Below are 110355 nucleotides of genomic sequence, written 5' to 3' on the forward strand. Positions count from 1 at the left end.
GCTCAGCCGTAGAAGGAATGAAGGGCTGATACAAGCTGCAGTGCGGACAACCCCTGAACACATTAGGCTACATGACATCACCAAGTTTAAAGGGACATAAATTACATGACACCACTTACATGAAATACCTAGAATAAATTCATAAAACAAGGTAGAATGGAGGTAACTGGGGCTGAGAAAGGGGAGAACGGGGAGTTACTTATTGCCTATGGTTATAGAACTTGTTTGGGATGATGACGAGGTTCTGGAAATAGAGATGAGGGTTATACATGCACTTAGCATCACTGAATTGCACGCTCAAAATCCACACACATTCAGTAGAAACCATACTTCCAATTTTGATCTTTTCCTGGGCTAGTGATACGTGGTCGGACTTTCTCGTGATGCTGGGCAGTGAGTGGCAGCCACGGCTTGTCAGTTCTGTGATCAGGAAGGTAAGCAACAGACACACTTAACCATTCCATTTCTCGCTGTCCATATTCAATAAATGACACGAGCTCTTCAGCACTTTATTATTATAAAATAGGTTTTGTGGGGGCACCTGTGTGGCTCAGTCAGTTAAGCATCTGACTTCAGCTCAGGTCATGGTCTCACAGTTCATGAGTTCGGGCCCCACATCAGGCTCTGTGCTGACAGCTCAGAGCCTGGAACCTGCTTCGGATTCTTTGTCTCCCTCTCTCCCTGCCCTTCCCTGCTCACGCTCTCTCTCTCTCAAAAATAAACAAACATTAAAAAAATAAATAAAAAAGGTTAATGTGAGGGACACTTGCGTGGCTCAGTTGGTTAAGCATACACACTCTTGATTGATTTCAGCTTAGGTCATGGTCTCATGGTTCATGGGATCGAGCCCCTTATAGGGCTCTGTGCTGACAATGTGGAGCCTGCTTGGGATTCTCTCTCTCTCTCTCTCTCTCTCTCTCTCTCTCTCTCTCTCTGCCCCTCCCTCATTCATGATGTACTTTCAAAATAAATATTAATTTTTTTTTACGTTTATTTATTTTTTGAGAGACATAGAGAGACAGAACACAAGTTGGGGAGGGGCAGAGAGAGGAGACACAGAATCCAAAGCAGGCTCCAGGCTCTGAGCACAGAGCCTGACGTGGGGCTCGAAGTCACAAACCATGAGATCATGACTTGAGCCGAAGTCAGATGCTTAACCCACGGAGTCACCCAGGCGCCCCTCTCTCAAAATAAATATTAAAAAAATAAAGAAAACAGGTTTTGTGTGAGATGATTTTACTAAACTATAGGCTAATGTTAAGTATTCTGAGCACATTTAAAGTGGGTTACGATCTCATGTCTGGTGCCTTAGGCAAATTAAATGCACTTTGACATATTCTCAACTTATGATGGTTTTTTGGGATATAACCACATAAGTCAAGATCTGTATATATATTTGACCACCACTTAAAAAAATTTATATATCTATCTCAAGTCCTAGACTCCAGCAGAGGAAAGTGACAGAACTGTAAGAGGGTTTCTCAACAGCAGCACTACTGACATTTTGAACCTGATGATTCTTTGTTGCACATGGCTGTCCTGTGCATTGCCGGATGGTCAGCAGCATCCTTGGCCTTGACTTGATGTCATCACAATCAAAGTATCTCCAGAAATTGCACAAAGTCCTCCGGGAGAGGGAGCCATATTCTCCCCCAGGGGTGAACCACTGGACTACACAAACCTTTTGCTGACTGACTGAATTTGTCTGAAGCTCTACTAGGTCCCTCAGCAATGCCCACAGTAGTTTTTCCATTAAGAAGAGAATGTTAATGGCTTCTCCACATACCATATGGATAGTTTTCAAGTAAAGTGAATTTGTAAATGCAGTTTCCCACACTCTGCCCGCAATAGAAGGACACAAAGTTCTGGAGGAGTCATTTCAACATGAAGCTTCCTTCTCCATGTTTTGAATAAGCCCAAGTACCACTGGTCTTGCATGGAATTGTGGCTAACCAAATAAAACATATGTCTGACAATGTTTAACAAAATTCTTTAATAAAATTTATAAAAATGAATATTTAAGAATTCTCTCAGCTTGAATTGTTTTCCTTTTCCACTCCCAAAGAAAATACAAAATTATCAACACCCACACACATATATACTCAAAACTATAGTGACATTCTCTATACAGGACTACATTCGAGTTTAAATTGTTGAAAAATCAAGACAATTCCAAGATGTGATTGCAGGGATGATTTTCTTTTTCTTCAAAAAACACCTGACAGACAGTAAAGCAATTTAGATAAGATTATTTTCCATGGTTGTCAAAAGGTTCTTGAAATTCACATTTCAACTAAAAGAAGATCCAAATCAGAGTTCTCCCCACACTCCCCTTACTGACACATTTTAGGGCCGTATTTTCTTCCTGCTCCTAAGGAAAATAAATTGGATTTCCTGATATTGTTTTCTATGCATGCTTGGAATTTGGGGCAGATGTTTCCAGATCAGCCAGCATATCCTGTGGACATCAACAACAGCAGGCACTTGGGGGGTTCTGGGCTGTTAGGAAGAAACTCTGGTAGCAGGATCCTGATTGGAGTCACATGTTAAGATTCTTCCATTCTTTTTCAGGACTAGAGGCAGAGCCACCTCAACCATCCTCAGCCTCAGTTTCCTAAATTGCCAGGCTCAACAACTTGTCTCCTGCCACCTTCAAACCCATTTTTCACGTTGCTCTCCGCTGGGACAAACACCTTCTGTCTTTGGCTGCAGCACTCGAGGCACTACCGTAAGTGTTGGAATAGATCACTCTCTTGTTTGAGTGTTAGATGAACATTAGATGTGGAGTGGCACCTGAAAACTCACCACCCTTTCTGGTCAAGGCTTCCTGTTTAGAACCAGATCACCCCAGTAATGACATACACATAACAAACATTCTTATGCACAACAAGTAAGTGGATGGATACCTATTTCAAGTTATATACTCAGAAGATTAAAGGTCTTAAGAGTAAATAATACCCATTCACACTATGGCCAGACTAAGACCACACTTATCCTGAAAGGGCCCCCAAATTTCTGCATCAGAGAACCCCTGCCTGGAGCAATGTAGGTTCAGAAGGAGTAAGAGTGGATAGTAGAACAAGGGGCACTGTGCAGTGATAGGAGGAAAAAAGTACACAAATTAAAAACAATTACACACACACACACACACACACACACACACACACACACGCACAAAATAATAGGGCAGTTGACCCCTCCCTTCCCTTAAAAAATGAGACGAAAACCCTTAAGGAAATCTGCAAGTTGCTAGCAGAACCTTTTGAGGCTGAAGCTATTGTTCTGAAGTATTAACATATGGGGGTCTTTGGGACAGCATCACCACTTAAAGAGTGAGGAAAGAAAAAAAGATTCAAAAATTAGGGCGAAATCATTCGAACACACACAGATTAGATCTATAAAGTGGAAATCCCAACTATTCTAACTGCATCACCGAGCAGACTCTCTTCCCCAGAAAGTCATCTCAAGTGAAGGGAGCTGAGAAACCATGAGCCCTGCATTTTCTATCACACGATGTAGGGGCCCATCTCCTTCCCCATTTGTCTCGAGTCCCCTAGTCATCCTCACCACCTCCGTACATGTCTGCCAGCTTCTTGAAGCGATTGCCCCATTCATTCAGGTAGTCATAGTCCTGATCTCGGTCTGATTCCGAGGAGTTTAAGGAGCTCAGACTAGCAGCTTCAGAACCGCTTCCTTCATAGTCAAACACAAGCAGAGAGTCGTAAGGAGGAGCAGTGGGGTCACTGTCTGCTGCCTTCAGGTTCTAAAGAAGAAGGAAGACGAAAGGATCTTTCAATGCAAGGAATCGCACACCGGTCATCTGAGGCAAGATGCCTCCTCCAGGTGCCTCGAGCAACAAGTCACACATGACCATGCAACCATCCGGTGACACCAATAAGGTAAATTTATACAAACAGTCAAGGAAGACAAATCTAATATATATTTCATGAAAAGAGAACATTACAGGTAAATTGCAGAATCTTTTCCTCTATACTAATGATAAGTTATGTGTAGGCAGGAGACAAACAAGCCCGTCAGGATGGACAGAGGCTGAAAACAGTCATATTGTAACATATAGAATAAACTCCCTACTTGGCAGTAACAGTTTGCCTGAATGAAAATTTTTGGCTTCTACCCTACCCTTCCTACTTCTTCTTGACTGGAACACACAGACCCAAGGCCTGGAAGTGTGGCAGCCATCTTGTGCTCATGAGGTAACAAGCACAAAAACAAGGTACCCTCTGTTACATGTGTTTAAGCTCCTGGAATTTAAAGCTGAATGCATTTCTGACATATACAAAGGGATGCTATTTTTCTGGCCCTTAGGTAGACTTATGATACACTTTTAATATCACATCCCAACCAGGAATGGGATGCAGGGGCAAAAAGACTCATTAGTGAAACCAAACTGGATCTACTTTGAATTCCTTTAGCTTCATGTCTACTTTTACTAAATCCTTTCAAGTCATTCTTGGTTTTGCCATATGGACTTTGCAAATTCGCTAGGAACGATTTGAAGTGCTCTGAGTTCTGAAATTCAGATGAGACACAAATAAAAAATAGCAGTCAGGGATCAGACAAGGAGAAAACATAAAGCAAAGAATCTAAAGACTTTTTCCTGACTTTCAACACAACTGTTCCTGAGTTTAGAGATGAATGGCACTATTGCTTTTGATTTTGCTAACTTACTTCATCAATAAAGTTTCCAATTTCATCAGGATTGGCAGGGCGGGGTCGGTACTGGGGCATGCTCAGGAGGGTTGGTGCCACATCATTGCGAGTCACTTCAGGCCGAGCATCCAGGCCCCTGTGCAACTGGCTCAAGTCAAAGTCCTTTGGAGAAAAAGGTAAAAATAGACCCCAGAGTAAAAAGAAACAGTCACAAATAAGGGGATATATTTGGATTATAGATTCTGGTATCAGAAAATACCCTGTCAATAGTTGCAAGCATTTGCCAGTGTAAACTAAAATGACAATTTTCAACCTAAGAGTTTTCACAATAGCCCCAGAAGGAAAGACATCAGGGGTGCCTGGGTGGCTCAGTCGGTTGAGCATCCGACTTCAGCTCAGGTCATGATCTCAATGGTTTGTGAGTTCAAGTCTCACATCAGGCTCTGTGCTGACAGCTCAGAGCCTGGAGCCTGCTTCGAATTCTGTGCCTCCCTCTCTCTCTGCTCCTACCCCACTCACACTCTGTCTCTTTCTCAAAAATAAACATTAAAAAAAAAAAAGGAAAGACATCAAATGATCATGAGGAGCACCTGTGGTAAGGATGTAGGCTGTTATACCTTATTAACTAAGTCCCAGCCGATCCACAGATTCTTGTGAGCCTAGCTGCCATATATACTCAATACCTGTGTCCTTCACAAAATTCATACATTGAAACCTAATGCTCAAGGTGGTGGTATTTGAAGGTGGGACTTTTGGGAAGTGATTACGTCAGGAGGGTAGATGGAGCCGTCGCGAAGAGGACTGGGGCCCTAATAAAAGACACCCTGGAGATTCCTTTCTGCCGTGCGAGTACATTATGGCTGATTATGAAGGAGGAAGCAAGCCACCACCAAACACCACATCTGCTGGTGCCTTGATTTTAAACAACCCAGCCTCCAGAACTGTGAGAGATGAATTTCTGTGGTTTTTAAGCAATGTCTGTGGTATATTGTTATAGCAGTCCACACAGACTAAGACAGTAGCTGAGACCAGCAGTTGTCCCACAAATGCCTGAAGGACATTTCTCTGCACCCCTTAATATGTTATGCAAAACAGGCTATTCTTCCAGACCACATCGCTCAGCAAATGTGCTCATGCATGGCGGGAGTCAAAAGCAGAACTCCGAGATGGGGCCCAAGGTTCCCTTTCTAGATAGAATACACTTTCAAAAACTCTCCAGAAAGGTGCCCAGCTGGCTCAGTCAGTAGAGCATGCGACTCTTGATCTCGGGTCCCTGAGTTTGAGCTTCACGTTGGGCATTAAGGTTACTTTAAAAAACAAAAACAAAACAAAACAAAAAAACTCCGGGGCAAGGTAAGATCATCTCCAAAATCAGGGAAAATAAAGAAGGCCTGAAGATTTAACATCTACAAAAAGAAAGGCAAAAGTTTAGCATACCTATAAACTCAAGGGACAAAATATCACAACAGATTAAGTGCTTTATGTCTAAATAATTTGAAGTTCATGTCCTGAGAACAGCCATGAGGAGAACAGGCTTGAGTCAGACTACTTGGTTTGACTGCTTCCTACCTGTGTGACTTTGGGCAAGTTATTTAACTGCCCTTTGCATCTGTCCATTCATCTGGGTGCTGAACAGAACAACGGTATTTTAAATGCCTACCTTTTCCTAAACATTGCTTCTTCCAAACAGAGATCACCACATAGCTTTTTGCCACAGTTTTAAAAAGGTACCTGATCCTCTTCTCCACCTCCTTCTTCATCATAGTAATAAACATTGTCCCTGGTGTCATCTTCTGGGGGTAGTAAGGGCTCTTTGACCACCCCTCTCCTCCGAACAAACAGCAAAAGCAGCAGAATCAGGACTGGTGTGGGGAAGAGAGAACAAGGAGAGCCACAGGTCAGGAAGGCCATAAAAAGCAGCTATCACACAGCACCAGTGCCTCGCCTACCAGACAGATGGCTGTCAGACAACCCACATGGCGATGCTCACATACCTGAAGTTAACGTATACAGTATAACATAGTGGACAATTACATGGGAATTCAAGCGTGTCTTCAACTGGACTGTTTATCTTTTTTAATGTTTATTTAATTTTGGGAGAGACAGAGCATGAGTGGGGGAGGGGCAGAAAGAGAAGGAGACACAGAATCCGAAGCAGGCCCCAGGCTCTGAGTTGTCAGCACAGAGCTAGACTCAGGGCTCAAACTCACAAACTGGGAGATCATGACCCGAGACGAAATAGGATGCTTAACTGACTGAGCCACCCAGGCGCCCCTAACTGGACTTATTAAACCAGTCAGTCGTTTCTCAGAATCTGAGTTAAAATGCTCCAGGCAGAGGAAATGGTGGTAAGGACAAAGGACCTGAGGCAGAAGCATGATTGGCATGATTAAGAAAAGTGAAGTCAGCATGGCCACAGCAGGGTGAGTGAGGGGGAAAGAAGCAAACAGAGGGGTGGCAGGGATATGTCAACTACTAGAAGGACTTTGGCTTTGATTCTGAGTTGGAACCATTAGAGGTTTGTGAACAGGGATGAGTCACCCTAAATGTGATTGACAGGTGCACATTATTTTTAATCAGTTCAGAGGAATGGGACACAGACCATATAATCACCTGGTATATTCCCTTAAGATAAAAATCATGTGGGCAAGCTCTACGATCTGTTTAATTTCCAAAGTTTTCATCTGATCATGGGATGTTTCTAGGGTATATATGATTAACAGCTGTTAAAAACTTTTAAACTACTTATTGTGAATGAAGAAATTACGATTCAATGTGTTTTCTTCATAGATGCTTGTGCCCAAGTACCTCTAAAGGACACCCTACAGGGGGAGGGAGGAGGGAAAGGACATCCTACTGAAACAGTATTACTGGACTGAAACAGGAGGTTGCGTAGACTTGGGGAAAAGATTTCTCAGAAGTACCCAAACTCCCTATTGTTTCTGAAATCAGCAAGTTTCCAAGACTTTATTCAGATAAGCAAACTTCCTTGATCACAATCCATAAACAGGAACAGTGAGCACTTGCTGGGTCGGCCTAGACCTGCCTTGGCACCGAGGACACGGCCCTGAAGACCACATAAGATGCCAACAGTCACCATCCACGTGGAGCGTAGAGCAAGTAAGAGCAAGGAGCAGGTTCTCATCTCCAAGAAGATGTTACCGATCAAACGTTACTCACATGTTATACCTTTAGAAAAGTAACTACATATTTTCACTGCTTCAGGAAGTACCACCCCATACACTGTACCAAAACCTCAGCAACCCCAGTGGGATCCTCAAAAAGCCTGGCACAAAGCAAGCAATCAAATATTGAGGGATTACATGAACATCCACATGTCCCGGCATCTTTGTAGAATCACCTTTAGAAGGCTAAGTTCTAAGTCTGCCCACAAGGAACAAGAAGCTAGAAGTGTGGATCCTGGCATTGCTTCTGCTTTCAATGTTGTTCCACATTTAAGCTTTCTGCCATGTTGTCCTTGGCCTCTGTGTCTAATAAAATATACCCCAAACAAATTGAGGTAAGGCTATTACTAAAAAATTGGTATTTTAAGGGTAAACTGCAGTCTTGAACATTTTCCTCAGAATGAAAGTACTAGTTTGTAACTGCTGTCCCCAGAGCAGACTGGCCCGTTCAAATGTAATTGGAGTGGGAAGTAAGTGGGCAGGCAGGGCTTGTGCCGTCACGCCTGTGCTGATGACACAGGAAGGTGAATTAACCTCATCCCATGGTGGCAATAAAGCCATGTGAATTCTGAGGAACACAAGTCCAGAAAGCTCACTGAATTCTAAACAACACTCTCCTTCCTTCTGAGTTTGGAGATGACACAAGCAGCAAAGGGCAGGAGCAAATGAATCTGGTGAAGCAGCAAGTGGCAGGGGAAAGAACACCTGTGCTGAGTCGACTTGAAACCCCAGAGGTGGCCCCACTGCTCCCTCCAAGAACTTTCTTCTACTCCAGCCACGTTGGTCTCCTCCCTGCCTCCCCTTCCTCTCTGTGCCTTCACTAGTGTGGTAGTGTGGGAACCGTCACGAATGCCCCTCTGTCCATCTGGATGCCACCAGTCCCCGTCCCAACAATCCTACATCTTCCACCAAACCTTCCTTGAGGCTCCCTCAAGAGGCCCCCTCTTCTGAATGCAAAGGCATTCATGACCTGGACCGCCCTTTTCAGCCCCTAATTATACACGGTCTTTCCCCCACTCTGTCCTGATAGTCATTGATACTCACTATTCACCCTATACTCCACCCCCACTCTCTGCCAAGTGTTAAATGGGCACATGGCCACTCAGTTAGGGTGGGACATTCTAGGTGTGGTTGTGTTTGAGCCATTGGAATGGGAGTGAAGGTGCACTTTCCAGATATGTGCCTTCCACTTCCTCTCTCATCTCTTCTCCAAGACGGAAGGTGGGGGTGGTGAGCTGGTAGCTCCGACCATGCTGATGAGAATAGCACCCTAAAGACTTGCTGCTCCAGGTTGCTCTAAGAACCTCCAACATTTGCACCCCCTGGGAGCTGGTGACAAAGGTGGAATGTGAGGTCCCACCCCAGATCAGAATTCTCATGCAGGCGATTTGTATGCACTGCCCTGAAGGATTCAAAGAACAACAAAATAGACGGACTGGGCTCCTGTTGATTTAATGGAACAGTGCTCCCTTCCAGTCCTGGCGAACTCAACTTTAAAATGCTCAGTAACAGATAAACCTCCCCCAGTTTAGAAGCCAAAGACTGAAATGCTTGCCAGGCATACTTACTTAGTAAGGCGAGGATTCCTCCGAGAATGCCCAGAATGACAGGAACTTGCAACCCCGCTTCAGCGTAAGGCATGGTCCTCTTGCAGTTGTTGACGACCCCTTCGCAGTCACAAACGTACACATCTAGGGTGGTCACCTGGTCCTTGTTCTGGTTATCCACGAGTTTGAGATTTATCTTGTAGTCGCCCAACTCTAAGGTTTTCTTTGGCTTCAAAATTAGAGATTCACGGGCTGGAGGAAGCAACAAAAATAAATGATGGGACGAGGAGAAAAAGAACAAACAAACAAAACAACCTCATTCTAGAATTATTAGGGTAAAGAAAATGGAGCTGCTTGGGTGGAAGATCACTGTGCAGTATGTTACAGAGTCAGATACCAGGAAAGGAAAGGGACCTTTGGGGGAATGCCTCAAATGCAGATGGGGCAAATAAACAAGCGTCAGACAAAAGAGGTGACATCTGAGAAGCTGAGAAGGGACTTTCAGAAGTGGGTGGGGGGCAGGAGCAGGGAAAAGCATGGGGTCAGAGTAAGACTCCAGTTCCCACCTTGGTCACTGTAGTCAATGGTCCAGTTGACACTTGCCCCGTGTGTTAGTTCTGCCGTGAAGGGAGATGTGTTGGGGGGAAGATCTGGATCAAAGATGTTGATGATATGAGGCTGTGGATTTTTCTGGCAGAAATCCATACTTCGAGGTTCTGGTACGGGGCCATTGTCATTCACATCAGAGAGGATCAGGAGAAGGGTTCCCGTTCCAGTAGCAAGTGGAGAACCTAAGAGAAAATATGTAGGAAATACCACAGCTCAGGAACATTCATGAAGCTCTACAGCCTCGAATCAGACCAAACGCCAATCCTGGCTTGGCTCTTCAGAGATTCATCACCAGGCCCCACCCTCCCCATCTCAGGGCATCTTCACTTCTGGTCAGGCAGCTCTCCAACACGCTATTCCCCACTTTAACAACAATTACTCAAGTTATTCCTCACACCAAGGACAAGGCTCCCTACTCTTTTGCACGTACCTTTATGCATCCATTAAACTTGAACCACTCCAAGAATTCCTCTTTGCCCCCCTACCAGTTCTCCCTTTCCGAACTTCTCTGGCTTTAAGGTCATTATCAAAGGGTTGAGCTTTTGAAATGGCTACAAGTTGCAAGTTGATTTTCAAAGTAGACTTGGGGAAAAAAAGACTTGGACACTTCTGTGTGCATTTCTTTTACATTCTGACATACGTATTCTACCATTTTATGCTAGCATCTAGCATAAAATGGTAGAAAGAGTAGATACTCAAGCATCATCAATATTAGTGTGGGTTTTTTTTTTTTTTTCTTAAGTAGGTTCCATGCCCACCATGGAGCCCAACGTGGGGCTCCAACTCACAACCCTGAGCTGAGATCAAGAGTTGGGCACTTAACCAAGTGAGCCACTTAGGTGCCCCAATATTAGTTTGTTATAGAAAAAAAATGCACAGAACTATTATCTCAAACCTATAATCATGCTTGGGTGGCAAGAATGTGGTGATTATTTTTTCTTTTTACCCTTAAAAAAATGATGGCTTTAAAAAAAACCCCACATAGCATAAAATTTACCATGTTAACCATTTTAAAGTTCATTTTACATTTTAGGTTCAACAGTATAAGTATATTCACATTGATCTCCAGAACAGTGTCATCTTGCAAGACTGAAACTCTGTAACCATTAAACAACTCCCTGCTTTCCTTCTCTCCCCAGCCCCCTCCCCGCCCCTTACCACCATTGTACTTTGTTTCTATGAATTTGACCACTTTCACACCTTAAGTGAAACTATACAGTATTTATCTTTTAGTGACATGGCTTTTACTTAGCATAATGCCCCCAAGATTTATCCATGTTTTAATATTCCATTGTATACATATACCATATTTTATCTATGCATTCATCCATGGATGAATCCTTTTACCTTATGGGAGAGGAAAAAAAAAACCCCAAAAACCCAGCAGGGGCCATTTAAAATTTTTTCTAATTAGGGGCACCTGGGTGGCTCAGTTGGTTAAGTATCCAACTTTGGCTCAGGTCATGATCTCACGGTTCATGAGTTCAAGCCCCGCTTTGGGCTCTCTGTTGTCAGTGCAGAGCTCACTTCAGATCCTCTGTCCCCCTCTCTCTGTCCCTCCCCAGCTTGTGCACGCGCTCTCTCTCTCTCTCTCTCTCTCTCTCTCTCTCAAAAATAAATAAACATGGGCCGCCTGGGTGGCTCAGTCAGTTAAGCGTCTGACTCTAGCTTAGGTCATGATTTCTCGGTTTGTGGGTTCCAGCTCCACGTCGGGCTCTGTGCTGACAGCTCAGAGCCTGGAGCCTGCTTCAGTCTGCAAATGGGACCCAGTCAAGGTCTAACTTGCCTTCCTCACTAACTCCCAAATGACAGCTCCAGGGACAGGCTTTAAATTCTAACAGGTTTATCTTTCGCCAGCACATTCACAATGTGATGGAGGCTGCATCATTCAACAGCCATCCGCCCAGCCCCATCATGGCCTTACTCGCTTTGCTGTGTTTTCTAGATTGTCAACTACTTCAGAAAGCTGGTAAGTTAGTGAGGGAAAGAGACTCATTCACAATGTCAGGAAGTGAGTAGGTTCTAACAATAATTCTATTTCTAAATATCTAGCCAGGGGAAATACTTGCACATAGAGGCATGTACAAGGATGTTTACGTATGAAAGTCTTGGAAATGATGACCAAGTAGAAACCATCCCAGTGTTCTTTAATGTGTGAATAATTAAATTATGCTAGATCCAGGTAACAGTTTATTATTTTTTAATTTTTTTAATTTATTTTTGAGACAGAGAGAGCGAGCAAGAGCATGCATGTACAGGAGAGGGGCAGAGGGAGAGAGAGGGAGAGAGGGAGAGAGAGAGAGAGAGAGAGAGAGAGAGAGAGAGAGAGAGAGAGAGAGAGAATCCCAAGCAGGGTCCACATTGTCAGGGCAGAGCTCATTGTGGGGCTCAAACTCACGAACCATGAGATCATGACCTGAGCCGAAATCAAGAGTTGGATGCTTAACATACTGAGCCACCCAGGCAGCCCTAGGTAACATTTCTTTATTACCAAGAGGTAAATCTATAAAGTGCCAAAGTAAATCTGTGTCTTAAAGACATATTGTAAATAATAATAAATTACGTATCAAGTAAATGAAAAATTTAATAGAAATCAACATGTATAAAATAATGGTTTTTACAATAAAACCAGGCTATAAAGTAGATAGTGGCTTTATAATAAACTATAATTCATATGCAGAAAAATGAATTCAAACACACAGAAACAGCCCGGAGGGAGTCACATTTCACTAATAATGATGATGATAAAAATAATGATAGTCCTTATAGAGTAGTACTATGTAGCAGACACTCTTCTAGGCATGTTTACATAAATGAATTCATTAAAAATCTAGATGGGGTATTATCATTTTGTCAGATAGAGGAACTGAGGGACATAGAAATAAGCTTGTAAGTCCAAAGTCACATAGGTATTATGTCCTAGGCTCTAGACCCAGGCAGTGTGGCTCCTGTGGGGAAGGAGTGGGTTCAGGTATAAAGAGGGAATGGTGAAAAGCACTTCTACTTGACCTAAATTATTTGTACCCTTGAAAATTGTATGTTTTTTGTTTAAGGATAAAAGAGGAAGAATGAACTCTTGCCTCTAAAAGAAAGGTGGGGGGCAAAGAAGCAAACGAGCCGGGAGGGTGAGGCGGCCAAGGCCAAACCCTAAGAACATCCTTACCATTGTCGGTGGCGATAATGAGGGCCGTGTACGTGCTGTTCTTCACATGCTCAAAGTCCTCCCTGTCTAATTCAGCCCGAGTGAAAATGGCACCAGTGTCTGGATCAATCCTCAGCCAGTTGGCAGCATCCCTCCAAATCCGATACCTGAAAAGGCACAAGCTCTGGCTTAGAATACAAGAGTGAACGGCACATAGCTAAGAAGGCTAAGGCTCCTCTTTGTTCGTCGTTCACATCTACAGGAAAGTGTGACCATCCATGTCCCCTTCACCTGGATTCACCCATTGTTGAACCATTTGAGAAGAAGTTGCAGCCATCATGTTCTCTTACTCATAAATACTTCGGCGTATTATCCCCTCAGAACAGAGGCATTCTATTATATAATCACAATTGGATTTTTAATTTCAGGAAATGTAACATTTAATATATGGTACATATTTAAATTGTCGATTTCCCCAAAACTGTCCTCCAGAGCATCCCTGCCCTGATTCAGGATCCATCTACGCATGACATTTAGATGTCACGTTTCCTCAATTTGGAAACATTCCTTAGCCTTTCCATTCTTTCTCAACACTGGTATTTTTGAAATGTGCAGGCCAATTGTTTTGGAGAAAGCTCCTCAATCTGGGCTGGTCTGATTATTCCCTTCTAAGTAAACTCAATTCATGTGAGGGAAAGGGAGGCAAGAGCACTGGATAAGTGATGACTGTCCTTCTCAGGAGGACATTAAGAGGCACATGACATCTGTTCTTTTCTTGGTTAACTTTGATCACTTGGATAAGGGATAGGGCACCTGATTTCTTCCCATTAAAGGTACTTTTTTCCTAAGGGGAAAAAAGACCATTAGTCTATGGTCTGAGGGGAGAAAATGTGACAATATCCTGTTCAACTTTCACCCAATAGATTTAGTATCTTTGGGTAATTTTTGCCTGAAGCAAGGAGTACTATGAACTTTAAGGTTTTTTTGTTTGTTTGTTTGTTTGTTTGTTTGTTTTTTTAAGTTTATTTATTTATTTTGAGAGGGAGAAGCAGAATGTGCAGGGGAGGAGCAGAGAAAAAGGGAGAGACAGAATCCCAAGCAGGCTCTGGGCTTGATCCCACAAACCATGACATCGTGACCTGAGCTGAAATCAAGAGTCGGACACAACCAACTGACCCACACAGGTGCCCCTCCTTATGTATTTTTAAAGCAGAGTCTTATAGGCCAGCTCCCCAAAGGGTACAGTACTCAAATGGTGGCAATATGCCACCCAAAACCCCCACCACAAACACCTGGAAACTCGTGTTGACACAGTGACTGGAGGATGCGCTGTATTACTGGCCTTTCAAGGCAGGTGCCAGAGAAGCTCAAGTTCCTTCTGGCCTTACAAAGGGAAAGAAAAGTTTTATTCAAAATGCCAGAATGATCCGTTAAGCTATACCTACTTGGGAGTACCAGAAGCAGTCAATCAGAGAAAACAAAGGCATGAAAAAGAGAGATATACTGCCCAGCTATCTGCTAGGGTCATGGCAAGGCTCAGAAAAAGAAGCAAAAAAGCTAAGGATAAAAGAGCCCTGGATACCTCCAGGCATATCCCCACTTCCTTAGGAGTACAAAGCCATGAACTTAGCAAGTGGTCTTTGTTCCAGGAGTAAGGGCCTCTACACACAGACTTGGTCCCCGTACTTGCCCAAAGAGAAGCTTTAAATGACCCTTACACTACTGCAAGCTAAGGCATCAACTGGCCTGGAAACCATACAGTCCAAGGCTTCATCATTCAACGAAAACCATACAAGAGGTCTTTGGTTTCCCACTGTAGTTTTCAACCTTGATTAAAAACACTTCTTACTAGCCCTAATAGTTTGGACCACCTAGAGGACTCCTTGGATTATGAGCAGTACATTGGATACATGTACAAATTCAACACATTTGAAGTATTTTAAGATTTTAAGTAATCTGTACACTTCACATAGGGCTTGACCTTGTGACCTCCAAGATGAAAAGTCATATGTTCTACTGACTGAGCCAACCAGGTACCCTGAAATTAAGATTATTTTAAAGCAAATCTCAAATGTCAAAAGATTTTTCCTGTAAATATCTTAGCATATATCTTATATAGATAAGGTTTAAAAAATTTTTTTAATTTAATGTTTATTTTTGAGAGAGAGAGAGAACCAGTGGGAGAGGGGCAGAAAGGGATGGGGACAGAGGATCCAAAGCAAGTTCTGTACCAACAGCAGAGAGATCCAATGCAGGAGTCTAACTCATGAACCATGAGATCATGACCTGAACTGAGGTCAGCCACTTACCCAACTGAGCCAGCCAGGTGCTCCATATAAATAAGTAAATTAGAAAAAAATAAAACAAAACATAATCATAATGCCACCAACACATCTAACAAAAACAGTAATAATTACTTACTGTCATCTAATGCCACGTCCATGCTTAAATTTCTCTAACTGACTCAAAGGTATCTTTTATAGTTGGAGTGTTGAATCTATCTTCAAGTTGTAGTCTACATATTACAATTGGTTCATTTGCCTCTTAATACTCTTTTGATCTAAAGCAGTCCTCCCTGCCCTTTTGCCACTTATTCCAGTGTCATTTGTCATACAGTTCCCACATTCTGCATTTGGCCAGATTTGTGGCATTTGTTTCTTCATTCTCTGCATTTCTGCAAAATCAGATTCTAACGCTTAACTAGGTTCTGCCTCAACTTTAGTTTACTCCAAAAAAAAATATTTCCATAGTGACGTTGTGTGCATGCTACTGAATCATACATATCAAGTGGTACATTATGTTATATTGTCCTTACTTTTTTTTTTTTTAAGTAAATGTTAAATACAATCAGAAGGTTTGGGTGTTATCAGCCTGGTTCCTTCATTTAAAAATTCCCCATCACCCTTGACCTAATGACTCAGTGCTAGCAGCCTTTAAGATCTCTACCTGCACCTTTTATATAGCTCCTCCTATACAGGGCACATGTGTGGTCCAAAGGTATTCAGGAGCCCTTTCACTTAGGACAGAATCAGCACTTCCCAAACTAACCACTGAGGCTGAAATCACACTTAAACTCTGTTTGAACTTCAACTTGAACCAGTCAAAAGCACTGATGCTAAAACACAAACATCCCACCAAACAAGAACACACTCAATTACTATGCAAGACGCTATTCTGGATTTGTATGTTTTTCTCTAAATAGTTGAGAGCCTGGGGCACCTGGCTGGCTCAATTGAAAGACCACGTGACTCTTGATCTCCGAGTCATGAGTTCAAGATTGAGGGTAGAGATCACTTAAATAAACTTTAGAAGAAGATAGTTCAGGTGTCATGACAGTTTCCCCTAAAGTACATGTTAACAGGTAGGAACCTACCTCTCCAAGAAGAGGAAGTGGGCGCATTGGCGGAGGCCCATTACTTCTTGGAAATCACGGTATTACTAACAAGACACATGTGTCCTCTTTGGATTTGTATTCTCATAGTTTTTTCCTAGTCAAATCCAGCCCTCAAAAAATTAAGAACATTCTTTATCATACATGGTTGTGGGGTGTTGTTGTTGGTTGGCAGGTGTGGCTTCAACATCTGTGGGTGTGATTTAGATTATGGGGTGACTTCAAGTTTAAAAGGAGAAATACCGAGCTACTTCTAACACAACATCATGTATGTAAATTAAAACCACATTCTTAGTACACTGCATGAACTTGCAAACAGGAAGCAACAGTAAATCGGGAATGGCTGGCTATGGAGGGAACGGAAAAAGTGTGGAGAATGAGAGTAAAATGGAATTAGAAAAAAACGGGGGCGGGGGGGACTTGCACAGACCAATGATGGTAAAATGCAATGAACAAAGTATTTTATACACACACATACACTCATACTCAATTGTTGCAAGTCTGTTAAAAAATCCTCACACTTACGTTATCCTCTGTTCCATAAACTGGTCCGGATCCTCAGCAGTGTAGGACGTGATTTCCAGGCCCACACCAAAGTCTTCAGGTATGTGCACTTCCTTTTGGAGAGGCACAAAGATGGGGGCTTCGTTCACATCCTCCACGTCCACGGTGACTGTGGCTGTGGAGGTGGAGAGAATAACCTCAAACGGGGACACATTCTCCACGGCCACATACAGAATGTATTGTCGCTTGGTCTCAAAATCCAAGCCCTAAGGAGCAAAAAAAAAAAAAAAAAAAAAAGAATTCAAAAATACATTTTATGTTAGTTAAAAAAATAAATAAAATTAAGTCCTTAACTATTGCTTTTGGTTAGCAATATCCTAGGGGTTCTCAAATCTAGCTAATCTAGTTAATTAGGAAGAATTAACTTGAGAACTTTTGAAGAAAATGGAGGCCTGAACTCTAACCCAGTAAATAGCAGTCTCTGAGGGTAGGGCCCAGACATGCGTAGTTTTACAAAGCTCCCAATGACTACCATGCAATCATAATAAAGATGAGAACCCTAGGAGAAGAATAAAAACAAACTACGGGACACGTCAAACAGCAAACCCCAGTGAACTAACACTAGCACATTAAGTCATTCATTATTCAAGACCAGTAAGAATGTTCACATCCCATGTGACATGCCATCCATGTGACAGCAGACGGACAGAAGACCCTGCTTGTCCACCTCAATGACCTCAATTAAGTTTACTGTCAACATGCAGTTCAGATCAGTCAGCAACAAGGTCAAAGCCCAGCTGGGTCATATCCTAGCTGTGTGATCCAGGCAACTTAACTTCTGGATCTGTTTCTACATCTAAATATGTAGGAAAAGGAACACTTCATGGAGTTGCCGTAAGGAAAAAACTGGGAACTTTGATGAAGGACTTTGTGTATGGTAGGGACTCATTTTACTAGCTTCTTTCTTTTGTTGGTAGCATAGACAATGTTGACGTTGGATGGTTAGGGGAAGATAAGATTATGTAGTAAGTAATGCATAAAGTAATAATGCAGAATGGTCTGCTCACTTGCTCAAGAGGAAGTCAAAGCCTTGGGGCTGATTCAGGGATCCATTAACTCTGAGTAACCTCAACAAGTAAATCACCCAACTTCCTAAGTCTTCAGGTTTCCAAAACATTTCTCAAAAAGTCATTTGTCCCACTTCTAAAATAATCCAGCAAAATGGCAGAGACCAGTAGACTATTTTCCCTTTTATTTGCAAAATGGATATGGAGGGGAGGAGTAGATAAATGTTTAAGGGAGCGAGCCTTTTAAAACACATGGTATTTTCTTCAACCTCAAGGAGCTTCCTGAGTCTCACATGTGCTGGAATAGTCACTGCAAATCCCAAATGGTGCAACAGATCCTGGGAAAGCCTCCCACCCTTACCCCACCAATGCCGTACTACTTCTACTTCTGAGAAGACACCAGTGGACAGGGGAGTTTCCAAGATGTCAGTTTCTGCACCTTGCCAGGCACCATACAAACCTTAGCTGTTTTCAAAATGCCATCGTTGGTTACTGGGTCTGTGGTGACAACAAACTGGTCATCCTTATTGTTCAATATGGTGTACACGGCCTGCCACGCTGGGGTATTTGGGACATCGGCGTCAGTCACTTTGAGTACGGTGATTTCGACATTAGCTTCGTTCTCAGGCACCTGCCCCTGGTACTACAGAGCAAAGGAAAAAATGGACCACTTATGACATCCTGAGACCCAATAGATGAGCCAGGGCCTAGAGGGCTAAAGGAGTCCTTTCTGAGCCCAAGATTCAAGGAGAAGAGTCTTGGAGGAAATGCCCACTCCATCAGTGGAGCCTCTATTTCTTATTGGTGGAGGAGCCAATACTACTCAAGGAACATCATCCTTCATGACTACCTGAAGAAGCTTTTTAAGGACCTGGCTACCTGAGCCCCTCACAGCACACTCTGACCCAGTTGATGACTATGGTCTTAATCAAATTCAAGACACTGTGGCTTATCCATTACTCTCCTCTCCCTATCATTCCCAGTGGTACCAATAATTTTCTTACAACAAAAGTCTGGTCAGTAGAGTCCTCTGCTTAAAACCTTTGATGACATCCCCTTGCACTCAGGATAAATTCTAACATTCTTACCTCAGTCTACAAGGTCGTGCAGGACCCAACCTCATTTAGTTCACTACACTGACTGGTTTTCAGTTCTTGCTATGCATCAAGCTTTTCACTGATTCAGAGCATGTTGCATATGCTGCTCCCTCTGCCTGGAGCACTCTTCCATTGTCCCCTGTCCCGCGTTGGCCAACATCCTGTCAAATCTTACTATAAATGTTACTCACAATGCCTAGGTTAGGGTGGCAGACACTGCTAATTGAATACTAATATCCATTCACCCTTTCTTCGTGAAATATATTGTTGGAGGCAGCAAAGTGCCCAGACAATGTATTTTACTTCCAGTCATCCTCGAAGACTGCAGTTGCTAAGAGGTAAATGGAACTTGTATGGGTCTGCACAGAAATAAGAGGACTTCACTTAGCAGCAATGCCTTGTGCTCCCCGTGGCCTTGCTTCCTTCCTGAACGAAGCACAGACATAGCTGGAGGGCTAGCAGCCATCTGGGGCCATAAGGGGACACCAAGGATGGAAGCTATGCACCAAGGATGGTGGCAAAGTAAGGCAAAAGAGGTTTCATTGACAGCACAGATAATCTAGCTCTGGGCTTTTTGTGACACTAGAAAGTTTACCCTATTTGTTTAGGACGTAAGAGTCAAGTGTCTGTTATTAGCCACTGAGGTGATTTCTAATTAATGTATTAAGATTTAAGGTTCTGGGGTGCCTGGGTGGCTCAGTCAGTTAAGCATCCGACTTGGGCTCAGGTCATGATACTGTGGTTCATGAGTTCAAACCCCATGTCGGGCTTCTGTGCTGACAGCTCAGAGCCTGGAACCTGCTTTGGATTCTGTGTCTCCCTCTCTCTCTGTTCCTCCCCACTCATACTCTCTCTCTCTCTCTCTCTCTCAAAAATAAATAAAGATTAAAAAAAGAAAAGAATAGAAAGAAAATATTTGTTCAATGAATAAACAAAACCTGGTAGGACTTGTGACCAAGATACCCAAAATGAAAACATGAATTCAACAGGTGTCCCCCCCCTTTTTTTCTTTTTTAAAGTAATCTCTATACCCAACATGGGGATCAAACTCACAACCCTCAGACCAAGAGTCACATGCTCTGTGGTGCCTGGGTGGCTGAGTCAGTTAAGCTTCCAACTTCGGCTCAGGTCATGATTTCACAGTGAAGTTCAAGCCCCACGTGGGGCTCTGTGCTGACAGCTCAGGGTCTGGAGCCTGCTTTGGATTCTTTGTCTTCCTCTCTCTCTGCTCCCCCCGCCCCCACCCCCCCAGCCATGCTCTGTCATCTCTCTCTCTCTCTCTCAAAAATAAATAAAAGCATCAAAAAAATATTTAAAAAATTATAAAAGAGTCACATTCTCCACTGACTGCGCCAGCCAGGCACCTCAGGTGCCATTTATAATTTCACAAACGTGTGCCAATAGGGCCCAGGCTAATGATGGCAGGGACAACTGCCACCCCAATCTGCTTGCTTTCTGAAGTTCAGTAGTCTAGGGAAAGCTGTCAAAGGCTTCACCCATGAGCACTGTGAAACAACAGAGGACCTTTCTTTGAAAACCGAGGGGCTGCAAAATTACCGTCGTTGGTTCAAAGATGGGAGGGTTATCGTTGATGTCAGTGACCGTGATCACGGCTGTTGCGGTTGTACTTAAACCTTCGCCTTGCAGGTCAGCAGCCTGAACCACCAGGGTGTACATGGGGACACTCTGCAGAGATCAAACACATTGGAGTCAGGACCCAGAACCACAACAGGCCCAGCCCAGCCCAGAGCATCAAAACACTTTATCATTTGCTTGAATGCTAGCCTGCCTTCTAGGTATAAAACCTCTAGACAGATGTTTAGATGCAAAGCTCAGACCATAACATGCTACGTGGCAACTGGCCTCTGTCGAGTTTTGCACAGTCCACGTGATCTAGCTGATGTCTATTTGCCCTCAACCCCCTCTATATCCTCTTGACCCCTGACCTCCCGGTCCAGCCCGGTGGTGACCACACTGATGACTCCTGTGTCCCTATTGATGGTGAACATTGTGCTCTGAGGCAGCGGGGGCTCTTGGGAGAGGATGGTGTATGCGATGGCGGCATTGTAGGTATTCTCATCGTCATCTGCATCTGTGGCCGTGACCTGCATCACAGAAGTTCCTGGAATTGCCAAAGGAGAGGAAGATTCAGTTAAGCTGCACTTTGGATTTTGGTCAACATTGCTCAGCTCAATTCTGTCCAGAATGTTCCAGGAGGAGCCTAGGGTTGGTACCGTGTCATGGCTCTCCATTTTCTAATTTCCAAAATTCTTACCAGTGCGGGGGGGAGAGTTGACAGCATTCCACCAAATGAGCAGTGTTCCAAGGACTCAGCTTTGCCACAAGATACTTTGGATTGGGCTGGAGGGGAGGACTACGGGGAATAAGTAACCTTAAACTGAAACAGTGCCGTGTCTCTCAAACAGAGTGAATGAGGTGAAAACTAGGAAAAATCCCACAAATTTCCGATGTGGCTTGTAAGTCACGGCTTCACCAGAGAGGATGGTCACTTGAGATCACTGCCTTCAAGGTAGAAGAGAATACTTATAGCACCTGTGACTGGCAAAGGACTAGTGCTGAGCACATCAAAAAAAATTCTTTAGGGATCACTAGGAAAAGGAAAAAAATAGCCTAAGGGGGAAAAAAAAGAGCAAAAGACGAAGAAAGAAGTCATAAGAAACCCAAAGGGCCGGCAAACGCAGAATATGCTCAGCCCATTAATAAAGCAGAGAAATGCAATTTAAAATTGTATGGAGATACCACCACACAGTCAACAGAGCTGAAAAGTCTAAAATTCCAGGATATATATGTTGCTGGTGGGACTGTAAACTGGTTCAACCCCTTTGGAAAACAGCTTGTCAGCAAGTATCACACTGAACAGGCACATACAATACAACTGAGCCATCTACCATTACGGATTTATACCCTAGAGAAAGTCTTGCATGTTTCCATCAGGAGATATATGCAAAGAAATACTACATGACAATGAGAATGAATGGCCTTGGACTGCTATAGGCACCAACACAAAGAACCATATGTACATAAAGCTAAACGAGAGAAGCATGCCACAGAAATACATGTAGAGTGTGGTTCCCTGTACATAAAGTTTGAAAACATGCAAAACAAACAAGAGCTCATATAGAGATAAATATACACACAGTGAAATAGACAAATGAAAGCAAAGGAATGATTACCACAAAAGTCAGGGCAGCAGTTACCTTTACAGGGGACAGAAAAGAATGTGGTCATGAATGGCATGCATCTGTTTCTTAATCAGGAAAGGTTCTTAAACTGCTCCTATTTTATAATACACATTTCTGTAGAAAGGATGTTTTACACACATGGTGCAAGCTCCTAAAGAAGTTCTATCGCTATGAAGGGCCTGACCCCAAACACCAGCCCCAACACTTTTAAGTCCAAAGAATCTAAGTGTCTTTCTGGAAACTACGCGCCTTATGTATTGGCCATACCTGGAAGAGCACTTTCCATGACAGAACCTTCAAAGACCTGCTGGGTGAACTCGGGCTTGTTGTCATTCTGATCTGTCACCGTAATCACAATCTCCATTGGGTCTTCGACTGCATGCCCATTTGAAGACACAGCATGAGAGTACAGCTGAAACAGCCAAGTGAAGGTTACGTGGGTCCCAACCAGGGGGAAGAAAGGGAAGGAGTCATGTGACGGCCTCCACCCCCCCCCCCCCCCCAACTCTCCAAGACCCAAGGAAGGACACCCTAGCAGAGAACTTTTCTCGGACATGTGCTGCTGCTTCAGTGGTGTCATGACAATGTTTGAGGGCATGATATGTAAAGATTCATGGGCTGGAGAACACAGCTACCAGGTCAGAGCTCCCATTTCCCATAGGAGGGCTGGGGAGCCAGGCCTAGGAGAAAACAGTAGAACCCTAAAACACTCTGATTCATTCCCAGCAGGCTAATGTTTGCTCTGACTGCTCCAGTCTAGTGTCTCCCCAGATTTTTCTACATTTGGCCTCAATGCATTACCCTTCAGCTCTCCAAGCTCACTCTGATACCAAGGTCTAAGAATGGCTTTTGCTCCCCAATGTCATCACTGGCCTCTTCCTCTGGGTCAGGGACTTTTGGCCCCAAGAGTAAGTTGCTACCTTGGGTCTTAACTCATGCATAAGGACCCTCCTCTCTTTATTCCTAACAAAGAAAATATTAATGCTCCCCTCCCCCACCCCCCCATTTTTCCCCAGCTCTCCTGTCATCTCCCTTTATTAACAGGTACAGAGCTATCAAATTAAGCCTCACATGTCCAGAGCACCAGATCTAGGGATCCAACATGGGTTGACCAAAAAATTTTGGGAGGATAGGACCCCATTATTAACAGGCTTCTGAGAGATACTCACAATGTACTTGGCAATTTGTTCTCTATCCAGAGGCTCCGTCACCTTCAGCCATCCTGTTTCTCTTTCAATAATAAACACACCAACAGGAGGTGTGTCAGCCCCTTGGCCAGTGATGCTGTAGAAAACCTTGATTTCTTTGTCCCTGTTAGATTTGATCTGAAGACCAAACAGAAAGAAACAGCATTATCCCTTTTTCTTCCTAGTCCTTCTCTGACAAATTGCTCCCAGAGAAGTAAAGAACTTCCTGCTCTCTACCTGAACCAGATTTTTAGGAAATGGCCCTTTCTCATTTTCTGGGCAGCTGATAGGAGGGATAACCCAGTCTCTCTTCTGTCTTCTAAGACCATGCTGGGAGTTGGGAAATGTGAGCACTTCTGTCTGGGTTTCGGAGACAGTGTCCTAAAAGGAAAGGAGATGAAGAACAAAATCAGGTAATTCAGGAGAAATAATACAGGCCCAACAGTTCCACCTACCCAGCCAGCATCTCCAGCATTCTGAGGACAGTCGATGATTTTAACTTAATAACAAAACACAACCCAATGAACCTCTCTGCCATATAATAAAGATGGCATTCTCTTTTGATCCTTCTAATGTCCAGAGTTCAAGTAACCAGTATGCATACACAACTATACATTTGAGAGTTTGATATTATTTTGCAAGTTATTTCAAGCCTATATATATTATACCTGTTGTTTTTAAAAGAACATTACACTCTGATGATGTAATATCAGAGCTTATTCAACAACTGGATATTCAAGTGTTTCAATTTTCTTTTATGTTTTTCCTTGGGGTATAGGCCTCCAAAGTGGAGTTATCAGCCAAGATGAGGTAAGTTTTAGGAATTGGTGCTAAGAACTACTTTGTGATCAATACAAATTCTTTAACCTCATTGTGTTGTTTTATCTATTGAGTTTCCATTTGTTCTAACTAAAGCTGTTGGGATGGGAACCAAAAACGCCCTTTGAGACTTGTATTGAACAGTTTTCATATGTGATAAAGATAGCTTTATGCACACACAGGGAAATGAGATAGTTGAAGATGGAAGCAAAGTTTCTTCCAAATTGTTTAAGTGCTTTAAAGTGATTAACCATAATACTGTAAAGGTTCCAGAGGACAATTCCATCTCCCACTCCCCACATAATCACTGATCACTGTTTGCCAAATGTGATTTAAGCACTATTTCCTGGCTTTTCAAATTTGTTTCAAAATGCACAAGACAGACATGAGATAAGAAATCCTTCCCAGTACTGCATTCCTACATATTAGTTACTCACATACCCAATAACACACACACACACTCTCTCTTTCCCTCCCTCCCTCCTTCTCTGCCCTGCCCCTGCTCACGCTGTCTCTCTCTCAAAATAAATAAATAAAACTTAAAAAAAAAATGTTTCCCATTGAGTCTTCTCTTCCCCTCCCAAGACTCTCCCCACTAGAAACACAAAGAGTAAAATAAAATGATCAGAGGATTGATCTCCTGCTCATTCCCCCTCCAAGAAAAAGACAGTTAACAATTACTGAGTACTTACTGTATGCCTAGCACAGTTATATCATTTCACATGTATTAAATCAGGCACTCATTATTATCTGCATTTACAGATAAGGAATTTCAAGCACAGAGGGGTTAAGTAACTCTCCTATATCTATTCAGGCAGTAAGTGGCAGGGCTATGATTCAGTCCCAGATAGTGTCCATGCTCTTACCCACTATTCTACACTTCCCACAGAAAATACAGATATTTACACTGCGCCATCATTCCGGCTGATCCCTCCCCCCACCTACTCAAAAAAATTCCCAACGATTAGTTCAGTTAGACCAATGGTTCTCAACTAGAGGTGATTCTCCAACCCGGGGGGCATTGGCTGTCTGGAGACATTTTTGGTTATGACAGCTAGGGGCATGCTGCTGGTATCTATCTGGTGGGCTACAGCCAGGGATGCTGCTAAACATCACAACAGAAAACCATCCAGCCCCAAATGTGAATGGTGCCAAGGCTAGGGAACCTGCATTAGCCAGAGGACTAAAACAATGGTGAACTTCCAAGAAATGCTCCAACGTACATGATGGTGGTGGTGATGGCGCACTGCTGCCTTCAGCGTAACTTTGGTGGACAGCTTCCTGCGGCTGGAGTCCCAGGCGTGGACGAGAAAACTCATCTCTGGTTTATGAAGCTGCAGAGGCCGTCTGACGCTAACCACACCATCGCTGCCCACTTTGATTCGCGTGTCATCAGAAAAATAGGCTGTCCTTGGTTGACCGGTGCATCCTTCAAAACTCACTGCAGGGCACACGTCACAGCGATTAGGAAATGGGGCAGATTAAAGACATGAGTGTTCCTTCTCTAAAAAGCAAACGTGGTTCACCCACCAAAAGCCTGACTCACACAAAACAAGCCATCGTCTGGAGACAGAACAGCAAAGATACCAAAGTAGTCAATATTATCATCATGTTCTTCACAATTACAGGAAGACTGTTCATTGTGGTCTGATTTTCTTTCTTTTTTTCCAAATTTTTTTTTAACGTTTATTTATTTTTGAGACAGAGAGAGAGCATGAATGGGGGAGGGTCAGAGAGAGGGAGACACAGAATCTGAAACAGGCACAGGCTCCGAGCTGTCCGCACAGAGCCCGACGCGGGGCTCGAACTCACGGACTGCGAGATCATGACCTGAGCCGAAGTCGGCCGCCCAACCGACTGAGCCATCCAGGCGCCCCTGATTTTCTTTCTTATCTACTTGTAAACTACAAACAGTGACCTGTCTAGAAAGTAACTTCTTTTCAATAACAAAAGGGACCTCTCCTTCAGCTGGCTGTTGACAATATAAAAACAGACCACTAAGATTACTGAGACAGAATGCTTGCTGAATCCAAAAGTTAGAGACTAAGGTACAGTGAGACATTGCAGAATCTACATTTAAGTAGCAGGTGGGGTAACTGAGCCTGGGTGGCTCATTTGGTTAAGCATCTGGTTAAGCATCTGACTCTTAACTTCAGCTCAGGTCATGCTCTCACAGTTCGTGGGATTGGGCCTTGAGTTGGGCTCTGCACTGACAGCATGAAGGCTGCTTGGGATTCATTCATTCATTCATTCTCTCTCTCTCTCTCTCTCTCCCTCCCTCCCCTCTCAAAATAAATAAAATAAACATTTTAAATAAATACATAAATGTTGACATTTCAAAACCAGTGGCAGACAATGAGAGAGGGACATGGCATGATGATAACGAGTACAGACTCTGGGGGGTGGCCCCCTGGGTGGCTCAGCTGGTTAAGCATCCCACTCTTAATTTTGACTCAAGTCGTGATCCCAGGGTCATGGCATCAAGCTCTGGGTCAGGCTCTGAGCTGTGCGTGGAGCCTGCTTGAGACTCTCCCTCCCTCGATCTCTATCCCTCTCCCTCGTTCACACTCACTCTCTCTAAAGAATATGGACTGTGGAACAGGCTACCTGGTTCAAGTCCCAGCTCTGCTTATTATTAGCTCTGTGACCTTGGGCAAATTAATCTCCCTGTGCCTCAGTCTACCCATCTGTAGAATGAAGGCAATAAAAGCAACTACCTACTAGGGTTGATTTAAGTTTGTTTTTTTAACGTTTGTTTGTTTGTTTGTTTGTTTGTTTATTTATTTATTTATTTATTTATTTATTTATTTATGAGACAGAGAGAGACAGAGCATGAACGGGGGAGGGTCAGAGAGAGAGGGAGACACAGAATCCAAAGCAGGCTCTTTATTTATTTATTTATGAGACAGAGAGAGACAGAGCATGAACGGGGGAGGGTCAGAGAGAGAGGGAGACACAGAATCCAAAGCAGGCTCCAGGCTCCAAGCACAGAGCCCGACGCGGGGCTCGAACTCACAGACCGCAAGATCACGACCTGAGCCGAAGTTGGACTCCCAACTGACTGAGCCACCCAGGTGCCCCTAGGGTTGACTTAAGTTACATCTCTATGTGCTTGGTACATAATAAGCACTATATTAATGTCTGTCCAATTAAGTTTTTGAAAACAAATGTGACTTTGGTTAATCATTTATTCAACCCTCATGAGTATCCCACAGAAGACATTGATAACTGTAAATACTTGTTGAGTGCTAATTCTATTTTTATTATCTCAGGCATAGAGAGGTAATACCTGCTTTCAATCTGATGCAGAAGAGAAACTGATCATTGTCAGGGGAGATAATGAAAGTTGCACAGGAAAGTCTTCAACCTGATCATACAGGGCAGCAAGACAAATGCAAAAGACAGGGAAGGACTACTTGGGTGGGGGAATGTTATGACCAATGACTTCCAAACTCTACTTAAAACTTCATAGCTATTAAGGTATTAAAACTTAAAGACCACCAATACCCAAAGATGGTGACGCTGGTGGTGAAAAATGTCCTAAAGGGCTCATTCTACAGGTTTCCACCAAGCTCTATGCCAGAAGCTGTGCTGAGCTCTAAGGACAAACTTGTAGACAAGACAGACAAGGCACTGTTCCTCACTGAGCTTAAACTGTTGGGGAAAACATGGACAAATACAGAAATCAATCATCCCAGGAAGTGATAAATGCTAGACAGAAAGGAATTAGAGTAATACAAGAGTGATCAGAGGAGAGGGGGATTCAGAAAGGCGTAACTATTACTGGATGATGAGAGCAAGCCTCTTGAGGTGGAGGTGGCTGAGCAGAGACCTGAAGGAGACAGTCTTGCAGAAACCTGTCTCAAGAGCCAGCTAGACACAGGGAACAGCTGATAAAGCAGCTCATTCTGGGAACTTCTCAAGGTGGCCTGTTTTCATCCCTTTCAAATACTCCCCCTTCATTTCTCTAGTGTAATTTTTACTTTGTCCAAATAGATCTTTTATAAAAACTCCTGCTCTTGAGCCTATTTTACAAGGCTAGACACCTCTACATTCATGAGGATCACGTCTCTGCCACAAAGTCCTAAAGCCACCCCTAATTCCTGGGCTGCAGTTTTCACTTTCTTCCACCAGGGGCCACCCTTGCAAATGTTTCTGAAGCCAACAGCCACACCCTTTCCAGAGAAAATAAGACCTGACTGGTGTGGGTGGGTGAACACCATGATCATTTCCATTTTGAAGATGAAGATATTCAGAAGATGAAGAAATCCAGGCTTGGAGAGCTTAAGAAAATTGCTTGACATCCTATCCTTAGTGAAAGCAGAGCTGGGACTGGCCCTTACCCTGAGTTACTTAGTCTTATGACCGCGTTCCCTTGCCCTGAAGAGACTGTTAAGGCCCTGGTTTATTTTGCCCCCTAGCTAGAATCCAGGGATGACAGAAATCTGGGGCCACCTTGTACAAGTAACTGGAAGTCGCTATCCAGCCAAACAAAAACATAGTTCACAGGAAGGGAACAGGGTCCTTCAAATAATCACCCACCCACCCCCCGTCCTCCAGGTTTATACAAAAAAAAAAAAAAAGAAATCACAGCCATGGTCCCACCTTTACCCTTGCCTTATAGGCTGGCTCTATATCTACTATCTGTGACCAGATAATAAACACAGATTCCACCATGTTCTTGCTGAGTGGCCTTAAACAATATGCTTAACCCCCCTGGGCCTCCGTTTTCTCTACTGGGACATGAAGGATACCACCATTGATGGAGCCTACCTCTTCAGGGTTTTTGTGAATAGTAACCAAGACAGCAAATGTGATCACATTTTGCAAGTGAAAGAGCAGTGCGAGCAGTAGATAATGATTATTTTTTCTGTGCATTTGGGTAGACAAGCTAGAAGTATTTGCTAGAAGCCAAGTATGTGCTACATGAACAGGGGAACCAAAAATGAGAAGAACAAAGGCAAAGTCCTTGAAGGATGGGCAGACACTGCCTTTTAAGTCTAAAATAGGATCTCCATCTCAAACTAGATGTTTTTCAAATAACCTCCCCCGAACCCATCCCAGCAGAAGTAATGGGGTGATGGGGGGGGGGGGCTGTCACAGAAACAAGGACAAGAGCTGCTCTGGTTTATGCACGGATTTAATTCCTTTCCCCAGCTGGCCCAAATCTGGGCAGTGAAAGTTGGGACAAGCAGGACTGGACTTGCCAAGGGCGGCAGCCTGAACATTTTTAAATGGTTCTGCAAATAACTTTGAGCCAAGGAGCTTAACCAGCTTGGGTCATCTTGTCTTAATGGTGGCTAAGCCCCACCCCTTGAGAAGTGACAAAGAAGTGTGCACTGCCCCAACCTGAATTTCCAGGTGCTCATTAAGGCCCATTATCTTTCTGTGCAATCTGATCCTCTGGGCTGAAAAACCAGAAATTACAAGAAAGATGAGGGAATCTCCAGCTTCAGAAGGCTCCTTGCTTCAACCTTGACAAGGACCAGGCCATGTCTCAGAGCCACAGTGACCACTAATGGCAGCATGGGGGACTCAAACAAGAAAAAGAGAATCAGTCCATGAGGACAGGGTATATTTGAACGTTTCCACGATAAAAAATTAAACAAAAATAAACATAAAGCCAGCAAGGGATTAAGTAAGTGTTCTTTAAGTCAGGATGACCTCCTTTCCTAAAACTGGTCATTTGGTCTAGAAACCAAAATCCCAGTGACAAGAGCCAAGAACCCAGGTGGCCATCTCTAGATGTGGACATCTTTTCACTGCAATAACATCATCCCCACCACCACCAAAAACCACAGCCTCGACTAATAGCTTCAACTACCTTTTATCTACTATTCTCTTAATATTTTTACACACTTGTAGAACACTAAGTGTCAGGCTCCATTCTAACCACTTTACAAATATTAACTCACTCCATTCCGGAACTCCTTTTCACATGTGGGGAACAAACTCAGGCAGGCCGTGAGGCCCAGAGCTGGGACTGGAACCCAGGCCGTCTGAGAGTTCTTGCTCCTAACCGCCTGGCCTCATGGTGTTCTCTACAAGCCAGACCCTTGCACTGTGCTCTTTGTGTTGTAACTCCTCCTCACCTTCTGCCACCCTTTGGGGTAGGGACCACTACCTCCGCTTTCTTTGTCCTCAATTATATGCTTGTGACTGGAGGGGCTGAGCTGTCTGGCTCCAAAGTGAGCATTCTTCACCACTGTTTCCATTTGCAAAATGGGGACATGCTTATCTAGCAATAATAAAAAGGAATACATATTAAGAAGAAAAAGTCTTTAAACATCCCCCAACAGTAAGCAACTCTACCCACCAGGAGCCTAATGGTAATTGTTGGGTGGGAGGGGCAGATTCAAAGTGTGGTTGAAGTGGGGGCAGGGGGCGATTCTGATTTTTTTTTTTTAATGTTTATTCATTTTTGACAGGAAGAGAGACAGAGCATGAGCAGGGGAAGGGCAGAGAGAGAGGGAGACACAGAATCTGAAACAGGCACAGGCTCCAGGCTCTGAGCTGTCAGCACGGAGCCGGACGCGGGGCTCGAACTCACAGACTGTGAGATCACGACCTGAGCCAAAGTCGGATGCTCAACCAACCGAGCCACCCAGGAGCCCCGATTCTGGTTTTTTAAACATATTTTCCTTCTATATCTTTGTACATATTATATGGTGCATCAGAATTACAATGAATTCCTTTTAAAATGACGAAAAGAAAAGTGACTTTTAAAAAGCATTTTTTTTTCAACATTTATTTATTTTTTGGGGGGACAGAGAGAGACAGAGAATGAATGGGGGAGGGGCAGAGAGAGAGGGAGACACAGAATCAGAAACAGGCTCCAGGCTCTGAGCCATCAGCCCAGAGCCTGACGCGGGGCTCGAACTCACGGACCGCGAGATTGTGACCTGGCTGAAGTTGGACGCTCAACCGACTGCGCCACCCAGGCGCCCCTAAAAAGCATTTTTAACACATTGTGACTTTTGTGGGCTATTTATCCTAAAAGGGCCCTATTTTCTAACTCACGTGGCAGCAGGTAGTAGTTTTAATCAGAGGACCCTGGAAGAAGTGACTGAGGTTCAAATAAAAATTAAACCCAAGTTCATGAAAAGCTTCTGGTCCAGGGCAGGGCTTTGAGCACTGAGCAACATTCTTTGCTTGGAATTGCCACTGTGGCTCAAACAGTCCTGCTTTAAGGATTCCGTTTCTTCTTCCACCCCCACCCAGCCCCACAGCTGGAATGTGAGTGGGTGGAACCAGACAGTCTCAAAAGCCTTCATGTATTTCTGGGAGATGTTGAGATGTAAGGACAGGGACCTACAATCAAGCCAGCTAACCATAGTTGAGTTATTTGCTAACTAGTGGGATAACCCAATCTCTCAGCGGCAACTACTTGAAAGCAGTGTTTTCCCCACACTATACACAAAGGCATGCATTATGGATTGTTTCTCTCTCATTGGAACGCATTTCCCACAGCCAACATCATAGAACCCTGCATTTAGATGTATTTCAAGGACCATTTGAACTTGAGCACTCAGCCTTAGGAAGACAAAGTCACACACACAAGATCAAGAGCCTCCTGAGGCCCCTGGAGCTGCCGGGGCGGGGTCATGTTGCCATTGCATATCTCCAAACCAAGGACTGTGGTTTCTACCTTAAATACTGAAGATACAAGACAAAAAGTTTAACCTGATGGATGAAAGAAATCCTAGGGAGAGAGACATATTACCACTTTGCTAGGTAGGAGCCTCTTTTTGCTGGTTAGGCATGGTGTTTCTAACTCCAATCACAAAGCCGTAATTCTCCACGGACACCACTGCCTATAAAATTTCTTTCTAGGTTCCATTTTCTTTGATGCACTGGGTGATACTGGAACACTTTCCTTTGATGGGTGTCCATAAAATTACTCAACATTATGGGTTTACTAAGCACCCACGCTCAGCAAGAAAAAAAAAAATGCACGTTTAAAACATGGGAAGAAGGGGCACCTGCGTGCCTCTGACGGTTGAGGGTCTGACTTCGGTTCAGGTCATGACCTCATGGTTTGTGGGTTCAAGCTCCACGTCAGGCTTGTGCTGACAGCTCAGAGCCTGGAGCCCACTTTGGATTCTGTGTCTGGCTGTCTCTCCCTCAAAAATAAAAGAAACATTAAATAAATAAAAAAATAAATAAATAACGGGAAGGAAAGGACTATCAGGCCTCTATTTGAGATTCAAGTTGTACCAAGAAGATGATCTTCTTAGCCCCTAGACATCTCTGTATGTGTCCATTTGCTATAAAAGAACGAGCAACCCGATAGCCTTACTTGACACACTGGCCGTGGGTGTTAGGAATTTAGCAGCCTGGCTAATAAATGAGGAAACTGAAGTCTCAGTGGAGACACCTGGCTAAGCCACATAGCAGAAGAAGTGGCAGAACCTGTGGTCTGAGGCAGCTTCAGGACTTAACCACCTTAGTACCAGTAAGCTATGCGTCAACTAGTTCCTAGCTGAATGGAGAACAGCAAGTTCCCACAGGAGAACAGGACAGGTAGAGTAACAGTAATAACAGGAAAGTGTCCCCTGTCTCCATCTTCCCCTTATACACATATACTCCCTCTCTCTCCTTGAAGGAATGCTGTGCCTTGGAAATTCAGTCCCAGCGCCACAGAAAAACATAGGGACAGTCAGACAGCCAAGTGAAAGAGGAAGTTTTAAATTTCAGATCCAAGAATGTGCTGCTGTGGGTCACACCATTACAGAGCTAAAGTAAGTCGAAGTTCCTCTCATCGGTTAGCTTACACCTCAAACATTTTTCTGGGGAAGATAAACAGCGTGGACTCCCGGTGGACCAGCATGACTTACAGCCTGTGCCCATAAAACCTGAGTGGCAATGCTCCATGAGAGCTGTCGGCTGGGGTGCCTGCACCCGCCCAACCTCCCGTGCTAATGGGCAGCTCCCATGGAATCTCAGGGGTGGGAAGTATACTTTCATGAAATCTACCACGTTCTTGCTACCGGCCTCTCGACACGACCTTGCCTGGAACAAATTATAAGTAGTCTCAGATGTGGTGTGTGTACATATACATACACACACACAGACACGCGCGCACACACACATATACACACATGCGTACACATACAGTGGAATATTACTCAGCCATCAAAAGAAATCTTGCCATTTGCAACAATGTGTATGGAGTTAGAGTGTATTATGCGAAGTGAAGTAAGTCAGACAAAGAAATACCACATGATTTAACTCATGTGGAATTTAAGAAATGAAACAGATGAACATAGGGGAAGGGAGAAAGAAAAGAGAGAGGAGGCAAACCACAAGAGACTGTCAATGATAGAGAAGTGAGGGTTGATGGAGGGAGGTGGATGGGGGGTGGGGATTAAGAAGGGCACTTGTGGTGAGCACTGGGTGTTACATTCAAGTGATTAATCACTGAATTCTCCTAAAACCAGTATTACACTATATGTTAACTACAATGTAAATAAAAACTTGAAACAAAATACAAACATACATACAAACTGTAAAACTAAGTAATAAATAAGTGGACTCTGTCTTTATTTATTTATTTTTAAAGTGCAGGTTTAGGGGGGCAGGGGCACCTGAGTGGCTCAGTCGGTTAAGCTGCTGACTTCGGCTCAGGTCATGATCCCCCAGTCCATGGGTTCAAGCCCCATGTTGGGCTCTGTGCTGACAGCTCAGAACCTGAAGCCTGCTTTGGATTCTGTGTCTCCCTCTCTCTCCTCCCCTCCCCTGCTTGCATTCTGTCTCTGTCTCTCAAAAATAAACAAACATTGAAAAAAATTTTTTAATGAAGGGTTTTTTTTTTTAATGTTTATTTATCTATTTTTGAGAGAGAGAGAGCATGAACAGGGAAGGGGCAGAGAGAGAGGCAGAGAGAATCCCAAGCAGACTCCTTGCTGTTAGTGCAAAGCCTGATGCGGGGCTTGAACCCATGAACTGTAAGATCATGACCTGAGCAGAAGTCAGATGCTTAACCGACTGAGCCACCCAAGTGCCCCTCTTATTTTTTATAAAATTTTGAAAGTTATTTATTTATTTTGAGAGAGAGAGATAAAGGAAGAGACAGAGAGGATTCCAAGCTGCTCCACATGGCCAGTGTGGAGCCCAATGTGGGGCTCAAACTCACAAAACTGAGAGATCATGACCTGAGCAAAAGTCAGACGCTTAACTGACTCAGCTGCCCAAGCGCCGACTGTGTCTTCATTTAACTAACACCCTAAAAACAGACGTCAACAATGATCCTGGCCTGGGTAGGAATTAAGGAGCAGGCTCCTTCACATCTGTTTCCATCAAAACATATTGAGGAATGGGGTGCCTGCCTGGTTCAGTCAGTCGAGTGTATGACTGTTAATCTCAAAGTTGTAAGTTCAAACTCCACATTGGGTATAGAGATTAAAAGTTAAATCTTAAAAATATAAAAACCATAAAACAGACTGAGGTGGAGAGCAGGGTATCATTGCACGGACAAAAAACAGTGAGGTTACAGATCAAGGAACAATTAGCCCAGGCCCCTCCTCTCCAAAGGGGAGCCAGCAAGGATAAAGGGGTGACCCAGCACCCTTGATTCCCCTGCTTTAAGGTTACTCATGCTGACTGGGTCACTCTGGTGGTGGATTTTTGCTTCCCAGTTGTGTTTCTTCATAGGCTAATGCCCTGTTCGTTCTCTGGAGAGCAAACACCAAGGATGCTGATCAGAATCAGCAGAATAAAAAAGTATCATCAATGGCACTTTTTTCTTTTTTTAAAACCAACTCCAACTGTGGAAGTGGTAAAAACCAATTACACACAGTTTTATAGTTGTACATTGTGTGAAGGGGGTCAAACTGAGTCAGGTTCAAATCCCCACTTTGCTTCATATGTGCCACTGTAGGCAAGTTACTTTGACCCCCCCCCCCCCCCACCCTTGAGCACCGGTTTTCCTGTTCTCTAAATGGAGATGTCCATCTATCTCCTTGGAGGGATTGTTTTAAGGATTCTTGGTTCAACAAGTATTTACTGAGCCCTTCCTCTTTGCCTGGGAAATCTAAAGACTGGGAAATACACTCTAAAGACTGGGAAATACAGCAAGTAGACAAAGTAAGGCTCCTGCCCTCATGGGGCTTACATTCTGGTGGAGAACAGGTCACTAACAATTCAGTTAACAAATGTCATGAATGAAAAATGTTGAGAGAGAAAAATAAGCAGGTAAGGGGGTTCCAAGGCTTTATGCAATGGCCAGGGTGGAGGGGACAATTTAATAAAGGGCATCTGGGAAGGCCTCCAGAAGGGGCATTTGAGAAGCTTCTCCCAGCTTCCGGCTGCATACCAAAGCAAGGTAGCGAGCCATCTGGCAGTGTGGGGGACAGTTCCAGGGCTACTCAAGCCCTGCACACCACCAAACACCTACTGTTCTAGTACTGAAGATGCAGCCATGAACACAGGGAAACAATCCCTGGCCTCCTGGGGCTGACTTTCCAGTGCAAAGAAAGTGACATTAGCATGTGGATCCCACATGGGCAGCAATGGCTCCTGCTTCCTCCAGTCCAGAAGGGCCAGAGCGCCTCCCCATCCTTTTGATATCAAGGCCAGAAAACAACTGCTTTAAATCCTTTGCCTTTCCAGGCCTCCACTGGACAGTTCAGAAACGAGCCAGCACCCACTGATAAAACCTCACACAGTTTAACCTCAATATTCCTGCCTTAGTGGGGCTGCAGTGGCTCAGCTTGAGAAGCCCGAGGACTTGGATTCCATTTTCCAGGGTGGACACTACCAGGCAAAAAGGAATCCCATCTCAATTCATTTAAAAAAGGGAAGTGGGCAAACACTGAACTTCACTCTAACAGGAGCTGGCACCTTGCTTGTTGCAGAGGTGGAGCAGGGACTTCTTCCCTGACAGAGGGAGGGAAACTTGTTTGGTTTCCTCAAAAAGAACAAAGAGAATGGGGAGGCAGACCCTCTGGCTTCCACATTAAATTGGGAGCTTTACTGTCCCCGCTTCTGGCTGCATGTTAAGTACACAAACACCGACCGCCTGACTAAATACAGAGGCGATAATTGATCATTCCCACAGGCTGCAATCCAGGAAACATTCCTGTGGCCAGGTTGGGCAACTCCAGGAACTGTTTGCTTATTGATTAGAAAGAAAAGGCTCCCCCTCACACCACAGTTTCTGCCCACTTTTCCTTTCTATTGGTTTGCCTGCGGCCAGGAAGGGCACTCTGTTCCAAATTCCAAGGCAGCTGAACCCCTCCTCCCTCCAGCTCCTGCAGACGCCTCACAGGTAAAGGCAGCTCACAGGCCTCGGGTAGGGGACTAGATCCTGGCCGCTAATGCAACAGGAAGGGCTCAAGTGTGCAACAAAGCACCTTGACCAAAATATCTCTAACATCATCTCCAACCAGGGTCTAACATGTTCTGCACATGGATTCTCTGGGATGCTTTTTTTTTTTTTTTTTTTAATTTTTTTTTAACGTTTATTTATTTTTGGGACAGAGAGAGACAGAGCATGAACGGGGGAGGGGCAGAGAGAGAGGGAGACACAGAATCGGAAACAGGCTCCAGGCTCTGAGCCATCAGCCCAGAGCCTGACGCGGGGCTCGAACTCACGGACCGCGAGATCGTGACCTGGCTGAAGTCGGACGCTTAACCGACTGCGCCACCCAGGCGCCCCTGGGATGCTTTTTAAAAATACCCAGGCCCATCGCTTCTCGGCCTTTTGGCTAAGATCAAGTGTAGTATCTGTTCTTATCAGTTTAATAAAAATACCCAGGCCTGAGCATATTTTAAATCTGCCCCAGGTGCTTAGAGCACCCAGTGGGGTGGAGAATGGCTCTTCAAGGGCTCCCTTTGTGCCAGGCCAGAGGTAGAGTAAGTACTTTATATTATCACAACCACTAAGGGAAGGATCACTCTCAATTTTATCAGTTAAGTGACTGATGTTAAGTGACTCTCCCAGGATCACACACCAATGAACGGCAGGGCTGGAATTCTAATATAGGTCTAACTGAACCCCGAAATCCATAGTCTTAACCCTTACATACGCTATCTTCTCCACAGCCTGACTTCTTTTGGGACCCCCTCTTTTCTCCACCACTGTCTGGCAGTAAGATGAGCATACCCAGTGATTTCCCTTCCAATTTACCTGGGCCAATGAATGCTGACACGATGGGAAAAACACACACCTCACATTTTCTGAGTCACTTTTTATGAGGGTGCTTTGTTACCCACACCAACTCCCTACCAAACCCTAGTTTTTTGTTTTTAATTTCATAAAGCAGCACCGTGTATCCATCAAAGGAAAAATGTAAGAAAACACAGATGCATAGCAGCCAAAAAGTGGAAACTTAAGTGTCCCTCAACTGATAAATGAACAAAATGCAGTCTATCCATGTAAGAGATTATTATTCACCAATAAGAGGAAATTAATTGCTGACACATGCTAGACCATGCATGAATCTTTTTAAAAATTTTTTTTAAATGTTTGTTTGTTTGTTTGTTTATTTATTTATTTATTTAAAGAGAAAGAGACAAAGCATGAGGTGGAGAGGGATGAGAGAGGGAGACACAGAGTCCAAAGCAGGTTCCAGGCCCTGAGCTGTCAGCACAGAGCCCGACGCGGGGCTCGAACTCACAGACCATGAGATCATGACCTGAGGTGAAGTTGGACGCTCAACCAACTGAGCCACCCAGGCACCCCAGACCATGGATGAATCCTGAAAACATTCCCCTAAGTGAAAGAAGCCAATCATAAAAGATTGCTTTTTATGGTTCAACTTATATGAAAAGTCCAGAATAGGTAAACCTACAGACAAAAAACCAATTAGTGGCTGCCTAAGACTGGTGGGGTTTGGGGTGGGGAGAGCTGAGGAGTGACAGCAATGGAGTGAGGGATTTCATTTTGGGATGATGAAAATGTTTTAAAATTGTCTGTGTTTACACAACTGTAAATGTATTGAAAAGCCACTGACTCCGACACTTTATTTTTTCTTTGAATCCTACACTTTTAAGTTTATTTATTTACTTTTGAGAGAGAGAGGGAGAGAGAGAGAAAGACCAAGCAGGGAAGGGGCAGAAGGAGGAAGAGAGAATCCCAAGCAGACTCTGCTACAGCCCAACATGGGGCTCAATCCACAAACTGTGAGACCATGACCTGAGCATGACCTGACCCAAAATCAAGAGTCTGACACTCATCTGACTGAGCCACCCAAGCACCCATGAATCCTACACTTTAAATGGGTGAAATATCTGATGTGAGAAGCATATCTCAATATAAGCATTTAATTAACCAAAAATAAAAAATAAAAGAACAAGCCAAAAGCACAATGTCCTCAAGTTCCCATTCATACAGAAAAGCCACTGTCTATGCCTGTAATTTGTTCCCTCAGATTTCTATAGCCCTCTCCTAATTCACTCATTTCCCCTGTCCTGCAATCCCTTGATAGCCTATTTTTCTTTTTTTTCTTAAAGCTTATTTATTTTTGAGAGAGCACGAGCAGGGAGGAGGGGCAGAGAGAGGGCAAGAAAGAGAGAATCTCAAGCAGGCTCTGCACTGTCAGCACGGAGCCTGATGCAGGGCTCGAATTCATGAACCGTGAGATCATGACCTGAGCCGAATCAAGAGTCCCACGCTTAACTGACTGAGCCACCCAAGATGCCCCTGATAGCCTGTTTTTCTAAAATTAGGGCATGGGGGCACCTGGCTGGCTTAGTCGTAAGAGCATGTGACTCTCGGTCTCAGGGTCATGAGTTGGAGCCCCACCTTGGATGTAGAGATTATTTTTAAAAAAAGGGGGGGGGTGCCTGGGTGGCTCAGTCGGTTAAGTGTCCGACTTCAATTCAGGTCATGATCTCATAGTCCATGAGTTTGAGCCCCACATGGGGCTCTGGGCTGACAGCTCAGAGCCTGGAGCCTGCTTCAGATTCTGTGTCTCCCTCTCTCTCTGCCCCTCCGCCACTCATGCTCTGTCTCTCTGTCTCAAAAATAAACAAACAGGTTAAAAAAAAAAAAACTTAAAAAATAAAAATAAGATTAGGGTATGGACACTATAATACTCTTAAGAACCTTCTTTCCTAAGTTTCTTCTTTCTCTCCATTTACGCATTAAAAAACAAACTTAGGGATGCCTGGGTGACTTGGTTGGGCATCCAACTCTTGACTCTTGATTTGGGCTCAGGTCCTGATCTCACAGTGAGATTAAGTCTGGCTTAAGATTCTCTCTCTTGCTCTGCGCGCCCCCAACTTTCATGAGTGTGCTCTCTTTCTCACAAAAAACAAAACAAAACAAAAACATTAACCTATGCAGTTATTAGGATAGATATAATATAACTAAACTACTCTGCAACAAAAGGAAACAACACACCGCCGCTAAGGGCAATAGCACTGATGAACATTATGCTCAGTGGAAGAAAAGGACAAACACTGGAAAAGATTGCCAGCTCTGGAAGATCAGATTCAGTTAGTCTGGGGCATGGCCCAGGCTTGGTTATTTTATTTTATTTTATTTTATTTTTTTATCAGTGCAGTAAAGAGTACCTTCTTATTTATGCAAAAATTCTAGAAAACTAGAGACAGAAAGCAGCAGCGGCAGGCTGGAGCTGGGGGTGGGGTAGGCATGAGGCTTGATTGCCAGTAGGCAGGAGGGGATTTGAGGAACGAAAGCATTCTAAAAGTGGATTGTGGGGATGCCACACAGCTGCGTACATTTATAAAAATTATCTCTCTGTATTCTTGCTGTGAGTAAATTGTGTGGTATGTAACTCACATCTGGATGAACCTGTAACAAAAATAAGTTACTTGGGTCTCCTCTGAGTCAAAGTCCCATGGTTCAGAAAAGATACAATCCATGCACCCCATAATGCCAAGGTTAGGGTGTTAAAGTGGGGAGGGAGAAGAGAGGCGATAAATAATTCCTAATTAGCAGCAATTAGAAGAATAAATATCCAATATAAGGATACTCATTATGCGCAAGCTTTGTGCTGAGCACGTGAAAACCTGGACTCCCAAGCTGGTATAAAGCAGGTGGTGCTCTTTAAACCCTGGATGCTCGGGGCGCCTGGGTGGCGCAGTCGGTTAAGCGTCCGACTTCAGCCAGGTCACGATCTCACGGTCCGTGAGTTCGAGCCCCGCGTCAGGCTCTGGGCTGATGGCTCAGAGCCTGGAGCCTGTTTCCGATTCTGTGTCTCCCTCTCTCTCTCTGCCCCTCCCCCGTTCATGCTCTGTCTCTCTCTGTCCCAAAAATAAATAAACGTTGAAAAAAAAAAAAAAAATTTTAAACCCTGGATGCTGATGAGCCAGAGGCCCAGAAAAGCCTAAGTCCTTTGCTCAAGGTCACAGAGCTAGTCGTTCTCTGAAGCAGAATTCACACCCAGGACCTGCCACCACAGGCTCTGACTTGAGGAAGGAGAGAAGCTCCAGGGAGAGGTAAGAGCAATGTGAAATGGAGGCAGACCCATCCTGGCCACAAAGATAGACCACCAAAGCCAGACCCAATTGTCTATAAAGAACACAACCCAAATAGAAATATGCGCCAATCTGGGGGCAGCAGTTCCCAAGCCCTGGCTCACATAGAAATGTGCTGACGTTGGCTGCGGAAACACGGAAATCTGCTGCAGAGTTCAGAATTTGGAATCATTCAGTAAACTCAGGAACAAGGTCTGGAAACCTCTTTTGCAACACAAAGAAGGCTTGCACCTTTTCCAAGTGTGGGTTGTGCTGGAAAAGCTTGGGGCCTCCTGCCTCTGACATTTGCAACAAAACTCCTAAAAGGGCTCCAAAGAACAGCTGGAAGCCAAGGCTGCAGAAGTGAGGCATTTCCCACAGAGTCTCTGGGTCACATGCATTTGCAGATGACTCCAAAACAAGTGCTCACTTGTCCAATAGAGCTTACAAGAGGAGGCTTTCTCTTCTTTAATAGATGCTAGCATCATTTTTCATTATCAAGAACAAATAAGCATTGATGCGAAAGTGAGCTGCTTCCAAGAGCGTTTGCTAAATCCACTCAGCTGGCTCTAAAGGTAAACCCTCAGACCCCACGTGTGTGCCCTTGCACAGGCTCCTGAGAAATGAACCCTACAACCAATCCTACATCCCTCCAAGTACCGGGAAAAAGGAGAAAGATCTCAGATTAGGGTGCTCACTCCAAGAATTCCAAGTAGGATAAAAAAAAAAAAAAATGACATGAAGACCAGGTCAAGGTTTGGAGACATGGACTGTGCCATATGCTGGGGCAGAGCCACAGGCCACATGGCCACTGTTGCAAGATGCAACTGTATGTTTGCTGCCACCACAGTACCTGTGGACCCTGTCCCAGCAGCAGCTCCCCAACTTCTCATTTTCCTGGTTTCAACTCAGACAAGACTCCACGGTCCTTTTACCCAGACTCTTACCATTTTCCCATGGGGTCAAAACTGGAATATTGCACCATGCGAAATGAACTATGTACAACGTTATCCATTAAGGCAGTTTGTAGTAGCAAAATATGGGAGACAATTCAAGCATCTATCAAGAGAAGGTCAGGGGGCGCCTGAGTGGCTCAGTCGGTTAAGTGTCCTACTTCAGTTCAGGTCATGATCTCACAGTTCGTGAGTTCAAGCCCTGCGTCCGACTCTGGGCTGACATAGCCTGGAACCTGCTTCGGTTTCTATTCTCCCTCTCTCTCTGCCCCTCCCTCACTCGCTCTCTCTCAAAAATAAGCAAACACTTAAAAAAACGAAAAAAAAAAAAAAAAAAAAAAAAGAGAGGTCAGTTATAAACTATGGAATTTCTTTAGTTTCCAAAAAAATACTATTGTGGCTACAAAACAAACGAGAAAGCTCTTTATGCACTACCAAGGAACGAAACTTAAGACATATTGTCAAGTGGTAAAAGGCACAAAGCAGTACACAGGATAATATATATTCATACTTGCTTATGTTTGCATATACAAATTTGGAAGAAACCATTAAGCAAGATTACAGGGTGGGGGTAGGGCTGTTATTGGACCAAAAAAAGGACAGTGTGGGACTCAACTTTTCGTTGTGTATGCTGTTTGTACCGGTCACTTTTTCAGCCATGTGAACATATTGCTCATTCCTAGGTTAGAAAAAAGGGAAAAAAAGAATCGTAGGGGACACATATAGGGTGTTTTCTGTTCATTCTACAGGATAAAAATTTATATTTTTGCAAAAGCTCAGAAGACTTGTCCCCAGGGGACCAGGACCCCTCTGAGAATCTCAGCAACCCAGGATGCAGGAGATCATAGGGAGGGGTCCACATGGGTGGCATGAAGGAAGGGGATGATCCACACATGACCAGACAAGGAAGGGGTGCTGCTGGGGAGGACTCTAGTCTGCCGGTCTAGTAAGAAAAATGCTGGATGCCGAGTTAGGTGACCAGATTCTCTCAGGGGTTTGTCAGGAAGATGAGTAGTCAAGTCCTTTCATTATTCCTGGGTTAGTTTTCTCATCAATGACACACACCATCTGAACTGTATCAGCAAAGATGTGGGCTCAGGGGTCTTCTTGGACATCATGGCAAGTGGAACCAGTACACCTTTTTTGGACGGCATTCTGACCACATTTAGAGATTTTCCATTCTTACCACCTCTTGTCCAGCAAAGCCCCCGTCTACAACCTCATCCCACAGCCAGACTCACACAGCTAAAGGAGGATACGTATTTAAGGAGAGTCACTGCAGGCGTGGGGAAGTGGCAAAGACAGAAACGGCATCGACAGAAGACTGGTTAAATAAACAATAAGCATCCACTCAACAGAAAATAGTGCAGAAATTACAAAGAATGAAATGGTTGTGAAAAAGAATCACGTAGGGGCGTCTGGGTGGCTCAGTCGGTTAGGTGTCCCCGACTTCGGCTCGGGTCATGATCTCACGGTTTGTGGTGAGTTCAAGCCCCACATCAGTCTCTGTGCTGACAGCTAGGAGCCTGGAGACTGCTTTGGATTCTGTGACTCCTCCCCCCCCCGCCCCTCCCCCACTTGTGCTCTGTTTCTCTTTCTCAAAAATAAACATTAAAAAAAAAAAGATTCATTCTTTCTCTCTCTCTCTCTCTCCCCCCCCACCCCTTCTCTGCTCACTCCCAGGCACCCTCTCTAAAATAAAATTTTAAAAAAAGAATCAAGTAAATCTATGTGTAATAATATGGAGGAACTTGTCTTTAAATAAAATCAAAAAGCAAAATGGGATGAAGAACACACTTAGAATATCTTCAGAAAGAGGGGCACCTGGCTGGCTCAGTCGGTAGAGCAGGTGACCCTTGATCTCGGAGTTGAGTTTGAGCCCCACGTTGGGTGTAGAGATTGCTTAAGTGAATAAATTAATCTTTAAAAAAACAACATTCAGAAAGATACAAGAGACTGGTAACTTGGGTTGTCTCTAGAGGCAAAGTGCTGATGGGAAAAGTGGGAGGGAGACTTGCTTTTATATATTGTTGTACCATTTGAACTGGTTCATGTTTGCTTTCTATCTTCACATAAACTGACAGTTTTTTCTTTAATGACAGAGTTAAACTGAAGGAGGGATAGTGTTTAGCCAACTAATTTCAATAGGAAAGCCCTGCATTCAGGCTTCCAAAAACCCCTAACGCAGACGTCAGTTGCATTATCAGAAACAAGACACTCAGGATATGAGAGGCTATCTGGTACTGTTCTATCCAATTCCATCTGTGGCTTGAGAAGTACATTCTCAGGGTCACAGTCTAATGAGCTAAAGGATGAATGCTTTTTTCTTTCCAAAAGTCATGCTTTAAGAGGGACACTGACCCCTGGAACTAGTCCAGAGGCAGAGGGGCAAGAATGGCACACTGCCCTCTACAGAATGAGGGACAGGCTGGGAGAAGAGACAGACTGTACAGGGCTGATGCCTAGAAACATTGGTAACGATGGCACCAGAGGGCAAGATAAAGGTCAGGGGGGGAATCGAAATAGTGAGACCACTTGGGAAGGAAAGGAAATGTCTTATGCTAAGATCTACCCTCAAACGGAACTGGGCTGCCAGGCCTCCCCAACACCCCTCACTCGCTCAGATGGCTTCAGCAGGTGTAGCCCCCATGCAGCTGAGCTGCATAAACTTGTAGGTGCATGAACTTGGGAGTCCAGATAGATCTGGATTCTAATCTCAACTATGCCTCTAACCAGCTGTATGATCAACATCAACCCTTAAGTCTCAGTTTCGTCCATTTTAGAAAGAATGGTCCCTACACACCATGGAAATCTGTTGGTAAGATCAGAATTCTCATCAAGCACTCATCCAGAGCATCCCATGTGGCTGACCCTATAAACTGTGCTGCAGTTACTGTCACATTATAGACATTCGGAACTGGAAACTTGTGCAGCTGCCTCTGAGGCCACCCTGCAGGAAAGGCAGGGCCACGAAGGTGGTACAGGCTCTATGGCCCTCCAGTAGACTAAAATCCCATCAGTGCCTCCCTCTGGACTCACCCAGACCCCTCAGGACTTGCCACTCCTACTTGTGGGTGTGGTGGCCCCTTGCCTATGGGCAAGATCTAAATGTGAGGAAGTCAATGCTTTCCCACTTCTTCAGATCAAAGTGAAGGCAACACAGGGAACAGTGTCCTCCCTTCTCAGGCCACCTGGAAATAACTCCATGCCTGTGAAACGAAGTTTCCCATTACTCTTTTCCTTTTCTGTGTCCCTCCTGAGAACTTATTAGCAGTGAGAACCTCAGAACCAATTCAAGGTCTATGGGGGAGTCCATGGAATTACCAGTAAAGATGTAGACGCTAGTAGGAAGCTCCATGGCCTTTGAGAATTTCCTGAAGGGGCCAGAGATTCCCAAAGCAGAGCCCTGGCCTAAAGACACACTGAGCGTGTGACTGCTGGGAGGGAGAATGAGAACGAAGGGGCTCAAATGATGCCACAAAGATTGGTTGCTTCCAATGCCACCCCAACCTTCGAGCACCAGCAAGCAGAGAAGTAACTCCAAACCTCCTGCTGGCGTGTTTTGAGGGCTATGAATAATAAAAAACAAAGCACAGGTAAGGGGTTGGGGCAGGAAAATGAAAACGGGAAGCGAAGAACATGGTGACAGTTAAGCACTGGACACTTATTTCCCCAGACCCACCCAACTCATCTCTTGATGCTCAGATCATTGCAGTAGCCTCCTGAAGGTCTTCCTAACACTGCCCCAGGTCCCCTGGGCCTTTGCTCCACACAATGGCCTGGTACAACCAGTCAGATCAGGATCTGCCTGTGATCCACTCAAAGTCCTCCAAGGATCCCCATTTCTTCCCAAATAAATGCCCAACTCCCTATTGTCAGGCCCCAGCTACTTCTCTGACCTGTCACCAATCATCCCAACCTCACTCACTGTTTAAAACCAACATGCTAGAAATGCTCCTAAGTCATCCATATTTGTTGTTCCCTTTACCCAGAGGACCATGCTCTTCATGGCTCCTTCTCTCCTTTCCTCCACTCAAAGGTCAAGGTGAATGTTACCTTCGATGCAGTTCCTGAACGTTCTAGTTAAAACAGCACCCCACTGTCTCTAGTATTCCCTCCTCATGCTTCTTCTGTTTTTTCTTTATGGCATTTACCACCTCATTATAGATTTACCAGACCTATTTACTTACTATTTACCTACTATTCCTAAGTTCCATGAGAGCAGAAGTTTTGCCGGTCCCTGAAATGTTGTGTTTATTACTATATATCCACAGGATACTCAACACTGCCAAGCATTTAATAGGTACTCAATAAACATTTGTCAAGTGAATAAATGGTGCCTTTGTCTTCCCTAAACATTGGTAAGATATTATGGGCCAGACGGCCCCAAAGTCAATCCAAGAGCAAATAAACCCTGAACAAGTAGACCAACAGAGGTGAACATACTTTCCAGAGACCATGGTGGAGCCTGGAAATGACCAGAAATTGAAGGCTCCGAATCCCCAGTTTTAGACACTGACTAAGGGACTTGGGGTCAGCCCCAACAGAAGGGGGACAAGGATACTCATGAGTCAGGAGTACCCATCTTAACTTCATGAGTCTTTTCAAACAGGCTAGTACACTATGTTATAATGATCTCACACCTATGATTACTAGTTAAGTGTTCAAGTATTAACCATCACAAGCACCTTGCAGATTCTTAATTAATCCTCACAATCCTAGGAGGTAGGTACTGTGGTCCCATTTTACAGGTGAAGAAACCAAGACTGATAGAAGTGAAGTGACTTCCCCATGGTCACACAGCTAGCAAACATGCAGAGATGAAAACTGAACTCAGGCCAGCCTGACCCCAAAGCCTTTATAGTCTCCACTTTGCCCTACCTCTCTCATCTGTTCTGTAGACTCTCTTCCCTGGTTCTATCATTTCACTCTTCCTGCACAAGATCACCTAATGGAAGTGTCAGGTTCCAGACAGGAGAGGTTTTTTTCCTCAGAGAAGCCACTGGGGCATTTCATTAAAGTTGGCACTCCAGGTAGAAAGCTAAGTGCTGAGGGGGCAGGCAGTGTGTTGACATCTGACAAGGCCCATTTAGAGGAGATCTTTGGAGATTTTCAACAGCACAAGAACTAGCTCTAAGAGCTATAAGTAAAGTTGGCTCAACACTTTGGCTGATACTGGACCTCACTGACCCTAGTGAAACCGGAGTGGCGACCTGACCATCCCCAAAGGCCTTACTTGCTTAGATAAGGGTGCAACTTTTGGGTGTTAATTCCCAGAGAACTTCCTGCCTTCTGACAAAGGAGGCATGCCAGAGGAGCCAGGGAGAGAAGGAAAACCTTCTGCCCATCAGTTAAATGGGAAAACAGTGCACTAACCAAACTCCATACAACAAGGCAAAGACCTGCCAACGATCCCAGTTTTAAATACTTTCCCCTCTTAGTCTCAATGTTCCATTTCTGCTGACTGGGCAGGAGTTCAGACCAGTCAGGATGCAATGTTCTCCTTTAAAACACCCTTTTAAGCCATTAGCTTAGGCTCATCTGGAGAGCCTGCCTGCCTTTGCATTACACAATACATCAAACTTGTCTTGGGTGTTCATTTTCTTCAGCAGGTAGGTGGCTGTGGTTTCCCAGAATCCCTTCAGGGTTCTTCAGGGAGTGGGGCCGTGCGGAATCACCTACATTTCAAGGTTGTTTCCTGAAAGCTCAGATAAAGCTCTACTACTCCAAACAGGAACTGTTTCACTAATAACGTATTTTCTAGCCCTTGGCATTTTTAAAAATCAAGACATAATTCACATAACATAAAATCCACCAATTCAAAGTGCATAATTTCAGTGATTTTTAAGTTATTCCCTATGTTGTGCAGACATCACCACAATCCAATTCCAGAAAATTTCCATCACCCCAAAAAGAAAACCATACCCATCAGCAGCCCAATTCCTCTCCTTCCCTCTCCCCCCTCCCCCCCAGCAGTCACTCATCTGTTTCCTGTCCATATGGATTGGCCTATTCTGGACATTTCACATAAATGGAATTACACATTATGTGGCCTTTTGAGTCTGGCTTCTTTTGCTTAGCCTGTTTTCAAAGACATCCATGTTGTACCATGTATCAGCACCCTGTTCTTTTTAATGATTGAATCTCATCCCATTATATGGGCAGACCATATTTTGCTTACCCATTCATCAACTGATGAACACTTGGGTTGTGGTTTTTGTTTGTTCGGTTTTTGGCTAATAGAAATAACGCTGTGAACATTCACGTACAAGTGTTTGTGTAGACATATGTTTTCAAGTCTCTTGGGTATATACCCAGGAGTGGAATTGCTGGCCCACATGGCAATTACGCTCAACTTTTTGAGGAAATGCCAGACCGTTTTCCACATCTTTACATTCCCACCAGTAGCATGTGAACGAACTCCTCCACATCCTTGCCAACAGTTGTCATTTTCTGTTTCTTTGGTTTTCAAAGATCTTATTTATTTAATGTTTATTTAGTTATTTATTTTGGAGAGAGAGCAAGAGAGCATGAACAGGGGAGGGACAGAGAGAGAGGAGACAGAGAATCCGAAGCAGGCTCCGCAATGTCAGCATAGAGCCCAATGTGGGGATTCCACAAAACAGGCGACCATGGCCTAAGCCTAAGTCAGACAGTTAACTGAATGAGACACCCAAGTGCTCCTGAAGACTTGATTTTTATTTACTTGTTTCTTTTCTGAAGACTTTATTTTTTAAGTAACTTCTACACCCACTGTGGGGCTTGAACTTACAAACCCGAGATCAACACTCACACGCTCTACCCAGTGAGCCACTTGCCCCTCTGTTTTTCATATGACAGCCATCCCAGCGAGTGGGTGCGAAGTGCTATCTTATTGTGGCTTTGCTAATCATCTTTTAAGGAAACATGTCACTGCCCCTAGAAAATCACCACTTGAGACACAGAGTTGCTTTGAAGGCAGCCCCAGCTGAAGCCTTTTGGTGGTGGTAATTACAACAACTACTATTTCTCCCACTGACCTTTTCTACGCACATACTACTATTGCCACTAATACTTTGTATAGCGCGTACTATGGGGCAGGCTCACGATATCAGACATCTGATCTTCACAGTAACTATAAGAAATGCTAGTATTATCTCCATTTACCAGATGGGAAAATTGAGGTGCAGAGGAGTTGAGTAACTTGCTCAATGTCCCACAGCTTGTAAGTTACTGACATGAAACTGGAATCTGAGCACAGGCTGTGTGGCCCCAGCGCTCTTGACCACTATGCTTTCACAGATGGTTTCTGAGCACACGGAGTTTGTGGAGAAACCCTGGAGGTGGCACAGGAAGGTGACATACCTGAACACCACGTTCTAAAAGGCTTATCAACACCAATATCACATCTGTGACAGGGCTATCCATAGGAGATGGAACCGCCTGGTAGTAATTAATCACACACACACAGACCTCCAGTTCAAGTTAACTCGTTTGTCCTCCGCCAGGCCTCAGTTTCCTCATCTAAGAGATGGGTCTAATGGCAACCTCTTAATCTAAGGACTGCGGAGACGATTAAATGAGAAAGTGCAGACAGAAAAAGACTCTAGCGGACCTACAAGTCCGTCACACTTGCATTTTACACACAGGTTGTTTTGCTAAAAATGGTGCGTAAATTGGGGGCGCCTGGGTGGCTCAGTTGGTTATGAGCATCAGACTTCAGCTCAGGTCATGACCTCGTGGTTTGTGAGTTCGAGCCCAGGATCAGTCTCACTGCTGTCAGTGCTGAGCCTGCTCTGGAACTTCTGTCTGCCCCCCTCTCTCTGCCCCTTCCCGGCTCGCTCACACACGCTCTCAAAAATAAACACTAAAGAAAAAAAGGACATGAAAAAATACTGCATAAATCAAAACGTGTTAAGTTTTCCTGTAAAAGTAGATGTAAAGGATTCCTGTTCTTTAAAAGCTGCAAACAAGGGGCACCTGGGTGACTCAGTCACTTAAGCAGTTAAGTGTCCGACTTCAGCTCAGGTCATCATCTCACAGTTCATGAGTTTGAGTTTCCTGACAGCACAGAGCCCACTTCAGATCCTCTGTCCTCCCCCCACCCCGCCCCTCCCGGTTGCACTCTTTCTGTCTCTCAAAATAAATAAGTAAACTTAAAAAAAAAAAAAAAAGGTTGCAAACAAAATGAGACTTTACTATGTAAAACATTTATAGGCAAGTTCAAGTCTGAGTGAGTCAAATCCACATGTGAGTACACGGTAGGGTGGCTAACACTGAACTCAGTGCACATCAGGCATAATACTAAGCACTTTTTGTGTTTGTAGAGAACATAATTATCCAAAATAGCAAAATTACAGGAACTGTCCTTGTTACCTGCTACTACATTAAAAGAAATCCAAAATAGCTGTCTTTGGGGACTTTATGACTTTCACTGCTAAATTTCCTCTCTTGGGGGAGCCTGTGGAATATAGATAAAAAGTGGAAATGGGGTATTCAGCTCACGCTGAACACCCAAGCATCATAAGTCAGTGTTCTGGAAAATGCTTTACACCAGAGTTTATACTGTCTTGACCTTGAGGTCTAACTTCAGGGCCTATTAAATCATAACCTTTTATTCCTTTTGAAAGCAACATGCTGACTCCACCAGCTCTGTTTACTTTCCAAAGCTTCAGATCTAGAAGTCCCAGCTATGCTTTATTACAGGGGAAGGAAACAGAAGAAGTCTTTGAAAATTACAAACTTGAGTTCCTTGTGTGGCTGATATGTACATGGATACAGCTTACATGAAACTCACGTGCTTACAAACACAAAAACAGAAACTTCCATTGCCTCCTTGCAACCAACAGATGCTCTAAGTCCTATCCCCAAAACGGGAGAACAGAAGGAGGCCAGCGGCTCTGATCAGAAGGGAAGAATGCCACTTCTCATGTCCCCTACCGTCTACATGGTGATCAGAGAAGCCAACATTTTATAAATGGCTTGCAAGATTCTATAATCAATAAAAGACATTCCTGGGAGAGTTGGGGATATTTTGAACATGGAATGGCTGTCAGAGGAGACTGTAAATTTTCTTTGTTGGGACAATGGTGATTTTTAGTTGTGATTCAAAAGGAGAATGCCCTTGCTCCTAAACTACAGGCTAAAATATGTAGAGGTGATAATCCGTAACATGCTTTCAAATGGCTCACAGAGCAAACGTAAATACACGGACAGTAAATCTGACGGTGCTGATTGTAAAATGAAAAGTATTCAAGTGTTCACTGGACTATTTCTTAACTTTATGTATGTTCTAAGTTTTTCGTAATGAGAAGTTGTGGGAATGGGGGAAGAACTAACCAAACTAACCAACCACATACTTACTGAGGATGCAGTGAGGACTGACATTCAGCTCAGCTTGGAGGCACGGACAGCTGCACCAATGGCTGATCCACTGAACAAGTCCCCTGTCAGCGGGTGAGCGGCCTCCTCCCGGAACCACGGGGTGATGTGAGGTGGGGTGGGGTGATGTAAGGTGGGGTGGGGTGAGGTGAGGTGGGGTGGGGAGGGCTTCCCCCATGCCCACAACCCTCCCCCGCAAGCTGCTGCTCAGGACCTCAGGACCTGTTTGAGCACTTGATGCCAGGCATCCACACTTTGATTGCAAAGGGTCTCCATGCTAGACTGGACATTTTAATAACATCCACTCCTGAATATTGGTAACTCCTGGCCATTTGCCAAAACCCTTCTTTCTTCTTAGGTATGTCCCAGAGTCTCTGCTCTTGGCCAGCTCTGCTAGCATAACTTGCTTCCCCCGAATGAGAACAGGAAGAGCCCTGTGGCATTGAGCATTCAGGAGAACTTGAGTTTAAACCCTAGCTGTGCCATCTCCTAGCTGCATAAGCCTGGGCCAGTCACTTTGCTTCTCTAAGACTCAGTTTTACTTCACTGCAAGATACAGATAATACAGTCAGTTCTATTATACTTGTTTCGAAAATGCAAATGTGTTCCAACATGAATGACTTATTAGGGAAAAATTTGAGCATAACTCCAATTTCAAGTTTGCTCATGTGTGTAATTTTGTCTGTGAGAAACATAGGTGAATACGGAGCAGTATACTCTGAAGGGTAGGAATGCACAAAACACACAGATCTTCCAGCCACACCCATCTGCATCTGGTGTTACCACTTTCCATCTGACTTCCGATTATCCTCCTTCCACAAGAACTCACAAGACGCAGCCCCATCATACCTACTCCCACAGGCAAAACTTTTTTTTAATGTATCACAATGAAGTATTTGAGTGCTGTGCCCCTAGCCATTTCCCTTTAAGTCCTGTGGTTTTTATTGGGTGATTTTGCAGTGCCGTGATTTTTAGGAAGGCCTCTGTCCTGTTACAATGTAGTAGTAACAATAGTTGCTACCTCACAGAGTGTGGGAAGATACATGCAAGGTACGCACATGCAGGGAGGCTGGCTCCGTGGGTGGAGCATGAGGCTCTTGATCTTGAGGTTGTGAGTTCGAGCCCCACGTTGGGTGTAGGGGTGTAGAGATTACTTAAATACATAAATAAACTTTCAAAAAGGGAAAAACTTAAAAAAAAAAAGAAAAAAGACACATGGAGGGAGAGGTGAGTCCAGTGGTGGGCACACTGTAAGTATTCAATAAACGTTGGCTAACATCGATCTCTCGTTCTGAATGCAGAGCCTGGCGCACAAAAGATGCTCTGAGAACGCTTACTGAACTTTCCCTGAAAGGTCTATGGTTTATTAACCTCAGTGGACTAATTAAAGAGACTTATCCTTCTCTCCCAAGAGGTTGGGAGGAGTAGTATCTGTCAAGCCATAAATTAGAGAGGAGGCATCACAGAACTAATGGGGCCCTTCCCTTCCATGCCTGGCCAGAGGACAAGAGTCATAAAGACAATGATCCTGTCTGCAAGGAGTCCAGGACATAAACTCTTGGCCATCATGTGGCAGTATGAGGTCGACTGTGAGACAAGTATCCTAGAGTCCTACAGGAAGCCCCACAGTATAGTATTAAGTGGTTAAGAGCCCATGTGAGAGGTCAAATGACTAAGTTCAAACCCTGGCTCCATCACTTAGCAACCACCTCCTCCCACGGTACTTTGCTTATCTGTAGAGCAAAGATCACAATGGTCCCTGTTTCCTCAAGGGGTGAGATGATTCAACAGGTTAATCCATGTAAAGCCCTTAGCGCAGGGTCAGACACAAGAGAAGTTCAGTGAACATTAGCTGCTATTTCAGGCCTGAAGAGAAAACCACATGCTACCTGCAACAGAGCTGGAGCGGGAAACCGCACATATGTACAGCAGTCAGGGGAGGGTAGATCTAGCTGGAACTGAGAGACAGGATACAGGGGGTAGGAGCTCATTTTCAACCGTCCATTCCAAATCCTCTGACACATTGCCTCCACTTAGCTACCTATATTCATTGAATAAACTTCATGTTCTGGTTTCCTAAACAAACAGAAAGAACCACCTCCAGTTGAGGGCAAAGGTGGTTCCCTGATTTACCAGAAGGATAAATCAGCCGAATGGAATGGTTCTATCATTTCATCAGGGTGGAAGCTGACACGGAGGTATTTACCTGTCTTTCAGAAAAGACTATCTTTACACAGCCATAAAAAAGCATGAAATCTTGGGGCACCTGGCTGGCTCAGTGGGAAGAGAGTGTGACTCCTGATCTTGAGGTTGTGAGTTTGAGGCCCATGTTGGGTATAGAGATTACTCAATTAAAAAAAAAAAAATCTTGGGGCGCCTGGGTGGCTCAGTCGGTTAAGTGTCTGACTTCAGCTCAGGTCACGATCTCGTGGTCCGTGAGTTCGAGCCCCGCGTCGGGCTTTGGGCTGATGGCTCGGAGCCTGGAGCCTGCTTCCGATTCTGTGTCTCCCTCTCTCTCTGCCCCTCCCCGTTCATGCTCTGTCTCTCTCTGTCTCAAAAATAAATAAACGTTAAAAAAAAAAATTAAAAAAAAAAAAAATCTTGCCATTTGCAACAACATGGAATTTAAATATCTATATTTAAAAATATAAATATAAGTATAAGTAAATATAAATATAAATATAAATATAAATATAAATATAAATATAAATATAAATATAAATATAAATATAAATATAAATATAAATGAAGGGACCATCTAACCCAGAGACAGGATCTGGCCTCTGCCTACCCCTTCAATGCAGTCTCCTACCTGTTACCACACCACATCCACCAGGCCCTTGCCACAAGGGCCTCTTCTTCCCCCCATACACTGTGCTCTTTGCTGTCTTGGGCTCTGGGTCTTGGCTTTTCTCTGCTTCTGACAGTTCTTTTTCTGGCATCCTCCCCTCCATCACTACACATAACACACACTCCCTCCTAAAACTTGCCTGACCCACTCTTCCCTACATGAGGTCCCCTCCTCACTCCATTTACTCTACCCCATTTCTCTGCTTTACTCCCTTCATAGAATGTGCCACTCCCTGAAATCCTATTCATTTACATGTTAATGTCTATTCAGACACTAGATCGGAAGTTCCCTGAAGGCACGGGCCTGGCGCGTTGCCCTTTCTGCAGTACCCTGGTGCCAGCAAAAGGCAGGCCCCGAAAAACATAGATTGACTGATGTCTGCTTGACAGAACATGAGTCATTCATCCATCCATAAACATTCCTTGAGTGCCTACTCAGTGCCAAATTCTATGTTTGAGGCTGGGGTCAGAGTAGGATAGAAAAGAGATCCAAGTCCTTACCTGCGGGATCCTTCCAGTCCCAGGGGGAGAATGGAGGCAGAGGGGACCTGGCCAGGGTTGGCATCCATGGGAAAGAGGCCTGAGTCCAGAAGGTGACATTTTGAGCATGTGAGGCAGAGCTCCCTGGAGCTCACACCAGGTGGTGGTGAGCAAGACTCTCAGGATGGCAGGTAGGAAGCTAAGCTTGACCATCTAGGCCAGAGAAAGGGGTGGAACAAGTGTCCCCCAGGAGCCCCTCCAACTACTGATTCTCAGACAAAGGTGAAGAAAACATAATAGTGGCGAACACAGTCCTAAAATTTGTGTGGAACCACAAAAGAACCCAAATAGCCGAAGCAATCTTGAAAATGAAGAATAAAACTGGAGGTATCACCACGCCAGATTTTGAAATATACAGAAAGCAACAGTAATCAAAAACGTACTGGCACAAAAACAGACGTATAGCTCAATGGAACAGAATAGAGAGTCAGTTAAGCGTCTGACATCAGCTCAGGTCATGACCTCACAGTTGTTGAGTTCGACCCTCATGTTGGGCTCTGTGCTGACAGCTCAGAGCCTGGATCCTGCTTTGGATTCTGTGTCTCCCTCTCTCTCTTCCCTTTCCCCATTCATGCTTTGTCTCTCTGTGTCTCTCAAAAATGAATAAACGTTAAAAAAAACTTAAAAAAAAAAAAAGAATATACAATGAGAAAAAGACAGTCTCTTCAACCAATGGCATTGGGAAAACTGGACTACTTTCTCACACCATATACAAAAATAAACTCAACACAGATTAAAGACCTGAAACCACAAAATTCCTGAAAGACAACACAGGCAGTAATCTCTTTGACATCGTTTGTAGAAACATTTTTCTAGGTATGTCTCCTTTGGCAAGGTAAACAAAATTATTGAGACAACACCAAAATAAAAAGCTTCTACACAGAGGCACCTGGGTGGCTCAGTCGTTTGAGCATCTGACTTCGGCTCAGGTAATCATCTCGTGGTTTGTGAGTTTAAGCTCCGCATCGGGCTCTGCACCAACAGTGCAGAACCTGCTTGGGATTTTCTTTCTCTCTCTCTCTCTGCCCCTCCCCAATTCACTGCATTCTCTCACTCTCCAAAATAAACATTAAAAAAATAATAACATCCAAAATATATAACTGAACACCAAAAAAACCCAATTATCTAATTTAAAAAAGGGGAGAAGACACAAACAGGTATCTCTCCAAAAAAGACATACAGATGGCCAACAGATACATGAAATGTGCTCAACATTACTCATCATTAGCGGAATGCAAATCAAAACCACAATGAGGGGCACGTGGCTGGCTCAGTTGGTGGAGCATACAACTCTTGATCTTGAGATCGTGGGTTTGAGCCCCATGTTGGGTATAGAGATTACTTAAAAATAAAATCTTTAGGGGCTCCTGGTGGCTCAGTCAGTTAAGCATCCAACTCTTGGTTTTGGCTCAGGTCATGATCTTGTGGTTCGTGGGCTCGAGCCCCACAATGGGCTCTGTGCTGACAGCTTGGAGCCTGGAGCCTCCTAGGGATGCTGTGTCTCCCTCTCTGCCCCTCCCGTTTGTGCATGCGCACTCTCCGTCAAAAACAAATATTAAATAAAATAAACTTTCAAAATGTTTACTCACATTCTCTGTAATTAAATTAAATCTTTAAAAAACCCCACAATGAGCTATCACCTCACATCTGTCAGAATGGGTAAAATCAGAAACCTAAGAAACAGTAAGTGTTAGCAAGGATGCAGAGAAAAAGGAACCCTTGGGCACTGTTGGTGGGGATGCAAACTGGTGCAGCCACTGTGGAAAACAGTATGGAGGTCCTTCAAAACATTAAAACTGTAATTGCCATATGATCCAGTAATTCCACTATTGGATATTTCAAAGATTACAAAAATGCTACTTTGCTTTTTTTTTTTTTTTTTTTTTAACGTTTATTTATTTTTGGGACAGAGAGAGACAGAGCATGAACGGGGGAGGGGCAGAGAGAGAGGGAGACACAGAATCGGAAACAGGCTCCAGGCTCTGAGCCATCAGCCCAGAGCCCGACGCGGGGCTCGAACTCACGGACCGCGAGATCGTGACCTGGCTGAAGTCGGACGCTTAACCGACTGCGCCACCCAGGCGCCCCACAAAAATGCTACTTTGAAAAGATATATGCACTTCTATGTTTATTGGGTTATTTCCAATAGCCAAGATACAATACAAATTTACATAGCAATGCAAGTGTCCATCCATAGGTGAATGGATGAAGAAATGTGGTATGTATACATACGGAATATTACTCAGCCATAAAAAAGGAGAATGAAATCTTGCTATTTACAATATGGATGGAACTAAAGGGTGTAATTCTAAGTGAAATAAGTCAGACAAACACCGTATGATTTCATTCATACTGGAATTTAAGAAACCAAACAAATGAACAAGAAAAAAGACAAAAAAAGACTCTTAAATACAGAGAACAAACTGATAGTTGCCAGACGGAGGGATGGTGGGGGTAAGATGGGTGACATAGGTGAAGGGAATTAAGAGTATACTTATCATGAGGCACCTGGGTAGCTCAGTCAGGCGTCCAACTTTGGCTCAGGTCATGATCCTTGGTTCATGGGCTCAAGCCCAGTGTCAGGCTCTGTGCTGACAGTATGGAGCCTGCTTGGGATTCTCTCCCTCCCCCCCCCACCTCCCCCCACTCACACTTTCCCTCTTTCAAAATTAACTTAAAAAAAGTTTTAAAAATAATTTTAAAAGAGAGTATACTTATCATAATGAGCACTGTGTATAGAATTGTTAAATCATTATGTTGTACACCTGGAACTAATATAATGCTGTATGTTAATTACACTTGAATTTAAAAAATAATAAAAACAGGGGCACCTGGGTGGCTCAGTTGGTTGAGCGTCCGAATTCAGCTCAGGTCATGATCTCATAGTTGATGAGTTCAAGCCCCGCATCAGGCTCTGTGCTGACAGAGCAAAGCCTGAAGCCTGCCTCGGATTCTGTGTCTTCCTCTCTCTGTCCCTCCCCAACTCATGCTGTGTCTCTGTCTCAAAAATAAATAAACATTAAAAAAATGTTTTTTAATAAAAAACAAGTAATAAAAATAAAAAATTGGGGCGCCTGGGTGGCGCAGTCGGTTAAGCGTCCGACTTCAGCCAGGTCACGATCTCGCGGTCCGTGAGTTCGAGCCCCGCATCGGGCTCTGGGCTGATGGCTCAGAGCCTGGAGCCTGTTTCCGATTCTGTGTCTCCCTCTCTCTCTGCCCCTCCCCCGTTCATGCTCTGTCTCTCTCTGTCCCAAAAATAAATAAAACGTTGAAAAAAAAAATTAAAAAAATAAAATAAAATAAAATAAAATAGCAGCCAAGACAGGACATGGAACTGACTGGGAGGAAAGGTCTCCAAGATGGACTAAGACTCGAAAAAAGCGAGGTGTACAACAGTGCTCCTTGCCAACAGGGGCACCTGGGTGGCTCAGTCAGTTAAGCATCGGACTTTGGCTCAGGTCATAATCTTACAGTTTGTGAGTTTGAGCCCCATGTCAGGCTTTCTGCTGTCAGCACAGGGCTCACTTCAGATCCTCTGCCTTCTCTCTCTGCCGCTTCTCTGCTTACACACACACACACACACACACACACACACACACACACACACACTCTCTCTCTCTCTCTCTCTCTCTCTCTCTCTCTCTCTCTCTCTCAAAAATTAAAAGACAAAACAAAACACAAAAGGGGGGGGAAGGAAGCAGCAAACAGATGTTAAGTATGTATAAATATGTTAAGTAGGTATAACATAGCAAGATCATGGTTTTCAACTGTACATATGTACATACATCTCTATAAAACATTTACATAGCTTCTGTAATTTTTGATATAGATCACATATGTAATAAACACAGAAATAAGAGCTATGTATAGGAATTCATTCAAATACCTGAAGACCTACTATATGCAGGGTGGTGTTCTGAGCCCTAGAGGTATGGATAAAACAAACTAAGTCCCACCCTCAAGGGGCTCACATTCTAAGAAAAGGAGACAAGGAAATAACATACAATATAAAGTTGACAGTATTGAGGGCCATGAGAAACAACACAGGGTAGCGGGGTACAGTGACAGGGTACAGGCATGCACCATTGTACAAGACAAACTCTGATGGGGGTGAAACTGGAGCAGGGACCTGGAAGGAGTGAAGGTGAGAGCCGTGAAAAACCTGGCGGAAGGGTGTCCCAGGCTCAAGGAACAGCAGACACAATCGCCCTCTGGCAGCAGAGTGCTAGAGAAACATGCAAGAGTAAAATCTCCACCGTTACATTATTATTGCTATAGTATGCATTTAAATTATATTACTGCCTAAGAGATATAATAATAGGGATCTTACTTCTAGGAGGATACACACCAAAATATTTCCCATTCTAATATCTAAGCAGGGATAGTATGCACAATTTAAATCTTTTCTCTCTTCTTAGTTGTCCACATCTTTTATTATTTTCCCGACAACAAACAAGTATCAAACAAGTATCAAACAAGTATCAGTTGTATAATAAAGACAATTACAAATGGGAACTCTGAGGTATAAGGGATGTTGCTAGAAGTGCAGGAGAATGAGCTCTCCAGAGCATCTGAGTTCCCCACTAAGGGACTGATTTATGCTTAATACACAAAACACCAACCAAACAAGGGATCTTGTTTCCCTCTTTACTTTGGTAGGAAACTCAAAGCCAAATGTGTAGCCTTTTAGCAGGGATACAGCCTTTAGAGCAAGCATGTGGCTACTCAACCCTCCTCCTATCTTCATCTTTTATCCTGAATTTTCCTCTGTTCATTTCCTAATCCCTATCTGAGACAGGAGATATTATGTTATCTAGGTAACCCAACAGAAAATAGACCAACAGAAAGAGGAGGTTCTTAATGAAGTCTTAAAGGAAAGAACATTGTTTCAAGAAGTCTTGGCACCATAGGAAAAAGAAACCCCATCATCTGGGGGATCCCAACTTCCCCATTATTGGAATATCATTGTCTAAAATGTGGAAGGGGGGTGGTTCAGACAGTGGAGCCTGTGACTCTTGATCTCAGGGTCATGAGTTTGACCCCCAGAATATTTGTAAAACTTACTTTAAAAAAAATAAATAAAGGGGCACTTGAGTGGCTCGGTTGGTTGTGTCTGACTCTTGGTTTCAGCTCAGATCATGATTTCACGCTTCATGAGATCTAGCCCTGCATCAGGCTCTGTGCTGACAGCCAGGAGGCTGCTTGGGATTCTCTCTCTCCCTCGCTCTCTCTAAATAAATAAACTTTTAAATTTTAATAAGTAATACACTTTTAAAAAATATGGGGCGCCTGGGTGGCGCAGTCGGTTAAGCGTCCGACTTCAGCCAGGTCACGATCTCGCGGTCCGTGAGTTCGAGCCCCGCGTCAGGCTCTGGGCTGATGGCTCAGAGCCTGGAGCCTGTTTCCGATTCTGTGTCTCCCTCTCTCTCTGCCCCTCCCCCGTTCATGCTCTGTCTCTCTCTGTCGCAAAAATAAATAAACGTTGAAAAAAAAAAAAAAAAAAAAAAAATTAAAAAATAAATAAAATGGGGTGCCTGGGTGGCTCAGTCGATTGAGCGGCCAACTTCAGCTCAGGTCATGATCTCACGGTTTGTGGGTTCAAGCCCTGTGTTGGGCTCTGTGCTGACAGCTCGGAGCCTGGAGCCTGCTTCAGATTCTGTGTCTCCCTCTCTCTCTGCCCCTTCCCCACTCATGCTCTGTCTCTGTCTCAGAAATAAACATTAAAAAAATTTTTTAAATAAATAAATAAATAAGGGGGCGCCTGAGTGGCTCAGTCAGTTAAGCGTCCAACTTCAGCTCAAGTCATAAACTGGTGGTTCGTGAGTTCGAGCCCCACGTCAGGCTCTGTGCTGACAGCTCAGAGCCTGGAGCCTGATTCAGATTCTGTGTCTCCCTCTCTCTCTGTTTCTCTCTCTCTCTCTCTCTCTCTCTCTCTCTTTCAAAAAAACAAAACAACACAACATTTAAAAAAATTTTAATAATAAATAAAATAAAATTTCATGCTCTGTCTCTCTCTGTCCCAAAAATAAATAAACGTTGAAAAAAAAAATTAAAAAAAAATAAAATAAAATAAAATAAAATTTCGAAGGGATGATCCAGTTCATCATATCCTACCATGAAGAGGTCAAAAATGGCCTTAAGACCTTCTAAGCAACAGATCTACATGTCATGGTGAACCACAATCTAAATGAACCTCTCTGGGGGCGCTTGGGTGGCCCAGTTGGTTAAGTGTCTGACATTGGCTTAGGTCATGATCTCATGGTTCATGGGTTTCAGCCCCATGCCAGGGTCTGTGCTGACAGCTCAGAGCTTGGAGCCCGCTTCGGATTCTGTATCTCCTTCTCTCTCTGCTCCTCCCCTGCTAGTACTCTCTTTCTCTCAAAAATAAACATTAAAAAAATTTTTTTTTACATAAATAAATAAATGAACCTCTCTGGGCCTCTATTTCCTCATTTGAAATCGGGTGGAGAACCTACTACTCCCACAGAGTGATTGGGGAAGTTCTATGTTACTATGCAAATGCTCAGCACAATGCCTGGCGTATGTTAAGAGATTTATCACTGTAATAATAAAAATAGGGGCACCTGGCTGTCTCGGTTGAGCATCTGACTTTCACTCAGGTCATGATCTCGTGGTTCGTGGGTTCGAGCCCCACGATGGGCTCTGAGCTGACAGCTGGGAGCCTGGAGCCTGCTTCGGATTCTGCGTTTCCTTCTCTCTCTCTCTGCCCCTCCCTCGCCTCACACTCTGTCTCTCAAAAATAAATAAAATAATAATAAAAATAGTGATTATGTTTTACAGTTATCAGCAATAGCAATAACTACTACTATTTCAGAATGCCCAATGCATGCCTGACATTCTTTATTGTTCACCTCATTTAATCTCCCCAATAACCTTATAAATAGGTACTACTAATCCCATTTTGCAGAGGAAGAAAACAGAAAGACAGGACATCCTTGAAAACAAATCCTTTTAGGAATGTCCCAGGACTGGACTCCTGAGACCTTGGACAGCCTGAGTTAGTTACCTCAGTGAAGGGCAGCTGTGCGTCCTAGCACTTAGATCCAACTGTAAGTCCTCACCCTGCCACAAAGTAGCCAAGGGGACCTCCTAGAGCCTCATTCTGGTCTCTAAAATGGAAATGATCATCATGGGGTTGGTGTGCAAACTAAATGAGCTTACAAATGTAAAGCCAGTGCCTCTCAGTGACTGAAAGATTCTTGGAGCACCTGGGCAGCTCAGTAGTTTAAGCATCTGACTTCATGCCCAGGTTATGTTCTCACGGTTCAGGAGTTTGAGTTTCACATTGGGTGAGCTCAAGACCTGCTTCAGTTCTCTGTCTCTCTCTCTGCCTCTCACTCATGTATGCCCTCTCTCTCTCTCAAAAAACAAAAAAATAAAATAAAATAAAATAAAATAAAATAAAATAAAATAAAATAAAATAAAATAAAAAGTAACAATAACTGAAAGGTTCTTAGAAATGGCCTTCAATTATTTGACACTTATACTAAGGATGATTAGTTGAGAACAAGTCACAAAATAGAAGGAGAAACCAGATCCAACTATAATAGTGAACTTCCCCATGAAGGAAAAATAAATCTTTTAACAAATGTTAAGTGTTTGAAAGCCATGACATGTCCAGAAAAAAAAAAAAAAGAAAAGAAAAAAGAAAAAAATATATACATATAATGTCTTTTTTTTTTTTAATTTTTTTTTTCAACGTTTATTTATTTTTGGGACAGAGAGAGACAGAGCATGAACGGGGGAGGGGCAGAGAGAGAGGGAGACACAGAATCGGAAACAGGCTCCAGGCTCTGAGCCATCAGCCCAGAGCCTGACGCGGGGCTTGAACTCACGGCCCGCGAGATCGTGACCTGGCTGAAGTCGGACGCTTAACCAACTGCGCCACCCAGGCGCCCCTATAATGTCTTTTTTTAAGGAGATAACTCAGGGGTGCCAGGGTGGCTCAGTTGGTTAAGTGTCCAACTTCAGCTCAGTCACGATCTCACGGTGCTGACAGCCCAGAGCCTGGACCCTGCTTCAGATTCTGTGTCTCCCTGGCTCTACCCCTCCCCCACTAATGCTTTTGTGTGTGAGTGAGTGTGTGTGTGTGTGTGTGTGTGTGTGTGTGTGTGTGTGTCTGTGTCCCTCTCTCTCAAAAGTGAATAAACACTGGGGGAAAAAAAGGGGGGGGGAGATAAATCACCTGTCTCAGAGCAAATCTTTTTAATAACCCATGAGTCCTCAGGTTCATGATTAGTAGCCCTCTAAAATCTCAAAAGCGCATTTGGAATCACATTTCCAAAATGCCTTACACATTCGCTGATTCTGTTATCAGACTCCAGGTGGATTACTCATAACCGAATCCCACCCCTTGTCCCCCCACCCAGAAAAGTAGAAGAGCAACTGTAGTCCCTGTTCACAGGGAGGAAAGTCCCTAAAATTCTTACTTGGCCCAACCTTACAACTGAAACTGCAGCTGCCTTATCTCCATGTTGAATCTGTTTTCTGCTCAGTTTGAGTTTCATGCTGGCTTCTCCAGGACAGCGGCAGGGCTTGGTGATGCATTTTAATGTTGACTGGGCAACTCCTAACACCTCAGTCCAAAACCAAGTAAGTTCAAATCATCTACTCGTCTTGAATCATCCACGTTGCCCTTCCTGTACTAACAGCCTGGATCACTGAGGATCCTGGAGATGGCAGATGCCCAAAGACTACCTGAATGGACGATGAATAATGGAGGAAAGAAGGACGGAGGGAAGGGGAGAGGGAGGAGAGAGGCAGGGAGGGAGGGGAGGGAGGAGGAAGGGAGGGAAGGGAGGAGGGAAGAAAGGACCAAAGAGCGGAAAAGCCCATTGGCCATCTAAGCTCTCCTTTCCAAACACAATAGAATTCTTCCTCCACCTCAATTTTTGTCATTAGGCCACATGATTTGCCTATTTTGTTCATATCTGCTTCTCCAAGAAAACATGCAAGTTCACAGTCCTCAATGTAATTTCTCTTCACCTCTGACTTGATAGACACTGGGGTGGGTTCCCACTCTGCTCTGCTGCACAGAGCCAAGCCTTAAACGTCTCTTTTCAGGGGAGTTGGATGTCTCAAAGTCTGATGAAAGCTGTGGACCCACCGAACCCATCAAAGGCTTCTAAGTGCACTTGTGCACACAAACCCACTTGGTTTACATTCAGGTGGGTTCATGGATTCCCCACCCCAACTAAGCCCAATCAAGAATCACCAGGAGAGAGTACATGTGTTTTTAAATGCGCCAGTTCCCCTCCGATCTCTAGACTCTGGATGTCTCATGGGGAGGTTCCTCCAAGTCTGCGCTTTAAACTGTAACCCAGGTTTGGGTGAGACAAACTGTAGCCCAGGTTTGGGAACCAAAGCTGTGCACCAGCTTCCTTTGAAGTGTAATCCCAGAACCTCCATCTAAGCACAGAGTGGGGTCTATTTAAAAATGCAGATTCCTGAACCCCTCCCAGATTTATAAATGGGGATCTCTGAGGTGTAGGGCCCAGTAGTCTGCATTTTTAATTAGTTACACTGGTGGTTTTGAAGCACAATAAAGACTAAGCTATTTCCCAGAATTACGGCTGAAGAGCTGTAAACAATTGCTAATTAACTAATCACCATTTCAAATGGCAGAGCATTCAGGGTGTCCACCTTCCAAGGAGTGGGGACAGGAGCCTGAGACATCCCCCCGCCCATGAATATTAACTTCCCTCCTTCACTTCCAGGTCCTTCCTTTCCTCACCCTCCCAGCCACTTCCTCAACTGTCTCCACACCCTCCACCCTCAGGATTGCCAGTAGTTTCCCTCTCTAAACTCATCATCTGTGTAATGGGAATGGGAATGGCCTAGGACACCAAGGACGTGGTGGTGGCAATGATGAGATTACAGATGCAACCCCTACCCCCCCCCCACACCCTGCTTTACTTGGGTCTTTTTCCCCCAACTTCCTAATAACATTGTACTTAGTTAGTTGTCCCTCCCACTTCTAGAATGGAAATTCTGCAGAGGGGGTGGTGATTTTCACCAGCAGCCCTGACCTCCCAGGAGTGTCTGGTAAAGGGCAGGCTCAGTAAGTTAAAGAGTGACTTAAAGTTCTGAGCTAAGTGGCTGGCTGACGCTAAACACTCTAAAAAGTAAGTAGCCATCACCCTAATTTCCCTCCGATGTAAAAAGCAGAGAAGATGAATACTTTAAAATTAAGCTGCTTTTTACACCTGACTTATCTTTAGGAAACAAATAGCCATGAGTGGAGGGGCAGATAAAACTTTTTAAATTTCCTATGATAGTAAAACCTTGGATTGCGATAACTTGTTCTGCAAGATGAGCAAACATTTCTCATAAATGTTAACTTGAGAAAGGAGCGACATCCTGCAATAGAAGTAGTACGTGAGGCCGAACGTCACAAGATCACAACTGAACCAATGGTTCTTGAAATTCGCATGGTACTTGAGTGCTTTGGATTACAAGCATGTTTCCAGAATGAATTATGCTCGCAAACCAAGGTTCTACTGTACTGATTAAAAGAATGGCCAAAGGAATCCCATCCAAGCTCAGCTATAAGTGGTTTTTTGTTGTTTTTCAGAAGAAGAGCAAAATGTGACTAAAAAAATAAGAGGTCTAGGAATCTGACTTTCTCCTCTACATTATAATACACTTCCCCCTAAGCCCTCAACAGATGGAAACAGGTCACCCCAAGCTCCAGGGACCCTAGACCCATAGCCTAATTCTCCCCAGTGAATAGCCTCTCCTCAAACACTACTCAATTGAGTGCCAACTACATTTTAGGTGCTGTGCCGGGGACCTTCACAGGCACCCGACCTGCTGGGAAGAGAGAATTCAGGGGATCCCAAACCTGAGAAGGGGCTGGAGGGTAGATGTCCTGACCAAGGCCTTGAGAGCAGAAGGTCAGGAAGCCTTCCTGGAAGAAGCACCAACTGAGCTAGCCCTGAGAGATGAGTTAGCCTGGCAGAAAGCACAGGAAGTGCTGCTGGTGGAGGGTATAGGGTCTGGCTACCCTGGGGATGGACCACCAGCAGCATCAGAAATGTGAATGCATGGGCCTTACTCTGGACCAGGGTCTTAAACTTGAGCAATCAGGGGCCAGGACCCAAGCTCTTAACCACCAGCATGATACTCGCCCATTGAAGAGCCTTTCTCGTCAAACAAGTACTTATGAATCTTCCACTGCCTAGAATGGAGAAGGGAAGAGATAAGGCAAAGAGACAAGAACTGGTGTGGGGGGGCAGGGGTGGAATCTGGACTAAAGCAGGGAAAGAAGGGGCACCTGGCTGGCTTAGTCAGTAGAGGATGCAACTTTTGACCTCAGGGCTCTGAGTTCCAGCCCCACATTAGGCATGGAGCCTACTTTATAAAAAAGAAATTGTGAAGTCAACGGGAGAGAGGAGCCAGGAGTTAAAGACAAAGTCCTTACAAGGCCCTTGACCCTGGGTCATCCCCCTCTGCCCCTCTATCGCCCCCTCCACTTTGGTCACTCAAATCCATGCACATTGGCCTTCTTGCTCTTCCATTCCACCTCAAGCCCTCTGCCCTGCTGTTCCCTTAGTCTAGAACACCCTCCCACATAGCCTATTCCATCACCTCTCTTGGATCTATGCTTAAATGACCTTCTTCAGTGAGGCCTTCTCAAACCAACCCACTGCTTCCCAGCAATTCTTCGCTCAGATTCACCTTTCCTCAACATTTGTCACCATCCCAAGCCCCTAAATGTTTTACGTGTTTATTGTGTTTACAGCCTGTTCCCATCAACATACTAGAACACAAACTCCACCTGGGTGAGGTGTACATGTCTGGTTTTCTGCTGTATCCCAGTCCTAGAACAGTGCTTGACACAGAATAGCTCTTAATCACTATTTACCAAATGAATGAACAAATGAATGAATGAGTAATGAACAAATGAATAGATAGGATGGGTGGTGCCATTTGCTGAGATGGGCACCTGGAAGCAAGGCAGGGGACAGACGGATTTTAGATAAGCATTCAGGTGGCTGTGGGACAGCTGGGTGAATGCCCTAGATATGATGCCCCAGGCCAGACCATGCCCGCCTCTGAGGGCCTGTGGTTCATGCTATGGCCCATTCCAGATTACTCCAGCAGAGCCTGGGACTGACTCAGCCCACTAGCCCCAGGGCAGGCAACCTGCTGCTCCTGTTCTCCCAGCTTGCCCTGGTCTCTGCCAACAGGGCCCCACCCGGTCAGCCAGCAGCAGCCACATTACTGTCCTTCTATGGTCCTGTTAGGCCCCATCAGCCCCAGAGGCCAGCTGGGGCTAAGAGGGACTTTCCTCTTAGCCCCACACCGTCCTGCTGTGACTCCGGAGCTGGGAGCTCAGTTTCACTTCAGCTTCCTGAGAAACCACCCAAACATCCCCTTTGTCATGTTCCTACCCCCAGAATCCCCACGGGTGGTCTCCTCCACACCCACTGGCTAATGGCATCCTCCTCTCAGCCAACAACAGACTCCTCCCCACCTTCCTGCTCACATGCTACCCAATACCGCAGGCCAAGCTCCACCTGACTCCCCCTGGAAGAAGCTTCTCCAGCTGCTCCAGCCCACACAGGTCTTACCCCACCTGGATTCTGAATGCGCCCATTGTCTGAAAACCTGGCATCTCAGCGTTTTCCAAAGCTCCGACCCGTCGCCAAACCCCACAAGACAGGAGAAACTTTGTGACTGACACAGAGCACACAGTAGGCACTCAAACACTGTACTGAGGGGAACTCAATCAGCTTCTAGGATATTAAAAACACCTTCCTCAGCTTAAAGAGAATGAGGGGGAAAAGTTCAACCACTGATGTGCAAAACTGCCCAGGACATATTATAAAGGAGGGGCAGGAGATGGTTACATTTTGCAGAACAATTCATACTTCCATTTACAGAAAACTCCAATTTAGCAAAAGAAAACCACAAATATGGACACATATGTTCTAAAAATGCTTAGAAAAAAGTCTGGGAGGATATGTACCAAACCGTTAACAGCAGCCACCTGAGAAGGGGAGAGAATTTTGGAGGATGTTTAAACTTTCTATTATATTCGGGTTCTCTTTGTAGAATTTAAGCTTTATAATGGAGAATATCAAACATGTCCAAAAGTAGAGGAAACTGTGTAATGAGCCCCACATATCCATCACGCAGTACCGACAATATCGAACTTGTGATTTCATCGATGAAATCACAACCCGTCTCCCTACCCATCCCAGGCACCTCCTTCCATCTGTAAACATGTCAGTGTCAATCTTCAGAGGATTAAGACCAGTCCCCCACTTAAAAAATAACCCTAATCCGGGGCGCCCGGGTGGCTCAGTCGGTTGAGTGACCGACTTCGGCTCAGGTCATGATCTCACGGTTTGTGAGTCTGAGTCCCGCACGCATCGGGCTGTGTGCTGACAGCTCAGAGCCTGGGGCCTGCTTCAGATTCTGTGTCCCCCTCTCTCTCCACCCTACCCCTGCTGGTGCTCTGTCTCTCTCTGTCTTTCAAAAATGAATAAAGATAAAAAAAAATTTTTTTTAAATAATCCTAATCCACTACTACTATTAAATTTTTTTAAAAACAAAGTATGTTCCCTCTGATCCTGCTTGTGAGGGAGATCAAGTAAGCTGAGGCATTCACACAGTTAAATAGTTTAAAACCTCCACCCCCAAGTGATTAAGAACAAACTTTAAGTGTTAGTTTAGAAAAGAAAAATATAATAATTAAAGGAGACTATGAAGCTCTGAAATGGCGGCTTGCAAACTTTTGTCTCTTGCCACACTTCACCATTCAGATTTAAAAGGAGCTTGGGGGCGCCTGGACAGCTGAGTCAGTCAAGCGTCCAACTCTAGATTTTGGCTCGGGTCATGATCCCAGGGTTGCGGGATCAAGCCACACTTTGGGCTCTGTGCTGAGCATAGAGCATGCTTAAGACTCTCTCTCTCTCTCTCTCTCTCTCTCTCTCTCTCTCTCTGCTCCTACCCCCCACAAGTATGCGTGAGCTCTCTGACAAAAACAAAAAAAAAATTTTTAATACTAATAATGAGGGGTACCTGGGTGGTTCAGTTGGTTTAGTGTCCCACTCTTGGTTTCAGCTCAGGTCATGATCTCATGGTTCGTGGGTTGGAGCCCTCCATGGGGCTCTGTGCTGAGGGCTCAGAGCCTGCTTGGGATTCTCTCTCTCCCCCTCCCCTGCTCACTGTCTCAAAATAAATAAACTTTTTAAAAAATAAAAAAAGAAGGGGGGGTGGAGCTCAAGGGCACCAGTACCATCCCTTTCATTCTGGGTTTTCAAAGGGGCAGGCCATCTTGAAGCCCCATTTACCCCAAGGGCCAAAACTGGTCAAGGACTTTGAAGGCTGTATTGGGTGGACCTTAAGCCTCCTTTCTAAGCCAAAGTGAAGAATCTGGAATACAGATATTCCCAGAAATGGAGGTGCTGAGCACAGGGATGGTAAAAAACCAGGTGAGGCAGAGAGATGTGCCTCTAGGTGTGGGATCCTGGGTTGGTCAATAACCTCTAGAAGCTTCCATCTTATTCTGAAAATTGAACTGTCATACTACCTCAAAGGTTAGTGCCAGAATTAAAAAATGAGATCCTATATGAACAGTTGAGTACTCAATCAATAAACGGGTGCAATGATTATTATGGTGCAGTTTAACAATATTCTTTTTTAAAAAAAATTTTTTTTTAACGTTTATTTTTGAGACAGAGAGAGACAGAGCATGAATGGGAGAAGGTCAGAGAGAGAGGGAGACACAGAATCCGAAACAGGCTCCAGGCTCTGAGCGGTCTGCACAGAGCCCGACGCGGGGCTCGAATTCACAGACCGCGAGATCATGACCTGAGCCGAAGTCGGACACTTAACCAACTGAGCCACCCAGGCGCCCCTAACAATATTCTTATTCTAACATCTACCAGTTGTGTGACTCTGGCCCACTCACCTAACCTCAGTGAATGAGCCAATTCATGTATAAACTAAGAAACCAGATTTATTTTGAGAGAGGGAGAGAGCAGGAGCAGGGGAGCAGCAGAGAGAGGGAGAGACTCCCAAGTAGGCTCCACACTCAGTGTGGAGCCCTAAGTGGGGCTTGATCTCACAAGAGCCAGACAACCAACTGAGCCACCCAGGCACCACAGAAACTAGATGATTCTTGGGGTACCTGGCTGCTCAGTTTGTAGAGTATGCAACTCTTGATCTTGGGGTTGTGAGTTTGAGCCCCATGTCGGGTATAGAGATTACTTAAAAATTAAAAAAAAAAGAAAAACGAAGTCATTCTTAAGGCCCCTTCTAATTTTGCTCCCAAAGAACAGATTTTTTAAAAACATGCTCTTTGTATTTAATATTGAACAATTCTGAATCTTTCTCTGGAGGGAGGGTCTGAGGGCTACGGAGACCTTGCAGTTCACGGTCTGGAACAGGGCTACAGATGCAGGGTGATGCTGGGGTTAACCACAGATGTTTTCAGGGACACAACTGGAAAAGGAGCTATCAGTACACAGAACATAGAACATATGTTTCCAGTGCTTCAAACCAATCTCAGAAGTCTCCCTCCTGGCTGCATTTCTGCCCCATTGCCGTTCAGCCCATTCTCCATGGGGCCACTGGAGGATAGCCTTTACAAGTATTTCAAAGCAGATTAATTGGTTCTCCGCTTTCTCAAAAGGCCAGCAGTAGAGACCATGGTAGTTAGTCATCCATAAAACTTCCCATTCAGGGAGGCTTAACGATCCTGGGCACGGGGTAAAAACAGTATTACTGAACTACTGATAGGCACCGTGGGAGACTGGGCAAGAACCCCTGGCAAGACTAAAGTCCTCAGTTTCGATGAGAGAATCTGCCCTTGGCTCAATACTAAGAACAACCCTATTTCATGCATCATCAGGAAATCCTGAAAACCCAGTACTTCTCCCATGACAGGACTGGCATGGGGAGGAATCTGTCTCCTATGATCCATGACCATCCCAGGGGCCACAAATACCTCCATATCACAAGCATCCTGCACACAGCATCTAGAATGCTCTTAAGAGGGGTGCCTGGCTGGCTCAGCCAGTAGAGCATGCTACTCTTGATCTCAGAGTCATGAGTTTGAGCTCCACATTGGGCATAGAGGTTACAAACAAATAAATAAATGGAAGGCTCTTGACATTACTTGTAAAAGACCAGAAACAGTCAATAGCCATCAAGAGAAGACAGGTGCGCCTCGGTGGTTCAATCAGTTAAGTGTCATGGGTTTGAGCTCTACCTCGGGCCTCCTGCTGACAAGCCTGGAGGCTGCTTGGGATTTTCTCTCCCACTTTCAAAATAAATAAACTTAAAAAAAAAAAAATGAGGACAATCTTTAAGAAATATCAAGTAAAGAAAACAAAGTACAGAACAATGTATATATAATATGCTATCTTCATGTTAACGCTGGGTGGGGGGCGGCAATAAGTATCTAAACACACTTAATTCAAGAAACACTGGGGAATTATATTAAATAGTAACAGCAGGTTGAAAGGGACCTGAGCAGTTGGAGTTCACAGAACAGCACCAGCCAGGTAAAGGTAGCACATGGAGGTGGTGGCATAAGCTTTGGTTTAGCAGCCCAGGGTTCAAATCACTGCCATTTCCTAGCTCTGTGGCCTTGGACAAGTCACTAACTCTGGGTCTGTTTCTTCCTCTGTAAAATGGAGACAATATTACTGTCAGGTTCATAGGATTGTTGAACTGATAGGTTTGACTACAAATTAGCATAAAGTGGCTTCATGACAGTGTACCTGGTTGGCCGTGGTTGACATATGGACAAACAACGTGAACTTGAATGGGTGTTGGGTAGAGCGCATCTTAGATTTGGGGAGGTCAGGAGCAAAGACACAGGGGATGGAGCCCTTCCTCATCCGTAATCCTCCTCTCTGGCTCCTTTGGTCTCTAATATTTAACCATTTTTTTCACCCCCTTGACACAAATCTAAAGCAGAAACATCTCATAATAAAAACTCAATACTTAAGGGGCACCTGGGTAAAGTTAAGCCTCCGACTTTGGCTCAGGTCATGATCTCACAGTTCATGGATTCAAGCCCCACATTGGGCTCTGTACCAACAGCTCAGAGCCTGGAGCCTGCTTTGGATTCTGTGTCTCCCTCTCTCTCTGCCCCTCCCCTGTTCATGCTCTGTCTCTGTCTCTCAGAAATAAATAAACATTGAAAAAAATTAAAAACAAAACAAACAAACAAAAAACCACCTCAATACTTAAAAGCGTTTGTTATGTGCCAGGCACTGAAATCACTTTAGACATGCTAACTCACTGAATCCTCTCTCAACCCTGTAAGGCAGGAACTACAATTTATCCCCTTTTTAAAGGGGAGAGGACTAGGCACAGAAAGGTTAAGTAAATTGCCCAAGGTCACATGGCAAGTAAGAGTCGGAATTTGAACCCAGACAATTCTGCTCCTCCTACTGCCCTCCCCAATTCATCTTTACTCTCTGAGGGAGCTCAAGGAGACTCTTTCCTTCACTTTACAGGATAAAAAAGAAATAGATAAGCGCTAAAGATTAAAGGCACAACGTTGACATCAAATCTGTTGAAATTGGGAGTGCAACCTCACACCTGGTAAAGTTTCCTGAGCTGAACCACCTCCCAGGTATTTCATTCCCGAAGTTTTTAAGTACTCCCATGGTTTGGGTGAGAGGATTAGCAGAAAGGAGGAAGGAAAAAAAGAGAGAGAGAAATTACAACTAAAGTCCCAAGAAAAATCAGCACAATTTACATGAAATGTTTCCAATTCAAAGATTTCAATGACAAGCTCTGAAACATCCATCTGCAAGGCATACAAGAGCATTTCTTTACCGACACAGACTTAAATCAGAAGGTACAGGAAGTACACCCACAAATTCTAATTTCTCCAGAAAGTTTAGTCATTATAAGCCCAGGAGCAGAGGTGCTAATGAAATCGGCCACGTGAACTCCACCAAGCAGCTGCTGAGCCCTGTCATTTCTGCAAACTCCAGGCTTCTGGCGAAGAGGAAAGAGATCTTAGGGCCAGTATCCTGGGACTTATGACTAAGAGCAGTCACCTAAAGTACCTGTTACTGTGCATATGAGGTCAGAGTGGATTCAACCTGATCCTGATAACCTCACCAGGGGAGGCCTCTCAGCTGGTGATTCAGCGCTCCACCCCACCTGTCAATAAAAGCTCAGGCTATTGTCCCATGGCTGACTCAAGGGATGACGTTTCCTACAAAAAAGGCACAACTTTTCCCACAAACAACTTGGTCATCTTGTTCCCTTTTCAAACACTCCCACACAACTGTGATGAAGAATTTGAGGAGGAGGAAGTTTGCAGTCTTTGAAAGTCCTCATACTTCATTCTGACCAAAGAGGTCCTGGGACACCAGGATACATGTAACTCAACCCCCCACCCCCCAACACACCCAAATATGCCCAAGAATCATGATGCTTACAGGACAATCCCATCCCTCCTCCGTGAGGAGGTTAAGAAAACCAGACTTAAAGCCACATGCCTCTTGGGCAACACGCCAAGGGGCGGGTGGCTTGGAAAGCACATTAGATCCTGGTTTGAATCTGATACCTTTTAAAGGAGACATTAGCTCTCAGGATCATTCCTCTAAAAAAAAAATACCTGCCCAAAGAATAGCCTTTTTTCCTCCTCTGAGGTGTAGCCAGCCTACAATGTATTAATTTCAGGTGTACAACATAGTGATCCACGTTTATACACATTACAAAGAGATCACCAGATAAATCCAGCTACCATCTGCCACCACATAAAGTTGTTCGCTACTGTTAACTGTATTCCCTATGCTATACGGTGTATCCCGTGTCTTAATAATTGGGAGTTTGTACCTTATAAAGAGAATAATCTCTATTTTATTTTTAAGAGAATAGTCTTTAAATGGCACCAATTTGGGCTTAAAAGAATGTGGAAAGTCCAATCCCCTCAAAGACAGTCCAATTCTAACATCTATTGAGCACCTCACCTCCTCAGGTCTTTAAGTAAATACGGTTCTTAGTGATGATTCCCCCAAATGCCTCCACTCCACCACACACAGTTCTTTCTATCCCCTTTTCTGCTGTATTTTTCTCCTTCCGCAGATCACCACGTTGCCTTCTCCCGCCCCCTCTGATTAGAAGGGAAGGGGCAAGGGGGCAAGGATTTTTGTCTGTTTTGTCCCGTTATAGCCTCGGTGCCTAGAAAACACAGTACTCGTGTTGGCAGGTGGTCCACACAAATGTGTTCAGTGATCAGACAGAGGATGCTCATCTAGAAGGATTTCCCTCCCCCTGAAACCTTGAGAGCAGGAGTTACCCATCCCCTTCACTTGGTCAATGGCAGACCATCTGGTTGGCTGTCTTTTCCTGCCGTGAGGGGCACGGGCTTTGCTGTGCTCTGGAGTCCAAAAGCCACCAGAACATACCTCCAGGTTCTCCAGTTTCCTGTCGGCATGAGCTGCACTATCTTACAGCCTCTCAGAGCCACGACAGTCACTTCTCACTGGTTGTTGTGAGGTCTGAAGGGGAGAGACAGCATATGGAAGCAATGCTGTTTACGGGAATGCAGGTTGAAACAATAATGATTCTGAGAGACAGAGAGCATGCGTGTGCGTGCAAGTGGTGGAAGGGCATAGAGAGAGAAAGAGAATCCCAAGCGAGCTCCATGCTGACAGTGCAGAGCCAAACTCGTGGCCAGGTGAGATCCAGGAGATCGTGACCTGAGCCGAAATCAAGAGTCGGTCACTTAACTGACCTAGTGAGCCACCTAGGTGCTCCAATAATGATTTTTTGGTAAGTATGTCTCAACTATTGCATGGGACATACTAATAAAAAATTAATCACTGTGTATCTGAAATTCAAATATAAATAAGTGTCTGTATTTTTATTTGCTAAATCTGGCAACTTTGCCCATTAGGTAGTTACCTTCCTGAAGGCAGGGTAATGTATCTTACATAAATTGCCATATAGTACCTTCTCAATACTCATCAATCAGATGGACTTTGGAGTTGTGAGATTTCTCTCTTGGCCATGAGCTGCTAATTAAGTCGGCTTTAAATTTTTGTCTTGGGAGTTTTTTGCACCTCACAGCAAATTCCTTCCAGGCTTCTGTGCATTGCCAACATCTGGAAGAATGGATACCAGGTCTTGAACAATTAATGGCCTTGAAGGATGCTGCAGATACCCAGGAAGGTGTTGGGTGCGTCTGGGAGTCTTGCTCAAGGAAGGTATTACCCAGACAATAGGAAACCCAACAGATGGCCCTGGCTGGCTCAGGTATCTGTTTAGATTTTCATCTGGTGCTTCCTTACACCAAGAAGTGTGGGCAGAAATGGCTCCTCTGACCTTTAGACTCTAGACTGCAAGCTGTTTTGTGACAAGACAATTAGGTAAGGTTACACCAGAGGTGTGCAGGGCTCCGAGAAGCTGGAGAGGGCCAAGCTGAGACACATGCCCTGTGAACGTCCTCTCCTCCTCATGTCCTTCTATGGCTCACACTGACAAAGTTCTAGCTTTTCTTAAATACAAAAACCACCCTGGAATATCTCCTAAACACAAAAAATATATAGGTCTATACATACACACACACACACACACACACACACACACTCTGAAACCTCATTTATTCATTCAACAAATACCTGTTAAGCACCTATTATATGCCAGGCACTGCTCTAGACACAATACAGCCAGTAAAATATACAAGATGAAATTTCCTGGCCTCCTGGGTGGCTCAGTTGGTTAAGTGTCCACCTTCAGCTCAGGTCATGATCTCACAGTTGGTGAGTTCAAGCCCCATGTCAAGCTCTGTGCTGACAGCTTGGAGCCTGCAGCCTGCTTCAGATTCTGTGTCTCCCTCTCTCTCTGCCCCCCCCCCCCCACTAATATTCTGTCTTTCCCTAAAAACTAATAAACATTAAAAAAAAATTTTTTTTAAGAAAATGGACAGGAGAAATAAGTGGAATACATAGCATGCTAGATGGTGAAAGTGCTACAGAGGAAAATAAGGCAAAAAAGGAAGGGGAGTGCAAGAAGGAGTAACTATCTTAAATAGGGGCTCAAGAAAGGGTTCACTGAGAGGGTGACATGTAAGCAAAAACATGGACCTAAATGAGTGAGCCATGAGAGACACCTGGATAGCTCAATCAGTAGAGTATGTGACTCTTAATCTTAGGGTCGTGAGTTCAAGCCCTACGTTAGGCATACAACTTACTTAAAAATAAAGTAAGTGAGTGAGCCATGCAGATATCAGAAAAGTATTATTGACAGCAGCAATAGCCAGTGCAAAGGCCCAGGGGTACAAGTGTGTCTGGTGTGTTTCTAGGTAGAGTCAGGAAGAATTGATAGCAAGAAGTAAGGGGTAGGGGAAGTGTTTGGGGGTGGGGGGCAGATCACGGAGGCCTTACATGTCATAGAAAGGACTTTGACTTACATTCTCTGTGAAATGAGGAACCACTGGCCAACTCTGATTTTTAAGTTAATTTTTCTTAAGTATATTTGACAGACATTTTATTGATTTCAGGCATGCAATACACTATTCACTATTTGTATTAACTTAAATTTTCTTTCTTTCTTCCTTTCAGTAGGCTTCATGCCCAGCACAGAGCCCAACAAAGGGCTTGAACTCATAATCCTGAGATCAAGACCTGAGCTGAGATCAAGAGTTGAACACGTAACTGACAGAGCTACCCAGGAACTCCTCAAATTTTAAAAACCACCACTGGTGGCTGCTGGATGGAGAAAAGACTGCTGGGGTAGGGGTAGAGGAGAATGACCTAAGATGCTCTACAACAGCCTTCAGGAGAACTCTCCTGGGAACAGAGAAGGTGTAGAAGTGTGTCTGAATGCCAAACCACAGAAACAGGTGTTCTCCGTAGCCTTCAACTTGCCCAGGTACCATAAATCTGAAAGGATTTCAGCTTGTTACACGTTTTCCTAATTACAAGGCCCACTAATTATTATCTAGGCCTTGGCCAATTATCCCACGGGGGCCTGTGCTGGCCACCGTTTATGATTTTGCTCATGGTGAACAGGTTCAACCTTTCCAGACAGGCCCCATTAGATTTCAGCAGTAATGCCTGAGCTCACAGGGATCCAGGCCCAGATCTCTCCCGCACCTTGAAAAAGTCCCAGTTTGGTGGGGGAGGGAACACTTGGGTGGCTCAGTTGGTTAAGCATTCTGACTTCAGCTCATGTTGTGATCTTGGGATTAGTGGATTCGAGCCCCACATCGGGCTCTGTGCTGACAGCTCAGAGCCTGGAGCCTGCTTCAGATTGTGTCTCCCTCTCTCTCTGCCCCTCTCCCAATCACATTCTGTTTCTCTCTCTCTCAAAAATAAACATTAAAAAAATATTTTTTTTAAGTCCCAGTTGGAACCTCATTATACTACAGTTTCCCTCCCAAGCTCTAATTCTCAATGCCAATAGAATTGCATTTTCAGGGACCCAGAAAGTTGAAGACAGAGAGTAAAAGAAGTGAGGTTCATGGATGCCTGGGTGGCTCAGTTAAGGGTCTGACTTTAGCTCAGGTCATGATCTCATCGTTCGTGGGTTCGAGCACCGCATCGGGCTCTGTGCTAACAGCTCAGAGCCTGGATCCTGCTTCAGATTCTGTGTCTCCCTCTCTCTCTGCTCCTTCCCTGCTCACACTCTGTCTCTCACAGATGAAAGAAAGAAAGAAAAGAAAGAAAGAAAGAAAGAAAGAAAGAAAGAAAGAAAGAAAGAAAGAAAGAAAGAAAGAAAGAAAGAAGTGTGGTTCAGCTAGCATTTATTTGGAAGTGAAGGTAACAGGCAAACAGGCTGGAAGTTACCCACCCATATAAGACAAAAGAGGCCCTTCAAAAGCAAAAGAGGATGAATTCCAGCATCACAGTTAAAATCAGTGAGACACAAAAGGTATAAAGACATCTTTTCCAAGGAGAAGGCGGGAATTCCTTTCCCTCAGGGGACTCAGCTTCCACTGGAGATGCAGTTTGGCAACAAGGCAGATGAGGGTCACAATGAGGGCACAAGTCTTATAAGATTCAAGTGCAGGACTGGAGCCCCAGCTCTGCCACTTCCTGGGTCGGGGTGGGAAGGAGACTTTTTCACTGTCGGCAATATATATATATATATATATACACACACACACACACACACACACACACATATATATATTTTTTTACATTTTTAACCAAGTGAATGATTTCTACTAAAAGAAAAGGAAGGAATGAAAGGAAAAAAAAAAGAATAGAAAGAGAAAACCCGGGGCCGCTGGCTGGCTCCGTTGGTGGAGCATGCGACTCTTGATCTCACAGTCATGCACCCAAGCCCCACATTGGGCATAGAGATTTCTTAAACAACAAAGTAAACCCTCTATTACCTGCAGACTAAAGTCCAAGGCCCTGTGATAGCCTGGTTGTGGTCTACCCCTAGGCACTCTCTTCCTGGGACCATCTCCTGCAAGCACAGCTCCAGCCTGACTCTTTCATGCCCCGCCATGCCTTTGGGCACCCCGTTTCCCATACCTGGAGAGTCTGTTCACCTCTGGCTGGCTGGAGCCTTATCACTCACCAAAGCCCAGCAGGTAAAACTGAGCGCTCATTGAATCCTCTGAACATTTTCCCACCGCAGAGCCCTTCTCAGAATGTACTGAAATTACCCCCTGCAAGGGTCTCAGAGATTTCTGGAATCTCCCTGAGATCGAAGGCTGGGTCTTAAGTCAGTGCCCCAAGCAAGAGGTGTATGGTGGGGAGGCAGCTACTTCTCTGGGACCCCATTCCCACCCCATGTGCCCCACCCCACACCCACAGAGCACTCCTTTGCCAGCATGGCAGAAGGACCAGCCTTATCCCTTCCAGATCAAGGGTGCCCTTGGATCCCTGGCCTCAGGCTGAACGAGATGTTCATACCCCACTGGCACCAGGTATTTACTCATCAAACATTGTGACCTAGCTACTGGAGTTGTCCAGGACAACAAATCTGGTGGCAGCAGACACCTGGGGAGCTTTAAAAACTACCATGTCCAGATCTCCACTCTCAGAAACTGTAGTTCAGTGATGTGCAGGAGGGCAAATGTGCATCTTTGAAGTGTTCCAGGTGATCCCACACGAAGCCATGCAGGTAACCCATACTCTCAGGAGCTAGGGCGGAGCATTTCTGGCAATGGGAAAACACACAGTATCCTACAGCATGTGTATTATAAAATAATTTAAGTTTTTTAAAGATTTTAAGTAATCTTTACACCCAACGTGGGGCTCAAACTTACAACCCAAAAGGGCACCTTTGTCGAACAAGCATTTGACTCTTGGTTTCAGCTCAGGTTGTGATCTCCCGATGGTGAGAGTGCTTGCTCGTATTCTCTCTCTCTCTCTCTCTCTCCTGTCTCTCTCTCTCTCTCTTCCTCTTTCTCTCTCTCTCCTCTCTCTCTCTCAAAATAAATAAATAAACAAACAAACAAAAACCCACTTACAAACCCGAGATCAAAAGTCTACCTCCGTACTCTACTGATTGAGCCAGCCGGGTGTCCCATGAAATAATTTTAAAAACCAGGCAGAAGCTGACAAGTTCAGGGTCATCTTGTTTTCCCACCCCCCAGCTACTCCTTGCCCCACCCCTCCCACTCCATCTGCAAACAATATTCACAAGCAGGTCCACAGGCAGCCCCACCGCGGAGTCCGCTGGCAGAGGCAAACAAGAAGACTGTCACCAAATTCCCTCTCCTAGCAAAGGGCACTTTGGTCTGTCACTGTTTGCAGAGCAGTGTTTGCTTTAACACAGAATCGGGGAGAGTGAGGAAACTGGTTTGGCTGGTTTACGGGGTGGGAAGGAGCACAGGGAAAAGTTCTGAACCACAGGTAAAACACATGGGAGAGACGCAAGCAGAAGGCACCAAATACTTCGGGGCTTTAATATTTAATATTCATTGAGCACCTGGTACTGTTAGGCCCACTTTACAGATGAGGAAACTAAGGCTTAGAGGATAAGGTCCTTGGCCGACCTCCCCTCAGGTGGCAAGGGACATTCCCTGGGTTTCAACCTAGGCAGTGTGACTCAAGAACCTTCTAAATGATGGAAATATGCCACCAGAGCCTTGGCAGGGGGGGTGGAGGATTAGATGCAGAGAAGAGGAAGGAAGGCGAAGACGAAATGTGTAAAAACAAGGTGGCTAAAGCCCTCTGGACAGCAGCAAGCATGAGCTCAAGTGTATGAAAGATAAAGTTGAAGTAGCAAGAGAGAGAGGCAGAGAAAGGACGAAAGGCCACCACAGGAATTTCTTTCAATTGACCAAAGATGAAAAACACTTAAAAATGGCTGCCTTTCCCCTTCCAGATTCAGGTTTGAGGGCTCCCGCCTCTGCCCTCTGGCATTCAGAAGGAAGCACTCAGCACGCTGTAATCCTGGGACACACTTATGGGGTAGCCCAGCTTCGAGAAGCACAGACTGGGCGTGCAGTGCTCACGTGCATCTTAGAAGGTTCTAACTGACAACTCTTCTGGTCCATTTAGATCTAGGACGGGCCTAAGGCCAAAGAATTTGAGAGGGGGAAAAAATAAGCCAATATATGAGGGGTAATAAACATTCATTCATTTCTTCAAAATAATATTTGAGTGCCTACTCTGTGCTAAGAATATGAGGCACCATTTAATATTTCCTGTTTCTTTACATCATCTCTCTTCTTTATGTTCAGCCCAGATCTGCTTTATTAATTACTGTAACCCCAGAGTCTAGCCCAGTGCTGGCACTCTTACTTGTTGGCTAGCCAAATTAAAACAAACACGCCTTTTAATCCTCACAACAAACCGCTAAGTACTACTACCCCCCCCCCATTTCACAGGTGGAGAAACCGAGACCCAATCAAATAAAGCGTTTTACCCAAGGTCACATAGCTAGGAGCTGAAAGACAAACCTGGACCTTTGATGTGCTTACTCACAAACTCTCCTGACCAGCCATACAGACTCATTCCCCTCCTTGAAGGCCTAAAGCCCTAAAAAGAGATGGGAGTTGAGGCAGAGTAGAAACTCAAAGTCTGAATTGTGACAGGTGCCTCTCGGGGATTTTAGGATTTTGGCAGCTCCTGGGAGATGTGAGAGGTGATTGCTTCAGCGTCTGGCTTATCTGGGGTTACACTTGGAAGGGAATGTGTAACAGACACCAAGGTGAGCATTTCGGAAGAAAAGTCTCACCCAATAAAAAGCTCCAGAGAGCAAACAGGGATTTCCATAACCATCTGGCAGAGGCAGGACAGGTCCGGCAGGCAGGCCCCAGGGGGAGCAGCAGCCAGACTTCCTTACATAGCCTTGCAGGGCCCAGGACCTGGGAGGACCCAGATCTCCTTCCCCGGTGAGCTTGACATTAACCTTTGTCACAGATGTGAGTAATCATGAACTGAGTGAGTTTGAGGGACAGGGGAGTGGGTGTCTGATGATGTAAGGAGATTCCCAAAGCAGGTTTCCGTATTTGTTTTTTTTTAAGCCCAGTTTAATTAGGAGGCCTGCACCCTGTTTCTACCACCTTTCAGCACATCTTTTAGAAAGGGGGAAATGGATGTATTTAATCCACACAAGTGGGTGCTTGTGAGCTAGGTCAATCCATCAAGGAGCCAGAGCTCAAACCCAAAACAGAAGCCCTGTACACCTGAAACCAGGTGGTGAAGCAAAGCAAGAAGCCATTGGTTTCCAAGCCTGTCTGCTTTTTGCAGCTCACCCCTCTATCAACTTAAAGCTGAAGGCAATATGAAATAGCCGGGGTTTCTCAAACCAGTTTATGCCAGAAAAAAGAAAAATTCTCAAACTCTAGAAAACTGGTTTAAAGTTGTTTGTTTTTTAAAACATTCTCTATTCTAGAACCTGGAGAGTTACCAAAGACATAAATTCAGGGCCGAGGCCGTGGGGACGTCCATCTCACAGAGCACAACAATCGCCCCAGCAAACCACTCCAGGGTCCCCTGAGTTCGGTCAAACCCTATTCGTGACACCCTATGGCAAACGGTGGACAAAAAGTAACAGGTTCCTTATTTTCAAACTCCCGTGAAGCGAATATTTAAACCTGGTGCTAATGTCACATCCTTCCACTTCCCTGGAGGGTCCAAAGAGAGTGAGGCCACCACCCTAAATCCTAACTGCCTTTTTAAGTCACAAAGCCAGTCTTCTGAGGTCACATGTGTGATTTTACCAGAAGGGCACTTCCGTCCTGGGGTAATTCCACACTGGACTCGGAGGAAGGTCTAAACGGTGAAATGTCAGCAAATCTGCTGATGGGACGGGTCTTGGACATAAAGGACACTGAACCCAGCCACACAGGCGGCTTTCAGAAGCTGCCTCTCCCACCAAGCTCACCACCACAGGCCTCTCTCCACTTCCCACCTGTTGTGACCCATCTCCATCACCACCTCCTCCTGTTCTCGGGGTCCTGCTATATCAACACCTCTGCTCTCTCAGGCACACAGGGAAGACAACGTTTACTGCACAATGGACACTAATTCTCCAAACACCTCTTTTTTTGAAATGATTGAGAGGGGGAGAGAACAGGACAAAGACCAGCTGTGGATCTCTGAACGGATTACTAAATTGCTTTACGTTTCAATTTCCTCCCCTGCAAAATAGAAATAACAACAGTGCCTACCCTCATAAGATTCTTGGGAATAGAGGGGCGCCTGGGTGGCTCAGTCGGTTAAGCGTCCGACTTCGGCTCAGGTCATGATCTCGTGGTCCGTGAGTTCAAGCCCCGCGTCGGGCTCTGGGCTGACAGCTCAGAGCCTGGAGCCTGTTTCAGATTCTGTGTCTCCCTCTCTCTCTGACCCTCCCCCGTTCATGCTCTGTCTCTCCCTGTCTCAAAAATAAATAAACATTAAAAAAAAATTTTTAAAAAAAAAAAGATTCTTGGGAATAGATATACATATTTTTTAATGTTTATTTTTGAGAGCAAGAGGGCAAGTGGGGGAGGGGCAGAGAGGGAGAGCAGGCTCCACACTGACAGCACAGAGCTGGATGGGAGGCTCAAACCCACAAACTAGGGAATCATGACTTGAGCCAAAGTCAGACGCTTAACCGACTGAACCACCTAGGCGCCCCAGTTCGTGGGAATATTAAGTGGGATAAAATCGAGCACTTGCCCCAGAGTCTGGTTCAAAAGGAATAGGCTGCTATTAATAATAATGGTAATATTTATATTATTATGCAATAATATTCTTGGTCAGACCAAGAGCTTGTCTGGGGAAGAGGGGTGCAGGAGTGATAAAAGCAGACTAACTCACATCTGGACTTACCAAAAGCCTTGGTACGGGAAAACAAAGTGACCGGCGCTTGTCTTGGAACACCTCCACATACACAGGCACACCCCCAATTTCTAACTCCTGCCCCAATCTTCAAGGCCGGGTCAACTTTGCCTCCTCCAAGAAGCCAGCAGCCCTCACTGCCAACTGATACTCATCAAAACATCCCACACCACCCACATTCTTTGGCACCTGAATGCCCATGTCCCACAGTGCCCTCTAAGCGGGTCCTGGGGCATTCTCCATAATCTGCTGGAACGTGAAATACCAACAGCAGGCTGGAGTGTCTCCATATCTCTTCAATTCATTCCTGAGTTACCCAGCACAGGGCTGGGCAAGCTGTCAACCATCGACTAATGGTGGACCCACTGCAAAATCAGACACTTCCTTTCTCACTTCATAGAAAGCTCCACACAACACAGGCAGGCCTCAGAAAACCAAGTATGTTTAATCAATGGAGCTGCAGTTTCTCTGGGTGGGGGTGGGGGTAGGGGTGGGGGGGCGGGAGGGAATGCCACCCACTATTGGAACAACTTCCAAAATTCAAACAATTTTCACACAACAGCGTGATTGCTCAAGTTTTCATGTGGCCAAAGACTGGAAGAATAAACGCAGTGAATTTCCTTAGGGGAATTGTGGGTGATTTCTCATTTTAAAAAGTGTCTCTTTTATACTTATGATACTTGCCCAATCAACTGAAATCAAGAGGAAGAAATCGTTTGGTAGGAAATAAGCATCTGGGAATCAATGAAACCAGAAGAGAAACCAAGCTTCCCTTGCTCTCTCATTTCTGGGTAACAGTGAAATAAAGCTAACTCTAGAATCCTGATTATCACAGTGATAAGGCCCAGAAGTACATTGTGTGTGTTTTCATTCCTGAATCACAGCTACTGGTTTTTTTTTTTTTTTTAAAACCATTATTCATTGGGGGAATAGTAAGTGTATCAAAATGTTTTCATCTCTTTGAGCAAATGCCACAACCCTTGGCACCTCAGTCATCCCAGAGATGGTGCAGAATGGGGCCTGGGAATCAGTCCTAGTTCAAATTCCTGCTTGGCAGACCTGGGGCAAGTGGACTCCACCCTCTGAGCCTCCATTTGCTCATCTGCAAAACGGGAATTACTGCCGCCCCTCACCCCACACATCAGGTTTTAGCAGTCTGAAATGACAGACTCTCAAGTGGTCAGGACAATTTGACACACATTAAAGGCCTCTAAAAAATGCCCCCCCCCCCCCCCCCCCACATAATTACCCATACCATAGCTCTCTCAACCACAATAAAAGTTTAGATCGTTACATCTGTGTAAATTCCAAAGGGGTGCCATTTGAGCCAGGAAAAAAGGGTTTGCGCAGTCCAGCCCAGAGCCGTGGGAGCAATTTCTCGGACCCTTCCCACTCCCACCGCACCCAGCTCGGGACCCCAGCAGTACGTCCTCACCTCTGCCCAGGACTCGGCCTCTCTCCAAATGTCGACGGGGCACGGTGAACGTGTAGCTGTCGGCGCCAAAGCCAGGACGGCAGGGCTCGGGCTCCTGGCAGAGCCCTGATGTGACCTGGAGTAGGGGAAAGGTATGGAACCAGGGTGATCGGGGGAGGGGGGTTCCCCCCGGCGAGGAGGGGTCGCCTCCTGCCCACACCGAAACCAACCGCGCCGCCCCTCCCTTGCTCCCAGCGTTGGCCTGTGGGAGGGATCCACCCTCACCCCCAACCCCCAGGGCAGGCAGCCACGCCAAACTCTTTCATTCCGAAACTTGCTGCCGCCAAGCTCCCAGGTACTCCCGGGAGAGGGGGGCTGCTGGGTCAACCTCCTCCCGACCAACCACTCCTTTCTTTGCATTCTCCTTTTTAAAATTTCACTAGAGGCAACTTTACTGTTCCCCACTTCACTTTCCTTATGCTGGGAACACTCCCACTCCTAAGTCTAGTTTCTCACACCGAAGGGCGCCCCAACACCTTTTGAGCCCTTTATTAACCCACGGCGCCCCATACCTGTTTACGAGCCTTTCTTTATAGGCAAGTGCTTTTATTTCTGTTGATTTCCCTTTCCTTACCTCAGGGGTCATCTCCACTACTCCTGGCTCCCCCGACTTGCAGCGGGACTCCCCTTTTCTGTACCCCGGCCCCCACCCTGCCCCACGCCCCCCACTGCCCGCCCCCAGCCTCTACCGCCGCCAGCTCGGAGTCCCCAGAGCCGCAGCGAGGCTCGCCCCCCAACTCTAGTATTTGCGCGAGGGAGTGGGCAAAGCCACGCGCTCTCCACCCGCACCCGCTCCCGCTCCCACTCCCACCTCCGTGGAGCCCAGAGCGCGGCGCAGCTTCCAGGCCATTCCTGGACCTAAACTTTCTTGGAAGAAGAGGGGACGAGAGGAGAGAGAGGAACGGGGCCGGGCGCGTGATGGTGGGGCCGGAAGGCGTCCCCCGCAAAACCAAGGGACGCGACGTACCTGTAGCAGCAGCAGGAGCGCGGAGACGCTACGGGACGGAGGGCCCATGGCGGGCCGGGCAGAGGTCGGGTCGGGCTGGGTCCCGCGGAGCTTGGCCGGGCTAGAGTACGGCAGGACTTCCGCGAACCCACAGGTGCTCTGCGGTTCCCGACGCCACTGAGCCGGGCAGCGTCGCGGCCGCCAGGTGAGCCTGGAAGGCACCGCCCCCCACAGCGCTGATTGGCTGAGGGTACACCTGCGGACCGCAGCCAATGAGCGGCGCGGCTGGGTCTCGGCTTGCCCCGCGGGCTGGGGGCGGTAGGCCCGCCCCTGACCCCGCCTCGCAGCCTCCAGCCGACCGGGTGACCGGCTGGCCAGCGATGGATTGCTAGTCCGGGGAGGGAATAGGGGCTCCAGGATTCCTGTTTCCACCAAGTTCCCTCCCAGCCGCGCGGTGGCTCACTAACACCTGGGGGCAGAAAGGACTTCTCTCTTTATCGGGTCCTGTCTTCTTAACTGCAGATCTCCACAGGTTCGTGAGTGTACAAATCAATCCACTGGGCAGGACCTACCTTTCAAGTCTGTTTCTCCACCCTCCAAATGGGAATACTAATCACAAAATCCTCCCTATGTTGTTGTGAGGTTGCCAACCAATTAATAAGACCAATGTTTTGGGGAGCCTGGCTGGCTCCCTCGGTAGAACATCTTGATCTCAAGGTCGTGCGCTCAAATCCCACACTGGGCATGGAGCCTACTTAAAAATAAATAAATAAATGAAAATAAATAAATAAGGGGCAACTGGGTGGCTCCGTCGGCTCTTAGTTTGGGCTCAGGTCATGATCTCACAGTTTTGTGAGTTCCAGCCCCCCATGGGGTTCTGCCCTGACAGTGCTGAGCCTGCTTGGGATTCTCTCTCTCTCCCTCTCTCTCTCTCTGCCCCTCCCCAAGTCGTGCTGTCTCTGTCTCTCTCGCAAACAAACAAACAAACAAACAAACAAATAAGGCCAATGTTTCCTGCACCATAAAAGCTCTATACAGATGTGAAGGATAAGGATAACAATAGCAAAATAGGTGCAGAGCATTGAAAGGTACTGAGCCAGGCTCTATGCCAAGCATTTAACATTGACCCTCTCACTTAATATCATCTCCAAAACAGCCCAAGAGCTTTTATTATTCTCATTTGCTAAGCAACTGAGGCATAAACATTTGGAGGCAAGGAGGTGAGGGAGGTGCTCTGATTCCAGGACCCTTCTTTCTATCAGCTTCACCGCGTGTAGACCCCAGATTGTCTAGGAGCTAGAGCTGGAGTTTTCAACCTGTCCTCTTTTTTTTTTTTTTTTTTTAATGTTTATTTTGAGAGAGGTAAAGAAAGAGAGAGTGTGAGTGGTTGGAGGGACAGAGAGAGAGGGAGAGAGAATCCTAAACAGGCTCTGAGCTGTCAGCACATAGCCCTATGTGCTCTCACAAAGCTGGAGATCCTGACCTGAGTCAAAATCAAGAGTCGGATGCCTAACCAAGTGAGTCACTCAGGTGCCCCTCAATCTGTCTTTTAATGTTGACCTGGAAGAGACCCTTTCAAGATTATCCAAGCCTGTTATTTGCAAATAACTTTCTTTTTTTTTTTTTAATATTTATTTATTTTTGAGAGAGAGAGACAAAAGTGTGAGCCGGGGAGGGGCAGAGAGACAGAGAGAGAGACAGAATCCAAAGCAGGCTCCAGGCTCAGAGCTGTCAGCACAAAGCCCAAGGCAGGGCTCTGGCTCGTGAACTTCAAGATCATGACTTGAGCCGTAGTTGGACACAAGCAACTGAGCCACCCAGGCACCTCTGCAAATAACTTTCAATGTCCCATAGCAAGTTAACATCAAAGCCAAGACTAGAACCTGAGATCTCCAGATCCCTAGATTGGGGCTCTTAACACCACGCTCTTGCCACCACTGCCTTCTCTAGAGAATTCTGTCCTTAGTGAAATAATTTTAGGGTAAAAAGAAGAACAGACATGCAAACGTTAGGTCAGATAGCTTCCCTGTCCGACTGCCAGAGGCCAGCCATGTCAGTATGCTTTGGCTACCCTGACAAGGACACTATGTTTCCCTTCACCCTCCTAAGCGCGTCAGAACTACAAAACAGTGTGGAGTCAGCCGCTCACCAGCTGTAGGACTTTGGGCAACTCGATGCTCTCATCTGTATAAATGGGTTGATGGAAGCCATGCAGGAAAATCACTAGGGAATACTTGGCACCAGGTAGCAACTGCTCGGTAAATGTTTGGTGTGGTGGTTGTTCCTTAGGAGGGATCGCCCCGTGTCCCCCTTCCTCACTGGGGAGGCCCCGTTTAGAATACCTCACGCAGACCTAAAGGTGAATCTGAGCTCACTAAGGCTACTTTCTCAGCCCAGAGGAGAGGTATTGTTGCCAACCAAGGCGATCTTTGGAATCAGCCCAGCTCCCCTCCCCCACCCGGCCCCTCAGTTGTAATGGGTTTCCTCACCTGTCCCCACGGTTTTAATGGGTTTCTGAGCACCGGCCCAGGCCATTTGGATTTCTACATCTTGGCTCTCTCTGCCTCTTAACCCACCAGGAGGCTTATAGGGAAAAGGCTCCAGTATTTCCTTTTCCACTGCGGCTCCTGCCCGACTGTGCATTACACAAGATAATGGAAATACGGAAAGAGGCGTTTCCCCCACGGGGTGGCTTGTCCGTTTCTTTTTTTTCTCCCAGTTATGTAAAAATACATATTTTATACCATTGCTCAGCCTGGGGAGCCTTTAGGGCTTTGCTTTTCTCCACCCAGCAGGCCCTGGCCTTGTAACTCTGAAGCGACTCTCATCGACTCTTCCATTACACTCTGATAATTCAATAAAAAGGATTTTAGAAAACAATTAGGGGCAGTGAAGACAGGTCAGCATGATGCTCTCTTCAGACTTCTCAGCAAGTCCTTCAAGCTCCAGGGAACAGTCGTGAAGCACTGCCGGCTCTCAGCTTATTGGAGTGAGGAGGGGACACATGGGGGATGGAAGTGGAGCACTGAGTGACTGTGGCCCTCAGTGAATTGCCTGTTTCCTCTTCCATCAAAAAACGATGGCCTTTGATCTTAGGCTGATGGAGGCCTCAAATTCCCCCTCTGCCACTAACTGCATAGCATGTCACTTGACCTTTTCTAGTCTCGGCTTCCTCATCCATAAAATGGGGATGCTGGTAGCACTTAATTCACAAGATTGTTGTAAGTGCTCTGTAAAGTTAGCTATCGGCACTCTTGGCTCACTACATTCCCTTCCCAGTGCTAGGCAAAATTGTGAGCCCCTGTGCAGCCTCCCTACCCCACCATTAAAATCTCTTATGCTATCTCTGCCCAAGCTTGGAAAAACTCTTTCAAACAGGCTGGTTAGTCTTTTCAACCTTCCCAGGGATCATTTGCATTTTAAAGAGGGCTCTTGGGTGTGCTCCTTTCAAAAGAATGAGAACTTTGGAGCTAGTAAACTCCGCCCAAGGTTCTTAAACTGGTGTCTGTGGATGGGCTTCTGGGAGGGCCACGTACCCTCTGAGATTGTATCCAACCTTGTCAGTGCAGGTGGTAAGGTCCACTGCGTTCATTAGCTTCTCAACTGAGGGGAAGAAAAATCAAAATCTTGGAGTTAGATCTCTCTGAAGGCCAGTCCGCTGTTAATGGTAGAATTTCGAGTATCTACAGTGAAAAGAAACGTTGACCAGAGGCCTTGCTGGAGCCGCTCCAGGTGGATGACAGACCCTACCGCCGGTGTTCACTGGGCATCCATCACTGGGACAGCAATAAAGTTTCCTTATTGCAGGGTGTGACTCCGATGAACTTTCATTTCCTGGGTGTCCTCGCCACTGATCGGCCAGGAGGCTAATGATTAATTCCTCAGGCACTCTGGTTGCTTTCATCTCCTGGCAAAGCGGTGGTAATACTGGTACTCAGACTGAGAGGGGCACCCCCTCCCCAAGCCTCTCTGGCAGGAGCTTAACCCCCCGCTGGCTGGAGAGGAATCCCAGGGAAATTGAAATTGCTAGAAATTCCAGCCAGATCAAGCGCCCAGCACTGTGGAGAGAGGAGGCTCTGTCTTAGGGGCTCCTGGAACCTCTGCTGGGCCAGGCTGCCTGCCAGCACACATGGGAGGGGACTGGATATCCAGCTTCAGCCTCCTGTTAAAATAATGGTAACCGATAGGGGTGCGGCCCTTGCCCTTTGCGGCTCAACCACTCACGTCTGCAAAAAACATTTTTATTTCAAACACAAAGTAAAGAAGGTAGTATACTGCGTACCATGTAGAGTGTAATGAAATGCCACGTATCTATCATCTAGGTCCAATCATTATTTTTTGCAATTTTCATAATTTCCTAATTTGTAAACTTTATAGTTGTACCAAGTCTTGTTGCACCTTTCACCCCTCTTTAAAAAAAAAGACTGTTTTACAGCAGTTTTAATAATTAAAAAATTTTTTTAATATTTGTTTATTTTTGAGAGAGAGAATGAACACAAGAGGGGGAGGATCAGAGAGAGAAGGAGACAGAGTATCAGAAGCGGGCTCCATGCTGACAGCAGAGAGCCCAAAGTGGGGCTTGAACTCACGAACCATGAGAACATAACCTGAGCTAAAGTTGGATGCTTAACTAACTGAGCCACCCAGGTGCTCCAACAGCAGTTTTATGTTTACAGCAGATTTGAGAGCAAAGTACAGAGATTTCCCAAATACCCCTTGACACATCATAGCATCCCCTAACACACCCCACCAGAGTGGTACATTTGTTACAGGTGATGAGCCTACATTGACACTTACAATCACCCAAACTTTACATTACAATTCTATGAGTTTGAACAAATGTATAACGACATGTATCCCCCATTATAGAGTCACACAGAGTCACTTCACTGCCCTAAAAATCCGCTGTGCTCAAAACAAAACAAAACAAAACAAAATCCTCTGTGCTCTGCCTGCCTGTTCATCCCTGCCTCACTGCTAACTCCTGTCAACCACTGATCTTTTCACTGTCTCCATAATTTTGCCTTTTCCAGAATGTCATATAAGTGTTTGGGGCACAAGTCAACCCCCCCCCCATGCCATTTTGGCATATCGATTATTTTGAATTATTTAAGAAATAGCCAGTGCAAAAAAGACACTTGGACCCCCCTTTGTCCGCCTGAAAGTAGGAAATAAATCTCCCATGTGAAAGGTACCCTCCCTGTACCAGGAGGTAAATAGACATCCATCGGTATGGTGAGACACAGAGAAGTGAGAGCCAGGGAAGCTTATATAAATAAACCTTGTTAGTTGTACTCATTTACTAGCCCAGCCGAAATTCTGTTTAAAATTGGTTATTAATTGGAGCTCCCAGCCTAAATTTTCTTTATCCTGTCAATTACTCACAGATTATATTTCTTCATGTAACATGTATGAAAGCTCTGTGGGGGATGCCCAGCTGGCTCAGTCAGAAGAGCATGTGACTCTTGATCTCTGGGAGTTCAAGCCCCACACTGGGTGTAAAGATTGCTTAAAATAAATAAATAAAATTTAAAAAGGGGTGCCTGAGTGGCTCAGTAGGTTAAACGTTCGTCTTTGGCTCAGGTCAGGATCTCACGGTTTACAAGTGTGAGCCCCGCATTGAGTTCTCTGCTGTCAGCACACAGCCTGCTTCTGATCTTCTGTCACCCTCTCTCTCTGCCCACCCCCCACCCCTCTTGTGCTCTCTCCCTCAAACAAACAAACAGACGAACAAACCAATAAACATTAAAAAAAAAATTAGAAAAAAAAAGCTCTGTAGAAAACAGTATGGAGTTTCCTCAAAAAATTGAAAATAGAATCAGGGCTCCTGGGTGGCTCAGTTGGTTAAGCATCTGACTCTTGATTTCACCTCAAGTCATGATTTCCTGGTCTCCTGATTGTGAGATCAAGCTCCACATCAGGCTCAGAGCTGAGCATGGAGTCTGCTTGGGATTTTCTCTCTCCCTCTCTCTCTCTCTCTCTCTCTCTGCCCCTTCCCTGCTCTAAGTAAATAAATAAACATTTTAAAAAATAAAAATAAAAATAGAATCACCATGTGATGTAGTAATTCCACTCCAGGGTATTTACCCAAAGGAAATGAAAACATTAATTCAAAAAGATATATGCTCTACAATAACCAAATTATGCAAGTGTTCCAAGTGTCCACTGATAGATGGATAAAGAAGATGTGGTATATATGCACAACAGAATATTACCCAGCCATTAAAAAGAATGAAATCTTTTCATTTGCAACAACATGTATCTGGAGGGCATAATGCTAAATGGAATAAGCCAGAGAAAGACAAATACCTTATAATTTCACTCACATGTGGAATTTAAGAAACAACACAAACAAACAAAAAAAAATGACACAAACAAAAAACCAGACTCTGAACTACAGAGAACAAACAGTGGTTGCTAGAGGGGAGGTGGGGGGGGGAGGGGATTAAGAGTACACTTGTTATGATCAGCACTGAGTAATGTGTAGAATTGTTGAATCACTAATTGTACACCTGAAACTAACATAATACGGTATGTTAATTATATTGGAATTAAAATTTTAAAATGCATAAAAGCTGCATGCCTTGATCATTTTGGGTCTCAATTTTATGATTCGGCCTCCACGTGCATGTAATTAAGCTTTTTTTCCTTCTGTTAATCAGACTCATGTCAATTTTATTCTTAAGTCACCTAGAAGAATTTTGAAGAATAAAGAAAAATTTTCCCTCCCCAACTGTTGGAATCATAAGGTTTGTAGACTTTTCAGTTGGCTTTCTGTATGTATGTATGTATGTATGTATGTATGTATGTATTTATGTATTTATTTATGACTTCTTTTATTAATTTAAGATTTCTCCATGGCTTTTTGTGGCTTGCTTGTTTGCTTGGTTTTTTCGGGGGGGGGGGGGCACTGAATAATATTCTATCGTCTGGATGTACCATCATCTAACTATCCACTCACCCCTGAAGGGCATTTTAGTTGCTTCCAAGTGTTGGCAATTATGAATAAAGCTGCTATAACCATTCGTGTTCAGGTTTTTGTGTACATTTAAGTTTTCAAGCCCTTTGGGTAAATAAATACCAAGGAGCATAGTTGCTGGAATGGATGGTAAGAGTATGTTTAGTTTTGTAAGAAGTTGTCAAGCTGGCTTGCATGCCACCAGCAGCGAGGGCTCCTATTGCTCCAGGGTGTCACCAGCATGTGGTGGGGTCATTTGGCCATTTTAACAGAAGTGTACCTCTGCATTTTATTTTATTTTATTTTTTAAGTTTATTTATTTATTTTGAGAGAGAGAGAGAGAGCACGAGAGAGGAAGGCAGAAAGAGGGGGGAAGAGAGAGCATCCCAAGCTGGCTCCTGTGCTGTCAGCGTGGAGCCCAATGGGGGGCTCAAACTCACGAACTATGACATCATGACCTGAGCTGAAACCAAGAGTCGTACACTTAACCGACAGAGCCACCCAGGCACCCCTACCTCTGCATTACATTTTTTTTATTTTTGCAGAATATTTTTTTAAATCCCAGATAACATGTCACTTCTCCTATAAATATTTCAGTCTACATCTCTGAGACATTTTTAAAACATGACTATCATCCCATTATGTAATGATGCCTAATAAAATTCACAATAATTCCTCAATATCATCCAATGGCTAGGTCATATTTTTAAAGATATCTTTTTTACACAGGGCACCGGAGTGGCTCAGTTGGTTAAGCGTCAGACTTCAGCTCAGGTCATGATCTCGGGGTCCGTGAGTTCAAGCCCCACTGAACTGTGCTGACAGCACAGAGCCTGGAGCCTTTTTCAGACTCTGTGTTTCCCTCTCTCTCTCTCTCTCTCTGCCCCTCCCTGGCTTGCACTCTGTCTCTCTCTCTCAAAAATAAGTAAACATTAAAAATAAATGTCTTTTTTACAATTAGTTCATTTGAATCAGGATCCTGGCAAAAGTCACAGTTCACATTGGGCTGTTATGTCCCTTAAGTCTCCATAACAGTCTCCCCACCCCTTTTTGTTTAGCTTTTTGAAATAGAACCGTACATATTTAAAGTATACAATTTGATGATGAGTTTTGGCATATGCTGTGAAACCATCAACACAATCAAGATAATGAACAGATCCTCTTTTCTCTAATTTGATATAATCCCATTCTATTTTGATTTTTTTTTTAATTTTTTTTTTTTTCTTTTTCAACGTTTTTATTTATTTTTGGGACAGAGAGAGACAGAGCATGAACGGGGGAGGGGCAGAGAGAGAGGGAGACACAGAATTGGAAACAGGCTCCAGGCTCCGAGCCATCAACCCAGAGCCTGACGCGGGGCTCAAACTCACGGAGCGCGAGATCGTGACCTGGCTGAAGTCGGTCGCTTAACCGACTGCGCCACCCAGGCGCCCCTGATTTTTTTTTTTAAGACACTGGATTATTTGTCCTGTTGGAGGTCTTATGTTTTGTATTTGGTCAAATGCATCCTCACTGTGTCATGTAACATGTACCTCTATCCTAGATGTGACACAAACTAGTCCTCAGATCCAGAGGCTTGATTTGATTCAGGTTCATTTTTTTTTAGGCAAAATATTTCATATGTGGTACTATTTCCTGCAACATCATATCTGGAAGCAACAAATTCGTCAGCTCTATTAGAATACTAAGATTCAGTTAGTGTCACCCAATCCCCCATTATCAAGTTCTACAGCAGCCTTTTACCTTGTAGTTTTAGCAACGTAGATGACGGCTGCCCAGATCCATAACATTAGGGCAAACAACAAACATTTATGAAGCACTCCCATGTGCCAGGTAGTCTGCTCAGCACTGGGGACACAGAAATAAATATGTTTCCTGCCCTCGGGGTGCCTGGCTGGCTCAGTTGGTAGAGCATGCAACTCTTGATCTTGGGGTTGTGAGATGAAGCCCCATGTGTGGTGTAGAGTTTACTTAAAAAAATTAAGGCGTCTTCTTCCTGATTGGTCTTTGGTGCGTTCTGTCTCGGAGCTGCTGACAGCAAGATGTCTTGAGGAAATGCCAAAACTGGGCATCCCGCCCCCAACTTCAAAGCCACGGCTGTTATGCCAGATGGCCAGTTCAAAGACATCAGTTCATCTGACTACAAAGGAAAATACATTTTGTTCTTCTTTTACCCTCTTGACTTCACCTTTGTGTGCCCCAAGGAGACCATTGCTTTCAGTGACAGGGCAGGAGAATGTAAGAAACTTGATTGCCAAGTGATTGGTGCCTCTGTGGATTCTCATTTCTGTCACCTAAAAGGGAGCCATGCACCCAAGAAATAAGGAGGACTGGGACCCACAAACATTCCCTTGGTATCAGACCCCAAGGTAACATCGCTCAGGACTATGGAGTCTTTTTTTTTTTTTTTTTTAATTTTTTTAATGTTTTATTTATTTTTGAGATAGAGAGAGACAGAGCATGAACAGGGGAGGGACAGAGAGAGAGGGAGACACAGAATCTGAAGCAGGCTCCAGGCTCTGAGCTGTCAGCACAGAGCCCGACGCGGGGCTTGAACTCACAGACTGTGAGATCATGACCTGAGCCGAAGTCAGACGCTTAACCCACTGAGCCACCCAGGCGCCCCAGGACTATGGAGTCTTAAAGGCTAACGAAGGCATCTCGTTTAGGGGCCTCTTTATCATTGACGATGAAGGTATCCTTCAGCAGATCGCCGTGAATGACCTTCCCATCGGCCTTTCTGTGGATGAGACTCAGAGTGGTTCAAGCTGTCCAGTTTACTGACAAGCATGAGGAAGTACGTCCAGCTGGCTGAAAGCTTGGCAGTGATAGCATCAAGCCTGATGTCCAGAAAAGCAAAAAATATTTCTCTAAGCAGAAGTGAGCACTGGCTCATTTTAGGGCCGGGCTGCAGTGGGGGGCCATGAAAACAGAATCTCTTTTGTATTATTGTCATGCTTAAAACACAAGACTTCAGATTCAGTGCAGAAGTGGTATGAGACAGGACAGGCCTTTCCTTCAGGGGTTGAGGGGGCCCACCTTTCTTCCTCTGGAGAGAATGGCCTGAGCTGTGCTATGAGGGTAGGCCAACTGATCTGTATGGTAGTGGGGCATCCCTTTGGATCTTTTGCCATTTCTATTAAACCTGAACTGAGACGATAATATAATAATAATAATTTTTTAAAAAATGTGTCCTGCCCTAAGAAGCTCAGAGGTAATGAGGGATGCAGACAGGTAAACATTATCCATTTATTTATTAAATATTTATTAAATGCTAACTATGTACCAGGCATTGTGCTAAATGCCCGTAATTGCAATATGTGGTATCATCAAGAAGATAGCTACCATGTTTTGAAGCTCAGCATACTCTGCATGCCTTCTCTCACTGGGCCTCGCACCTCCCTTTGGGTGTTATCACTACATCCATTTCACCGACGTGGAAGCAGAAGCTCAGAGTAGTGACAAGATTTGTCCAGGGTTACACAGTACAAGTGATAGAACTGGAATCTGAACCCAGGACCACTGGCCTCCAAAGCCTCTTAATCTCCATGCTATGCTGCTAGGGTCAGGGCAGGCTTTATTTATAGGTACCATTTTAACTGAGAGGCAAACCTTGCTTAATTGAGCAAGGATTGATCTGTCAAGTTGACCTGAAATTCCGGGCCCCAGGGCAGCCGGGAGAAGGTGGTAAGGGCATGGCTGGAGCTGGTGATTGTTCAGCCAGGCTGGGGCTTCAGTGCATCAAGGGGTGGGGTGGGGTAATGATGAGAGCTAAAACCAGAGGGGTGGGCCCTAGTGGGGGTGGGGGGGTCATGTGGTTCTCCAACCTGCCTACAGAGCAGAATGTATTACACCCATTTTCCAGAAGAAGTGACTAAGGCCCAGAGAGATGAACAACCAGGTCATAGCAGAGTAGGCCTGAGGCTGGTGATCGGGCTCCAACACCAGTATGACAAAATGGTTCCCAGCATGGAACTGGCATGGATAGGTGCTCACTGCCTGAGCCTGAATCCTGCTCCTCCACCGGCTAGTTAAAAGCCTTTGAAGGAGTCAAACTCTCTTTGGTTCTCAATTTTCTCATCTGCACAAATGGGGATAACAGCAGCACCTACCTGGTTGGGTGGTCTTGAGAACTGGGTGAAATAACCTAGGTAAATGTGGCAGACAAGAAGTACTAAATGAACATTAACTATAACAATTTCCACATTTCACAATGCTCAGGGTTTCCTTCAGTGCAGTCTGTGGGCAGCGGGCTCCCTCCAGCCTCTCACGCTCTCCCAGGCCTGCTGAAAGCGGGGGAGCTCCATAGCTGGCTGTGTGCCCTCTCTTTGCACCGATGTCTTTTTACCCGGTAACTCAGGAATGACAGATAAGCTGCTGCAGAACTGCTGTCCAGGCGGGCCCCAAAGACCTGTCTCCCACCTTCCAGCAGAAAAGGCCCCTCGCCTCCTCTCAGAGCCAAGGACACTACCCAGAGGGGATGGAGAGAGAAATCCCCTCCTACTCTTACCTCCACCTTTGACAAGGCCACCCTCCAGGCTCTGCCAATGAAATCTTGTCTCTAAAATGACTCAGCTGGCCTGGAAGGATTCTTTAGTTTCCTCCTGCCTCTAAAAACCATGACTTTGGGGCGCCTGGGGGGCTCAGTCGGTTAAGCATCCAACTTCAGCTTCGGCTCAGGTCATGATCTCCAGGTTTGTGAGTTCAAGCCCTGCATTGGGCTCTCTGCTGTCAGCTCAAACCACCGTTTCAGATCCTCTGTCCTCCTCTCTCTCTCTGCCCCTCCCCCCTCGCACTCTCTCTCAAAAATAAACACTAAAAAAAATAAAAATGAAAATAATAAAAACAATGACTTTCAGCTTCTTGAGATAGGAAATTGGGTCATGGGCCAGGCTCACGTTTCCTTCTTTTGGAGGCCAGGGGTTCTCAAGTGAGTGACATTTATGGAATGGTGCTGTTGCCTTTTGCTTTCAGTTTTTAGATTTAACCTCCAGACAAAGCACAGAGGACTTAATTATAGTCACAGAACAAAATATAAGTATTATGAATAATATATAACTATTAAAAATTGGGTTGGCATGCCTGGGTGGCTCAGTCAGTTGGGTGTCTGACTTCGGTGCAGGTCATGATCTCACAGTCTGTGGGTCTGAGCCCCATGTCGGGCTCTGTGCTGATAGTTCAGAGCCTGGAGCTGCTGTCTCCCTCTCTCTCTGCCCCTCCCCTGCTTCTTGCACTGTCTCTCTCTCTCAAAAATAAACATTAAACTTTTTTTTCAAAATTGGATAAAAAAATTGGGAGTTGTTTGAGAGGGAAGCTGGGACGGTTGTGAGGACACCAAATCCTCATCTTCCCACAGATATTTCTATGAAGAGGGAAATTTGGGGTGACTGGCGAGTGCACAATTACCTGTTATATTATGTTTTGTAACATATATATATTTCTTCTTCTTCTTTTTTATATATTTATTCTTCTAAAAAAACTCAAATATTATCTCTTTAAAAGATAAAGAAAATATAAGGGGCACCCAACTGGCTCCATTGATAGAGCATGTGACTCTCGATCTTGGGGTCATAAGTTCATCTGGGGCATCTGGTGGCTCAGTCGGTTAAGCATCTGACTTCAGCTCAAGTCATGATCTCACGGTTTGTGCTGACAGCTCAGAGCCTGGAGCCTGCTTCAGATTCTGCTCCCTCTCTCTCTCTGCCCCTTCCCTGCTTGCGTTCTCTCTCTCTCTCTCTCTCTCTCTCAAAAATAAATAAACATTAAAAAAATTTACAAAAAAATTATAAAAGTAAAAAAATAAAATAAAATCTGAGGGGGGGGCGTGCCTGGGTGGCTCAGTTAAGCAACTGACTCTTGGTTTCAGCTCAGGTTATGATCTCACGATTCGTGAGTCTGAGCCTCACGTGGGGCTCTACACTGACAGCATAGAGCCTGCTTGGGGTTCTCTGTCTCCCTCTCCCTCTGCCCCTCCCTCCCTCTCTCTCAAAAATAAACATTAAAAAAAATAAGCAAAATAAAGACAAAAAAGATTTTAAAAATCAATAAGGAAGGGCAAAAGAAAATGTAAGATATAATGAATAAAAGAAACAGATATAGCAAAAATAAAAAATTATTTGGTCTCTGTCTCCACAAGCTCAAACTTGTTCTGACTTGCCGAGTGTCTAACCTTTTCTAGATATATCTAAAATGGATTGAAGGAGGGCGGTGGGGTGTCAGCATGAGAAGGATGAAGGTCTGATACACACTACGACATAGATGAACCTTGGAAACATGGTGCTTAGACAAAGAAGCCACATAGTTTATGGTTCCATTTTAATGAAATGTCCAGAATAGGCCAACCTATTAGAGAATAGGTTAGGGGTTGCCTAGGGCTGGGCAGGACCGGGGGGTTGGAGGGAAAATTGCGAGTGACTGCTAACAGGTACGGGACTTCTTTTAGAGAGGGAAGTATATGTTCTAAACTTAGATTGCGGTGATGACAGCACAACCTTGTGAATACACTAAAAGCCACTGAACTGGATGCTTGAAATGGGTGAATTGTGCGGTTTATGAATTTTATCAGAAGAAAGCTTTCTTTTTTAAGTGGGGAGGAGAATCTTGCTAAGAGCAAGCTTAGCCGAGGGGTGACTTTTGTAGCCCTATACCTCCTACATTTTCTGTTTCACAAATGGAAAAATCCAGAAACCTTTCATCCATGTAACATATAATTGTAACAACAACAACAACAAAAATGGCCCTCATTTATGTAATACTCATTATGTTCCAGGTACTAGTACCAGGCACTTTTCATATTATTGACTCATGCACATCTCTGAGGAAGATACTATGCTGTCCCCTCTTGAGGACGCCAAGAGGTGAGGTGATTTTCCAAGACTAGTAAGTGGCAGAGCTGTGGCAAACCCACCACGTGCCTGGTCCTGGGCTGAGCACCAGCAACACAGAAGTCCATCTGAAGGCCATCACCCCTCCACTATCCATGAAGAATGACCCAACCAACCTTCAGTGCTAGAGACCAATCATCCCTATTTGCCAGGGATAGTGGATGTTCCTGGAGTATAGGACCCTTGGTGTTAAAACCAGGAAAGTCCAGGGGCATCTGGGTAGCTCAGCTGGTTGAGTGCCTGACTGTTTTTTTTTTTTTTTTTTTTTTTTTTTTTTTAATGTTTATTTATTTTCGAGACAATGCAAGAGACAGAGTGCAAGCAGCGGAGGGGCAGACAGAGGGAGACACGGAATCTGAAGCGGGCTCCAGGTTCTGAGCTGTCAGCCCAGAGCCCGACACACAGCTCGAACTCACGAACCCGTGAGATCATGACCTGAGCGAAAGTCGGACGCCTAACTGACTGAGTCACACAGGTCCCTCCCCCTCTTTTTTTTTTTTTTTAATGTTTATTAACTTTTGAAAGAAAGAGCACTCACATGCAAGCAGGGGAGGGGCAGAGAAAGAGGATCTAAAGAGGGCTCAAATTCACAAACCATGAGATACTGACCTGAGCCAAAGTCGGATACTTAACCAACTGAGCCACCCAGGCACCTAGAGTGCCCAACTCTTGATTTGGGCTCAGGTCATAATCCCAGGGTCGTGGAATTGAGTGCTGCGTCGGGCTCTGTGCTGAGCATGGAACCTGCTTAAGATTCTCTCTCCCTCTGCCCCATGTGTTCTCTCTCTCTCTCTCTTTCTCTCTCTCTCTCAAAAAAAGTAAAACGAGGAAAGCCCAGGGCAAACCAGGCTCAGTCACCTTACCACAGTCAGTGAGCATGCTGACTGTCCCCTCCTGTCCTTGTGCGTGTTTGCCTGTGTATATGGACACACGTGTGCTTGTCTACTCATGGGCTCATGAAAGAAAGGGATCCATCTTGGTCCTCTCAGGGTCAGCAGTTTTCAGTGACAGTCCATGTTTTATAGGAAGGGAAAGTGAAGCTGAGAAAGACTGTGGCAAGCGGACGGAGCCTCCTGCAGGGGTGGAGACCAGCACAGAGATAAAACCTGGGCAAAGAGCAAGGTCTCCATGGCAGGAAGGAACTCCAGAGTCCAGACGGAAGATGAGAGGCCTGTAATTTTCCGGAGTGACTCTCCAACTTTTCAGGCTGCATTCATTCCTCACTCACTCATCCATCCATTCATTTGGTAAACACACGTCAGGCACTTAGCATGTGCCAAGAGTTTTGCTGGTGAAGGGGGTGGCTTCCTGCCCTCAAGGAGCTTTCCATTTGGTGGAATAAACAGACAACATAACCAGGTGTTTACAATGCAGGGCAATAAGCAAGAATGACATTAGTAATATTTAACAACTGGCAAACATAGGCACCACTCAAAATAATAAACACCAGCCCTTAACACCAGAACAGGGACCCCAGGCCCTTTACCCTTTTGATTACTGGGTGGTAGGGAGGTTTGGGGGCCATGGGGGCAGGCAGCAGGTGTGGGGAGTCCTTGAGGGCCTCAGGGAAGCAGTTGATTATTAACTAATATGAAAAAATTTCAATATAGTATCTTAGCAACTAGAATAGCCGTATCAGTGACCCTAGCTGGAGCATGTGACTCTTGATCTTGGGGTCGGGAGTTTGAGCCTCATGGTGGGTGTAGAGATTACAACAAACAAACAAACAAACTTTAAAAATAATAATAATAATACAAATTAAAAAGTAACTTTCTGGGGTGCCTGGCTGGGTCAGTCAGTAGAACATGAAACTCTTGATCTCAGGGTTGTGAGTTAGGTGTAGAGATTACTTAAGGTTACTTAAAAAAAAAAAAAACCTTAAAAAAAAAAAAAGTAACTCTTCCTCTCTGGTTCCCCAGCTACTCTGTTCCTCTCCCCAAAGGCAAGTACTATTACCATTTTTAATGTATCTTTCAGGAATAAACTACCTAATTCTACCTGTTCTATAAAGTAACCTATGTTTTACTCAACAGCAGTTCATGAGTACCCTATCACATCAATAAATAGAGATTTCCAATAGCATTTTAATGACTGTATACTTTTCCACTGTTAGATGCCTATAATTTATTTTGTTTTAAATATTTATTTTGAGAGAGAGAGCAAGCATGTGCACGTGTATGAGCAGGGGATGGACAGAGAGAGAGAGAGAGAGAGAGAGAGAGAGAGAGAGAGAGAGAGAGAGAGAGAATCCCAAGTAGGCTCTGTGCCATCAGCTCAGATCCCAATGCAGGGCTCACTCTCATGTACAGTGAGATCATGACCTGAGCTGAAATTGGGAGTGGGACACTTAACTGACTGAGCCACCCAGGCACCCCGATGCCTATAATTTATTAAACTAATCCCTTTTCTGATAGACCTGGGGGGTTTTCCAGTGATTAGTCTTATAAACAATGTTATGAGGAACTCCTTTATATATGCACTTTTGATGAATCTCATGGATAGGTTTTGCCGGGGGGAGTTACCAAGTCAAAGATAATGTGCATATTTCAGGGGGTTGAGCCATATATTGTGCCCACCAGCAAGAAGAGAGGGTATTGTCTTCAAGAGGTCTGGCAGCAGACCTGGTACTGTGAGGTCTTTTGTTACTAAAGCTACTTTAGAGGTTATTCATCAGCAAAGCAATGTTAACCATTCCCAGGACCTCCCTGTGGGGTAGCAGGAAATGGGGTGGCTTCTCTGGCAGAGGAAAACAAGTCTTTATTAAAATGCTATACAGCGAGAACGCTTTATTAGTACAGATCTTGGCCTTGCATTTGGTCAACTCCCTGCAGTCTGGCATGGGACTATGTCTCCTAGGAGAAGATGAGCAGGAGTTCAGGGTGTACCAGGCTCCTTACCATCAACCCTACTTCCTTTCATCACTATGCAGTTATTACCATGCAGTGGGTAAGAGTTCGCACTGGAGCCAGATGGCCTGGATTAAAATCCTTGTTCCTCCACTTCCTGGCCGTGTGATTTTGGACAAGTTTAGAATCTCTCTAGCTTCAGTTTGCCCTTCTGGAAAATGGGGCTAAATGATACCCACATCCTGGGATTGTTCTGGCATTTAAATGAGTTAGTATACAGGGGTGCCTGGCTGGCTCAGTCAGTACAGCATGTGACTCTTGATCTTGGGGTGGTGAGTTTGAGCCTGACATTGGGAGGAGAGTGTATTTTATTTAAAAAAAATTTTTAGGGGCGCCTGGGTGGCTCTGTCGGTTAAGCGGCCGACTTCGGCTCAGGTCATGATCTCGCAGTCCGTGAGTTCAAGCCCCGCGTCGGGCTCTGTGCTGACAGCTCAGAGCCTGGAGCCTGTTTCAGATTCTGTGTCTCCCTCTCTTTGATCCTCCCCTGTTCATGCTCTGTCTCTCTCTGTCTCAAAAATAAATAAACGTTAAAAAAAAAATTAAAAAAAAATAAAAAATAAAAATAAAAAAATTTTTAAAAAATACTTATTTTTGAGAGAGAGAGAGACAGACAGACAGACAAAGCACAAGCCGGGGAGGGGCAGAGACAGAGAGGGAGACACGGAATCTGAAGTAGTCTCCAGGCTCTGAGCTGCCAGCATAGAGCCCAACGTGGGGCTTGAACTCAGGAAATGCGAGATCATGACGTGAGCCCAAGTAGGAGGCTGAACCGACTGAGCCACCCAGGTGCCCTGGGGTAGAAAGTACTTAAAAAATTTTTTTTGAGTATTCATAAAGTGTATATGTTAAGTGCTCAAAACACACTGGGCATGCTGAAAGTGCTCTGTAATTATTAACTATCACCAGGTACCTGCCCTGGGCTAGACCCATAGTCCCTTACCCTCAAGGTATCCTCAGACTAGTGAAGGAGATAGTTACGTAAAGAGGCATTTATAATTCAGGGTGATAAGTGCTAATGCAGGCGCTAAGGAAACGCTCATAGGAGGGAGACTTCAAACCTGGAAGACTTCCTGGGTGAAGTGACATTATGGCAGGAGCCAAGTCACCTGTAAGCTAAAGGAGGGGCAAAATGGTATTGAAAGTTGAGAGGCCAGCTGTTAATTAACTCCCTTTACTGGAAATGTGAAGATGGGATTCAGAGAAGGTTTTCGGTCTTGGATTTCAATTCAGCATTTCTTAGCACCTGCCTGGGTCCCAGGTACAGTGCGTGGGGCTGCAGTGAGAGTGTGGGCTGGAGGGGCACCTGGCTGGCTCAGTCGGTGGAGCGTGCTACTCTTGATCTCAGGATTGTCAGTTTGAGCCCCATGTTGGGTGTAGAGGTTACTTTAAAAATAAGTAAAAATCTTAAAAAAAGAAAAAGAGAATGTGGGCTGGGAATATTAAGGCAGAGGCCCTCAGTGAGCTCAAGACATGGAGGAGATGGACACAAAACGCCTAAGAGTTAGACTCTCATGGGGCACCTGGGTGGTTAAACTTCGGACTCTTGGTTTCAGCTCAGGTCATGATCTCATTGCTCATGAATTTGAGCCCCATATTGAGCTCTGCGCTGACAGTGTAGAGCCTGCTTGGGATTCTCTTTCTTTTCCCTTCTCTCTGCCTTTCCCATTCTCTCTCCCTCTCTTTCTCTCTCAAAATAAATAAGTTTTAAAAAATTTAAAGGGGGCACCTGGGTGGCGCAGAGCCTGGAGCCTGCTTCAAATTCTGTGTTTCCCTGCCTCGCACACACTCTGTGTGTGTCTCTCTCTCTCAAAAACAAACATTAAAAAAAATTAAAATAAAATAAAATAAAATGTTTAAAGGAAAAAAGAGAGCTAGGCTCTCATGAGCTCTACTAGCATAAGGAACAAAATGTCAAGGGAATAGGTAATTCTGACTCTCTTAGGATTATATGGAAGGCTTTGCAGAGGAAATGTTTGTAAGAGTTTACCAGATTCAGGGACAGATGGGGTGAGAAGGAAAGACTCTTAGGGGAACAGCACAAGCAAAGGAGAATAGGAAAGCGTATGTTCTGGAAGAGTGAACTGCCCAATGTGGCTTGTGGGGCCTGTACCTGGTGAGAGGTGATGAGTGGGCAGGCATTAGGCCTGTAAGGTCAATTCAGGCCAGGGTTTTGAGAGGGCTTCACATGACATGTTACTTGGACTTCATCTAGTAGGTCATGGGAACGGAACTGAAGTGTTTAAGCAAAGAAGGGACATGATGAGATCTATGTTCTGAGAAGGTCACTCTGGCACAGAGGGGGGAGGGGTAATCCTTGGGAGGCAGCAAAACTCAAAAGCAACAGTATTTGTCTTAAGCAAGAAACCTGGTAGGTACAGGGAGGATGGGCAGAGTGTTTGTAAGCAGCCCTCTGAAACACTTGAAATGAAAAACCTGAAGTTATTCCCTGGTGGCTCATGAGTCAAGATGCCTAATATCTCTGGAAAAATAAACTTGCTCCTGACCCCAGCCAACAGGAGCAAGAGCAACCTGATTAGCATTAGGGAAACTTTTCCTCTTTAATTGTGGGTCAACTGAATTACTAGCGGAAATAAAAAAGAGTGACGTATAAGAATGAATTGACTTGGTTTTATTGTTTTTTCCTTAATGGAAACTATATATGAGATCCACATTTAAAATATTTCTCAAGGATCATGAAGTGCATTCCACCAAAAACAATCTTGACTTCACTTCCATTGAGACATAGGGAAGGAGGGAGGGAGGGGAGGGATGGAAGGGTGGAGAGGTATCAGCAGGAGAAAGAGGGGGAAACACTGGCCAAGGGCCAATATCAGTGGGAGGGAGAAAATGCCACACCAGGGAGGATGATGTGTTGGGCCTAGAAATGGACTGCATAAGGACCTCAGAGCTAAGAAATCCTGAGTTCAAATCTCAGCTGTTTCCCTACCTATCTTATCCCCATTTTCTTTTTATTTCTTACTTATTTTTTTAAAGATATTTTTTATTTTTATTATTTTTTAATTTAAATTTGCTTTTTAAAATTTTTATTTACAGTAAAACCTTGGTTTGTGAGCATAATTCGTTCTGGAAACACGCTTGTAATCCAAAGCACTTGTATATCAAAATGAATTTCCCCATAAGAAATAATGGAAACTCAGATGATTCTTTCCACAACCCAAAAATATTCATATAAAAATGATTATAATACTGTAATATAATACAAAATAACAAAGAAAATACAAAATATAAAGAAAAATAAACAAATGAAACTGCACTTACATTTAAAATACTTCATGGCTCGTGTGAGGGAAACAAGAGAGAGGACAGCTATTATGTAGGACAGATTTTCCTATCACTAATGGAATCACTGCTATCTATTGGCTCAATGGAATCTTCTTCTGCATGGGGGCCACTGTATACACTCACATGCGTGTTGACTACAGTAAAGTATTGATAAACTCTTGTCATATACTGTATTTAACGTAACCGGCAATAAGGCAGCAGAAGACAGGGTCTATATCTGCAGGCAGCCTGACCTAGAATGAAGCAAAGCATTCCTAAGCTTACTCTTGTTTGGAAAAGCAAAGGACTGTCCATACGTGCTTTGAAGTGACAAAAAATAGGCTAGTGCCAGTTGTGGGCACCTTCTAATATTCTGGAAAAGTCACCGATTTCTGCCAAACACCAGGCTGAAACAGAGCATTGGAGCATAGCAGACAATCACCCACAATCCCGCAGCAAGAGAGAGAAAGAGAGAAGAACCTCTGGCTTAGTTGTGATCATGTGACATTCAGCATCACATACTACTCCTATTGTAAGACGTCGCTCGTTCATCAAGTTAAAATGTATTAGAAACGTTTGCCAGTCTTGGGGAACACTTGCAGAACAAGTTACTCCCAATCCAAGGTTTTCTTGTATTTACTTTTTTATATTTATTTATTTAAGTGTTTACTTATTTTTGAGAGAGAGCACAAGCAAGGGAGGGGCAGAGAGAGGGGGACAGAGGATCTGAAGCAGGCTCTGTGCTGACAGCAGTGAGCCCGATGTGGGGCTCGAACTCACCAACTACGAGATAATGACCTAAGCTGAAGCCAGAAGCTCAACCAACTGCTCCACCCAGGCATCCTTGTATTTACTTTTTTAGAGAGAGCATGAGCAGGGTAGAGGCAAAGGGAGAGGGAGAGAAAGAATCTTAAGCAGGCTTCATGCATAGCACGGAGGCTCGATCTTATGACCCTGGGATCCTGACCTGAGCCAAAATCAAAAGTCAGATGCTCAACCAACTGAGCCAGCCAGGTGCCCCTCCCCATTTTCTTACCTGTCCAATGGGGGCCATAATATCCTTATCATAGAGCACAATGAATGTTATCTATATCTTAAAAAGATTAGATTGTCTGGCCACCTGATTGGAATGGGTTAAAAGAAAAAAAAAGTATTCTGCAAACTACTTGGCTTTTACAAGTTTTCTTAAGCTCTTGAGACAAGGGGGTTATTATTATTATTATCATAGCTTTACTGTATTATCATTTCCTTTGAAGTTCTCGTTGGCTACTTGTTATTCAGCTTTTCAGCTGCTCTTGTTGAAACTTTCATAGACTCATTGATTCATGGGGTCATCCAGGATGGGGGTACTCTCTTAGATTTTCAGTACTGGGGTTGGCCCAGTGACATCCTACTTCCCCCATCCCCAAGCTTTCTCACTGCTGGGCTGCCAGGAAGCACAGGGGTAGACTGGGTACCTTGTTCCTCTTACTGCCCGTTCCTCCCAATTGCCTGGCAAGTCATGAGATGATAGAGCAGGGTCCCTGAAGCTCTGTCTCTCCTTCATGCCCTACACTTGGGTCTTGTCCCTCAGCTTTTACTTCTTTCCCCAGGGAACCACTCCATAGAAATGAGAATTATGACATAAAGATCTTGAAGGGTCTCCCCACTTCTCCTTTACTCTGCTTCCTTCCTCTCTATCTGGTGGCCACTTCCTTCTTCCACCTCTAGTGGGAAGCAGGATGGAGGCTGTGGGAAGCTAGCACCGGTGCCCCTCCCTTCCAAGGTCCCCTGGCCTGGGTGTGGCCCAGACCTCTCTCCACAGCCTGATTCTCATATAACTGTACTGCATCTGAACATCTGCACTGACATGTCCCACAGGCACCTCAAAGTGTTCAAAATACAGGCATGTCCAAAACCAAACTCATCACTGCCCTTCTCCAACCTGTTCCTCTAATTTTCTTCTTCATTGCAGAAAATGGCACCATTATCAACCAGTTGCCTAAACCAGAAGCTTGAACATCTAGTCTGTAACACCTTCCTTATTTTTTCTTTTCTTTTTTTTTTCAACATTTTTATTTATTTTTGAGAGACAGAGAGAGAGAGACAGACAGAGCACAAGCGGGGGAAGGGCAGAGAGAGAGGGAGACACAGAATCAGAAGCAGGATCCAGGCTCTGAGATCCTGTGTGCCACGTTGGCACAGAGCCCGACGTGGGGCTCAAACCCACCAACTGTGAGATCATGACCTGAGCTGAAGTCAGAGGCTTAACCGACTGAGCCATCTGGGCATGCCCTCTGCTTTTTTTTTGAGTGAATCTACCCCCCATGTGGGGCTCCAACTCACAACCTTAAGATGGAGAATCACATGCTCTATTGACTGAGCCAGACGGGTGTCCCTGTAAGTCCATCCTTTCACTCACCTATCAGCCCACATCCAATAGGCCATCCAATCCTCCCAAATATCCCTGAATCTACTCACTTCTGTCTACTCCTCACTACCACTCTTGCCCCGCCCATCATCACCTCTACTTGAGTCACAGCAACGTTTTCTGTGCTGGTTAGTTCCCCTTTCCACATGTGGCTATTTAAAGTTTATTTATTTTCTTATTTTTAAGTAATCTCCACACCCAATGTGGGGCTCGAACTCACAACCCCAAGATCAAGAGTTGCATGCTCTTCTGACTGAGCCAGCCAAGCATCCCTCCACATGTGGCTATTTGGATTTAAATTTAATAATTAGGTAAATTAAATGAAAGAAACATTCAGTTCCTCAGTCACACTGGCCATATTTCAAGTGCTATGTGTGGCTAGTGGCTACAGTGTCGGTCAGCACAAATACATACATTTCTGTCATCACAAAAAGTTCTTTTGGATGGTTATTCTATTCTATCCTAGAGTTTCTCTCTGCATGTTTAGGTAAACAAAAACAAAAACAAAAAAACTCATACCCTCATTCCCCCCCCCCCGCTTTTTTTTACACAAAAAGTAGCACACTTTACACATTGTTCTCTAACTTGCTCTCTCACTTGGCAGATACCTTAGAGATCTTTCCACATCAGTCCTTAAAGAGCTTCTTCCTTCTTTGCTTTCAGTTGCAGAATATCCATCCCAAGCCGTGAATGTGGCAGTTTATTTAAGCAGCACCCCCCCCCCCCAAAGTAAGGGTTGTTACCAATCTTTTGTTCTTACAGACAATGCAACAACATTGAATGGCTTTGTCCATCTGGAATTTTGCATATATGCAAGTATATCTGGGACACATGCTAGAGGGATCTTTCTAGAGTACTAATTTGGTCATGCCCCTCTCCCTGCTGATCACATGCTGTTCCTCCTGATCTCCTTCTCCAGCTCCTGACAAACTTCTACACAGACCTCAGGTCTCAGCTTGGATGTTACCTCTTCTAGGAAGCCCTCCCTGACTCCATCCACACCAGGTCAGGCTAGGTTCCTCCTGGTCTGCATTGTAATTGCCTGGTTCCTCCTGGAGCTTTATGAGGAAGGCATGGGGCGGGGCCTTCTTGTTTTTCCATATATTCTTAGGGCCTGGCACTCAGCGGCTCAATAAATATTTGCTGAACGATGAGGCAGGCACCAAGTTCTAGTAGTTGTTCTTCCCTGTACTCCATGGGCTCCCACACCTCACGAAGCTGGAAAGGAGAACCCCCAGAGAGCAGGTGATTCAGATGGGAAACTGAGACACAGAAGTGGCAGCCTTCTTATCAGCATCCTTTTTTTAAAAATAAATTTTTAAAAAAATGTTTATTTAGGGGCGCCTGGGTGGCTCAGTCCGTTGAGCATCCGACTTTGGCTCAGGTCATGATCTCACAGTTCATGGGTTCGAGCCTCGTGTCGGGCTCTGTGCTGACAGCTTGGAGCCTGGAGCCTGTTTCAGATTCTGTGTCTCCCTCTCTCTCTGCCTCTCCCCTGTTCATGCTCTGTCTCTGTCTCAAGAATAAATAAACATTAAAAAATATATATTAAAAAATGTTTATTTATTTTTGAGGGGGAGAGAGAATGAGTGGGGGAGGGGCAGAGAGAGAGAGGGAGACAGAGGATCTAAAGTGGGCTCTGTGCTGACAGCAGAGAGACCAACGTGGGGAGCCACCCAGGCACCCCAACACATTTTTTTAAAGTTTATTTACTTGAGAGAGAACAAGAGTGAGGGAGGGGCAGAGAGAGAGGGAGAGAGAAAATCCCAGGCAGGCTCAACACTGTCAGCTCAGAGCCCAATGTGGGGCCTAAACTCATGAACTGATAGATCATGACATGAGCTGAAATCAAGAGCCAGACACTCAACCGACTAAGCCACCCAGGCGCCCCTTGATCAGCATCCTGACTCCAACGTCTTGTTTTTTCCAGTCCACCCTATAGTTATTAATAATAATAACTATAAGGATTAATATTTACTGAGGACTTGCCAAATACTAAGTGCTGTTCTAAGTTTGTTACATGCATCAACTTATTCAATTGTTATAGCAACCTTGTGAGGAATGTACCCTCATCATCCCCTTCTTAATGAGTAGAGAAATGGATAACTTGTGAATGACAGAGAGTGACTTGAACCCAGGCAGTGGGGCTCCGGAGCTCATGCTCTTATGCACTCTGCCTACCTGTTTGCTGTTCTTAGGGGCCTCTCCCTTTTTCCAAAGCCCACTGGGACTCCTTACTGCCTCAAGCCCAAAACTTCTCTTGTCCTCTCCTCCCCACCCCCACTGCCACCCTGGTCCTTGTTGTCCCTCCTTTCCCTGCCACCCCTGGTCCTACCTCCCCTGGCTTGGCTTGGTTTATTTTCTACTTCATTGGGTTCCCTCAAGACTTGAGCTATAACTACTCTCTGGGCCTCAGTTTTCTTACCTTACTTGATGGCAAGTGAAAACAGGGGACTCTTCTTTTTTTTTCAGCCCTTATCTAACTCCTATATATACTTAAAAAAATTTTTTTTAATGTTTATTTACTTTTGAGAGAGAGAGAGAGAGAGAGAGGAAGAACGAGTGGGGAGGGGCAGAGAGAGAGAGAGGGAGACACAGAATCCAAAGCAGGATCCAGGCTCCAAGCTGTTAGCACAGAGCCCAATGTGGGGCTCTAACCCACGAACCGTGAGATCATGACCTGGGCCTAAGTCAGATCCTT

The 110355-nt window shown here is 44.9% G+C and overlaps 1 protein-coding gene, 1 non-coding gene and 1 pseudogene across 2 annotated transcripts; 2 read left to right on the forward strand and 1 right to left on the reverse strand.

The window, feature by feature from the left end:
• Window positions 1-1970: 1970 nt before the first annotated feature.
• CDH1 (cadherin 1) lies at window positions 1971-85414 on the reverse strand. The gene is made up of 16 exons (XM_025920527.2): window positions 85236-85414; window positions 84230-84344; window positions 25646-25863; window positions 23841-23984; window positions 23586-23741; window positions 22684-22828; window positions 21160-21335; window positions 20771-20899; window positions 18577-18759; window positions 17071-17315; window positions 13176-13321; window positions 9970-10194; window positions 9425-9655; window positions 6403-6533; window positions 4690-4833; window positions 1971-3763 (listed from the first exon to the last, which is right to left on the reverse strand). The coding sequence occupies exons 1-16, from the start codon at window positions 85281-85283 to the stop codon at window positions 3554-3556; spliced, it is 2646 nt and encodes an 881-aa protein (XP_025776312.1). The 5' UTR covers window positions 85284-85414; the 3' UTR covers window positions 1971-3553.
• LOC147573412 (U2 spliceosomal RNA) lies at window positions 37110-37305 on the forward strand. Its single transcript, XR_015245190.1, has one exon. It is a non-coding gene; the product is annotated as a U2 spliceosomal RNA (small nuclear RNA).
• Window positions 85415-94214: 8800 nt separating the features above from the next.
• On the forward strand, window positions 94215-95088 carry LOC112857405 (peroxiredoxin-1-like; annotated as a pseudogene).
• Window positions 95089-110355: the final 15267 nt, after the last annotated feature.

This window comes from Puma concolor, chromosome E2 (genome assembly GCF_028749965.1).
Source record: "Puma concolor isolate L17-30 chromosome E2, mPumCon1.1.hap2, whole genome shotgun sequence".
Classification (NCBI taxonomy): domain Eukaryota; kingdom Metazoa; phylum Chordata; class Mammalia; order Carnivora; family Felidae; genus Puma; species Puma concolor.

Bases quoted from the DNA above. Each gene is read 5' to 3' on its own strand.
- CDH1 (XM_025920527.2), bottom strand. From the start codon at position 85,283: ATGGGCCCTCCGTCCCGTAGCGTCTCCGCGCTCCTGCTGCTGCTACAG. The intron at 23,742-23,840 runs GTAGAGAGCAGG...TTTGGTCTTCAG, and splicing joins TTCCTAAAAATCTGGTTCAG to ATCAAATCTAACAGGGACAA. The intron at 6,534-9,424 runs GTAAGTATGCCT...TCCCCACACCAG, and splicing joins AGGAATCCTCGCCTTACTAA to TCCTGATTCTGCTGCTTTTG.